We start from the raw sequence: 142,377 nt of genomic DNA, 5'->3' as shown, positions 1-142,377 counted from the left end.
GGATCCGGCGGCGGCGGCGGTCGGAATCGGGGCGCGGCGTTGGGACCCGGCGACGGCGGCGGGACGGGGGCGGGGGGCCGGCGGCGGCGGCGGCGGGACGGGGGCGCAGGGCCGGCGGCGGCGGCGGGATGGGGGCGGGGGGGCCGGCGGCGGCGGCGGCGGGACGGGGGCGCAGGGCCGGCGGCGGCGGCGGGATGGGGGCGGGGGGCCGGCGGCGGCGGCGGCGGCTGGGGGGGGGAGCGGGGGTCCGGCGGCGGCGGGGGTGGGGGCGGGGGTCCGGCGGCGGCGGGGGTGGGGCGGGGTCCGGCGGCGGCGGCGGCGGCGGCGGGGGTGGGGCGGGGTCCGGCGGCGGCGGCGGCGGCGGCGGCGGCGGGAGGGGGGCGGGGGGCCGGCGGCGGCGGCGGCGGCGGCGGGAGGGGGGCGGGGCCCGGCGGCGGCGGCGGGAGGGGGGCGGGGCGCCGGCGGCGGGACGGGGGCGGGGGGCCGGCGGCGGCGGGGGGAGCTGGGGCGGCTTCCGGGGCTGGGACGGCAGCAGGACCCGTGGCGTCGGTGGAAGTGCTATCGGCCACCGCCCCTCCCGCCGCCGCCGCTCCGGGCCTTCCCGCCGATAGCACCTCCGCCGCCGTCCCCACTTCTGTCCAAGACTCCGCCGCTGATCCGACAGGCGTGGCCACCGACCCTGCACCTGCCGCCCCCGGCTCTCCGACGTCCTCTCCTACCTCCTCTGCCACTGGGACCGCCGCCGCCGCTACCACTCCAGCCGCTGCCACGCACCGCTCCTGCCGGACCCGATCCCGCTACCGCCAGCAGAGGTAGGAGAGGCCGTCGGAGAGCCGTCGGAGAGCCCGGGGCGGCCGGTGCAGGGTCGGTGGCCCCGCCTGTCGGATCAGCGGCGGAGTCTTGGACAGAAGCCACGTTCGCATGCGCCTGCCCGTGCCCCAGCCGGAGACGGAGAAACTGCAAGCAAAGTAATACACACCGACGGGAGCAGAAGACCTCAGCCGGTCAGAAGGATTGAGGTACTTTGTGATGCTTCTATGATCTTAGCAAACTTTTATGCCACCGAGTGGAACCTGCTTCATTGCCCTAGGAGTCTTTTGTATAGTCCCGATAATGAGTGAGACATCCTTTGACCTGAGTGATTAGATGCCTCTAGAATCTGTAAATATGACATACATGACTGCATTTTCCCGAAGGTGGTGGCACCGGCTGTAAGTGATGATGGAGGAAGCAGCGATGGGCCCAGTTCATCACAGGAAATAGTGTGGGGTAGGCCAGGGGAGGGAGAGCGAGGGCTGGGTGCAGGTGGGCCAGGCTGGGGATCATGGGGAACATCTGGAATGCAGCCCGCCTGGGGACTGAACCTGACCGGGAATTGAACGGATGACCTTTCACTTTGCGGGACGATGCCCAGCCGACTCGCCGCACCGGTTCGTCAGGGCTGCGCAAACTCATTTCAAGACAAAAAGTAAAACAATAAACACAACAAATAACATCCAAAAAAAGTAAGTTCCTTTTTTTAATAATCTTTAGAATGTCGCCTTTTTCTGCCTTTTTAATTTATGTTGTATATATCAAGTATGATTTTTTACTGCTATACCATCTGATGGCTTTTCTGTTTTTCTGTAATTATTCAATGCAAAATACGCAGCCAATGTTCCACGAGAGCTGGAGCTGGATGGGTGTGCTCTTTGTGCACTGCAAGAAGGTCGTGTCGGTTCTCATGTAAAGCACTTGAAACTGACATCAATGCCTGTGAAGTGAAGACGGGCATGCTATGGGGACATTTCATCCTTGTTCCCTCTGGCTTGAAAGTTCTGGTGTTTCTGAAGTCAATGGCCTGATGAAGGCAAGTTGGCTATTTCAACCCAATATTCTGCCCTGTGCTTTCAAAGCTTTGACACAAATCTGTCCGTGTCATGGGTCACGTATACTTCTTTATACTCCTAGCTCTTGGCTCAGTGCTCCTAGTTCACATAGGTTCATGTACACATAGTTTTTCTTAGATAGCTTTAATGATGCCGTTTTCTGAGGAGAGAATTCTGGTCAGTCTTTTCCTATTTCTTTGCCGTTGCCGTTGGCAAGTACCCAAAATGCTAGATCGGGGGATTCGAAAAACAGTTAAAAAGATGTGATCACAGGTGGCTTCCCGCCCCCCCGGGCCTTCTTCTGCTTTGTGCTTTTCTGGAATTTTTACAGTGAATTTCTTTTGTAAATGAAAAAAAAAATTTCTCCCCATTGGAATACATTACATTCAGTCTCAATAAATGCAAAGGAGATACCAATGATATTTCACATTGTTTTTCCTCAAAGCACTGAACAAATAAAAAATAGACTTAAAATACAGCCATTTCCAAATTATTACATCTTTATATACTTCATTCCTAAGGGGACTGTTTTGTTTGGATCCGAGGGATTATAGTGCTTTGTTGTCTACATGTGTACATACACTTTTTTTATTTCTTTTTTTATTATAACTGAAAATTTGAAGTTTAGTTTGTTTTCATGCATTGCTTTCTCTTTTGATTTTTATTATTTGGTTCGCATCTAGACTGCAAACAAAATAATACGTACCATCCGGAGTAGGAGGCCTCAGCTGTTCAGAAGTATTAAGGCCCTTTGTGATGCTTCTATGATCTTAGCAAACTTTGATGCCACTCAGTGGAAGACTCAGAGTGGTATGTATCTAAAGAATGAGTGTTCACTTCTGGCTATGTTACTTTCTGTGGGGATATGTTAATTTTGGAATCCATATGTTAATCTCTCTAAGATCACTAGCAGTACAGTAATTACAGATATGAAGGTCCTGATGATCACAATTCACACATGATGGAAAACTTAATTTTTATCTAATAGCTTCAACCCCGTCCACTTTTCCACTTGATATCCTTTGGTGCGACTGATAATAAATGACTGCACTGACTTCATTATTTGATTTCTCTGGGTAATCGTCTGTTGCAGAGAATTGTAGAGAAGCAAGTCCTTTAACTGAGTAGCTGAGAGTTTTTAGGGTCAAAAGTGTTTTAGAATGGTGTTAGTTACTCACTGTGCCCTTGGAGTGAAAAGTGAAAAGGCTTCCATTTCCTCCATAGAATGCCTTGCCCGTAATCCATCCCTCTTCTTGCTGGGTCTGTACGATGGCTATAAGCTGCTGTCGTTTTTGGTTATATGCCCTCACTTATCAGTATCTTTCTCCCCATGCTTTAATAATGATATTGCTTTTTCTGTTCAGAATCAGAGCTTCCCCTTTAAATCCTTACTACTTTGAGATAAGAATGAGACTTCTCGTTGTGTTCCTCTAAGCAAACAAAAAGTATCATCAAGCCCTTTATTTCCTTTTAAATAGTAATGTGGCAGGAGTATATTATGTCATCATCTAATGTAATTTTTTTTTTTAAGCATGTAATTACCTTACGGTGCTCAGCCCGGCCCTCAGACGGAATGCGGCCACCGAGCAGGGGCAGGTCACCTGCAGACGCGCCGTGAGCCGTGCTGACCATCGCCTGCTCTGACCCTGAGCTGCGTCGGGTCCTGAGCCCCGGGGTCTTCGTTTCTAAGCCAGGGCCTGAGCCACGGAGCAGCGGCAGGTCGGGGGTGTGGCATCTGCTGAATGGGGCTGTAGTTCAGTGCTAGTCCTCCGTTTTTGGTTGTCACTGAAACCTCTGTATTTTAAATACAAAAGACATAAGTAGTCTAAGTTTGAGTTTGAAATGAGAGGTGCGGCGGGGCATGGCTTTCTCAGGTACAGTGAGAGCAGTCAGCCGTGCCGTCTGTGCTCTGAGCTGAGCAGAGAAGGAGGCGAGGCCAATAGACTCAAACTCTCGATGAGCCTGAAGACTGTTTAATAAGTGTGCGGGAGAAGAGGTTTGATTAGAATGTGGAACTTAAGATTTCTAAGCAGGTGTAGTTTTCGGAAATTAGAAACTATACAGTATAATCCGCATAAATGGTTTACTGAAAGAGAGTAAAATGGAATTACCTTGGAAAGAGATGAAGGATATTATGAATATAAAATGACTTTATATATCGGTCCTCTGCATTTTAAATTCTACCTGCAACTACTTCATTTTTGAAATCACCTTTTAATCAAGATTTCTCTAATTCTGTCCAGAAGTAGTTCATGTGTGTTTTATTGGAGGTGGACCTTCTAAATAGTGGTAGGGATGAGGAAGTCAGGCAGAGCAGAAAGAGAATAAACTAGTGTGCGCTGTAGTACTGAGGGGATCGGGCGACGAGTCATTTGGTGCCTCTGCAAAGTTTATGTGCCAGTTGGGAAGAAAGTCAGTTAGCTGTGGAGCCTCCGAACCTCACTGTAATTTTCACTTAGAAGTTGCTTTTGAACCAGGTAAACTCCTTCTTGCTCCCGGAACAGCCCTTTTAGACTCGCCAGAGACATCGTGGATGGGATGGGCGTTACTGGTGTTGAAGGCATCTTCGGAAGGTAAGTGATGGAACGTAAGGTAAAGACGATGATTTTTGACGCCACGATTATTTGGATAGTCGATTTCTATAGGTTATAGAATTCATTGCTAGAATTACATCTCAGTGCTTTGCCAGTACTAAGGGCCAGACCCTGGGTGAAAATCATTATCATTTCCCCTTCTTTCAGATAACCTGGGACCTCTTCCAGTATATCCTATGGACTGTCTTTCCCAACTTCTTCCGGAAGCCTCCCACCTTTGCCTTTAATACCTCTGTTCTAGCTAACTCTTCTTTTTTACTGCTGAAACTCCTATCGGGCGCTCACAGTCGGGCTCATATGCCTTCCCAAAGGAGCTTACGGTCCACCTCGAATGTCTGCTACAAGAAATGTGCAGTTCCCTGTAGCTTTCCCACCATAGGTCTCTATACTCAGCTTTTAATGGGGCAGAGTCTAGTCAAAGTAAACTAATAATTACCATCATGAGTGACTGAAAGAAATATGTTGTACTATTGTATCATTATATTTGCAGATATTTTAATTAATGTATAGTTGACATAGCATCTTACATTACTTTCAGGTGCTGGGCGACGTAAGGATCCGACATTTACATACCGTACTAGATTGACCATCATCTAGTGGCAAGTAGCTCCTGCTCTAACCTAGTAGTCAGGATGTCCCCTGCTGCTGCTGCTGCCAGCCGGCGCGGCTCCAGCCCTCGTATTCGGCCAGACAAGACCTTGCAAATCCCTGATCCCGGCCAAGCGAGCCGGCCTTCCTTTTGGAACTTCAGCTTTCACCGCGCCCTACAGTCCAGCCCCAAAAGGTGCACAGCGCCGGGACTGAGACACCCCGCCCCAGCTTAGTCGGCCTCTCTTCCCGCGTTGTCTTCTCTCAGCCGCTTCTGTTCTAACAGGTAAGACTGCGGTATGTTTTTTAAATCACTTCCTTCTTGATTTTAGAGTTTGCATATGTGATTCCTAACGCACGTCCTTGGGTTGGAAATACTTTGCGTTGTTTCTCTACTCCAACCCAAGAAGACCATAGAGTCTCTTTATAATTGAGGCCTTCATTCCTTTTCATTAGTTGATTAGTAAAAGAGTCCTTCCTTTGGCGGTGAAACTGGTTTGGATCTCTGAAATCTGAAGCCATGTCAGTGCTCTACTTGAAATCACATAGGGGCCCTGAACTTGTGGACAAACCACTTATATTCACAGTCGATCCCGCCACACTTTTTAATGGGCCTGGAGGACGCTCAGAACCGCATAAACAGACACCAGATTTTGGTACTGCTGATTCAGTGCATTAAACATGTAATGCTAAATACATTGTCCAGTCTCAGCCCGAAGACCTGCTGGGAAACGCAGTAAAGCCATCAGTAAAAAAAGCGTTCTTAACTTTATAATGCCGGAGTATCCTGCAACGTCCCTCATACCTAGAATTGAGTCTTCAGTTTTTATTAAGACCTGTGTGGTAAGCACTTGCTAAGACACGTTTTAAAAACTGTTGGTGCCTATAAACAGCAGGGGCAGTTAGCTGTTCTGAATTGTCAAGGTCATCCATCCCTCACGACCTCTCTTACTAAAATTTGTGATGTCAAGCCACTTGCTCTGGCCATACCAGTTATTTTGGTATTAAAATGTTTCTCCATGTATAACTTAAGATGCCAACCACAGCACTAGATCTTGTGTTTTGAGGAGCTTTCAATAAGTTAGACCTTTTTCTCTTCACTCAAAGTTGGAACTAATTGAGGGGAAAAAAAGAGAGGGGGGGAAAAAAAAAACCACAGAAGAGCCTTGGGAATGGGAATAGGATAGAGATCAAAATGTCAGGTTGCTGCTATGAAAACTCTTGGAGAACAAGACTCAGGAGTGAGGTCAGCAGGGTTGCCAGTGCTGTCACACTCGTAGCCTGGCCTAGCGTCGTGCGTGAGAATTGGGCCTGCAATGTAAACGCCCTCACCCAGCACAGGGAGAGAGGAGAAAGAAAGTGACTGGTGCTTATCTCCTTTTAATAGATCAGTTTCACCACATGAGGAAACACGAGTCGAGGGATGTCACTGCCCCGAACAGTGGCCCGGGAAGGAATTCATTCAGAATGGGGTGAGAAGCCCGGAGCCCCGTACGACTGTAGGTCCCTCCACAAAGAAACAAGAAGCCTGTGCGCGCAGTGAGTGTGTCCCTCCCCCAGTCACCGACCACGTGCCTGGCCTCTGCTAGTTTTATAACACTGTTCCTGCTGTTGCTAAATACGCCATCAAGGTGCATTTTGTTCTTCTAACACGTATGTTCTCCTTTCTAGGTCCTCCCGTATGCTCCTCTGTGTGACTGGACCATGAACCCTTCGAAAGCTTTGTATTCACAGCAGGGGCTGGGGATGAAACTGAGCTCCACTTCACTCTGCATGCGGACGACCAGGAACGCAAACAGTCTCCGGTGAGCAGTGTTTTAGGAAGAGCCGTCAGTTGTTCAGATTTTCCTATTCCCGAGGCCCTTTGAAGTGATCTGCCTCATTAATGCCTTTGTGTTCTTGTCATTAGTGAAATTGGCCAGAGTTTCAACAAAGTTCCTGAGGATCTCTTGATGAGAATACAAGAGAAGCTCAAAGGAGTGGAGGAAGGAGCTGTGCTCAGTGTGGGTGGACGAGCCAGTTTACTCCTACAACAGGCCATGGACCCCCAAGACCTCCGCCGACCTTTCCCAGGGTGGAAAACTTGCGTGTGATATTCAGCATATGAATCACTCTTGAATTCAAGCTTTGGAAATTATACACTGGCCTTATCTCGAACCCACGCACATAACGTTGAATATATAGTATTACTCCTTAACTAAGCAACCTAGCTACTGTGTTTTTTTAAAAAAATGTGAACTTCTCACTTGGGTCACTTAGACATGCTTTGAGGGTCTCAAGGAACATCTCTTCTTGCGCCCTTCAGACATAATTGTCATTCATGCTCCGTTTCTTGGCTAAACAGCTATTTGTTTTTCTTCTCAAGTACACGCTCTATCATTTTCAGTAGAATCTCTAACTTGACGCTTCAGCTGAAACAGAGGCGGCAGGAAAGCAAGAGCGTCACTGGCAGCTTTTCCTCCAGGATGAGTACAGCAAATGTCCTGCTGGTTTTGAGGTGGCCTTTCCTTACAACCTGCTTCCCCGATTTTACGTGTGAATGAAAGATATTCAATATTCGTATGTAAAAGGAAGAAAGCCCCTTCAAAATAGTAACTACCTCTATATAGCATGGTCAAACTACCTTAAAAATAAGCAATGTTGAAAACAAGTTAGTGTTTAAGAAGTATTTTTGGATTTTCAATAGCAAAATCATGCAAGGTTACTGGATAAAGAGTTGTTATATTGTGGAGAACACATTTCAGAGACACAGATATAGTATGGTTACTAGTTTTAAAAAATGTATCTTGGACCTACTCATTCTTTTCTCTTTATCTTTGAAGCTCTCTGTGTTTCCTATTACTTCTCTTTGGGTGATGCCTTTTTCTCTGTTTTCTAGTCATGAATTAGCTTGTCAGCTGTTCATATAACCTCCTAAAATTATTCATTGGGTTGCTGTTAATTTCTAGCTGCGTATCATTCTTCAGATCTGCCTGTTGTTTCAGGGTGCCTAGTTGTTTTCTTAACTTTTCAGTTCCTTTTACGTCAGTGGTCACTTTATACATGCTCATTTTATAGTGTCCCTAATGGTTCTATTAAAACAATTTCCTCTTGTCTGTATGTGTTGATTCTCATATCTGGTAGACTGTTTACGCAGGTATTTTGTAGTTTTGAAAGAGGAGCTCATTTTCAGCAGGGCTTTCTCTGTACTACTCTTGAGTGACGTGTGAAGAATAGTGCCTTCTGGATAAGTTTCGTGTCTCCTTATGTCCTATTCCCAGGGCTGTTACCGACAAAGGACCGCTATTATTTTAATTTCTCAGCTTCAGAGTTTCCAGACCTCGAGGAATGTGAAGGCCCCCCCAGGCCAGGACAGACACTTTTCCTCTTCACCTGCCTGTCCTAGTGGCAGAGTGTTCTCTTGACTTCCCTCTCACTGAGGGGTCATCCGCGATTTGCCTCCTGTTTATGGAGGGCTTCGGGGGAGGGGCATTTAATTCCTACCTGCTGCCTTTTGCAAGGCCAAGGTTCCATGAGTTCCCTTATAGCTTGTTCAAGCTGAAACCCACAGGTTGGTGATGAGATGGGCAAATTGTGCCAGGCCAGCTAGGAGAGCCAGAATGTCAGCTCACAGCTTATGTGTTTACTTTTCAGTTTCCTTCCATTTTGGCCCTCAGGATGTCCCCTTACTTTCTTGTAAGTTCTCCTCTTCATGTAATAGATTGTTTCTTACATCTTCTTCAGCATTTCTGTGTTTTGTTGCAGAGGAAGAGTTGAGCTATCGAGTTTGCTCCACAGCTAGAAATGGGACACTTTCCTGTATCCATACTGTCATCAGATAACAAGTAAAACTACTGACTTACCTATTGGTGAATAGAATTCCTCTTCCACCCTTAGGAAGGTGTTCGTTTCTGCTGCAGAGATTAAGAAACGGGTGGTTGAACTTTCCTCGTATTGTTTAGGTAACCAGTTTATGTAAATAGTTGTTTCTCTTTTGAAGGGTTAGCGTTTCTGTCTGTTGCCAATAGCAAGCACTCACTCAGCTCTTAGCTCCCCATCTTCCTCCCCCCCTCAAACAATCTCTAGCACTTTGTAGACTATAAATTTCTTGGTTTGGTTTCTGGAGCGCTGTTCTTAATATTATTTTTCCTTTCCACTTGCAAACTCATCTCGGTGTATCTTCTTCTTCTAGGCTGACTTCACTGGTCATAAAACTACCATTATATACCAAAGATTAGTAAATCAAAGGAATGTATGCAATTTCGAATGTCTTTAGTTAAGAAAGCCTTGAAATCTTCATGAATGAATAAAAAGTGATCAGTTAGATGATAGTATAGGTAAATGAATTTGTAACTAATTCTTGCTAATAAATGTATCCAAAGAGCTTTGAATAACATCGTGAACTGACTCTTCAGCCTTTAATAGTGTACTATGAGGCTTCTGTCCCGTTCAAATATTCTTACTAATGGCTTTGAAAAGTTTACCCAATATACAGATAACAGAAGTAGGGGAATTATAGGTAAGGAAATTAGAATTCTAAAAGATTTTGACAAGCTGGAACACTGTCTAGAAATAAATAGCACAGGAATTTACCGAGAACAGATGAGCAGTGCTTAGGTTTATAAAACATTAGTTACAGAATATCTGTTGTATGCTGAGTACCTGATGTGCGTTATATGCAGCATCTTTTGCAAGATTAGCAGCGTTATTTCAGTTTACACCTGGGGAAAGTAAAACTTGGAAAACTAAAGTAAGGATATTAAGGCCACAATGTAGTAAATCGATCATACAAGTCCATGGAGTATCCCTAACTTGAAAAGCTAAAAATGTAGATATGGGCTAAAGCAAATAATCGCAAAGAGAAAAACCTTTGGACTTGTTAAAGACTTAAGTAAGCTAGGTTTAAAAAATGTAAAACCTGTTATACTGGCTTGAAATAATAGAGATATGTGCCGTTTGGAATATTTTAATTGCACCTTAATGAAGTGATGTGTTTTGTAGTGATGTCTTTTAAGTACTATTGAATGTATTTCTTTACTATTCTGTGACCTGTTTTTGAATAAATATTTCTAAAACATATGCTAAGACTCATTCACGTTATTCAAGTGTGTGCGTGTTCTGTGTGCCAGGCACGGTGCTGATTCCCAGGGCAACAGCAGTGAAGCGGGGCAGGCACAGGCAGCCCTTACGCGGCTCCGTCTGGGTCAGACCTGCAACTCAGCGTGCCGTGTGAGCTGGGAAGCCTGCTACTCAGAACCGGCCCGGTGCGCTGCGTCTCGGACAGTCTGAACTGTCTGCTCGTTTTCCTTAACTGTCCCACGACAGAAAGGCAAATGAATGTTCTTTGGACCTAGAGAGTGACCTAGTTGACATTTCCAGTGTCTAAAAGATATGTGTTGGAATGTGACAGATACAAAGATCCCATCATCTCAGATGTGAAGTTTGTATGCCGCACGTTCCTTTTTTCTTTTTCCCTTTTGTTCCTTTTTTCAGGAAAATTGAATTTATTGGGATGACATTGGTTAATGAAACCGTACAGGTTTCAAGTGCACAGCTCCATAATACCTCATCTGCACTGCCTGTTCTGTGCTCACCACCGGAAGTCAGGACTCCTCTCACCCCCGTGGGTCCCCTCTTGCCCTTCTCCGCCTCCCCACCCCCCCTTCCCTCCGGCATCACCATTCTGTTGTCTGTGCCCTTCTGTTTGTTTGTTCTTGCTTAATTAATCCCTTCTCCTTTTGAACCCAGCCTCCCAACCTGCCTCCTTCCTGAGAGTTCTGTCCGTTCTCTGTATCTATGAGTCTGTTTCTATTTTGTTTGCTTTTGTTCATTAGAGTCCACATATCAGTGGCATCATACGGTATTTGTCTTTAATGACTGGCTTATTTCACTCAGCATAATGCTCTCCAGGTCCATCCATGCTGTCACAATAGGAAAGATTTCCTTTTTTTCCCCGTTTCTCTCTCTCCCCCCCCCCCCCTTCCGTTCTGTTTAAAATCAGTAAACATATGCTTGGGTGAGAATTTTTTAAAAAATGAAACCATGAGGAGTGTTATCTCCCTCCCCTTCACGGAGTCAACTCCTCTTGCTCTACAGTTCCCAGCTCAAGGGTTTCTTCCTCTGGGTGGCCTTCTTCTCTAGGTCTTGACTGCCCTCCTTCAGAGCTTGTGTCTCCATCCATAATACACATTCGCAAGTGTGGTTACCATACAATGAGAGGGATAAAGAGTGTACTAAAATAATGAGTGTGAATTCTTAATGGAATTATCATGCACACGTGGGTCAATGTGCAGAACAGAGTTCTCCAGCTGTAAGGAATGAACAGTACTGTAACCCATTATTCATTCAACAAATATTTTTTAGCCTCTTGATGTAATAAGCATTGAAGTGGGGGAGGCAGATAATAAATGAAGAGGATATGCTTGCTATGATATTACGTGATCTAAAATAAGTAGCAATTAGTTATAGCAAAGAGGATACAGCAGGGAGAGGGTGGGTATGAAAGAGTTGCTTTTTTCTGTGGCTTCAGTAAGGCTTCCCTGAGCAGATGACATTCGGAGGCCAGGAGAGGATCTGGTGGAAGAGCTTCCTGGGCGGGGTAGGAAGGCAAAGGCCTGGAGATGGAAGGATCCAGCATAGCTGAAAGACAGCTAAGGGGCTGGTGTGACGGGAGCATCGTGGGCCAGGAGGGGAGCAGTCACATGCGATAGGAGCGAGGCAGCCAGAGGACCGATTTGTAAGGCCTTGAAAGTACTTGGACTGGTTAAACTGGCCAGTCGTCCTGGTGTGTACTCAAGAGCCCTTTACCTCTCCCTGATTTTCTCAGGGTTTTGGGGTTTTTTAAAATATTTTATTTCTTTATTTTTAGAGAGAGGGGCAGGGAGGGAGAAAGAGTGAGAGAAATATCAGTGTGTGGTTGCCTGTCACATGCCCCCAACTGGGAACCTGGCCCCCAACTCAGGCATGTACCCTGACTGGGAATCGAACTGGTGACCCTTTGGTTCACAGGCCAGCACTCAAGCCCCTGAGCCACACCAGCCAGGGCCTCCTCAAGGTTTTTAGAGGCAATGTCCCAAACAGTAGCATGAGTGAGCCGCCCCACTCTCCTTTCCACACCTGATTTATGTTCACCTGAATCCCGACCTAAGCAAAGCTTCTCTGGGTAAGTGTATTTTTGCATTGAGGTACCTTATTGCAATAAGTATGGAACAAGAGGGATGTGTAGGGTACAGTGATTGCAACGGAACCTTTTTCCTTTAGCCCTGTCCCCATGCAATGGTGCCCTACAAGACCCGTTATTCCCCCGGTCCCGGACAAAACTCCAAGGAGAACCTTTGGACACTCATTCTCACATCAGGATGGAAAAAAAGTGCAAAGAACTGATGTCAAAGAGCGTGAGGTCTACAAGGATCATGGCAGTCATCTTTGAAATCCACCTGTATTACATCTAGAAGAGGGATGTCCAGCCTGGGCTACTTCAAAAGTCTACTGTGACTGTCAAGCAAGGAGACTTGTCTCATATTTCCTTTGAGATGCTGAGAGCAGGGTTGGGGTACAGAACAGCCCCAAACACAAGGTGGTGAAGGGAGACTGCGAGCTGCACCTTGGGAAGAGTCCACCACGCTTGCGTCCTGGCTTATGTGTTCTTCCAATTTTCAAATGATTCTAAACAAACCCAAATTTATATTTCTATATTTAGCAGCCCCCAGTTTGATTCTGATCCTGTCTGGAGACTGACTGCATGGCCTTCTGCCAGTGATTAAATTAGTCTGTGGGATATCTATTGCTCAGAGCTAACCAATGGTCATGTGATATTTTTAGCAGCTGCAATATAATGTTAGTAAAATTGTGCATTTTTATGACTTTTTAAAGTAACCCCTAATACAGTTTAAAAGTTGTGCCCCTTATTAACCCCACAGGGGCCACAGATCTCTGCAAACAAGAGAGAAACAGAGTGGGTTCTTCATTATGAGGCGGGCAAGAGCAGAGTGCATCCGGGTAGGAAGCCCCCACACCCCGCCACCAAAACACTGCTCTCAGGCCATGCGGAGCAGTGGGCTCTCTCCCTGACTAGCCACTTCCTTTGCCACGCCAGAAGAAAACGATGAGCAGAAAGTGGGGGATGTGGGGGAGAGCCCTCTAAATCAGCCGTGCCCGTGTGCCCTGAAAGACCCACTTACTGCACTGAAGGCCTCCTCGTCGGCCCCCAGCCCCACCCCTGCTGGACCCGTCGCCTCGCTTGGCACACACTCGCCCCCAGGCCTTCCCGCACACAGTCCCTTCTGCCTGGACGCTCTCGTCCCACCCCCGCCTGCCAAGCCATCCCGCAGGCTCACCACCACAGTCTCCAGGAAGGCCTCTCGCTTGTTTCAGGCAGAAGCCGTCTCTCTCTGGTCTCCATGTTATTTCGGAAAAGATAGAAAACTAGTCTCTCTTGAAGTGAACACAAAGGTCCTCCAAGGCAAGCAAGTCTGAGAGACCATCGCAGCCGAGAGGAAACCAGGGGGACACGGCAGCTCAGTGTCCCGTGGGGGCCGGGGTGGGGCCTGGGGCAGAAGCAGGAGTCACATAAGGACAAGGTTTGCAGTTTCCCTCCTGGTGAGAGTCAGCGTTGGTTCATGAATTGCACCAAATGGGCCACGCAGCGTGAGGCGGTATGGGGGGGAGACTGGGTGCAAGGGACACGGGGATCCTCCGTGTTGTCTTTACAACTTTCCTGTAAATCTAAAACTGCTCTGCATGAAAGAGTTATTGAAAACACAGGAACAGGAAGGACCTCCACAGTCAAAGCCGATGAGAATGAGGTGGACAGACGGTCGTTGCCAACCACGTCTGCCTCAGGAGAGGGAGCAGAGGGACCCGGAGCCCAGGGGCAAACCCCCCTGTCCGCTTCATTCCCCAGACCCGATCTGCGCAAACACGTGGAAATGAAGACTTAACATTTGCCACTGAGACCTCAAAAATGTGCAAAACTACACAAGCGGTGTGCAGTATTTGGAAGAGGAAATAAAATGTCACCTGATACAAAAATAATTGCTTTTTTTTTTTTATTTGGAAAGTCATATGCTGATATCTATTAAATTGAAAAATACATACAGCCTTTGACAACGCGGGTTCACCCGAGAGCTCAGCCTTCAGGAGCGAGCAGCGGAAGAAACCCGGGAGGAGCGAGCAGGCGCCGGCGGGATCGATCGCGGTCCAGGCAGACGCTGTGACCGTATCGCGGTTCCGTCAAAGGACGGGAGCTTCGGACTCAGCGGATGTCTCTGGATTCCTGTCAGCGAGAAAAGCAAGTCCTAGAGGGAAAAATGGGGAGAGAGACTCATTAATGAGTTTCCTTCTGAGGTGATGAAAACTTCTAGAATTAGATAGTGATGGTGGTTTTACAACATTGTGAGTGAGCTAAAATCACTGCATTGTACATTTTAAATGGTTAAAATGATGAGTGCTATGTTATAGTATTTACCACAATAAAAAAGAACACCTACTAAATCCTACAGATGTGTGCATTTTCAGAGTGCTGCTCTAAGGACCCTCCTCACTCGAGGAGACCCTTGCTATGACGAGTGAGCTGTGGGAGGAGGAATGCGTCCCCCAGCCTGCCTGGGACCCAGGGCTCCGGTGCAAGGAAAGAAATCCCTCCCAGGGGGAAAGGAAGGAGCTGGGAAGAGCACTGTGGGGTTAAGGGTAAAGCGGAGAGGCCCCCTGGCTGGGGCTGGGAGGAACCCGTCAGGCAGGAATGTTTTAGACAGACGTGCCGAAGAGCGTGCTCTCTCCACCACGACCTCACAAACCCTCAGTAGAGCACCGAACTTGTTTACGAATGCTTAGCTGGTGCACATTTACTGTGTCAAGTTTTCCTCGGAGGCCAAGGAAGAGGATGGGGTTTAAGTGAAGGTCAAGAAGCAGCTAAAAACTGGGTGAGCCCATGGAGACCTGGAGGATGAGCTTCAATGGGGCACGCTTCTTTAGAAGTCATGTTCCCCTGAGCCTCAGTTAACGGGGAGGGGGCACACCTGTTACAGATGGACATGCTTGGGGTCTTGCCCATCTTTATGGTCCCCGTACTACTTAATACAATGTCAAGCACATAGTAGGTGTCCACTAAACATTTATGGAATAGAATTGTATTAATATGGATCCTTATCTAGAGATATAATTGATATGCAACATTATATAAGTTTAAGGTGTACATTGCTCTATTTCTATGTTGTAACATGATTACCACTACAGCATTAGCTAACATTTCTATCTCATCACATAATTATCATTTCTTTCTTGTCGTGAGAACATTTAACATTTAAGATCTAGTCTCCTAGCAACTTTGAAGTATATAATACAATATTATTGATTATCATCACTATGCTGTGCCTTAGGTGTCCGGAACCTATTCGTCTTCTACACACAAATCTGCGCCCTTTGACCAACATCTCCCCAATCTTCCCATCCCCCAGCCCCTGGGAACCACTGTTCTACTTTCTGTTGCAACAAGTTTGACGTTTTTAGATCCCACATATTAGTGACGCCACTCGGTATTTTTCTTTCTCTGTCTGGCTCATCTCACTTAGCGTAATGTCCTTGAGGGTTCATCCATGCTGTTGCAAATGTCAGTATTTTCTTCCTTCTTGTAGCTGAATAATATTCCATTGCATAGATATACACCATATATTCCTTATCAATTTATGCATTAAAGAACACTCAGGTTGCTTCCAAAGAATGCTGCAATGAACATGGGCTACAGATACCTCTTCAAGGTAGTGGTTTTATTTTCTTCAAATATGTCCCCAGAAATGAGTTGCTAATTCATATACCGTAGTCCCTCTCTATATTGTGGTTCACTGTATCGCGAGATTTTTAAAAATATTATTTTTAATTATTTATCGCGGATTTTTTCCTATATCATGGGATTTTGCAGTGGTGTATATATATGCTGTTAAAGTTACATAGGTTTAAGAGTGTAGAATAAATGTAAGGTTCCTACTTCGCGAGGGCGGGGGGGTCTAGAACATAATACCTGCAATAAGTAAGGGAATACTGTAGTTGTATTTTGAATTTTTTGAGCAACTTCAGTAGCATTTTTGACAGTGGCTATATAAATTTACATTCCCACCCTAAAACAAGACTTATCCTTACCAACACTTATCCCCACATCCTTACCACCATTTATTTATTTTCTTTTTGGTGATGGCCATTCTGACAGGTGTGAGGTGACATCTCATTGTGGTCTTGATTTGCACTTTCCTGATAACTCGGGATGTTGAGCATCTTTTCACATACCAGTTAGCCATCTGTATGTCTTCTTTGGAAAAATGTCTGTTCAGATCCTCTGCCTATTTTTTAATTGAAATGTTTGTGTTTGTTGTTATTGTATGTGTTCTTTATATATTTTTGGTTATTAACCCCTTACGCAGTATATGGTTTTCAAGTATTTTTGCCTATTCCATAGGTTGCCTTTTCATTTTGTCGATGGTTTCTTCTGCTGTGCAGAATCTTTTTAGTTTGATGGAGTCACACTTGCTGATTTTTGCTTTGGTTGCTTATGGTTTTGGTGTCATGTCCAAAAAAATCATTGGCAGAATCAGTGTCAAAGAGCTTCTTTCCTCTATGTTTTCTTCTAGGAGTTTTATGGTATCAGATCTTAGTTTAAGCCTTCAATGTGTTTCAAGTTAATTTTTGTGAGTGGTGTAAGACAGGGGTACAATTTCATTTTTGCACATGTGGCTGTCTAGTTTTCCAGCACCATCTGTTGAAGAAACTATTCTTTCCCCGTTGAGTATTCTTGGCTTTAGATAAACATTTTTTAACATTATTTCTAATCAAAACGTGCCGGTAGTGACACAGTTGATGCCTATCCCCAAAGCCCAAAGGACTTTAAAGCCTCCGTTCAGTCTTCCATTGGAGGCTTTGAAGCCGTTTGTCTGTCCATTGCCGTACCAGGCGCTGAGACACCTGATGCGTATCTTCATCTAGTACTACAACCTGTGGGCATTATATTCAGACCACGAACCGAAGTGTGCTGATGAGCTGCCACTGCTCAGGTGGCCAGCAAAAAACCACTGGGCCACTTTCCAGGCCAGATTCCTTTGCCCTTTCGGCGCCTGTGCCCCATCCCTAGTCTTGCTCTCCAGCCCCCACACCTCCAAACAGGAGCCACTGACCACGACACATGAGCAGAGCACACTGCTGGCCTCACACCATCTGGGCCAAGTTTCAGGTCAAGGTAATAGCTTCTGGCATCTGCTTAGCTCTGTACATTTCCCTCAGTTCTTTCATAGGCAGCATTAATTTGGCCTCTCAATAAGCCTAAGAAATGCACAGGGCAGGTTTTATTAGCCCCATGTGATGGATGATCAAATAAGAAGTCAGAAAAGTTGGAAACGCAGCAAGCAGTGGGATTCCCTTTGGGACTCTACATCACAGGACTGATTTTATGAGTAAAGTCAACCATTCTGGGAATGAAACCTCCCAGTTGAAACCAATGTGTTCATTCATCTCACCCTTCTTCTGTTCGCTGATCTTTGCATTCCTCCCATCCGGAACAGCGTTTACAGTAATGGTAAGCCTTACATACGTTTTAGAATTAAATGACACATTTTCTTCCCTAAAAGAGGAGCATATGATCAGGTAGTAATGACAAACCAGTAAACAATCAAAATGCAGTGGTGTAACTATAATTATATTCACTAATTCCATCAAAGTAGTATTTGTTAAGTACTTCCTATATGCCAGGAGCTGGGAAGAGACAGGCGGTGGCATGTGGGATTTCAGCAGCATAGACTCGAGTGGCTGCCAGGAACCAAATCCCAGCTCTTGTGTTTTAGTTTTGGAACATGGGCAAATTATTGAACGTCACGGAGCTTCAGGGTCCTCATCTATACAATGGAGAGCACAAAACATTCCTGACAGGGTAGTAGTGAGGATTATATTAGTTCCTATACATAAAAGCTTCAGAATGGTGCCAGGTCTGTTTAATATGCAATAGCTAGTCACCATTACTAGTTATTACGACTAGGAAGCAGTGATGTAAAAGGCAGAGGCTGAAACTAGGAAAAAAGACTCAGAATTTTTCAAATTACAAACTTAGATTAAAATATATTATTTTTAAAATAATCACCACCACAGAAATATACATATGGTCGGTTGATTTTTTTATAAAGGTGCAAATGGAATTTGAGGGGGAAATGAGAATTTTCCATAAGTGATGCTGGAACAACTGGACATGCAAAAAAAAAAAAAAAAAAAAAAATTCAAGCTTTACCTCACACCATACACAAAATTTTACTCTTAATGGACCACAGACCTAAATGAGAAAGTTAACGTTACAGAACTTCATCCCATAATGCTCTCCCACACCCCGGTGCAGTCGGCTCTCCCCTCCCCACTCTCCCCTTGCCTTCTGTCCTCTCGTTTTGCTTTTCTTTAAAGAAGCTATGTGAAATGGAATCGCACAATATTTGGTCTTTGGGTCTGGCTTTTGGGTTAGACTAATGATTTTGATTCACTCGTGTTCTTGCACATGTCTGCAGTTTGTCTGTTTCCACTGCTGAGCGGTATTCCATGGTATAGATACACCACATCGGTTAACCCAGCTACATGCGAACACTTGGGTGATTTGCAGTTTGGGGCCATTCTGCATAAGGCTGCTGTGACAGGTCCTTGAATGGACTTAGGTTTTCTTTCACTTGGGTAAACAGCTGTTCATAGGGTAGGTGAATGTTTATAAGAAACTCCAGGCTCTTTTTCAAAGCAGTCGTACAATTTTGCCCTCCTGCAGCCTTTAAGCCAAACTGGGAGGATGATGAAGATGGGGGGGGATCACTGAGCTAGCCTCAGGCCACCTGAGGAGTCACACATACGGTGTCATCTTGCACAAAAAAGCAACCGTTCCTCCCGAGACAGACCCTGAGGAAGACAGACGAGGAACTGAGGTACAGAGCAAACTAGCGCCCCCATCTGAACCCAAGCCACACACGAGGCCTCACGTTGGCCTCGGCCCCAAACATCTGAAGAACAAGAGAGACAATTTTTTTTTTACCTTCCAAGCTTGCATTCTTTATCCACGTGCTCACCCTTTGGGATACAGAATTGAAAATATTTAAGAAACTGGAGGATGGGACTATTCCGTATGTAGACCAAGGGCCCTCCTCCTGAATTGTTTCCATTTCATGTGAGTATTTGATTCCTATTTGCCTCATTCGCCTAGATTCATTTAGGCAGTGACCGAAGTCCCGTGAAATCCAATAGTGCTATGAAAAGCGACAGGAAACCCGAAGAGCATTCTGTGAAAAGGTCTCTCTGCAAGTTCTTCACCGACCACAGCAGCCGTGAGGCCACTCCGCCCCGGGCTCAGGGCCAGAGCGAGGAGAGCGCCGAGCACCAGACAGGGCTGGGCAGGGCCGGAGAAGGAACAGGGCGGGTCACAGGGCTAGCTGGCTGCTGCTCAGGGCTACAGCATGGGGCCAGAACCAGCAGGCAGTCGCAGGGCCAGAGTTGAGACGGGCTCCCCCGGTGTGGGGTGGGGCTTTTCAGACGCCATCCTGCAGAGCTCCCAAGTTCCCACAGAGGACGTGAAGGGGTGGGTCTATGAGACTCTGCGCGACTCTGTCTTCACCCAAAGCATCTCTGACTTTCAGTGGTTTGTATCCTAAGGTTTGTACAAGGCTCATTGCTCTTTTTCTAAGACCAAGAAAAAAACCATCTTCTTACTAAAAACAATTTTAAAATGACTAGTTGAGAGGTAGAGCCCAAATTTTAGCCTCTACAGAGGCAGAGAGAAAACCTACATGTGTTAAGCAGGCTGGCGAATATATAAAAGGGGGTGGTGGGGACTGTGGCCGACTGGAGGGTCTATACGCCCTCCATGGAGCAGCTACCACAGGGCCCCAGTGAGCTGTAGCTCTGAGGGACTGAGGACCCAGTCTTGCCAGACCTGCTGATTTGCAAGAGAACCCAGCCAAACAGATTTTTACATAAAAGCGCTCAATTACTAAAGATCACCAACTAATTCAGTTTATCTTATAATATCATGTAGATCCAAAAAGCATATTAATACCTGGATTGGCCTCTCAATCACTAACTGGCTCTGGTTTGGAAAATACTAGAAATCATAGCAGCTTTTCATTGTTGCGGTGGGGAACTCACACCTTTCTTGAATGTAGAAGAGCTAGTTCTGTCTTTATGTTTTCTGCTAATCATCGTGTCCTCAATGCTTAGCCCGGAGCATGGCCCTTCACTGCCCAAACCAGCTGTGGAATGACGGGGTGTGTCGTTGTCACCTGGCTCTCTGTTGCACCCACTTAGGCCTCAAATCTCAAACAAGTCTCCACTTCTGCTTTGATATTCCAGGTGGCAACCTTGTGGGAGGTAGACCATTCATGGGTGGGCAAACCTGGCACATCTGTATTTTTCTGGGCACTGCTGAATAATCTAAAAAGACAGGCTGTGTACTTAAGCCAGTCCAAAGCTGTGCTCTGCAGTTCCCAGGTCCTTTTAGGGTACAAGAAACTTCGGTTCACGCCAGGAAACCCCCCACCAGCATCATTTCCACTTAGGAAGGATGGAAGCCTCACTGCTCTGAGGAACAACTCCGGGGCAAAAACACTGATGGTCCTGTGGCTGGAGGTCCAAGAGCTGGCATTCCAGCAGATGCCCATGGTAACTGGAAGCAAGTCCTTCCACGCTTCAAAGTCAGGGGTTCGGCCGACTCTGCCGGACTTGCACGGGATATAACTGAATGATTCTGTGACCCATAGCTCACCTTGACCTACCTAACAGCTAAAAAGAATTGAAGTTGGAAATCAGAGAAAAGTTGTCTTTGTAAGAGTATTTAATGAGCAGTGAGCACCCTTCCCAGCCCTGTGCTGGAGATGTATTCTGTCTTCATCTAAGCCCAGTGACGGGACATCAAGGAACCATATGGAGTCCTTCCCTTGCGTTACCTGGAGTTTGAAGGACACCAAGAACTTTCAACCTCCCTCTAATGGTGCCTCTTCCTAAACAGGAGCTGCTATGGTCTGCGCCAGAGACGTAGACATGTCCTCTTCTGTCCAGGGCAAACGTGCATGAGTGTGTCCAATGAATCAGACATGAGCCACAGGAGAGGAAGGCCCCTTGCAGAACTGCTTAAATTCTGCCCAAGAGATAGATCTGCCCCAGGAGGCCTGATGACCCCAACCAGCGGTGAGTGGCCAGACCTAGATTCCTAAGAGCAGAGGGAGAAAAACAGAACTGGCACTCAGAGAAAATGTAATATTCCCAGTACAGACCCAGAGAAACCCACAAATGTACCCCAATAAGTGAAGTCAGTTTTGCTCATCTACTAACTTGCTGTAGTCCAAAGTAGTCAACACTTGATTCCATGAACACCGGGCACACCAGCCCTTTCCTGTCCCTCACCTCTCCTCCCTCCTCTGTTCAGACCTGGAGGGTCAGAAGCCGCATCTAGTCAGCTGGGGGCAGGACAGGAGGCAGAGAGAAACAAGGTGTAAAACTGAACAGAAGCTTCCCACTCACTCCCCACCCAATGTGCACACGAATATATTAATGTGCATGAACTAGATATATTCATTACTAAAATGAGGCTATTCTTGAAGCTAAAAATGACAGGAGAACTATTTAATTGTTAAGAATGAGCTAGCTGACTCTGTTGGCTCCCCAGGACTCTCTCGAAGTGTGAAGAACAATCTCCTGGCAGCTGAGGGGGGGAAGAACAGAATTGTTAAAATAATAGTTTTTTAATATGTAGGAAGACGAAAAGGCATTCAGACCCGGGAAACAGGGTGCCCAGCGGTGTTAAAGGGGTGAGAGTCTGAGGAAGAGCAGGTGGGTTGAGGTGGCCAAAGCAGAGGGCGTGAACAAGGGAGGTGGGGCCAGCTCACAGGGAAGCCTGTTTTCCATGCTCTGAAGTGTGTCCTTCATTCTGCTGGAGACGCAGCTCTCTGAGGAGGCAGAGATACAGTCTGTTGGGTAATTGCAGAAGATAACCCTGGCAACGGCATGGACAGAGACTGGAGTCTCTTTGGAGGTCACTGCTGTGATTCACGTGAAAGATGAAGGCCTGGATTAGGAGAGCTGTGGCTGGAACGGAAAGAGCGTGGATCTGAAAACCTGTCTGGAGGCAGCATTGTCGGGAACTAGCCACTCTTTGGCTAGAAGGAGTGGAGGAAAGAGAGAAGTCAAGGGTGACACCTTCTTAGAGGCTGGGCAACAGGTAGCTGAATGTGCCAGGAGCCTAGATAGGAAATAGAGGAGGAGGAGGAACTCGGAAGGAAAATAATGAGGTCAGTTTCAAACATGGTGAACCGGAGGTGCTATTGGCAGGACTTTCCTGGGAAGACGCCTGAGAAGCAGCTAGAAGTCCGGTCTTGGAACAGCAGAGAGGTTAAGGCTGGTGAGATGGATGCATCTGTCCCACCTCGGCATCCTCTGCAGGAGTGGCTCCAGCATGAGGCACTCATCCACACTGGAAAAATTCTTCCAATTACTTTTTGGCACATCTTAGAAGCAGAAGAGAAAAATGGATCGCTTTTTTACATTTTCATTACATTCATTCTAAAATTATACTCTCCTGATTTCCAAGGACTTCCAGTGCCTGGTGTTGATATATAACCACGTAACTTCACCCTCTGTATACAATGCTGAATTACTTACGCCTCTCCCAGGGCTCACTCCTGACATGGGATGTCAAACAGAAATAGAACATGCATCTCCTGCATCTGGGCTGAAACCTTACAGAGAAGTCTATGGGCGGCCATAAATAACCCCGCATGTTCCTGGAAAGGAGCTGTGTGTGCGGACAGCGTAGGGTCACTGCAGATTTATGAGCGCGTCCCCCAGGCCGCGGCTCGCACAGCCAGCGCAGGGGCCCGCGGACGGCGGGAGGTCCGAGGCAGCACCACGATGAAAGGACGGCTGGTCCCAGGGCTGTGGGACACCTGGGCACCCCAGGGCCACAGGACACCTTTCCATTTTCTAGCGTTTCTACTGCTACTCTTACAGCCAGGAAAAGACCCTGAGGGTCACTGAATCCTGAGTGTGTTTTCTTACAGCCGTTCGAATCTGTCACCAAGCGCACTAGACAAACTTCTGCTATTGTGGCTACAACGTCTCCCCGCTCTTCCACAAGCGCAAAGGTCGGCCTTAGATGAACTGTGCGTGGGTGGGCACTGCCTTCCCGTCTCTTCTTGCTTTTCTTTCTCATTTCCCACACTCTTGGTTTCCTCTCTCTCTCTCTCTCTCTCTCTCTCTCCCCCTCATTATCCTATGAAAATCCTCTTCTTGTGCATAATCTGGAGTAAATGACTTTACCTCTCAAGCCCTTCACTTTCTCACTTGTAACATGAAAGTGTAAGACCAAGTGCTTGTCAAACTTGAATGTGCAAGTGATGCCTCTGAGGATGCTGTTAGAATACAGATTCTGATTTAGTATCAGAACACTGGAGGGGGCCCAAGGCTCCACGTCTCTAACAAACTCAGGTGATTTTCATGCTGTTGACCCGAGAACCTCACTTTAAGTACGAAAACAATCCCGGACGGCAGGGCTCCCTTTCCTTGTACCCGCCGTCCATTGGTAGAGCCTGCGAGGAGAGCCGTGGTGGGAGTGCTGGGGATACTTCAGCCTCCGTGGGGGGAAGTTGAACGTGGTAAAATGCTTTCAAAATAAGCACATCAAATATCTGCCTTCAATGAAAGAGATGATCTCTAAGGACTATTATCATTCCATATTTTAAAACATTTGTGTTTTTCTTCAACATGGAGCATTTCTCAGAAGCTGTTTACATATGAAAGAGTCTAATGAACTCATCAGTGTTGAGGCTGAATTATGGAGGACTTTTTAGAAATAAAGAGAGTGGAAATCATAAAATAAGGGTCAACAAGCAATCAAAAAGGATAGACGGTTAACTAACCAAAAGTTGGCTCATAGAAAATGGTCTTAAGATAGCACTTTGGGAAGAATGTTCAAGAGAAAAGAGAAGATGTAAATAAACACTACAGTAAGTAGAAAGGGAAAAATAACTACAGACATAGGAGATGTTTTAATAATTTTAAGGAAATATTATGAGTGAACAAACACCAGAAAACGTCAGAATCCAGAAGCAATGGGTATGTTGTTTTAAAAGTATAAAAATGAAAAAATTTTAATGTGAAAGAATGGAAAACTTATTCAGACAAATAATATTTAAGAAAACGAGAACGTAATAAAAAGCCTTCTCCCCAAACTCACACCCAGACACAAAAGCCAGGCACAGAGGGACTTACAGGTGTGTATTATCAAAACTTCAAACAACAAATAACCCTTATATTATACAAGTTGCCTAATAAGAAATAATAATAAAAAGGTTGTTTACTTGACTTGGGGTGGTGAAGCCATAACACATATACAGATGATGTATTACAGAACTGTATACCTGAAAGCTGTGTACTTTTATCAACCAATGTCACTTCAATAAAGTCAATAAAAAAGTTTAAAAAATAATGTTGAAGAAGGAAAAAATGTATAATCTAGATGTCAAAACAAAACTGGGACAATACAAGGAGAGAATATTGTAGGTCCATTTCACTTAGAAATACAAAAAAAAAGTAAAGAAAAGAAATATAAAACACTGACTAACAGAATGTAACATATATTTAAAAATAAGTCATCATAATAGTTCACCCCAGATATTGGAGGATTATTAAACATTATAACATCTATCAATCCACTTCAAAATTTAAAACAGAAAAGTCATGGTTATCTCAATAAATAATGAGAAATCACTTTATTTAAGTCAGCACATTCTTAGTAAAACTTCAGAGGATAGGGATATGAAGTTTATCTTTCAAAAACCTATAGCAAACAAACTACATAATGAAGACATTTTAGAAGGTAGGGAATAAAGCAAAGATACACATTTTAACCACTACTGTTGACCACAGTTTGGAAGGTCTTACCCAATTCACTAAGATTTAAAAAAAAAAGCAAAAGATTGTCCTGACCAGTTTTGGTCAGTTGGTTGGGCATCGTCCCACAAGGTGAACGGCCACCAGTTGGTTTGATTCCCGGTCAGGGCACATGCCTAGGTTGCAGGCCTGGTCCCCAGTCGGGGAGCATGCGAGAGGCAACTGATCGATGTTTCTCTTTCATGTCAATGTTTTTCTGTCTCCCTCTCTTCCTTCTCCTCTTAGAATAAATAAAATCTTTTTAAAGAAGGCCAAAGATTGAAAAAACAGAAAGAGTTGCTATGCTTTGGAGAGACACTGCTCATTTATACAGAAAGCTAAAGGAAATTAAACTAACAAATATTTAAGTTGATGAGTAGATGAATGAATGAATAAATGAATGAATGAATGAGATGGTTCAGCAAGATTCCTAGACAGGAGGTCAACACAGAAACACAGCAGTATTCAAGAAGCACTCCTAGAATGGCAGCTTGGGAAGTTCCACACGCCTCCTCTGTCTTAGTCTGTTCAGGCTGCTGTAACAAAATACGACTGACTGGGTAGCTTTAAAACAACAGAAATTTATTGCTCGTAGTTGGAAAGGCTGAAGTCTAAGATTGTGCTGTCAGCATAGTCATGAGGGACCTCTACCAGGTCCCAGACTTCTTGTTGTACCCTCACATGGTGTGGGGGGCTTGCTGAAGGGTATCTCTGGGGCTCCTTTCATAGAGCAGTCATCTCATCCCCCAGGGCTCCGCCCAGTCACCTCCCAAAGGCCCCACCTACTAACAACACTGTGTTTGGGAGATAAGATTCAGTGTATATAGATTTGGAGGAGACAGATTCAGCTCATAGCACTCTCGCCAGGGGAATAACCATTATCGGTGAAATTTATAAACACAGTAATCTAAAGTCTCTGGGTTTTCCGAACCTGATGAGAGGAAAAGCTATGCAAGTCCAAGAAGCACTGAGAGTTCCAATCAAGAGGAACCCCCAAAAACCCACTCCAAGGCACATCTTAGTTAAAATGGCAACATTCCAAGACAAAGAGAGAATCCTAAAAGCAGCAAGAGAAAAGCAGCAAATAACATACAAGGGAGCTCCGATAAGGCTATCAACTGATTTCTCAACAGAAACATTACAAGCCAGAAGGGAATGGTCAAAAATATTTCAAGCAATGAAAAACAAAGGCCTACAACCAAGAATACTCTACCCAGCAAGGCTCTCATTCAAAATAGAAGGTGAAATAAGGAGTTTCTCAGACAAAGGAAGACTGAAAGAATACATCTCCACCAAACCAGCATTGCAAGAGATGCTAAAGGGACTGTTCTAGGAAAAAACAAGAGAGGAGAGGAACAGAGGTACAAAGGGAAATGAATAAATACACGTCAATAATAACCTTAAATGTAAATGGATTAAATGCTCCAATTAAAAGACATAGGGTAACGGAATGGATAAGAAAACAGGACCCACATATTTGCTGTCTACAAGAAACACACCTCAAAACAAAAGATTTACACAGACTGAAAGTAAAGGGATATAAAAAAATATTCCAAGCAAACGGACCGGAAAAAAAAGCCGGGGTAGCAGTTCTCATATCAGACAAAATGGATTTCAAAGCAAGGACAATAAAAAGAGACAAAGAAGGACATTTCATAATACTTAAAGGAACAATCCATCAAGAAGATATGACTTTGATAAACATATATGCACCCAACATAGGAGCACCCAAATACATAAAGCAAATACTAGAAGACCACAAAAAGGATATCAACAACAACACACTCATAGTAGGGGACTTCAACACTCCATTATCAACAATAGACAGATCATCAAAGCAAAGAAACACCAAGGATATACAGGCATTGAACAACACACTAAACCACATGGATCTAACTGATATATATAGAACTTTTCACCCCAAAGAAGCAAAATATACATTCTTTTCAAGTGCACATGGGACATTTTCAAAGATAGACCACATGATAGGTCACAAAACAAGCCTCAACAAATTCAAGAAAATTGAAATCATATCAAGCATCTTTTCAGATCACAATGCCTTGAAACTAGAAATCAACCTCAGAGGAAAAAATCAAAGACACCCAAACTCATGGAGATTGAATAACATGCTATTAAATAATGAATGGGTTAACAATGACATCAAAGAAGCAATCAAGAAATTTCTAGAAACTAATGATAATGAGCACACAACAACCCAAAACCTGTGGGACACAGCAAAAGCAGTCCTGAGAGGGAAGTTTATAGCAATACAGGCATATCTGAAAAGGCTAGAAGAATCTCAAATAAAAAACCTAACCACAATGCTACAAGAACTAGAACAACAACAACAAACAAAGCCTAGGGCAAGAAGAAGGAATGAAATCATCAAGATCAGAGCAGAACTAAATGACATAGAGACTAAACAAACAATCCAAAAGATCAACGAAACTAGGAGCTGGTTCTTCGAAAAAATCAACAAAATCGACAAGCCTCTAGCCAGTCTAATCAAGAAAAAAAGAGAGAAGACACAAATAAACAAAATCAGAAATGAAAGAGGAGAAATCACGACTGATACCTCAGAAATACAAATGATAGTTAGAAATTACTTCAGACAACTGTATGACAAGAAATTTGACAATCTAGAAGAAATGGACAAATTTCTAGAAACATACAACCTTCCAAAACTGAATCAAGAAGAAGTGGAAAGTCTCAACAGACCAATAACAAAGAAGGAAATTGAAACAGTAATCCAAAATCTCCCGGCACACAAAAGCCCTGGACCGGATGGCTTCACAGGCGAATTCTACAAAACATTCAGGGAAGAACTAACTCCTATCCTCCTCAAACTGTTCCAAAAAATCCAAGAAGAAGGGAAAATCCCAAACTCTTTCTATGAAGCCAGTATTATCCTAATCCCCAAACCAGGTCAAGACACAACAAAGAAAGAAAACTACAGGCCAATATCACTGATGAACATCGATGCTAAAATCCTCAATAAAATATTGGCAAACAGGATCCAGCAACACATCAAAAAGATCATACATCATGATCAAGTGGGCTTCATTCCAGGGATGCAAGGATGGTTTAATATTCTCAAATCAATAAATATAATACATCACCTAAACAGAATGAAAGACAAAAATCACATGATCATATCAATAGATGCAGAAAAAGCATTTGATAAAGTTCAACACCCATTTATGATGAAAACACTCAGCAAAATGGGAATAAAGGGAGCATATCTTAACATAATTAAGGCTATATATGAGAAGCCTGAAGCCAACATCATACCCAATGGACAAAAACTGAAAGCATTCCCCCTGAACTCAGGAACGAGACAAGGTTGTCCACTCTCTCCACTCCTTTTCAACATAGTGTTGGAAGTCCTAGCCACAGCAATCAGACAAGAAAAAGAAATAAAAGGAATCCAAATTGGGAAAGAGGAAGTGAAACTTTCATTATATGCAGATGATATGATAGTATACCTAGAAAATCCTATAAACTCCACTAAAAGACTACTCAATATAATAAGTGAATTTGGCAAAATCGCAGGGTACAAAATAAATATACAGAAATCCAAGGCATTTCTGTACACCAACAATAAAATAGCAGAGACAGAGACAAAAAAGAAAATACCATTTACTATAGCAACAAGAAAAATAAAGTACCTAGGAGTAAACTTAACCAAAGAGATAAAAGACCTGTACTCTGAAAATTACATAACATTGAAGAAAGAAATTAAGGAAGAAACAAATAAATGGAAGCAAATACCATGTTCTTGGATGGGAAGAATCAACATCATCAAAATGGCCATACTACCCAAAGCAATTTACAAATTCAATGCAATCCCTATTAAAATACCAATGACATATTTCACAGACCTAGAACAAATACTCCATAAATTCATATGGAACCAAAAAAGACCCCGAATAGCAAAGGCAATCTTGAGACAGAAGAACACAGCAGGAGGAATCACAACACCAGATATCAAACAATACTACAAAGCCACTGTAATCAAAACAGTATGGTACTGGCATAAGAACAGACATATAGATCAGTGGAACAGAATAGAGAGTCCAGAAATAAACCCAGGCCTCTATGGTCAACTAATCTTTGATAAAGGAGGAAGGAACATAAAATGGAGTGAGAAGAGCCTTTTAACAAATGGTGCTGGGAGAACTGGATAGGGACCTGCAAAAAAATGAAACTAGACCACCAACTTACACCACACACGAGAATAAACTCAAGATGGATCAAAGACTTAAATGTAAGCCGTGACACCATAAAAGTCCTAGAGGAAAACATAGGCAAGAAAATATCAGATATCTCACGTAACAATCTCTTCACGGATACATCTCCTAAAGCAAGAGAAATAAAGGAAAAAATAAATAAATGGGATTACATCAAACTGAAGAGTTTCTGCTCAGCAAAAGAAAACAACAGCAAATTGAAAAGGAAACCAACCATATGGGAAAACATATTTGCCAATGACATCACAGACAGGGGACTGATTTCCAAAATATATAAAGAGCTGATACGACTCAACATCAAGAAAACAAACAACCCAATTAAAAAATGGGCAAGGGACCTGAACAAACACTTCTCCGAAGAGGACATACAGAAGGTCCATAGACACATGAAAAAATGCTCAACATCATTAGCCATCAGGGAGATGCAAATAAAAACCACAATGAGATACCACCTTACACCAGTCAGAATGGCCATCATCAACAAATCAACAAGCAACAAGTGCTGGCGAGGATGTGGAGAAACGGGAACCCTACTGCACTGTTGGTGGGAATGCAGACTGGTGCAGCCACTATGGAGAACAGTATGGAATTACCTCAAAAGATTAAAAATGGAACTGCCTTTTGAACCAGCGACTCCACTACTAGGATTATACCCGAAGAATCTTGAAACACCAATTCAAAAGAACTTATGCACCCCTATGTTCATAGCAGCACTGTTTACAATAGCTAAGTGCTGGAAACAACCTAAGTGCCCATCTGTAGATGAGTGGATCAAAAAACTGTGGTACATTTACACAATGGAATACTATGTAGCAGAAAGAAAGAAGGAACTCCTACCATTTGCAACAACATGGATGGAACTAGAGAGAATTATGCTTAGTGAAATAAGCCAGGCAAAGAAAGAAAAATACCATATGATATCACCTAATACAGGAAACTAAAGAACAACACAAACAAAGGAACTAAATAGAACAAAGAGCAGAATAGCAGTCAATAGGGGGGAGGGGAGAGGGAGAGAAGGGGGATAAGTAAGGGAAGGGTTTAATTAAAGAGCCTGTATAAAAGACTCATGGACATAGACAACAGGGAGGGATATGATTGCGGGAGAGGGGGTGGGCTGGGTGGGGGAGAGAAATTGGGGGAAAAGGGGACAACTGTAATTGAAAAACCAAAAAAAAAATAAAAAAAAAAAAAAAAAAATAAAGTCTCTGGGAATTTTTCTAAAGGCATACAGCAAATGGAGAAACATTTGTTCACGAAAACCTACTAAATCTCAGTAAGCCAGTGGTATTTGAGTCACAACCTACTCCTTACCTGGCCCTCTCCACCCTGTCCATCCACCAGCACAGTGTGAAAGAAGTTCTACTGTGGGCAGATGTTGCCGGGAAGACAGGGCTCACTCTCACCCCATTTTCAGTCTAGGGATATAGTTACCCCTTGGGAGGAGCAGCTTGTCAGCAGTTCGTGTCCCCCAAACCCAGAGGTCTGGGCCTCCCCCACACTCATAAGGTGCAAAATCTACCCTAGACATAGCAGGCCAATAATACTTGGCCCAGGTCACCCTGACCCTAGCTCACTTGTAGGGTGGAGGCTCTGTGGTTGAAGAAGTAAGGCAAGAAAACCAGAGATTGCCACTATGCTCAGAGTTGTGCTCATGGAGCAAGGATACCGCTCCAAGGGCAGTGGGCCATTGTCCCCGGCCCCAGCTCCAGAGCAGCAGTGCAGAAGTTCTGCTCAGTGGGGAGGCAGGCTGTAGGAACGGAGAGCTGAGCTCCATTTATCTCCCTAAAAAGTCTGACTTTACTTGCAACAGAGAGTGGAAAAGTTCAAGCTAAAAAGCATTTTGATAGACAGTAAAGATTTTGTTGTGAGGCAGTTAGAGAAGATGTGTAGCGTTGGAATAGCAGTGAGCAAAATGGTGGATCAGTTAGAAGTTCAGTAAAGAGACTCAAGGAAGACAGGGAGACAGGTCAGAACTGTCGTGGGCTTGAAACAAGCTTCAAAGACTGGCTTCAGCAACTTGCCTCTGCAAAAGGCCTGACTTTAATCTGATCAAATTGTGGAGCAATATACACTCAAAAGCAATGCAGAAAATTCTATGTTGTCATAAATGCCCAGTTTCGGCAAAAAATTTGCAAGCTATGCACAGAAATGTGAAAGTGTAATTTATACACAGGAATAAAAGCAGACAAAAGAAACTGCCTTTGAGGACAGCCAGATGTTGACTGGACAGAAACTTAAAAATAATTATTACAAATGTGTTAAACTAACAAAAGGATATAACATTTAAAGAATCAAAGGAAGGTATGATGGCAGTGTCACATTAAATAGAAAATATCAATAGAGGTAGAAATTATTTAAAAGGACCAAATGAAAAGTTTGGAGTTGAAAAGCAAAATAAACAAAACGAAAAATTTACTAGAGGGGCGCAAAAGCAGATTTCAGCTGGCAGAAGACAGAATCAGCCAACAGAGAGAAAAAGAGGAAGAGAAAAATATAAACGGAGCCTCTGAGAAATATGAGCCACCATTATGCTTAATGGTAACATCAGATGAAGGAGAGAGAAGGGACAAGAAAAAGTATCTGAAGAAATGCGACCACCCATCAATCTATATGCTATACAAATACAAAGATATACTATGCAAATAACAAACACAAGAGAGCTGCAGGGGCTATGCTAATAATAAACAAAATGAACTTTTAAAAATGTTACTAGAGATCAAATAAAACATATTATAATAGAAAGGTCAATCCGATCAGAAGATATAACCATTATAAACATATAATGAGTTGGGCAGAGCCTCGGAATACATTCCCCAAAATGTTTTTTATAACATTAGTCTATACATTCAAGAAGCTCACCAAGGTCAGTCCAGAGAAGATAAAACACAAAGAAATTCACCTTCAGATGTATCATAGTCAAAATGTTGAAAGAGAAAATTTTGAAAGCAGCAAAAGAGAAATAATTCCTTGCACACAAGGGAACCCCAATAAGTTTAAAAACTGACTTCCAGTCAGAAACAATGGTGACCACAAAGGAGTGGGATGGCCATATTCAAAGTGCTGAATAAAGAAGCTGTCAGCTAAAAATATTACATCCGGCAAAACTATGTTTCAAAATCAATGGAGAAACTAGGACATTACAAGGCAAACAGAAACTTCTAGCAGACCCAGTGAACAAGAAATTGTGAAGGAAGTTCTTCGAACTATCAGCAAATGGCACCATACAGTAGTTCAATTCACAAGAGAAAACAAAGAGCTCTGATGAAAATAATTTCATATGTAATTACAAAATACCATATTAATGCACATTTGTCCTTTCTTCTCTTAACTGACTTAAAAACAATTACTGATATACAGGATAGGGCAAAAGTACATTTACAGTTCTGAGTACATGAAACACAGAGTTTATTCTCATATTATCACTTACTAATTATTCTATTATTTTCCACACAAACAACTGTAAACCTACTTTTACCCCATCCTGTAGATATCTAAACACATGTGAAGATATAAATTATATATATATATATCTAAACATGTATCTATTACATGTTGTATATCTAAACATACATAACACATATATCATACGTGCGTGTTTGTGTTCTTGGACCTCTAATCTACAGAAAGAGCCGTGTACAGCAGGAGGCGGGGACAAAGCTGCACACTTCCCAGTAACAGTGGGCGGGACAAGGGAGCACGGAGAGGACACCAGGTGGCAATTTGAATTCACAGAAAGAAAGAAAACAAAATTCTTAAATAAAGGGATTAATACAACAAACTCCATAAAAGTACTTGCTCTTCTCTATTCTCTCAGCTTCACTAAAATACACAGAACTATAAAAAGTCATAATTATAACAATGTACTGATGGGCATGGGCATGCAGCATAAACATTACACATCTACATATACATGTACCAACAGCACAAAACACAGTGAGTAGGGACTAGAATTGTACAGGTGCAACATTTCTACATTTTGCTGGAACTGAGATACTATAAATCTGAAGTAGAGTCTGGTAAAATCTATAATGGAGACCTAGAGAAGCTACTAAGAAGCTGTCTCAAAAAATATAGATTAAAAAAACCAGTAAAAGAATTAACATAGCACAATAAAAATATCTGCTTAATGAAAAAGAAAGCAGTAAAGAAGAAAGGAAGAAAAATGATATGAGACATGGAAACCAAAATATCAGACATAAACTCTATCAATAAGCGTACCATGTGTGAAAGGATTAAACAGTCCAATCAAAGGAGAGAAAGACTGGATAAAAAACAAGACCTAACTGTATGCTGACTAAAGGAGCTACATTTTAGACCCAAAGGTACAAACAGGTTTAAAGTAAAAAGAGGAAAAAGATATACCGCGCAAAGAGCAACCGCAAGAGCACGGCAACGGCTGTACTAATAACAAACATACTTTAAAGCAAAGTGCTACACATTATAATGGAACTTATTATAATGAAAAGGTCAATCCAACAAGAAGATATAACCATTATAAATATATAATGAACCTAACAGAGGATCATAACACATGAAGCAAAAATTGACAACACTAAAAAAAAAAATACACAATTCAACAATAATTATCGGAGACTTCAATATTCCTCTTTCAATAAAGGGGAAAAATGAGAAGATGCGCAAGGATATAGAAGACCTGAAAAACATTATAAAACAAACAGACCTAACAGACAGGCACAGAGAGGTGTTCAGCAGGCAGAATACATCTTCTCAAATGCACATTCCCCCGTTCTCAAATGGAAAATTCCCCAGGATAAGCCATTTGGTAGGCCGTAAGGCAAGCTACATTGAATTTTAAATAACTGAAGTCCTATAAAGCACATTTCTGACTACTAGGGAATTAAATTAGAAATTAATAACAGAAGGAAAGCTGGAAAATTCTCAAATAACTGAAAAATAAACAACACACTCTTAAATCACCAATGGGTCAAAAAGATCATAAGAGAAACTGAAAGCACTTTGAGACAGACGAAAACAGAAACACAGCACACCAAAACTTACGGGATGAACAGCTAAAGCAGAGCTTGGAAGGAAGTTATGACTGTAAATGCTTATGTTAATTTAAATTCTTTCTCTAATTCTCCACCTCGAAAAGCAGAAAAAGAAGAGCAAAGTAAACCCAAAGCGAGCAGAAACAAGGATGTATAAGGATTAGAGTAGAAATAAATAGGAGTAGAAAAAACAATAGAGAAAATCAGTGAAAGCAAAAGATGGTCCTTTGAAAGCTCGACATTCACAAATCTTTAGCCAGATGAACTAAGCATAAAGGAGGGGAAAACACTTGAACTACTTAAGTCAGAAGTAAAAGAAATAACATCGCCAATGCCATTGCCAAAATAAAAAGAAGTATAAATGAGTACTATGAACAACCATACGCCAACAAATTACGTAATTTAGATGAAATAGGCAAATTTCTATAAAATTGATGCAAGAAGAAACAGTAAATATGAATAGGCCTATCTAAAGAAAAGCTCAGGGATATTAGTGGAATGAACATAAAGTTGGGCCAGGTGGATCAGGCCGACTTTATTAATTTAGGACCACTAAGCAGAGATTCTGGACCTGACGTTGTAGCTCGAGGGGTTAGAAAGCATTCTCAGTTAGTTTGGTCCGTTGGACCAAAAGGGGATGCGCACTAAGTGAAGGTGAAACATCGAGGGAAATTAGCCTGTTAGAGTGGGTTTGTCATGTAGGACCTGCCCACCCATGCCAGGAGGACCCAAAGGACGCACTTCTCACAACTGGGAAAAATACATGTGTGAGGGGAGCTCCAGGGTCCTTGAATAGCCCTGGGGCTCCTCTTTTCTGTAGTGAGAAGTTACAGTGAAAGCTGGGGCCACGGAACTGGGATCCTTCATCGCAGGAGGGCTAATTGCGTCTTGGAATGGCAGGGGCCAAATAATGGTCCTCACCGGTCAAAGACAGAGGGTGGCGGAGCCAAACGCATCACCAGGACAATCTCATTCACAGACGCCTTTGGCTCTGGCTAGTGGATCATGGTGCTCCTGGAAGAGAAGCAGATGAGCTGTCTGTTTGGTTCTTTTGAAGATTTTCATTTATTTGTTTTTAAAGAGTGGAGAAAGGAGGGAGAAAGAGAGGGGAAAAAGATGTGAGGGAGATACATCCATCAGTTGTCTCTCTCACACACACCCCAGCCAGGGACCTGGCCTGCAACCCAGGCACATGCCCTGACCAGGAATTGAACCAGCAACATTTTGGTTCACAGGATGACACTCAGCCCACTGAACCACACCAGTCAGGGCTAACACGGGCAGTCTATTAAACTCCTACTTAATCTATATAAGCAGAAGAGTCCTAGGTCAAGTAAGCAGAAATATCAATTGAATCACCAACACAAAGAGTCATGGCTCCTTAACTGTGTTCCTCACTGAGCCAGTCGGCAGACCCCTTGAGGAAGGACCCCAGTACACTACCCAAACTGTATACTGTTAATTTTTCTCCTGCCTCTCCCCCAAGGCACCTACAGTCTTTCACCCATGTAACCCTGCCGTGGGGAAAGGAAAATAATCAGACTCGGGAAATTCCTGGCCCCTGCCATTCCAAGACGCAATTGGCCCTCCTGCAATGAAGGATCCCAGTTCGGTGGCCCCAGTTTTCACTGTAACTTCTCACTACAGAAAAGCGGAGCCACAGGGCTATTCAAGGACCCTGGAGCTCCCCTCACACATGTATCTTTCCCACTTGTGACAAGTGTGTGGTCGGCGCGGCTGCTCGGCGAGGCCCGACGGCCCGGTCCGGCGCGCTGCGCGGCGGCCGGCGGCGGCACCATCCACGGCGGGCTCGGGAGACGGAGGCCGGGCTCAGCGCGGGCTCCCCGGCATGCCCCGGCCGGCCGCCGCCTCAGAGCCGGGCCGCGTACGCAGGGTGGCTCCGCAAGCGCCGGGATGCGGGCCGGGCCTTCCCTCGCACCACGGTGCTCCGCTGCACCGCGCGCCCGGGCACCTCCGCCCCGTGCCCCGCGCCCCCAACAGAGCGCGCGGTCCCTGCCGCCCGGCCGTCGCGGGCCCATGGACGCGGCCTCCTGGGCCCGCTGCCTACCTGCGCTCGGGCCCGCCTCTCAGGTGCCGGGCCGCTTCGGGTCCCTGCGGTCGGGGCGCCACCAGTGTCCCGGGCGCCCCGCGGCCGCAGCAGATGCTACTGGAGCCTCTACGCACTCCCGGGGCGGGGCAGTCTGGTGGGCGGGCGCAGGGGAGGAGGAAGCCAGAGGGGCAGTGATCGGCGGCCCTGTCGGCCAATGGCAGCGCCGATCTTCGCCTACCAAAGGAAGCCCTCGGCCAGTGGCAGCCAGGGGCGGGGACAAAGGGCAGGGCGTAAGGTCACTTGCGTACGGTGGGGCGCGGGGATGGGGCCTTCAGGTTGGGTGGGCTGGTGTGGGGCCAGCAGAGTACTCCCAGCAGCGACGGTGGCGGAGGCGGTCGGTGTCAGCGCCCGGAGCGGCGCCGTCCGCGGTGGGAGAGCGGGGACGGCGGCGCCGGGAGCGGGAGCTGGGGCGGCGGCGGCGGCGGTGCTATCGACCACCGCCTCTCCGGCCGCCCCCGCTCCCATCGCCTCCGCCGCCGCCGCCGCCGCTCCGGCCGCTGCCACCGATAACACCTCCGCCGGCCGTCCCCGCTCCCACCGCCCCTCCGACGGCCTCTCCTACCTCTGCCGCCACTGGGGCCGGGGTCGGCGGCGCCTGGAGCGGGGGTGGCGGCTGTGGGACCGTGGCCGGCGGTGGCGAGAACGGGGGCTGCGGCAGTGGAATCGGGGCCGGCGGCGGCGGGAGCGGCGGGAGCTGGAGCTGGGGTGACGGCGGAGGTGCTATCGGCGGGAGGGCCCGGAGCGGGAGCGGCGGTGGCCGATAGCACCACCGCCGACGCCCCAGGTCCTGCCGCCGCCCCAGCTCACACCGCCGCCCCAGCTCCCGCCGCCGCTTGCGCCGCCGCCTCCGGCCCTGGTCCCACCGCCGTCGCCCCCACTCCCGCCGCCGCGGCCCCCCGACCCCATCCTAGCGCCGCCGCCCCGTGTCCCAGCGCCGCCGCTCCGGGCCCTCCCGCCGATAGCACCTCCGCCGCCGCCACCGGGTCCCGCCGCCGCCGCCCTCCGGGACCCACCGCGGCCACCCCCGGGTCCTACCGCGACCGCCCCACCGATCCATCGCCGCCGCCCCCGCCCCCGCCGACCCTCAGACGGCCTCTCCGACCTCTGCCGCCGCTGGGACCGGGGGCGGCGGCGGTGGGACCCGGGGCGGCGGCGGTGGGACGGGGGCCGGAGGCGGCGGCGCGAGCGGCGGCGGGAGCTGGGGCGTCGGCAGGACCTGTGGCATCGGCGGAGGTGCTATCAGCCACCGCCTCTCCCGCCGCCCCCGCTCCCGCCTCCTCCGCCGCCGCTCCGGGCCCTCCCGCCGATAGCACCTCCGCCGCCGTCCCCGCTTCTGTCAAAGACGCCGCCGCTGATCCGACAGGCGGCGCCACCGACCCCGCTCCCACCGCCCCTCCGACGGCCTCTCCTACCTCCGCCGCCGCTGGGGCCGTCTCCGCCACTGCTCCCGCTCCGGCCGCTGCGACCCACCGCCTCCGCCACCGTCGCTGCTGGGAGTACTCTGCTGGCCCCACACCAGCCCACCCAACCTGAAGGCCCCATCCCCGCGCCCCACCGTACGCAAGTGACCTTACGCCCTGCCCTTTGTCCCCGCCCCTGGCTGCCACTGGCCGAGGGCTTCCTTTGGTAGGCGAAGATCGGCGCTGCCATTGGCCGACAGGGCCGCCGATCACTGCCCCTCTGGCTTCCTCCTCCCCTGCGCCCGCCCACCAGACTGCCCCGCCCCGGGAGTGCGTAGAGGCTCCAGTAGCATCTGCTGCGGCCGCGGGGCGCCCGGGACACTGGTGGCGCCCCGACCGCAGGGACCCGAAGCGGCCTGGCACCTGAGAGGCGGGCCCGAGCGCAGGTAGGCGGCGGGCCCAGGAGGCCGCGTCCATGGGCCCGCGACGGCCGGGCGGCAGGGACCGCGCGCTCTGTTGGGGGCGCGGGGCACGGGGCGGAGGTGCCCGGGCGCGCGGTGCAGCGGAGCACCGTGGTGCGAGGGAAGGCCCGGCCCGCATCCCGGCGCTTGCGGAGCCACCCTGCGTACGCGGCCCGGCTCTGAGGCGGCGGCCGGCCGGGGCATGCCGGGGAGCCCGCGCTGAGCCCGGCCTCCGTCTCCCGAGCCCGCCGTGGATGGTGCCGCCGCCGGCCGCCGCGCAGCGCGCCGGACCGGGCCGTCGGGCCTCGCGGAGCAGCCGCGCTGACCACACACTTGTCACAAGTGGGAAAAATACATGTGTGAGGGGAGCTCCAGGGTCCTTGAATAGCCCTGTGGCTCCGCTTTTCTGTAGTGAGAAGTTACAGTGAAAACTGGGGCCACCGAACTGGGATCCTTCATTGCAGGAGGGCCAATTGCGTCTTGGAATGGCAGGGGCCAGGAATTTCCCGAGTCTGATTATTTTCCTTTCCCCACGGCAGGGTTACATGGGTGAAAGACTGTGGGTGCCTTGGGGGAAAGGCAGGAGAAAAATTAACAGTATACAGTTTGGGTAGTGTACTGGGGTCCTTCCTCAAGGGGTCTGCCGACTGGCTCAGTGAGGAACACAGTTAAGGAGCCATGACTCTTTGTGTTGGTGATTCAATTGATATTTCTGCTTACTTGACCTAGGACTCTTCTGCTTATATAGATTAAGTAGGAGTTTAATAGACTGCCCATGTTAGGCCTGACTGGTGTGGTTCAGTGGGCTGAGTGTCATCCTGTGAACCAAAATGTTGCTGGTTCAATACCCGGTCAGGGCGCATGGGGGTGCACAAGAGGCGACCACACATGGATGTTTCTCTCCTTCTCTTTCTCCCTTCCTTCCCCTCTCTCTAAAACTAAATAAACAAATAAACAAAATCCTTAAAAAAATAAAAAGGAGTGAAGCCCTGACACATGAGCTTTGAAGACATGTAGACATGTTCAGTGAAAGGAGCCAGACACAAAGGGTCACATACTGTGTGTAGGATTCCATTGATATCCAATGTCCAGAACAGGCAAATCCAGGGACAGGAAGCAGATTAGTGGTTGCCCAGAGCTGAGGGAGGGGAGGAGTGAGGTGGGGGGTGGGGTAAGCCGGGCGGCTTGAAAGTGACTGCTAAGGAATGAGGAGTTTCTTTTGAGGGTTAAACTGCTCTGGAATCAGACAGTGATGTTGATCACACAGCATTGCGAATGTACTGAAAGCCATTGAGTTGCCCATCTTAAAATGGTGAATTTTATTGTATGTTAATTATGACTTTTCATAATTTTTAGTTATGAAATTATAAAAATAATTTTATAAAAATAAAAAATATTTTATTTAGTTATTTTTATTTATTAGAGAGAGAGAGAGAGAGAGACATTGATTTGTTGTTCCACTTATTTATGCATTCGTGGGTTGAATATTGCATGTGCCCTGACCAGGGATCGAACCTGCAACCTTGGTGTAATGGGACGGCACTCTAACCATCTAAACTACTGAGCCAGTGCCCAGAAAGTGATTTTTAAAAAGTAAAACAAACAAAAGACTAACGAAAGGCTATGAGTTGTGGAGTCCGATTCCCAGCCTGACTCCATATGAGCCGCGTGACCTGGAGCACAGTTTCTTCCCTGAGTCTCCGTGTTGCAATGAGGATGTATTGGTAGATCTACCACACTTTCGTAGTCAGGGGCCAGTAGCTTGATGAATTTAAGTCCTTGGCACTCAGACCTTGTCCCATAAACGTGAGCTGGAAGCAGCAGGTAGTGTCCCACTGGATCCACTAGAAATTCTATCTGCTGAAGAGGACTCAGCTCCCGTCCCTCCTCCGCCCCAGGCCTCCCTGCCTCCCGCCAGTCCATGCCCCTCCTGGGCCCCCAGAGCTGACCTGGCACCACCTTTGCTCACAGCCCTGCCAGGGCTCCCTCGTGCCTCCGGGACAGAGCTCAGCCTGGCCTGTGAGACACCAGCCACACTCTCCCCTCCCTTGAAGGCCTCACCTCACCTGTCACATTCACTGTGTTGACTCAAGCCCTCGGCAGCCTGACTCACACCTGCATACCGTGCTTCGTCCCTGCAGGCCCCTCACCTGGAATGCTCGCCCATTCGCTCCTCCCCACCTTTCCGGTGAACTCAACGCCATACCAAAGTCGTTACCTGGCACATGTCCTTTGACCCAGCCACTCCGAGTCTAGGAATTTAGCCTTCAGATGGCACTCACACGGGAGCTTCGAGAACGGAGCACAAGATGTTCATCGGGAGGGGACTCTTCGATGAACCCAGAAGGACACTGTTAGGTAAGCAAATGTGACTGATAGACTCCGTTACAGAGAGAACTCTCTCCAAGATGTGTTACAAAATGAAAACTGTAAGGTGCAAAACCAGGTGTCCTCTGTGCTCTGCCCCGCCCTCCCTCGCCGTGTGACCTTGGGAAAATTATGTCACCTCTCTGAACCTCCAATTACTCCTCTATAACATGGGATATCCATGCTCTCAAAGGTTACGGTGAAGATAAAATAACAAAACCATGTATATAGCATATAGTAAGCATTCAGAAAATCTGAGCTTTTAATATTAGGGCGACTTTAATATTAAAGTTGGCCAACTTTTTCTGGAAAGGGCCCGACAGTAAATATTTTTGTCTTCGCAGACCATATGGTCTCTATTGCAAACACTCTGCTCTGTTGTAGCTGAAAGCAGCCGCAGACAGTGCCTCAATGAATGGACACAGCTGTGTCCCAATAACACTTTATTTGATAAGACATACAGCTGTTGCGGGGGCGGGAGTCAGCTGGTCCATGCGCCATAGGTAGCTGACACCTGGATTAGAACTGAAAAAGAGGTGACTGTCTATTTCCACAGGCTTTGTATGGTCCTGCAACCTCTACACTCTTCTCCAACATAGTCCTTCTCAGACCGCGCTGTGCTATCAGCTTCTCTTACGTTTAGGGCTCCAGCACTCTCCACCCCAAGACATTGAACTCCCCCAGGGCAGGAGCCTTCTCTGAGCTACCTGGGTCTCCAGAACCCAGCCTCCATCCCTGTTCTAGGAGCAGAGCAGAAATATTTGTTGAATTCATTCGCTCACAGAGAAAGAACACGCACCAGCTGTATTCCAGGCATGTTTTAGACACGGAGGTTATAAAAGTGACCAGCACAGACACAAACCCCCAGAACTTATGTTCAAAGGGGGAAGATAGACCCCAAGGAATAAACACAAGATATATAACCTATTAGATGGTCTCATGCACCGAAGAGTAGATAAAGCCGGAAAGGAGGATGAGCAGTGAAGAGGAAGGTTGCTCATTTCCACGGTTCTGCCAGGGAATATCGCCCTGAGAAGGTGCAGCCTGGAAGGACATGAGGGAGCCAGTAATGGAGGTGTCTCAGGGAAGAGGCTTCTGGACAGAGGGAACAGCCAGCACAAAGGATCCGGGATGCGAACGTGCCTGGCATTTATTTCAAGGAATGGCAAAGAAACCAGAGTGACAGCAACTGAGTGCATGAGGGAAAGAACTAAAGATCCGAGACAGGGTCAGAGGGGGATGGGGTGCATCAGGCAGGACTTACAGGCCTTATGGTGAGCACTTTGCTTTTAATATGACTGCAGTGGGAGCCTGGGAAGATGTCTTAGTTGGCTTGGGCTGCCATCCAAAATACCACAGACTGAACGGCTTAAAAAACAGGAATTTATTTCTCACAGTCTGGAGGCTGGGAAGTCCAAGATCAAAGTGCCAAAAATTAATTAATTTCCTAGTGGGAGCTCTCTTCCTGGCTTGCAGTGGCTCCTCCCTCTGTTATTCTACAGCAGAGAGAGTGTGGGATCTGGTCTCTCTTCCTCTTCTTATAAGGGCACTAATCCCATCATGGGGGCCGCACCCTCGTTACCTCATTTAAACCTGATTCCCTCCAGAGACCCCACCTTCTAATATCATCCCAGTGGGGGCTAGGCCTTCACAGGATGAATTTGGGAGGGACACAAACATTCAATCCATAATGGGAGAGTCTGGGGCAGAGAGGAATGAAATCTGACTGAGGATTTGATGAGATCCTCTGGCTACCGGGCAGGGAATAGGCTGTGGATGGAAGCAGAGAGCCCAGCAGAGGCCAAAGATGGATCAGGAGATGACGGTGGTCTGGACCAGGGTGGTGGCAGATGGGTAATGAAGAGATAGAATCTGGAGCATATTTTGAAGGTAGAGACTACGGAAAGTTGGGAATCAGGTGTCAGAATGCTTGGGTGAGGGCCACGCATGTGTGAGAAGGGGAGAGGGAGCTCTGCAGGGTCTTTTTTCCTTAAATATTTTATTTATTTATTTTTAGAGAGAGGGGAAGGGAGGGAGAAAGAGAGGGAGAGAAACATCACTGTGTGGTTGCCTCTTGTGTACCCCCAACTGGGGACCTGGCCCGCAACCCAGGCGTGTGCCCAGACTGGGAATCGAACCGGCGACCCTTTGGTTCACAGGCTGGCGCTCCGTCCTCTGAGCCACAGCAGCCAGGGCTGCAGGGTCATTTTATAAGGTCACAAATTCCAATCAGAAGGGCTACACCTTCATGACATAATCACTTTCATGACATAATCACCTCCCAAAGGTCCCATCTCCTAATATCTTCGCTGTGGGGATCAAGATTTCAACACTGAGATTTGGGGGCGGGGACACAAACATGCAGATGATAGCAACAACCCAGATGGTCTCCAGACATTGCAAGGGTCCCCTGAGTGGCACACTGGCTTCCCGCTGAGAATCAATGACCTGATGCGATTAGAACACGTTTCATAGCCCCCAGAGGAGACTGTCCTTACCAGTCCTGTTGTAATCACCCCAAACTAGAAACTCCACAGATAGCCATTCCCAGGTGGATGAATAAATAGTGTTATATTTGTACGCTGCAATGTCATCCGGCAGGGGCTGACAAACTCCGCGAAGGACCAGATAGAAAATATTCTCCACTCTCCGGGCCATATCGTCCCTGCCGCAACCCTGCAGCATGCAGAGCGACAGACAACGGCAACTGGACGGCGTGGCTGCGTGTCAGTAAAACTTCATTTATACAGACAGGCAAGAGGCTGGATGCGCCCGCCTCCCGGCTGCGGTTTGCAGACCCTCCGCTCTACAAGGTGAGAACACACACAGTTCCCGCCAGAGGCCCCGGGACCCCCCTTTCGCGGGCATGTCACTGGCCCTAAAGCTGGCAGGGGTGCTGGCTGGGGCAGCCGGACGTCTGGCGCGCACCAGAGGTCCCCAACTCTGGCTGCAAGCGGGGCTGGCGGCTGCTCAGCCTCACAGCTGTCGGGGCTTCTCCGAGCCTCTGACGGCGTGAACCCGACACCGCCGACCAATTCTCAGGTTCTTAGGAGAACCACGCTGCCTGGCTCACTCGTTTCAAACCAGGAAATGAGCCGGGGGGTGGGGGGGTGGGGGCAAGATTAGACACCTCTGAGACGCAGAGGGAAATGCCACAGATTCCAGGCGAGGAGGTTCATGTTCGTCTCTCGGAGGAGAGTGTTGTCAACAGCTCTCTTCAGGCTGCAGTGGGAGTGTCCCCTCCGCAGAGACGCCTTCCCAGGCCACCCGATCCGAGGGTGCAGCTGCTCACCCCACCACTTCCTGTCCCCCTTCTCTGCTTTGTGTGAGGGGTTAAATTATGTGCCCCCCCCAAAGGATATGTTAACGTCGTAAGCCCCAGGACCTCCGATTATGACCTGACTTGGAAATAGGGTCATTGCGGGTGGAATTCGTTAAGATGAGCTCATACCGGAGCAGGGTGGGGCCCCTAATCCAACGTGACCGGTGTCCTCACCAGAAGAGCACCATGTGAAGACACAGATGCAGAGGGACCACGCAATGGGACAACAAAGGAAGAGGTTAGGGTAATGCAGTTGGAAGCCAAGATGCATCAGAGATTGTCAGCAACCTTCAGAGGCTGGGAAGAGGCGAGGTCAATTCTCTCCTACAGGGCTCGGTGGGAGCGGGGCCCAGCTGACACCTTGACCTTGGGCTGCTGGCCTCCGGAACTGCGCAGTAATATGCCTCTGCTGTTTCTGAGCGTGTTTCTCACGTTGGGAAAATTGAGAAGTTCTGGCTATTTGCTTTGTAGAACGGCCCTCAATTTAGATTTGATTGTTTCCTTTTTTTTTTTTTAAAGATTTTATTTATTTTTAGAGAGAGGTGAAGGGAGGAAAAAGAGAGGGAGAGAAACATAGATGGCTTGTCCCTTGCACGCCCCCAACTGGGGACCTGGCCCGCAACCCAGGCTTGTGCCCTGACTGGGAATTGAACTGATGACCTTTCAGCTTGCAGGCCAGCACTCGATCCACTGAGCCACACCAGCCAGGGCCGTTTGGTGGTTTCCTTATGATTAGCATGAGGTGAAGCACCATGGGCAGTGACAGTGTGGAAGTGGTGCTGTGTCCTTCTCTGTGAATCACATCAGGAGGACCATGCTGTCAGGAGGGCTTGTTACTGATCATATTAGCTTTGACAACTTGCTTGAGACACTGTCTTCCTAGTGTCTCTGTGGAAACTTACTCTTTTAACATAGGGTTAATTCGATGTTAACTATTATTTATCATTTTTCCCCCAACACTCATTTACTGATCATGTACTATGTGCCAGGCCCTGTCCAAGATGTTGTCGCCACTAACATGAATAACACTGTACCCTCTGGGAGGTCACACTCTTCCAAGGAAGGCTGATAAATGGTCAGAAACTCACAACTGAGAGAGACTTGTAGATGACCATAGTGTCACAGGGTACGCCAGGGGCTCAGAGGGTGTGTACTGGTCTGTCTGAGGGAGTCAGCTTTCTTCCTGGAAGAGGGGATATTTGAGTTAGGTATTGAAGGATGAGTAGGAGTTCACCAGGGAGCGATGGGGAGGGAATTCTGGGTAGAGGGAGCTGTGTTTATGCAGAGATGAAAGAGAGCACTTCCAACACCACATTGAAGGGCTGGGATATTTACCTAGAAGTACTGAGAGGGCTGTGAGCAGGGGATGGACGGGTCGGCTCTGGATGTAGACAGACCCTCTGGGTTCACATGAGGACAGGCCAGAGGGGAGAACCTGCAGATTTGGGAGGAGGCTGGGATAAGGATCCAGCGGGCAGAGGAGGAAGTCTGAATTGAAGTTGGGGCCATAGATGGAGAGCAGGGCTTGGAGCAGAGACCAAGGTGGGGGGTGGCAGGAGGGCCCACCTGTGGGGGATGGGCAAGGAACAGAGAGGTGGTGACAATGGTGTCCCTGTTATCTAACCTAGGTAAGTGGACATACTGAGAGGCCATTTATCATGAGGGAATATACAGGTATTGGAGCAGGTTTGGCAGGGAAAGTAATGAGCCCTGTTTTAGCATAAATTCTTGGCACATTTGAAAGAGATCTCCTTCCAGGATGGCTGGCCCCAAGAGGGGTGTGGAGTTTAAAGAGTTAATTCCTCTGCTCTTTGGAAAAAGAAAGGGTTGGGCTTCAGTGTTCTCTCTTCCTTCTTCTGTTTCTCTGGGAATAAACACATGTCAGATAATATGGACAAGAAAGTACCTGGCATTCCGCAAATACTCATTAGATGATAGTTATGTGGGTATTTTTAAAAAATGTAATGAGTACTTACCAAGTGCCAGACAATTATTACTGTGGTTCATGGTTCTTTCTCATTCTCCTCTGTCTTTTATGTTTTCCTTTCCTCATCCCCAGTGGGAAAGCAGTTGTCTGGCACCATAACATATCCGTGTAAGGCAGTCACTACGGAGAGAGACAGGTCGGTTTCCCTGTACATACTTCTGGAACTTTCTGCAGTGTTGGAAATGTTGCCTATCTGTGCTGCTAACATGGTAGGTAAGCCACCAACCTCCTGTGGCTATTGGGCACTCGATATGTGGCTAGCCAGACCAGGGGACTGAATTTTCAATCTTATTTAATTTTAATTATCGGAACTTAAATGTACTTATGTGACTAGTGGCTACTATGTTGGGCCTACTCCTGAGGAAGTGTAAAAATGTACCCTGTTTTCCCTGAAGGCACTAAGCTTCAAGGACTGCTGAGTTGGGAGGGGAGGGAGGAGAGGAGAGGAAGGGAAAAATTGAAAGGGGGAATATTGGGACTTTTCTACGTGGATGATGGGAGTATGAATTGAATCCGCCAAATAAAAAAGGCACACATCCTTCCTGGAACTCAACAATGAAAGACAAACAACCCAATTCAAATACAAGCCAAAGATCTGAACAGACACTTCACAAAGGAGGAGACACAAATGGCCAGTATGTGCATGAAAAAAATGTCATTAGTCATCAGGGAAGCGCGAATTGAAACTGGAATGAGATCAACAGACACAACGGCTAATATTCAAAATGACTGACAATGTTGCATGTTGACGAGGATGTGGAGCAACCAGGACAGCTGGTGGGGATGTAAAAGGCAGGCAGAATAACAGCCCCCAAAGGTGACCATGTCCTAATCCCCAGGGCCAGTGAGCGTGACCTTACAGGGCAAAAGGGACTATGCAGATGTGATTAAATTAAGAATCTTGAGTTGGGGAAATTATTCTGGATTAGCTGATGGGTCCTCAATGCCTAAATGTGACCACTAAGGTATTTATATGAGGAAGCCCAAAGGGTCTAAGTCAGAGAAGAAGATGTGACGATGGACGTAGAGGTTGGCGGGATGAGGCCACGAGCCAAGGAGTGAAGGCAGCCTGGAGAAGCTGCAAAAGGGACGGAAAATTCTGCTGACACCTTGACGTTAGCCCCAGAACACCCGTTTCAGACATCTGACCTCCAGAACTAGAAGATACGTTTGTGCTATTTTAAGCCATCAAGATGGCGGCAAGTTGTTAGAGCCAGCGACAGAAAACTAATACAGCCACCTTGGGAGAAGTTCTGGGATTAATGTTATTTTTCTTTAAAATTATTTATTTATTTATTTATTTTTAGAGAGAGGAGAAGGGAGGGAGAAAGAGGGAGAGAAACAGCCATCGGTTGCCTCTTGTGTGCCCCCAACCGGGCCCACAACCCGGCGTGTGCCCTGACAGGCAAATCTAACCAGCGACCTTGGCTTTGCCTGATGATCCCCAGCCCACTGAGTGACACCAGTCAGGGCAACACTGAGACTTCTGCTGAGTAGCCTCAGACCCGGCATTAGCGCCAAGTTTGAAACTGTTAATGTAGCAAACACCACTCACCCCGCACGGGTGACTCCCCGAGAAACTACCCCATGGGACTCATGTGCTGCCCAAGGCTCTTTCAGTGGCTTAGCCCAACAGACAGACAACCCACAGGTCACAGATGATGATGCTCCAACCACCTGAACCATCTGGTCAGGGCTTTTTTGTTTTTTAAATATTTTATTTATTTTCAGAGAGAGGAGAAGGGAGGGAGAAAGAAAACGAGAGATACAGCACTGTGTGGTTGCCTCTCCCACACCCCCCAAGTGGGGACCTGACCCACAACCCAGGCCTGTGCCCTGACTGGGAATCGAACCGGTGACCCTTTGGTTCGCAGGCCAGCGCTCAATCTACTGAGCCACACCAGCCAGGGCTGGCTTTGTTTTTAATGAGAAAGACGTGGATGGATGCAACATAGCAATCTTGAGGACATATTATTGCATGCAGTGCCACTGGAGTCTTGCCAGCAGGAACTTGGAAGGGGACGAGGGAACGTCAGTGGGGAGGGATCTGTCCTGGGTCCTGGGTCCTGAGTGCAGTGGTGGTTACAACGCTGTCAGCATCTGTCAACACTCACAGATCCATTAACTACAAAGGGTGGATTTTGCCTCATCTAGGGACTTTATCTCTGCATCTATTATATAATTATGCATTATATAAGTTATACCTCAATAAGCCTCATAAGCCTGACTTTAAGAAAGAAAATATTCTCTTTTTTAAAGATTTTATTTATTTATTTTTAGAGAGAGGGGAAGGGAGGGAGAAAGAGAAGGAGAGAGACATTAATGTGTGACTGCCTCTCGGATGCCCCCCAACTGGGAACCTGGCCCACAACCCAGGCATGTGCCCTGACTGGGAATCAAACCGGTGACCCTCTGATTCGCAGGTTGGTGCTCAATCCACTGAGCCACACCAGCCAGGCCACAAACTATTTTTAGGATCTGCAGGTTTTATCAGACACTGAAGGTATGGTCACAAGGTCAAGAACCAGCAGGTGCAGAAGGGAGGCATGTTTGAGCGTGGGCATTGAGCGGGCACAACTGCATCACCTGCCTGGAGTCCAGTGGAAAGGGAAGGAAGGACATTCCAAGGAGAAGGCCCTGCCTGGGCTTAGGCTGAGACTCAGAGGTGGGTCCTGGGATGGGTGTGCCAACCAGGGGGCTGGGAATGCAGGGAACCTTCAGAGGAGTGGCGTGGCGGGGGAGGAGGAGGCAGGAGGTGGGTTGAAAGCAGAAGGGGGCCCTTGGCATACTTGGTTTCTATCCTGTCACCGGGCTGTTGTAATATACAGCTGGCCATATATTCGTTAATTATACACCTGCCTTATCTTCCCGGCCCAGCCTGCATTCTATTCAGGTGGGCAGACAGTTCTGGAGGCCCAAGGGACACTGGCCACTTTGCTGGACTCTGAAGAACTGGTCCCTACTCTTGAGGAGATCCCGGACAAGCTGGGGAGACCAACAGGTAAGTAGGTGGTCCCCACACCTTGGGGAGAGGCTATAGTGAAAGGGCCACAGGTGCCAGTAGAGCTCCCTACTAGAAATCATGGAAGGCTTCCTGAAGGAGGAGGCATCAGGGTAGGCCTTTCCCAACATCCTGAGACTAATCTCAAAAATAATCATGATAGTAATAGCTGTCAATATTTGAGTGCACAAAATCACTGCATTAAGCACAAGACAGGAATCAATTGATTTAACCTTACAAATCTACAAGGTAGATACTTTGATCATCATCTCCCTTCTACAGATTAGGAAAGTTGAGGCACAGACTCTGTTCTCTGTCCCCAAAATGCTCCTGCTCTGGTTAGGGAGACAGTCTCAGATAGAGTCTCAGTCTAGTGAACTTGTGCTTTAATGGTGGCAACAGAAAGCATTGGTGGGAATTGAGCCCAGTGAGTCGGGGGAGTGGCAAGTGGAAAGACCTCTAAGAAGAGACCACCACCTAAGATGGACCCTTTTTCAGGGCATGGAGGTAGGCTCATAGAGTTGCATCATATTTTCAGTTCTCGTCTCTGTCATTTGAACACACCCTATTTTGCTTTCTTTCTGCTTTTGCCCTTTACATTCCTGGCTTCTTTCTGTCTCCTCCCTGGCACCCCATGGACAAACCCAACACGTTTAACATTCGTGCGCCCTTGGGTAGGAATAAAGGCCTGCAGGCCAGACAAGGGTTGCTTTGTGGAAATCTATCTTCTAAATTGATATGAAAGATATAAATCATACCTTTCAATTTGTTCTATAGACCTGGTTTCATTTATTTGTTTTTTGAAAGATTTATTTATTTATTTTTAGAGAGAGGGGAAGGGAGGGAAGAAGAGGGAGAGAAACATCAATGTGCTAGGAGAGAAATGTTGATCCATTGCCTCCTACTAGCCCCCAGCTGGGAACCTGGCCCGCAACCCAGGCATGGGCCCCGACTGGGAACCGAACCAACAATCCTTCAGTTCCTGGCCAGCACTCAGTCCACGGAGCCACACCAGCCAGGGCTGGTTTCGTTTCTTACTTCTCCCCATCAACATTATGTTTTTAGGTTCTCTCCATGTTCCGATGTGTAACTCTGATTTCTTGCCTCCAGAACACCATGGGGAATCCGCTCCTGTTTTATTTGTCCTGTCTCCAAGTAACAGATCCCATGGTGTCCTACACCTGTGTCAACCTTTCCTGTGGGTTTCTACTGGGAAATGAGGTTTCTGGGACACAGGATAAGTGTGTAGTTAATGTCCAAAAATTCTGTCCCATCATCTGAGGTGGATGCTGAAGTCCTAGCAGCGTTCCACCAGGCGGAGAAGCATGGAGAAGGGAACAGCCAGCCCAAAGGGCCACGAAAGTCCACAGTGCATCCTGGGGTCAGAAAATTATGGGTCAACCTCCCCAAGGGGTGGAACCCTTCACCGAATAGCCGTGTAATAAATACCTGACAGGATTGATTTCTTTTTCTTTTTCTTTTTTTTCCTAAAAAGGAAACTAGTCTTGTTGTGGGTGGCACTTTGACACCATCTATTAAAATCTCAACTGCATTATAGTCTTTGCCTCAGCAATATGCTCTGTGCACAGGAGGAAGTAGGAAGGATGTTTACTGAGCTGTCATTTGTACAGTGACAAATGGAAACCACTAAAAGCTCCATTAGCAGGAGAGGAGTCAAAAGAACCACAGACTGTGGTTGTGGAATACCATTCAGGTGTGAAAAAGATGAAGGTGAATTTAAATAAAAAAATTTAATTTTATTTATTTTTAAAGAGAGGGGAAAGGAGGGAGAAAGAGAGGGAAAGAAACATCGATCTGTTGCCTCTCGCAGGCCCCCAGCTGTGCCCTGATCAAGAATCAAACTGGCGGCCTCTAGGTCCACAGGCTGGTGCTCAATCCACTGAGACACACCAGCCAGGGCAGATTAAGGTGAATTTAAATGTAGAGGCATGGAAAGTTTCCTAAGACATATTGCTTAGTAAGAAAAGTAAGCCACAGTTCAATATATCAAGTATTATCCAACTTCCTAAACACAAGAAATCATCAGGAATGTTTTTGTTACTTGTTCATTTCAGCAGATCCTCTCGCAACAGTGTTTTCTGTCCTACATTGGTTCATTATGAGATTGTTGAGATGCCGTAGGAACTTAACTCTTGTTTATATCAATTAGCTTATGGTAAAATTGGTTTCCTTATACATTGTTTCACATAAAGCCTCAGAACCTATTGACTGTGTTAAGTGAGGACTTACTGTGTATAAATCAGAGGTTGTAAACTTTTCCTGTAAAGTCTCAAAAAGTATTTTCAGCTTTGAACATCATAGGGCCTCTATCATAACTCCTCAACTTGCCCCTCAGTGTGAAAGTAGTCATAGATGATACATAGACAAATGAATGACCTTGGCTGTGTACCAATAAAACTTTATTTACAAACACAGACAGAGGGCCAGAGAGGGCGTACAGTCATTTGCTGACCCCTGATATAAATATATAATACATGTTTTTGGAAGAATCCACACCAAAGTATGATCAGGGGTCCATCTAGAAGGGGAGGTGAAAAGGAAGGTGCTGGTCAAGGTCAGCGTCACCCTCTTATTTGAACGTTTCCACCTTGTGTAATTAAAATTGTTTTACTTCAGAAAGAAAATAATTTAAAGATAGCTTGGTGTGGCTCAGTTGGTTGGACTGTCGCCCAGTGATTGAAGGGTTGCAGGCCCCATCCCTGGCCTGGGCGCATACAGGAGGCAGCTGATCCGTGTTTCTCTCTTATATTGATGTTTCTGTCTCTCTCTTCCTCTCCTTTCCTCTCTCTCTAAAAGCAATGAAAAAAAAAATGTCCTTGGGTGAGGATAAAAAAAAAAAAACAATTAAAATTAGGTTGGGTGGCCTTTTCACCCTTCCTGATTATAAGGTAATGAGTGTCATTTTAGGAATGCCAGCAGCAAGTAAAAGTAACGAGGAAGTAAAAGTTGCCCGTCACTCTACCAGCTCGAGCAGAATTTCCTAAAGGGCTTGTTTATTACACTTATGACAGAGATTTACAGAGCACTTACTGTGTGCAAGGAACTGTCCTGGTGCTGGGCACAGAGCAGTAAACGGAGCAGAATCCCCACCCTCTCTAGGGTTGATTTTCTGCAGTCAAAGAGAGTTAGACAATAAATAACAAACACAGTAGCCCTGGCTGCTGTGGCTCAGTGGACTAAACGCCGGCCTGCAAACCAAAGGATTACTGGTTCGATTCCCAGCCAGGGTACATGCCTGGGTTGCAGGCCACCTTCCTGGTTAAGGGGGTTGGGGCGTGTGAGAGGCAACCACACATTGATGCTTCTCTCCCTCTCTTTCTCCCTCCCTTCCCCTCTCTCTAAAAACAAGTAAATAAAATCTTTAAAAAAAAAATGAACACAGTAGATAAGTAGATGATGTTCCTCTCCCTCTTTCACCGCCCCCTTCCCTTCTCTCTAAAAATACATACAATTAAAAAAAATCTTTTTAAAAAAATAAGAAACACAGCAAATAAGTGAATGATATACTATGCTGGCAGATTAGAAGTGCTAGAGGAAACAGATACAGGAGAGTCGGTGTGGTCGGAGCAGAGTAATCAAGAGGAAGAGGTTTGGGAAGTGAGGGCAGACAGGGGGCAAAGGGTGAGGACTTTCCTTTGACTCTGAGCAGGCCCGGATCCGGATCCGGGGGTGGACTTCCCTTAGGTGTGAATGGGTTCCTTCTGCCTGGTGTGAGGGCTGGTCTTGTCTTTGTTCCTTCCGCCTCCTCAGCCTTGGGAATGGATACACCTCCTGTTTGCGCAAAGTTTTATTGGAACACAACCACGCCCATTCGCTTACATAGTATCTATTGCTGCTTACCTGCTACAAAGGCAAACAGTAGTTAAGACAGAGACCATCTTATCTTGCCTTCTAAGCTGAGGTATAGACTGTCTGGCCTTTTACAGAAAATATTTGCTGACCCCTGGTCTAGAACAAAGCCTGGCATGTAGTGGGCACTCAATACATGTTCGTCATGGCAGAAAGGAGCCCATCACTCATCTGTGACCCACACGAGGTCACCAGCTTGCTCTTGTCTCAGAGCCAGTTCCAGCTCTGAGTCACACGCAGGAAAACATCAGCCCAGTGGCCAAAAATAAAATGCTGGAACCATTCGAATCTGCCACAGAGAAAATGCCCAGGCAGGATTATAGTCAGGACCCACAGCGACACTTAGCATGCTTCTTGTCCTTCTCTTTTTCTCTATTAAGACTCGAGCCCCCTTAACCCCCCCCAGGCGCAGAAGCTGCTCCCCCCAATCTTTTTCTTGTTCAAAAATCTCCCCAAACCCTCTTCCGCTGAGCAGCCCCTCCCTGGCTCTCCCATCTCCTCCTCTCTAAGCTTGAAAGTTTTATTCTTGTGCATGAACTTGGCTCTTCAGGGCTTTCCCCCCACACCTCTGCTGCCCATTACTCGGATTCTGCATAACAAGCAGTTATGACTTTAGAAAACAGGACCGTGCCAGCTGGCAGGAATCCCTCTCTTCCTCTGGGAACTCTGAATTCTCCCACATTCTCATTTCCTCCCTAGCCCTGCACACATCCATCCCAATCTTCCAGCCACCCCCACGTCTGAGTTTCAGAGCTTATGCTGTACCCTCGGGACCCACTGAGGACTCAGAGCTGGCCGCTGACAGCCAGGGGCTCACAGTTTCATGGGGGGGCAGTCCCAGGGCCCAGGGAAGGACGTGGGTGCATCATCAAGGCACCCGCTCTCTGGGGCAGACTTAGATGGAGGACAGAGGGAAGGCTCTGAGTAGCCGAGGGCCTCCTTCTGACTCTGTTGCTTGGGTCTCAGCCTCTCTGGTGACTTCATATAGTGATCCACGACCCAAGCTCTGGTGGCAGACACCCAGGGTTCAAATTCAGACTCTGATGCTTTCTAGCTGTGCAGCCGTGGGCAGCTTTCCCTTGATGTACTCATCTGTAAATTGAATATTGACACTAGTGCCTACCACTTAGAGTTACTGGGAGGATTATGGGATTTGATACATATACGGGGCTTAGAATGGTGCCTGGTGCACACTAAGCAGTCAGTCACTAACAGCAACTATCAGAGCACTTAGCACAGGCATCCAGCTCATAGAACGCCCTCAGCTAAAGGAAGCTTAATATTAACATTCAGTGATGTCATAAATTACCCCAGAGACTGAGCAGCATTAATAATGTCTCCAGTGTAGACCCTTGGTGGGAATGATGACATCACTAGTTGCCAGGTAGATTTAACCCTAAATAGGGTTGATGACATCACCAGGTACCAGGCAGAATGGGGTTAGAGTGGGTGCCACAGTGTTCTCTCCTGTTGAAATGTTTCCTGGTGCCTTTGGGCACATGGAACTTTTATGGGTCTGAGGCTCATTCTTCTTTAAGTTAAATGGGGATAGTAGAAGTATCAATTTAAGAAGATTGTTGCAAAAATCCAATGAGTGAGTTAATACATACAAAGGACACAAAATCCATCACCCAGTCAGCACTCAATAAACAACAGCTCTGCCCTGGCCTGTGCATCTCAGGTGACGCATCATCCTGTACACTAAAAGGCTGGGGGTTCGATTCCTCGTCAGGGCGCATGCCTACGTTGGGGTTTGATCCCCGGTTGGGGTACATATGGGAGGCAACCAATAGGTGTTTCTCTTCTCTCACATTGATGTTTTTTTCTCTCTCTTTCTTTCTCTCGCTCTCTCCTTTCCTCTCTCTTTGAAATCAATAAACATATTTTAAAATATATAAAAATAAATAAATAAACTGCAGCTCCTGTTATCCTCACAGCAGAAGACTTCCATAAAGGATCCTCTGCCAGGGTAACAGGTGCCCTCAGCTCAGTCTTGGTTAAGAGTACAGACTCAGGGGTCTGACTCACTGCAGTCTGAGCCCAGATCTGCCACCAGGAGCGGCCAGGAGAGCCTGGGCACATTGCTGGCCTATATAGTGGGGCAATGACAGTGCCATCCTCATAGGGCTGGCATGAGGGTGCACTGAGATGATGGCAGTCGTGTTCCCAGCACATAATCAGGCCTCATAAACACGAGCTGTGTTATCACTGAAGATGCCCTCAAGAAAGGTCCTCCACTCCCCAGAACTCAGTTTCCCCATTTGCAAAGAAGTGGGCAGGGCCATGGCAACGTCAATGCTTCTCGCCTCAAGGACTTGCCTTTTCCATTGCCAAGCAAATTAATTTGGAGTTGGGTGCTTGCACTCCTGCCTGCCCTCAACCCAATGCCAACGTCTCCTCCTGTTTCTTCATTCCTCATCTCTTACCTTCCAACCTTTTCCTTCCTCTGGCTCTTTCCCTTGTTCTGGACTTTCTCTCTTGTTTCTCTCCTGCATGCTGTCAGAACACTGTTTGTAGGGCAATGAACAACAATGGTAATAGTAATCATTATCTGTTTATTTTGCCTTTCCGCAATGCATCGACTCTTTGTATGCACTGACTTATTTAATTCACACAATACAAAAACTTGTTGGCATTGATTCAAGAGCACCTGTTGAGTGCCTACTGTATGCAGGGCCCTGAAGATCCAGCACTCAACAAATGAAAGATCCTTGCCCTCATGGGACTTACAGTCTAGTGGGGAGACAGATGATAAACAGATAAACAAATCAACAAACTCTACCAGACTCATGAGCTAAAACAAAGCATGGGGAGAGAGAGTGATGAGGAGACGTTTATATAGAATGGTCAGGAAAGGCCTCCTGAAGGAGGTTACATTAGAGCGGACCTGACAATGTCCGCCATTGGGATGCAGCCATACAAAACTTGGGGAAGAGCATTCCTGGTGGAAGGAAGGGCAAATGCAAAGTCCCTGAGGCAGGCCCATGCCTGGGGAGTGTTTGAGGAATTGAGGAAGGGCTAGAAGGCCAGTGTGGCTGGAGCCAAATGAAAGGGAGATGAGATCAGACAGGGCCCCTGGGGTGGGGGTAGGTGGGGACAGGGCACATTGTGCAGGGGTTTGTGGGCCCTGGTGTCGACACTGGCTTTTACTCTGAGATGGAGCCGTGAAAGGTTCTAAATAGAGTCGGGGAGCAGTCGGAATAAAGTTGAACAGGACCCCAGTGGCAGTAGAGTAGACAGCATGTGTGCTTGGAGGGTTGTCAGAGTGGAGGCAGAGAGGCCATCATCCTCGTTGTACAGATGCAGGAACAAATGGAACCTCAGAAAAAGCCAGCAACTGAACTGAGCCCACACAGCCGCTGGGCAGCAGAGCCTGGCTGGCAGGCTGGCTGGGGCGTGATTGACATGCAGCTCCCAGCTCCCACCCCAGCTGCTCGCTTCTCTTGGAGCCTCGGTGAACACCTGTAAAATGGGAACAAACAGCTCGGAGACCGGTGGTGCATGGCTCACCAGCAACCACATGGTCACCACCTCGGGGTTCAGCAGAGCCTTTTCTTGTGACTTTGGGAAGTCGCCTGTCTGTCCTGACCTTCAGTTTTTCCATTGTAAATTGGGAAGCATTAACCAACGTTTGGGTGTAGCATGGTGGATAAGAGCAGTTCTGGAGTCAGATTTAGCGGGATTCGAGTCCTTGCTCTGCCACTGGCCAGCTCTGTGACTTTCGGCAGTAAACACCTTCTTTCTAAGCTTCGGTTTACCTCATCTGGAAGATGAAGATCTTAATAACACCAATTCCAAACGGTAGTTGTAAGGATTAAATGAGACCATGTAGGTAAATCGCTTAGCACAGCTCCTGGCATACATCGGACACGCAATACTTGGTCATTCTTACTGACAGTGGCGCCCACAACTCCCCGGTGGGCGTGAGACTGGGGGAGTGCCTGGTACGAGGTCTGTGTTCGACAAAAGTGAATTCTCTCTCCCGTTTCTCCTGCCCGCCAGCTCCCGGGGGACCCAGGCATTTTGGCCTCCCTCCGGCCCCCCCCCACGCGGGTCCTCACAAAGGTCCCCATTCATTCCTCGCGTACAAAGCGGCCCATTCACCCTGGTCTCTTGGGCCTCCCGCCCCAGGCCGCCCCCCGAGCCTCGCCGTTGGTCGAACCCACTGCCCGTCGGGCCTCGGGTCCCGCCCACAACCGCGCAGTCTTGCTCCGAGCTCCCGCGCGGTTCTTTTCCCACGGCTGGCACACTCCGATAACTTCTGATTGGCTTCTCCTGCCAGCAACTAGTCTTGATTGGTGGCACCTCCCCCCATGGGCGGGACCGTAGCTTGCCGCAGCGGGCGCCGATTGGTCTCTTGTGCGCTCGTGTGGGCGGAGCTTTCCTAAAAGACCCGCCCCTCTTTCTCCTCAGGCCGAAGCCTCGGGACGGCTCTGGAAGCCGGTGAGTGCACCGGGGCTCGCTGCCCGCCGGAGGTGGCGGAGCGGGACGGGGCCCTGGGAGGCTTGGGCCTCGGGGCTGCGAACGGGGCCCCGGGGCCTGCGCGAACGCAGGGGCAGGAGCGGTGACTGGGACAATCACCTTGGGCGTGCTGCGGAACAGCTACGGGGCGGCGGGGGGGGCGGGCCGGAGCATCTATACTCCCCCCAACTCGAGTCCCTACTGTGTGCGAGGCCAGATCGGGGTCCTCGCTGGCGGCCCCTAGGCCTGTTCCGTAGGTGGGGAAACTGAGGCTCGCTTCGGGACCCTGCAAGCTTTAATACCTGAGTCATCGCCTTCAGTCCCCCGCCCCCAGAGAAGACAGCGTCTGTTTTCACTTGTAAAAAACTGCGGATCCGAGACAAGGGTCAGGCCCGGCGGAGGCAGAGGGGCGGGGAGGGACATATTTCTGAGCACCGACACAGTACTTGGGCGCTTTTGTTTTTATAATTAAATAATGTCCTTTAATTACACGAGCTCGAAGTGGGCTCTGTTGTACCCGTTTTACAGGGAGGGGAAAGCCGAGGCGGGCAGAGTTGGCGCCTGCAGGGGGCGGAGCTGAGGCTCGCACTTGGGAGGCTGGCGCTGTGCGGGTCCCTGAACCGCTTTGATCCCGCAGTTGTCCACGGGGGAGACTGCGGTCCCTGCGGCTTAGACGGGGAAGCCGGCTCCAAGAGTTACCAAGTGAGAGGAGAAAGTTGACATCTTGGAGAACCTAATACAACACTTTCTCCCCCGAGCCCCCTCTGTACGATGGCAGAAAACCATCCGGGCTTGAGCCTAGCGCTCCCTCGTACCGACTGTGTGACCTTGAGCGCGTGACTTGGCCTCTCTGTGCCTCGATTTCCCATCGGAGAAATGGAGATGCTCATCGTCCCCATCTCATTTTTTTTAGGGGGGGGGGTCATTTTATGAGCTAACACTCGGAGAGCTGTTCTCAGAGCAGAAAACACCAAGCACATAGTAGGTGCGCTTAGCACTATTTAGTCGTCATTTCACCCGTGAGGAGACTGAAGCTCCCGAGGCCGGAGTAGTGCTTTGCCGTCCTCTTTGGTGCTCCTAGTACCTTCTGTAGGTTGTACTGTCCCATTTCCAAGGGTGGGGACCCTGAGGCTCAGAGACAGTAAGTGAAATCGTGAGGCATTGCTTATTTAAGCCCCGCCCTGGGCTCTTTCTCCCACATTTTAAAATTTCTTTTACTGACCGAAATGCACAGAGGAAAGTTGAAGCCCAGAAAGCTTGAGCGGGACTCAAACCCCGGAGACCTCAGCCCTCTCCGCGGCGGGCGCCCGACCTTTACCCGCCAGAAGGAGGGGCTCCTGGCGCCGCCGCCGTCCCTGCCGCCCACCTGGCTGCCGGCTCATCCCCGCCTCCCCGCATCCTCCTGTCCTGAGCTCGCGGCTCCAGGGCCCGCCCCCTTCCCAAGCCGGGCAGGTGCTGGGTGACATCAGAGCCAGGCTCCCTCCTGGTGACGCGACGTGGCCCCGCCTCGCGCTGGACCGCGGAGGTAGCCGCACCTGAGAACTCTGAAGGGGACCGGGGATTCCTGTGCCCCCTCCCCAGCTTCCCGATTCCTGCGCCGCGCGGTGCGCCCAGGTAGTGCCGAGGATCTTCGGGAGAAGGGGGCGGCGACCCAAGCGCTTGGGTCTCGGGGGAATGTGGGTTGGGCGCTCGGATTCCTGGATCCGAGGAGGGGGGTTGGGGGCCAGGAATCCCAGTCGGAGTAAGGACGGCGCTGGGAGCCGGAACTCCTAGGTCTGGAGGGAGAAAGGCACGCGGGCCAGGACTCGGTCTGGGGGCTGGACTCCTGGGTCTGTTGGAGGGGGCGGGGGTTGGAATCCTGGGTCTGGGGATCCGGAATCCTGGGGCTGCGGGTCCAGAATCCTGGGTTTGCGAGAGGAGCCTGGGGGCCTGGTTCCTGGGTCTGAGAAAGAGGAGCCTGGGGTTTTAGACTTCTGGGCCTGAGGGAGGAGGGGGCTGGGAGCGCACATTTCTGGGTCTGGGGATGGAGGGGACTCCTGAGTACTAGCACTCTGCTGAGGTCAGAGGGCTGGATTCCAAGGGCCCCAACCCTTGCCCCAGGGGCGGATCCCTGGCTCCTTTTCATTTTCTAGCCCAGCAGTCTCTGCCCCTCCCAGGGCAGGTGCTTTCACCTGCCCTGGTGACAGTAATGAGCCGAGGCAGAGGCGTTCCTGCTGGCTGAAGAGGGTGGGGCTGCCTGAGGGGCTGGCGGCTGAGGCCTGCAGTCTGCCTGGTCAGCGCTGTTGTCAGTCCTCAGAATCAGTCCCCAGGCATCCGCCCCTCTGGCCTGGCTGCAGTGAGGTGAGGGGGCCTGAGCTCAGGGGGCTAAGGGAGGAGGAGGGGGCTGAGGGTTCAGATTCCTTGGTCCTGGGGGCCTGGGCTCCTGAGTCTGGAGGAGGAGGGTGCTGGGGGCCTGGACTCCTGGCTCTAGGAAGGGGACGATATAGGACTGGGTGATTGCAAAAACTCCCAAACCCTTCCTGGTCAAAGGCCGAGGGCTGGAGAGGAAGTGGGTGGAGTAGGGAAGGGTGCAGCGGGGGTAAAGTCCTGGGGATGGGGCTGGGATCTGGGTGGATCAGGGCCACGCAGGAGGCCTTGGCAGTTAGTTTGTGGCCTGGGAGGTGGTGAAACACCATCCGCTGGGGGTAGGGTCCTGCCGTCTGAGGGCAGGGTTCAAGGCCCGAGAGCATCAGGAGCAAGCGTCACTGTGGGCCAGGACTGCTGGCGCTGGGCTGTGAGGAGAGGGTCTAGGGGGCAGTGGGACGTGTGGCTTGGAGCCAGGTTTCCAGTGGGAAAGGCTCTGCAGGAAGGACAGGAGCCTGATGGGACCAGGTCTGAGGATGTCTCAAGAAGAGCTGGGTGTTTGGAGGGACTTCTCCAGGGGCATATTGGAGGTGCCAGGGGCCCGGAGGCCAGAGGCAGAAGCAGTAAGGTGGGGGAGACGGAAATGTTGGGGTGCTCCTGCACCGGTGTGGCCGGGCAGTGATGCGGGTGTCCGGGGCAGTGGAAAAGAATAGAGGAGCGGCCGTAAGGAGGGACAGGGAGAATGTTGTTCCTGATGGTGCTTAGGCTGTGGAGTTGCTGCGGTCTGTTCACTACTGGTCTGTGGCCCGCTGAGGGCGGGGAGGGGCTGAGTACCTTCTGGCTCACCTGGTGCCTCCATTACAGCTCACAGCTCACACCGGGTTGTGACCATCTGAGAGCAGATCACTCCACACCTCCAGCTCCTCCAGGCGGGGCCCTGTCTGACTCATCTCAGGGCCCCCAGCCTCCACGGCCTCAGGGAAGGCTGACTGAATGGAGGAGTGAATGAATGTGGCCTGTCTCCCCATTATACAGAGAAGGAAGCCGGGTCACAGGGAAGGGAGGCACTGTTGACTGAGGCAGGAGATTTGAGTCTGTGCTGCAGGCATCGTGTAGACCTGGTGTAGTCTGGGTACCTGAGTGACACACATCAGATTGACACCCTTTAGGTCTCCCATCTAGGGGGTCAACTTCCTCATCATGACCTACTCTGGCCCCCTTTGTCTCCAGTCTTACCTCGCCTGCCTCCTTCTCTCCTTCCATCACTAGAATCCAGCCTCCCTGGCCTCTCACAATGCCACAGACATACAGGAACACTCCTGCCTCAGGGCCTTTGCACTGACTATTATCCCAGCCTGAAATGCTTTTCCTCCCGATATTCCCATAGTTTGCTCCCTTAATTTCCCTCAGTTTTTTTTTTTCAAATGCCACATCAGAGAGGCCTTTCCTGTCCACTCCAATTAAAACTGCAACACCACTCAATGCTAATATCCACTGTTCCCTGCCTTATTTTTCTCCTTGGCATTTCTCATCATTTAACATACTATATAATTATTTATCTTTTTATCTGTCTCCTGGGATTACAGCAGCACTAGGCAATAGAAACATAATGCAAGCCAAATGTATAATTTAAATTTTTCTAGTAGCCACATTAACATTTTTTAAAGTAAAAATTAATGTTAATGCTATAATTTAATTCAATATGTCCAGCATATTATTGCAATATGTCATCAAATAGAAATCTGGTGTGTATCTTAAACTTAGAACCCATCTTCATTTGAAGTCTTTATTTCAAGTGCCCAGTAGCTACATGAGGCTGTTTATATTTAAATTTAAAGTTGAATGCAATTAAAAATTTATTCCTTAGTCCTACTTGCCACATTTCTTTTTTTCTTTTTAATGTTCTTTTTATTGATTATAGAAAGAGAGCAAGGGAGGGAGAGAGAAAGGGAGAGAAACATCTTGCACGCACCCCAACCAGGACCGCACCCGCAACCTGGGCATGTGCCCTGACTGGGAATCAAACTCACGACCTTTCAGTTTTTGGAAGGATGCTCCAACCAACTCAGCCACACCGGTCAGGGCCCACTTGCCACGTTTCAAGTGCCCAGCAGCCACACGGTGCTGTGGCTTCGTATTGGACAGCGCAGGGGTCTTTTTCGGGCTTGTTCACGGCTGTATGACCAGAGCCTTGAACAGTGCCGGGCTCACAGCCTGGCTTACTACATACCTGTTGAATGAGTGGGTAGAGAGGCGAATGGATGAAATGAGAAAAGAGATCCCTGGACCCATTTTGCAGAACTATGAAAAGAGGTCTGGTGAAGAAAGACAAAGGGGACTGCCTGGGGGATTTGGGGTGGGAATGGAGCCCCGCTTGACCTCCATTCTCTTCTCTTCCCCTGCAGACCATGGCCGCAGTGACCATGACCATGCCCGGGAGGAAGGTGCCACCCAGGCCGGGCCCGGTGCCCGAGGCGGCCCAGCCGTTCCTGTTCGCACCGTTGGGGCCCAGCGCAGGTGCGGGGCCTGGGGGCTCCGGCACCTCCCCGCAGGTGGAGTGGACCGCTCGGCGCCTGGTGTGGGTGCCTTCGGAGCTGCACGGGTTCGAGGCGGCGGCGCTGCTAGATGAGGGCGAGGAGGAGGCGGAGGTGGAGCTGGCAGAGAGCGGGCGCCGGCTGCGCTTGCCCCGCGACCAGATCCAGCGCATGAACCCGCCCAAGTTCAGCAAGGCCGAGGACATGGCCGAGCTGACGTGCCTCAATGAGGCCTCGGTGCTGCACAACCTCCGTGAGCGCTACTACTCCGGCCTCATCTACGTGAGTGGCCTCCTGCCCGGGAGGGCATCGGCGATGGGGAGCGGGTGTCAGCGTCCTGACTTGAAGGGGCTGTGTACTGTCTTTATCCCACCTCGTGTGACTATTCCCACACTTAGTCGCCAAGTTATATTTATTTATTTATTTTAATTGTATTTATTTATTTTTAGAGAGAAGGGAAGGGAGGGAGAAAGAGAGGGAGAGAGATCAATGTGTGGTTGCCTCTCCCATGCCCCCAACTGGGGGCCTGGCCCGCAACCCAGGCATGTGCCCTGACTGGGAATCGAACCGATGACCCTTTGGTTTGCAGGCCGGCGCTCAATCCACTGAGCCACACCAGCCAGGGCTGTTGCCAAATTATAAATTAATGGATTACCAGGACTACCTCAGACCCCATCGGGGGTGCCCCATAAAAGTACCTTATTATTTTCCTAAAGTATAAAAACATTCTGAATTCTTAACTATGATACATGGAGCATGTTTTGAGAAAGGGATCTGGGTCTGTAATAATAATTAGTGAGAACACTGAGTATGGAAAACCACAAGCTCTGGGATAAATGCCTTCCATGTATTAATTGATTTCCTCTTACCTTATACAAGTAGAGTCTATCATTATCCCCATTTTATCTAAAAGGAAACTGAGGCCCAGAGAGATTTAGTAACAATACAAACTAACATTTATTAAGCATATACTAGGCACTCTAAAATATATTGTCTCATGGGGGTGGGTGAAATAAAATGATTGTAGCAGATTATAATTAAGTAACACATTATTTCAAGGAGATAAAAAACGAATGAGAACACATCACTTACATAAAGACTATATATGGTCCTGGTACATCTGCACAATTATAAAGCATTTTATAGATAAAGAAACTGAGGCACAGAAAGGTCAAGTTCCTTGGCCAAGGTCACCCAGTTGGATGGGGCAGACCCTGGTCCAGCTCCGGGCTCTCCCATTTTGCTATGGTGCCTCTTAAGATTGAGATGGGATCGACGGTGGTGAGGTTGGCTGAGGTAGCCCGTCTCTTAAGCAGGCAGTATCTCTCACGTTACATAATCTTTACAGCAAACAGAAGAAATAGGATAGCGGTTCTAACCCCGCCTTCATGTTAGGATTATCTGGGGAGTTTTTTTAAAAATACCAACACCTGCGTTCCATGCCCGCACATATAAATCAGGCTCTCTGGGGTGTTACAGGGTATTTGTTTTGTTTTGTTTTGTTTTTTATCCTCACTGGAGGATAATTTTTTAAAGTGATTTGAGAGAGAGAGGAAGGGAGAGAGAGAAACATCGATGTTGGTGAGAAACATCGATCAGTTGCCATTTGTACAAGCCCCGACTGGGGATCCAACCCACGATCTTTTGGTGTATGGGACGGTGCTCCAACCAACTGAGCCACCCAGCCAGGGCGGGTATTTGGTATTTTTAATAAGCTTCCAGGGTGGTTCTAATGGGCAGCCAAAGCGTTATTAAGAGCAAACAGGATTAGAGATTGACAAGGAATGTCAGCAATAATAATGAAAAAATAATAACAGTGGGTGGCTGGCAAATATTTGTTGAGCACTTATGATGTTCCAAGTACTGTTCTAAGTGCTGCATGTGGGCTATCAGCTCACCTCCAGGCCAGGGACTGTTGTTATCACCTGATGTTCAGGAATGTTAAGTGACTTGGGTCCCAGGTCACAGGGACATGAAGGAGTCTGGCCAGGATTTGAATGCAGGCAGCTGGCCCCAGAGTTAGGCTCCAAACATCAGTTTGGAGCCTGGGGCCTCACTCATAAAAATACCTAACTAAAAGCCAAAAAAGCAAAGTTCTGGTTTTCTATTTAAAATAACTACGAAACCTCAATGAGCGTAATAAAAACATTTCAATAAATGATGTGATATATAAAGAAATGAAAGTAAGTCAACTGGCCCCAATATTCAAATATTCAAATTTGTGACCCTGTTAAGGGTCACAAAGCACAAGATGTGAATATTTGTGTGAGTTCTGACCCCTGTTTGGGAAGGAGGAGGCAGGCTGTGAGAGGGCCAGTGGCCGGCTCAGGGCCCCTCGGCTAGTGGTGGCAGATGTGGGGTTTGACCCTGTCTGACCCTGGATGGGGTTGGCACCTCCTCCGGGCTACACAGGCCCCGTGGGTGTCTCAATCGCCTTTGTAGGTCCTGGGAAAGAGGCCATTCCTCTGGGCCTCACCAAAGGCAGGGAGATCGGAGGGACCCCTAAAACACTGAACTACTCTTTACCTTTTAACAAATACTCTGAACCCTCACAGCAACCTTGCAAGGTGTCTGCCATTACCCCCATTCTTCAGGTGGGGAAGCTGAACCTCGGAGAGGGGCCAGGACTTGACCAAGGCCCCAGAGCTAGGAACTGGCTAAGCTGGGATTTGAACCCAGATTATCTGATTCCAGACCCCACATCTTATCTCCTGCAATAGGAAGATAATTGGGAAAGTTCAGGGGAAAAAGTGGTGAGGCCTAAGCTAAGGCTGTGGCCCAGGAACCAGTGGCCTGACAAGTGGAAGTGAAATGGAAGATTCTGGAAACACAGATGGGAAGCGAATTGGCACTTAGTGAGGGCCTGATTTCTTATTGGGTTTCTTATTGGGTGCTGTTCTAAACTTCTTTCCAATGCGATCTTTTCTTTTCTTTTTTTTTTTTAAAGATTTTATTTAGTTGTTTTTAGAGAGGGGAAGGGAGGGAGAAAGAGAGGGAGAGAAACATCAATGTGTGGTTGCCTCTTGCGCGCCCCCAACTAGGGGCCTGGCCCGCAACCCAGGCATGTGCCCTGACTGGGAATCGAACCTGCAACCCTCTGGTTTACAGGCCGGCGGCGCTCAATCCACTGACCCACACCAGCCAGGCCTCCAGTGTGATCATGTTGACCCACTTCTACATATGGCCGTGAGGTAGTTTGAGGAGGGGAAGTGTTGGTCCAGCATTAGTTAACAGCTAATGTATTATGTGCGCTTGGTGTTCCAGGGTCCATGCTGAGCCCTGTATGTGCAACATGAACTTGGGATAGCTTCTAGCATCTGCATGTGGGAGCACTGTTCCCATCCCCATTTGATGAGAAAACGAGACTCAGATAGGTTACAGTGCCTGCTGAAACCACCCAGCTAGATGTTATACGTGCGATTCAAGCTGTGCCCAGGGGCCCGTGATGGATACATATTTGTTTTGTTTTTGTTTTTTAAGATTTTATTTACTTATTTTTAGACAGAGGGGAAGGGAGGGAGAAAGAAAGGGAGAGAAACCTTGGTGTGTGAGAGATACATCAACTGGTTGCCTCTCACATGCCCCCAATGGGGGACCTGGCCTGCAACCCAGGTATGCACTGTGACTGGGAATCAAACCGGCGACCTTTTGGTTCGCAGGCTGGCACTCAATCCACTGAGCCACACCAGGCATGGCCATATTTGTTGACTGATCACTGGTGATGGGAAGGCAGTGTTGTCCAGAGGCAAGTGGGGCTTCCAGGGCACCAGAAATCTGGTTTCTGCTATTTAATAAGCTATTAGGCCTTGAATCACTCTGAGTCACTGTCCTTCACTGAGAAGCTTGGGGCAGGGAGGAACCTGCTTTTATTTATTTATTTTTAAGATTTTATTTATCTGTTTTTAGAGAGGGGGAGGGAGAGAGAAAGAGGGAAAGAGAAACATCAGTGTGAGAGAGAAATGTTGATTGTTGCCTCTCGTACACCCCAACCCGGGATGGAACCCGAAACCCAGGCATGTACCCTGATTGGGAATCAAACCGGCGACCGTTTGCTTTGCAGGATGACGCCCAACCCACTGAGCCACTCCGGTCAGGGCAAGGCATCCAGTTGTTGAGCAGTTGTGATGCTCCCTGCTCTGGGGGACACTGCGGGCCTTCACTTTTAGAATTCTTCTAGGGGATGATGTTAAAAGCCCCATTTTCCAGGGCTGGAGACTGAGGCTCAGACAGGACACATCCCCTGTGTGAAGTCACACAGCTAGAATCCCAGGCTGCCGTGGCTTTGAAGTCTGAGCAAGCTCTCAGCTCCCAGGTGGGATGGGTCCTTGGGAGTCTCAGGACCCATATTTAGAGCGCCTTTATGGGCCCCGCCTTGGGCCGGCTGGTTTTTATTCTTTATCTCCCTTAATCCCCACAGCTGCTGTAATGAAGTGGGGAGTGTCGTTCCCGGTTTCTCGAGGAGGAAACTGAGACTAGGGAGAGTCGCGGGGCTAAGTGGGGCCGCGTGGGTCTGCCTTTAGTGTCCCCAGTGCTGGAACAGCTACTCTGGACCCTTCCAACAGGTTTCCCCAGCTGTGCTCCGGGCACCCGGCTGTCCCCAACCCTCTCTGGGTGCACCAGCCTCTGCACGATGCCCCCTGGCCTTGGCAGCCAGCTCAGGTTCCTGCCGGGGTGTCGCCCAGGAGACGAGGTGTGGCTGGCAGGATGGGGCAGGGGCAGTGGGATCCTCCGCCCGCCCGCCCGCCGGGAGTGCGGGCCGGCGCGCCAGCAGCCATGAGATACCCTCCCAGGGAATGTGGTCCGGCTGCCCCGCCCTCTGAGAGCCGGGGGCGGAGCTCCCCGGAGCACCCAGCAAACCGGTTGCTCCGCTCCCTGCTGGCCACCCACCCTCCCACCGTTAAAAGGTTGGCACCTGGGAGCCCGGCAGCCCGTGGCGGTGGCCACACCCTGCTCTGCTCGGGAAGCACAAGCTGTCAGGGAGCCAAAAGCAGTCCTAACTAGTCACTGGCCGGGTGCCTAACCAGCTGAGTAGCTGGCTCGGTAGCTCACTGGTTTAATAGTTAACTCTCTAAGCCACTAAGCAGCTACCTCGCTGGCTAGTTGAGCCGGCTAACTGCAGCTAGTTAGCTCTCTGGGTTGGTTTAGCTAGGTAACCAGCTAGCAATCTAGTTGTCTAACTACCTCTTCCTGTCCTGAGTGTGTGTTGTCTGCCTGGTGCTCTGGATCAGCTGGAAGAGTTCTTAAATGGTCCCACCTTCCTGAAGCCAGGCCCAGCGGGTGTGTGGACAGATTCAGGAAGTCCATGAACTTGGACGCAAAGGCATATTACATCTTAAATTCCGCGTGCCTAGAACCTGCCATTGGGCATTTCCTCCAGGAAGAGCAGACCCCAACTGTGAGAACCAGTGGTATAATAGACCATCGACAATATGCCTGTTGTACGCAACAACATATTGAGATGTCATGTTTTTATATTCACATTCTAAATTTATATGTCATCATAGATGGCACTTAGGGGCTTATGTGATCCAATTTGTCTCAGCAGTCCCTGCGAGTCTGCTATTAATAGACACCACGGAATATTCCTGTCGTGTTTCAGTTGCTGCTGGCACTGCGCGCGCTCTTCCCGGGATATTCCGTGGGCATCCGAGCGAGTACGTGGAAATATTCCTCTTCCGCCCCGTTCGATGCCAGCAGTTCTCGCCGGGTTTCCTGTCACTTGATAATGTTTTGGAGACCGTGCCCTACCCTTACACTGAGAGTGTCAGGAATCCACTTCAGGAACATGGGTTCGGTTCATTTCCAGTCCGTGCCCTTATAAAGAAAGCTGCAGCGATGAAGTGCTTCCCAGACAAGGTGAAGCTAAAGGAGTGCATCACCAAGCCCTTATTATATGAAATGTCAAAGGGGCTTGTTTAAGAAAAAAGATCAAAACTATGAACATTAAAATGACAACAAACTCACAACTATCAACAACTGAATCTAAAAAACAAAAACAAACTAAGCAAACAACCAGAATAGGAACAGAATCATAGGTATGGAGATCATTTGAAAGGCTATCAGCTGGGAGGGGAAAGGGGAGAAATGGGGAAATGGTGCAGGGTTGAGAAGCAGAAGTGGTGGGTACAAAATAGACAGGGGGATGTTAAGAATAGTATAGGAATTGAGCGCCGGTCTATGAACCAAATGGTTGCCGGTTCGATTCCCAGTCAGGGCACAGGCCTGAGTTGTGGGCCAGGTCCCCAGTTGGGGGCGCACAAGAGGCAACCACAGAACTGATGTTTCTCTCCCACTCTTCCTCCCTTCCTTACCCTTTTTCTAAAAATAAATAAATAAAATCATTTTAAAAAGGATAATTATCAATATAAAATAAAGAAAATAGTTTTTTTTAAAAGAAGAAGAATATAGGAAAGGAAGAAGTCAAAGAACTTATATGCATGACCCATGGGCATGAACTAAGGGGAGAATTGCTGGAGGGAAGGGGGGTACCAGGCGGAGGGGGGCAAAGGGAGGAAAGGGGGGAAAATGGGACAACTGTAATAGCATAATCAATAAAATAGACTTAAAAAAAAAAGAATCTGCAGTAGGTGTGTTGGCCCGTGGCCCTTCCGTGGTGAATGAGTCCAGGGCTGACAGGCTGTGACCCGAGTCTGCTGGTTCTCAGGGTGAACCCTGCCCCACACAGCACCTCTGAGCAGTTTGGAAGGATTCTTTCCTGCCATCAGCCTGAAAATGTTTGTAACGAATGTTCGAATCGACGTTGTCAGGCGTCCTCGGCAACCGTGGCGGACCTCCTTGTGCGGGGCACGAGCTGCCCAGCTGTGGACCCCCTCGGGCCGCAGGCCAGCGGGTGAGACCCTCCCCCTTCTTGTCCCCTGCAGACGTACTCGGGCCTTTTCTGTGTGGTCATCAACCCGTACAAGCAGCTCCCCATCTACACGGAGTCCATCGTGGAGATGTACCGGGGCAAGAAACGCCACGAAGTGCCTCCCCACGTGTATGCAGTGACGGAGGGCGCCTACCGAAGCATGCTCCAGGGTGAGTGCGGGGCGGGGGCTGCGGGGGGCGGCCCTTCGGGGGGCGGGGCTGGGGATCGGGGTCAGAGGACAGGTCCAGGATTTCAGACTCCAGGAGGCTTCTCTTGCGGGGCGGGAGGGAACGCAATGGCAGGCTCAGTGGATGAGGCTCCGGTCCTGCGTCAGGCCCCTTTCTATCTGCCTCTGTGTTCCCTCTTCTCTCAGCAAGGACCAGTTGGGAGCCAATGGGTGCCAGGCTTGTGCCAAAATTTCTCTTGAGACAGTGATTCTTAGAGTCTCCATTCATTCATTCAACATTTATGTTTTTGACACAATCTGCATTGTCATGGGGTGAATAGCAGCCCCTTGCGGGTGGGCAGATGGGGTTGCTGTGTCCAACTGGGCAGGTGGTGGCACTGTCTGTTAAAGGGGCCGCCATTCACGCCGTGACAACAGGAAGCAGTCCTGATGACGTTACTCACATGTAACATACATGGTGCACTCGTTATATCATCTATTTTAATACATATTTTGTATATATTAAAATGTATGTTAAACAGCCCTGGCCGGGTGGCTCAGCTGGTTTGAGCATTGTCCCGTACACCAAAAGTTTGAGGCTCTGAACCTCGGTCAGGGCACACACCTAGGTTGTGGGTCCGATCACTGGTCTGGGCGTGCACAGGAGGCAACCGATTGACGTTTCTCTCTCACACCAGTGTTTCTCTCTCTGCCCTTCTCTCTGCCCCTCCCTCCCTCTCTCTCTCTCTCTCTCCCCCTCTCTCACTAAAATCAATAAATATATCTTCAGGTGAGGATTTTAAAAAATCAAATGTTTTAAAATGTACACCTTACTGTCATGTGACATAATAGTATGAGCAGTATATTTATATTGTACGTATTAAACTTATAGCATGTAATATATGCTACGTTTCTAAGGTATGCTATGATAATATATTTATATCGTATGATGGGGGGGCTCTCAGAGTGCAGCCCCCCAACCAGCAGCATTGGCGGCACCAGGGAACTTTCAGAAATTCACACTTGGGCCCCAGACCTGCTGAGCCAGAAACTCTGGGGGAGGTTCAGCAGTCGGTGGTCTCACAAGATCCCCTCCCTGCCCAGGTCCTTCTGTGAACCCTGATGCACACTTGCTGGTCTGATAGACAATCTATAACATATCTATTTTATGCAGCAGAACATATTTAGATGTCACATTTTTATATTCACATTATAAATTTATACTTAATCGTAGGTAACACTTATTTGGTTATATAATCTAGTTTGGGATACATTGATTTGTATAATTTTCAGTTGTTATTTATCCCAGTTATTATATCTTAAGAATAAAGGTACAATAAAGTAAGGGTGAGTGCCTACTCCACGCCAAGGGCTTTTTATGGATTACCATATTTAACCCTACAGCAACCCCATGAGGCAGGTGAGCTCATCTCCCTGGCTTCCAGATGGGGACACTGAGGCACGGAGCAGTGCAGGCAATACCCAAGGTCCCACTGGTGGGTGGGTGGCTGAAGTGGGATTTGAACCCAGAGTCCTTGACCGCTGCTTCCCTGCGGTCCAGGATCGTGCTCTCCTGTCTTTGGAGCTCATGCTCAGCACAGCGCAGTGGCTCCAACTGAAGCCTGATGAATGAATTTCATGCCATTTAGCTGAAGTTTATTGTTTTCTCAAGTGAGGAAACTGAGGCTCAGAGAGGGACAGCTGCTTTCCCAGGGTCACACAGCAAGCAGGAAGCCGAGTTGGGTTGGGTATTAGAATCCAGGAGGATCACGCATCAAAACCAAAGCTTTCCCTTAGCCCCTGGGGAATGATTTTGAAATGGGAGTAGCCAGCATAAGGAGCCAAGGTCCTTCAGAAGAGACCATCCCAGGTGACATGTTCCCTTCTGTCCCCTGCAGATCGTGAGGATCAGTCCATTCTCTGCACGTGAGTAATCCTGAAGGGATTCCTGGTGGAGGTGGGGTCTGAGCTGGGTGTGGCTCTCCTTGGAATGGGCAGGGGTTTACCTGAAATCATTGCTAATCCCTCTTTGCTAACTCCTCTTACTTCCCCTTGTTCCCCCCCCCATAGTGGGGAGTCTGGAGCCGGGAAAACAGAAAACACCAAGAAAGTCATCCAATACCTTGCCCATGTGGCATCATCACCGAAGGGCAGGAAGGAGCCGGGTGTACCGGTAAATGACCTGCCTTGCACATGCTCTAGACCCTGCCACCAGCAATGCCCCCTCCATCTCAGGCTCTGTATTCCCCATAACTCCCCGCCTCCCTCATGGGGGAACCTAGTTGTGGGTCTTCTCCTGGCTTCCCATGCTGCTTGTGCACCTATGTGCCTGATATAGTGCTAGAGGCAGTGATAGGTGGACAATAAATGCAAGGCCCAGTTCATGGCCTTGTTGGCCTTTGGAACAACACCAGGCACATAGTAGGTGCTTACATTCCTGAGCACCTACTATGTGTCAGGCCTGATTTAGGTACCTGCAATGCCCTGGTTGGCTTTATAAGTGGGCATTTATATAGTGCTTGCCCCTTTGCTCACATTGATTTAACACTCCAGTGAGGTGGGCATTGTTTTCCTATGTTAAAAAATAAACTGAAGGCACGGCTTGAGTGAGTTGATTTCAGATGTCATATGCCCAGCAAGGGCTAGAGTGGATTCAGACCCAGGCATTATGGTCCCCCCAGATCCCCCCACTCCACATGCTTCGTCTCTCCTCGTCATCCCTACCCCTTCCCTGGCCACTACCCGAGACCACCAGTTCACCTGTGTGTCTGTCCACGTTTCATGTGCTGTGTCCTGGTCCATGTCCTGGTCCGTGTCTCGTGTCCCGTGATTTCCTCAGGCCTCCACCAGCGCCATGTCTTATGTGAGTAGCAGGGAATCACCCTAATGCCACCCAGATCACCCCAACTCATGGTCTTTCTGGCATACAGGGCCCAAGGCACTGGTGGGCACACCCGCCAGGGACCCACACTGACGCTTATGGTGGTCCTACTAAGTGTACACCAGACCCTGCACTGTCATTTAATGCAACCCTACTGTGTGTACACTGGGCTACCCACAGTTGTTTTTGGCAGCCCTGCTGCATACACACACCCAGGGTTTGTGCTGTCACTTAGTGTGGTCCTACTGTATGTATACAGATCCCAGTCTGCACTGCTACTTACATTAGCTTTACTGTGTGTGTGCAGACTGGCCATAGATACCAACATGAAATAACTCAGAGACCAAAAGTACCACTTATTGCTAATCTGCGAAATGTTTGTAGGTGGGGCCCATAGACCCCATGAATTCACACAACCCAGAGACTCACGCTGCCATTTACTTCAGGCCCTCAGCTCAGGCTAGTCTCTGAGGGCTTACAGAGAGATTTAAAAAATAGTCCATGCCTTAGAGAGCCTGGCTAGGAAGGAGGAAAAGAAAACTGCAATTTAGTGAGCACGTACTATGTTCCTGGCTCTGACATCAAGATGGCTGTGGGGAAGTTTAAAGTAAGATCCCTACCCATAGGGAAGGAAACTATCATTTCTTGAGTGCCTATAATGTGCCAGTTTGAAACACTTTATATAGGTGGTATAGATTTTTCCTTAATTCTGCAAGTAATGCATGAGTACATATTCACTGTAACAACAACAAAAATAATCAGATAAAGTGAAATTCCTTTCTCTCAGTGCTCCTTCATTGGAGTGCCTTATACTGTTGATATTTTGGTGTGTATCCTTGCAGAACTTCCTCTAAATGTTTACAAACACGTATAATATACCTATAGAAATGCACATCTTATTTGGTGGCGTTTTTCTCCTTGATGTATTTTTTTTGTCAATGGCATCACATTATAGGTATTATTCTGCAAAAAAATTTTTTGTTTGTTTTACTTTGTTTCCACTCAACATTTGAGCTTGGAGATGTTTCCTTGTTCCCTTCACAATAGACTGGCAGGCACCACCTGGATACAGGGAAGTAGGCACACACCCAGATAAACAAAGGTCCCTCGCACACACATTCAATCAGCTGTAACCAGACCCCAGCCTCCTGCCCATGTTCTCACTGAGGCGCCATCTCCTCCCCCCCAATCCCCCCCGCGCAGGGCGAATTGGAGCGGCAGCTTCTTCAAGCCAACCCCATCTTGGAGGCCTTCGGCAATGCCAAGACTGTGAAGAATGACAACTCCTCCCGATTTGTGAGTGCTGAGTGAGGGCAGAGCCCGGCTACATGGGGAGGGGGCAGGCAACATGCGTGCGTCTACTGAGGGAGGAGGGGCCAGGGGGCTGGGGGCTTGGGTCCTGAGGAGAGAAGCCAAAGGGGCCTGGACCTTGGATTCCCCAGGGAGCCCCCTGCTGAGACCCCCGTGATTGGGGTGATGGGAAAGAGAAAGGCAAGAGGCAGTGCTGGCTCTGGGAGGGGTGAGTGGGGGAGTGAGTTGCTCTTCAAACCCTCTGGAGGAAGCGGACCCTCAGCTCAGCCCCCCACCCCACCCCCTTACCTCCCAGGGCAAATTCATCCGCATCAACTTTGACGTTGCTGGGTACATTGTGGGCGCCAACATCGAGACCTGTATCCTTCAGGGCCCTGACGCTGCCTGGGGGGACGAGGGGCAGCGGCCAAGGACGGAGGCTCTCGGGGGTCACGCTGCTTACAGGAAACAGGGGTCTGAACACACAGGGGACCCTGGCTCCTGCTGCTCAGGAACGGTGCCTCAGTTTCCCCTCCGTGGAAGGGGAAAGGTCCCAGAACCTTGGGAAGAAAGGGACAGAGACAGCACCTGTACCTGGAAGGAAGAGGGCAGGGGCTTCTGCTACCTTTTTTTTTTTTTTTACAATTTTTAAAAAGATTTTAGTTATTTGTAGAGAGAGGGGAAGAGTGAGAGAAAGAGAGGGAGAGAAGCATCACTGTGTGGTTGCCTCTCACACGCCCTCAACTGGGGACCTGGCCCGCAACCCAGGCACGTGCCCTGACTGGGAATCGAACCAGCGACCCTTTGGTTCATAGGCTGGTGCTCAATCCACTGAGCCACACCAGCCAGGGCTCCACTGCTTTTATCAGAAAGCCAGCACAGCCTTGCTAAGGGGCAGTGGGTTGGGGTTCCCTGGACCCTCCTCAGGTTCATTGATTCACTCAGAGGACTCACGGGCCTCACCTTATAGTCCTACTCACATCAGAATTCATCGTGCGAAAGGACACAGCACTGTCAGCAGAGGGGAGGCGCGTGGGCTCAAGTCCAGGGGAATCCAGCGCAGCGCCCAGAGCTCTCTCCCCGTGGAGTCACACGGGACACGCTAATGTTCCCGGCCAAGAGGTGTGACAACACATGGTGTGTTCCAGGGAAGCTCATCAGCGACTCGGCACCCAGGGTTTTTCCTGGGGGCTGGTCCCCAGTCAGCAGCCCCTGCCTGGAACACACCAACACCCCAGGCTCCCCAAAGGAAAGCAGGTGTTCCGCAGAAGCCAGGTAATTTTGTACAGCGTAGGCTCAGGGAGCCCCTCCTGCAATGCGGGTCCCCAGAACCCAGCCCAGGGCAGGCTCAGGCCTGCTGCGCGCACACCGTTCTGCACAGGCGGCCTGCGAGCTCGGTAGGAACTTACAAGGGAGACGGCGGGAGCTCCCAGAGTGCAGAGCGGACAAATTGTGCAGACCTGGGCCCCAAGCCAGCTCAGCGCTTTGAGGCTGCTGGGACAATGGGCACGTGACGAGACCTCTCTGTGCCTCAGTCTCCTGCTCCGTGGAAGGGGAAGGACCACAGAACCCGCCCAAGAAGGAAGGGTTTAGAGGACAATGTGGGTCAAATTCTTAGCACGACCCGCACCACGTAGTACGCACTCAATAACAAGCTCTGGTTATTAAAAATTAATGATTGGACTGAATTAACCATGTCCTTACTGATGTTAATATTATTGATTAATAATTATTCGTCATAATGTTAACGATATTAATAAGAAACTATATCCCCATCCCTGAGGGTGTCTGGTAAACTCGCTGTGTTCTGAAGTCTGAGGAAGGTTGGGAGGCCCAGGGTCCCCTGCAGTCCCCACAGTCCCCGAGGCCCACGGCTTCGCTGCATCGTGGCTGCTGCGCACGTGGGTTCTGAGAGCTCAGCGCCCTTCCCGCCCCACCTCCTCTTTTTATCTTCACACTTGTCTTCTCCACCTGCATGTGAACGTTTTCTCCCGTGCACGCCCCCTACACACCTCTATCTGCCCCCGCTGGGCACAGCTGTCTCTGCCTCCTGGCCTGGCACCCAGGGGTGGACAGGTGCTGCCCCCAGGCCAATCTGATAGGCCTCAGGCTCCACCAGAACACCCCCAGCACCCCACATGTCCTGAGGGTTTCCAGTGCACCTGGTGGGTCCTGGGACCGCTCAGCTCCTCCTCTGCGCCCACGAGGCAGGTGCCCTGGATCGCACAGGTTGTGTGTGCTTTCCCCATCCCTCCCTGCCTGAGGGACCCTCTCCGCCTGCTCCGCATTTGCCCAGCAGGTTAGTGACCCCACGGCTTTAAGTCGATGGGCCTCAGTTTGCAGCCCATTGTGGGCCAGGCTCTGCGTTACGAGTGTCACGCAAAATTATGGCATGGAGGTGCAAAGGAGTTATTGGCCGTTTTGTTTACTCTGAAGTGTGTCACCAATTTCAGCGCATGAACAAGTCATGTGACTTTCCTAGGAGGGAGGAGCCAATAGCCTCAATATCTATACAGGGAAACTGAGGCTGGGAGGGTAACTGACCGGTGGAGATACTGTTTTTTTAATTTTTATTTTAATATTTTATTTATTTATAGAGAGAGGGGAAGGGAGGGAGAAAGAGAGGGAGAGAAACATCCATCAGTTTCCTCTCGCACGTCCCCAACTGGGGACCTGGCGAGCAACCCAGGCACGTGCCCTAACTAGGAATTGAACCAGTGACCCCACTGAGCCACACCAGCCGGGGCAGGAGATATTCTTGCTATAGCTCACTTACCCCACAGCAACTCACTGATGGGTGTTGTGATCAGGCCCCTTGCACAGATGGGGAATCTGAGGCACAAGTGCTTAAGTGACATGCTCAAGGCCACTCCTCTGGTTAGTGGCAAGGTCACCGGGCTGGGCTGTGAAGGACTTCACTGCATTATGGGATAGCAGGGGGTCAGAATGGATCGAGGGGGTCAGGCGGGGTCCCGTCCCTCCCCTCTTCTGCACCTTGACTCACCTGCACCCAGACCTGCTGGAGAAGTCGCGGGCCATCCGCCAGGCCAAGGACGAGTGCAGCTTCCACATCTTCTACCAGCTGCTGGGCGGCGCCGGAGAGCAGCTCAAGGGTCAGTGTTGCTGCTGAGGGGCGCGGGGGGCACACGGACCTCTGGCTTCTCTGGGTCCCCAGGGGATGAAGTGGGAGGGGCTTGTATGTGTGAGGCTCCTGCTGGGTAGTGGATTCTGTAGCCTCCTGGATCCCGCTGCCCCTGGTTCCTGCCCCCTCACCACTTTTGCCAACAGGGAGTCTGGCCACCCACCCCGCCCCACCCCCGCTGCCCCCCGGCCTGTGCTGCTGGGTGGGTTCTGCTGCCCTCTGGTCCTGCTGCTGTCTCCTGGGTCTTGACCACACTGGCCATGTGGCCACGTGGCTCCTGTTCACGCTTCTGTCTCTTGTGCTCACTCCAGCGGGTGTGACTCCAGCGTCCGCTGCCTCGCGGGTCCCTGTGGTCCTGTCTGTGTGGCTTCGCGGCTCCCCTCCTGCCTGCTGGCTACGGACAGTGGCCCCGCTGCCCTGTGGCTCCCTCTCCTCTGGCTCCTGCCACCCTGTCACTTGGGCCTCCTCCTGGCCCCTCCTCACCCAGGGTCCTGCTCACGGTGGCTTCTGAGCCCGCCTGCCCTCTGCTGCCCCACAGCTTCCGCTCACTCGGGCACCCTCGGGCCCGTGGCTTCTGCTGCAGCAGCTCCTGCCTGCTCTGGGCAATTCCAGGACTTGAGAATCTCTATGGAAGGAGGGAAGATCAAAGGCCTAATAAATGCTAATCACCCACTCCACGCCCAGCACTTCCACTGAGCCCATGAGGAAAGGATCCTCGCTCATTTAGCAGAAGAGGAGCCAGAGGTTCCCAGTGGGGATGTGACTCACCTGGGGTGGGCTCCGAGGAAGCCGGGATGTGAGTCTGACTCCACCGTTCACCCTTGACCATGGCCTCCGCCCTTTGCCCCTACAGCTGACCTCCTCCTGGAGCCGGGCTCCCACTACCGCTTCCTCACCAACGGGCCAGCGTCCTCCCCGGGCCAGGAGCGGGAGCTCTTCCAGGAGACCCTGGAGTCCCTGCGGGTCCTGGGATTCACCCACGAGGAGATCACCTGTGAGTGAGCCCTGTGCCCCGCGCAGCGTTGGGGTGGGCTCTGTGTGGGTAGGGCGGGGGACCAGGTCAGCTGTACCCTACTTTATTTGCTCAGGCGTTTATTGGGCAAGTCCTGTGTGTGGACACGGGGGCCACAGCAGGAAATGACACCGGTAAGCGTCCCTGTCTGGGGGAGACTGACTAAATGAGCACCACGACCCAGATAGATAAGGAATTCTGTGGTCTGTGCGGAGGTGACAAATGTTGAGGAGAAAAATAGAATAAGGAATGGGGACGCGAAGGGTCAGCTTTAGGTAGGGAATCAGGAGGGGCCCACTGGGATGGTGATGTTTGAGCAAAGGCCTGGGGGAGCTCAGTGAGTGAGCACAGGTGATACAGGGGAAGGGCCTTTCAGGCAGGGGAACAGCCTGTGCAAAGGCCCTGAGGCAGGAAAGGCACAGCAGGTTTGAGGCATTGAACCTTTGGTCTAGTATGTGACAGAGGAGAGTGAGGGGTGAAGCTGCAGAGGCAGGCGGGGCCTCCAATTCCAGCCTGAGGGGCTGGGACTTTGTCCTGGGGGTGCTGGGAGCAGGGCAGGGGTGTGGCTCCGGGCCATGTGGAGGATGGACTGGCGGCCAGGAGGAGGCTGAGGTGAGGGTGCGGGGAGGAAGGTGTTGGTCTGGGCTGAGCGGCCCTGGTGTGAAATACCCAGATCCTCAGCCCGGGCTCTGTTGGTTTGCCTCTGACCTTGTCACCGCACAGGACGCTTTCACAATAGCCCTGGTGCAGAGCTCTGTTTGTTCGTTCACTAGGGCCAATGTCACAAGGCACCCCACGCCGAGCCCCTCGCATGGCAGGAAGTGACAATGGTCTCCCAGGTCTGGGGGCCCGCAGTCTGAGATCAGGGTGTGGGCAGGCGTGGCTGCTCCTGGGAGAATCTGTCCCCCTGCCTCTCCCCTGGCCTCTGGTGGTTTCCTGGCAACCCTCCCAGTTCCTGGCCGTGTAGACGCATCACCTGATCTCCACCTTCGTGTTCAGGTGGCGTTTGCCCCGTGTGCACACCTGTGTGCCCAGTGTCCACCTGTGATAGTGACGCCCGTCATGCTTGGTTTGGGGCCACCAGTACAACCTCATCTTAACTAAAACGATTATGTCTGCCATGACCCACTGCCCACATAAGGTCATGTTTGGAGGGGTCCTGGGGTTAGGACTTCAACATATCTTTTTCTGGGGGAGGGGTGTGTGATTCAGCCTATAACAGGCGCACAGAGGTCGACCTCAGTCTGTTTTCTGGCGGCAGCCTGACGTTTTGTCGTTTGCGTGCACTGTGATTTTTCTCACTGGTCCCATGGAGAAAGACCCGGATTTCCAGATCTGAGCAGGGCCAGGGCCGGTCTCGTTCTCTGGGCCCTGCCACTGCCAGAGGCCCTGGGAGCTGTTGCTGGTGGCTCTGGGGCCCAAGTGGAAAGGCTGCAAACAGAGCGCCAGCTTGGCTGTCTACCCGGCCACAAACTGGCGGCCTCCTTGGGCGTATTGACACAGGGTCCCAGGCCTCCCCTGCCGGGTTTCCCAACCACGGTTGCATAATCCCCACGCCTGCCTGTCGCCGCTCTGCTCCCTGGGCAACTGGCAGACAAAGTCAGATGGTGAGGGGCTGGGCCTCGCAGCCTGGCCCCTCAGATTCCACCTGGCCTCCTGACACATGTCACCTTAAATAGCCCTCAGGCATAACGTATGACATGCAAACATGACCGAGGGTTGTCCTGGGAGAACCAAGTCTCCTAAAGCCCCACCCCCTCGAGCCCTAATTTCTCACTGTTAGGCTTCCTACATCACCTTTGAGAAATTTTAGACGAGATAGGAAAGATGCACATTATTATTGTTATTATTACTATTTTTTTTATAAGGACAGGCATTTTCTAACTTCAGGGCTGATGCTCAGCTATCCTGGTGATTCAAATGTTAATATATTTCCTACTGATTTAAAATTTCCTGCACAGCAGCTGCCCCATGCAGGCTCTACCTCCTGACCTTCCTTCCAGCATCACCCACTCGCGAGTGAAGACCACCTGACACATCAGGCCCTGGGTTGGGTCCCAGGCGGCACTGCGGTTACTCAGCTCATCACCCAGTGCTCGAGAACTTTGTTCCCCACTTTCCCTACCAGACACTAGATTTTGGGCATCATTCTGTTTCAGTCTGTATAGATGAGCTTTAGTCTTTTTTGTGGCTGTGTGAGTTTTCATTGTTAGGTGAACTAGGAGTCTTGTTTCCAAACCCTGTTCCTTGCAGACAGACTCTTAGGGTGATTCCAGCCCCTTGCTATGGGAATGGCCAGAAAATGCCTTGACTCTCCATGTACTCAGGTCTTTGTGCTCACGGGTGAACAGAACTGTGGGAGCAATTCTTAGAAAAGAAATGGTGGATCCAAAGAGAGGTGCAACTTCTGTATTTATCCAGCTTAAATTAACTGCCTTATTGAGATATAATTGAAACATCAAACCATTGACCTGTTTAAAGTGTACAAGTCAGTGGCTTTTAGCATATTTACAGAGTTGTGCGTCCATCACCACCATCAATTTTATTTTATTTTTTTATATACAGTCTCTTTTTTTTTAAGAGATTTTATTTATTTATTTTTAGAGAGAGGGGAAGGGAGGGAGAAAGAGAGGGAGAGAAACATCAATGTGTGCTTGCCTCTCGTGCGCCCCCAACTGGAGACCTGGCTGGAGATGCGACCCACAACCCAGGCATGTGCCCTGACTGGGAATTGAACTGGCGAACCCTTTGGTTTGCAGGCCAGCGTTCAATCCACTGAGCCACACCAGCCAGGGCACCGCCATCAATTTGAGAACGCTATCAGTGGCCCAAGGAGAGAACGTGCACCCTTAGCTGTCACCCGTGGGTTTGCCCTGCCAGCCCCTGGCAGCCATTCATGGGCTTCTTGTCTCTATGGATTTGCCCATCTTGGACCTTCCCTATAAATGGAATCATATGAGAGGAAGGCCTTCGTGGCTGGCTTCTTTCACTCAGCCTGGTGTTTCATGCTTCATCCATGAGGTAGCATGTATCAGAGCTTCATTCCTTTTTATTGCTGAATCATTTTGATTTTTATCTTTTTATTACTGGAAACTTTAAACACATACGAAAGTAGAGAGTAGAGGGTAATGACCCCCTGGACACCTGATCCAATAATTAATTACCCACTCGTGGCTTTCTGGGTTTCACCTCTAATCCCACCCTCCACTCGCCCAAGCAAGCCCCACCCACCTTGTGAATTTTAATTGTAGACAATCTACCTCGTCACCGTCCAGAAGGTGGCGCTAGTTTCCTGTCCCCTGAGCCTCTGTTTCCTCCACCTGCGCCTTCTTGGGAGCTTTTTGGCTTTTGCTGGTGTGATAGGTGGATCAAGTCATTATGGTTGATTTTGTGTTTCATTTTCAAGGAGTGGAGCCAGGAGGTCACCTTTTCATAGACCTTCCTTTTGACAAAAGGAGATGGAGGTTCAGGGAGGTGGGCACCTGCCAGGGACTTACCCCGACTGATCAGCAGGTACTGACTCCAAGGCCAGTCCTGGATTCTTCCCAGACAGGCAGGTGGGCACCTCTGGGTCACCCCTGGAAGCCAGGGTGGCAGGGCAGAGAGTGTTGGGGGCCAGCCCAGGCAGGACCTCCATTGTCCATCTGCCTGCATGGCGCCATTAATGCTACGTCAGAGGCTGAGCCGGAGCCTGACCTCCAGGGAAGCAGGTTTCCCCTCACCTGAGGCAGGAGCAGCTTTGCCAGCCCCAGGCCTCCACAGGCCGGGGCTTGCTTACCATCGGCTGGTCTGAAGTCAGCAGCGAGAGCCAACTGCCAACTCCTCAGGCATCAGGTTCATCTTAGTGCTTGGCACCAGCGCAGGCTCCTAAGCCAACTGTAAAAAGCTATTTTAAAGGCCACGGAGGGGGGTGGTGAAGACAGGAGCTATGATGTCAGTGGAGATGGAGAGGAAAAATTAATATTTGTTTGCACACCCAGCTTGCCCTGCAAACTATACCAACTTTTTTTTTTAGATAGAATTTACATACCATAGAATTTGCTGTTTGTAAAGTGTACAGTTTAGTTTGTAGTATAGTTATAAGGTTGTGCACTACAATCTCTCTAATTCCAGGAACTGTGTCCTGTTTTAACAGTAATTTTTTTTTTTTTTCTGTACTAGGCCTTACATTTCAAAAGGTATGAAACTGAAAAAGACGAAAAGGTGTATAATCATTCAAGTGTCCCCAGCTCCCAGGAGGCCACATCTGTTATCGGTTTCTTGTGTGTCCTTCAGAGCAAGGCCTGTCCAAGCCCTCAGGCCAGTGACATCCCCTTTTGTTTTCAGGGTATTTTTTAAAAAACTTTTTTATTTTGAATAATTTCAGGTTTACAGAAAAGAATGCAGGAACACACACTCTTCTCCCAGATTCCCCAGTTGCCACATGTGCTTTATCCTCTTTTCTTTCTAATTACTGAGCCGTGTGAAAATAGGGGCGTAGATGAGGTGCCCTTTTGCCTTTTGTATTAGCTTCCTAAAGCGGCTGCCACAAAGGACCATAAACTCAGTGGCTTGAAACAACACACGTTTATTCTCTTAGAGTTCTGAAGTTGAAATTCCAAAATCAGTCTTAGTAGACAAAAATCAGGGTTTTTTCTGGAGGGTCCGGTGAGAGTCCATTTTCTTGCCTTTTCCAGCTTCCAGAGGCTGCGCGAATTCCTTGGCATGTGGCGCCTTCCTCTGTCTTCAGAGAGAATCGCTAACCTCTGCTCACATGGCTTCTCCCTTTAAAAAAAAAAAAAAGATTTTATTTATTTTTAGAGGGGAAGGGAAGGAGAAAGAGAGGGGGAGAAACATCAATGTATGGTTGCCTCTCGCACGCCCCCAGCTGGGGACCTGGCCTGCAACCCGGGCATGTGCCCTGACCCAGAATCAAACTGGCACGACCTTTTGCTCTGCCAGACAACACCTAACCCAATGAGCTACACCGGTCAGGGCAGCTCCTCGGTTTTGTAATGACCTTTATGATTACATTCAGCACCCACCTCGATAATCTAGGCTAGTCTCCCACCTCACAATCCTTAATTTGGTTATGCCAGACAGTCCATTTTGCTCTGCAAGGTGACCCTCACAGGTTCCAGGAATTCAGATGTGGGCATCTTAGCATTATTCAGCTACCACCCCCCGAATCTGTCCGTGTGTATTTCCTAAGAACATTGGTACAGTCACAGCACAGTATTCTCATCAGGAAGTTAACATTGCCACGATTAGTACTATTTTCTAATCCCAAAACCACATTATCCCAATAACGTCTTTTATACAAAAAAAAAGTTTTTCACAGACCATATGCCAATATGGCATATGTGCTTTCTAGCAAAGAAAAAACGTTTTTTTAAGTTATGTGTGTGCTCGCGCGTGCACACACACGCACGCACACACACACACACTTCCCCAGTCCGGGATCACAGGTTGAGTTTAGTCATCACATTTCCGTCTCTATCCGTCTGGCCCCGTTCCTGAGTCTGCCTTTATCGTTCATGACCTTGACACTTTTGAAGATTACAGACCAGTTGTTTTGTCTCAAACTTGGGTGTGTTTCCTCACGATTAGATTCGGTTACACATTTTTGGCAGGAGTATCCCGGGAGGGTACACCCCCCTCACCTCTGCGCCACCCTCTTTCTCTAAGTAAACTGCGTAGCAGGGTAGCGCAGGCACCAAAAATTGCGCCATAGACTGTAAGCGTCTAGCTCAGGACCTCGGCCAGGGAACGCCGGGTATAACCGGCCCCTTCCCATCACCGGCACCCCCTGAATGTAACCATTATTCTGGGGTCTGACAACATGGAGTTGTGTCGCCCGTTCTTGAATTTGGTACAGACAGACCCATACCGTATGCACACTGGTGTCTGGCTTCTTCCACGCAACCCTGTGATTGTGAAATTCATCCGAGTTCAGTGAGTGGCCAGCAGGGGGCGGCGAGGCGCTGGCTCCGAGCTGCCCTCGCTTTGTCAAGACTCCCTGAGCAGGAAGTGTTGGTTTGTGCGCTTCTGTGTGTGTGTGCTCTGTGTACGTGTTTACATTAGAATTCTACGTTAAAGGGAGGAGACAAAGGGAACCACAGTCGTTAAGAATATAGACCCCAGAGTCAGGCTGCCCGGGTTCGAATCTCAGGCCTGCCGCTTATGAGCTCGAAGATCCTAGGCAAGTTCATGATCCCATGTGCCTCGGTTTCCCCATCTGTCAAGTGGGGGTTTTACTCAGTTTTCCATCTGTAAAATGCTATTGTAGGACTTGCCTCATTGAGTTCTTATGAAGCTTAAATCAGTTCTTTTGTGTTTGGAACAAGACCTGGCATGGAGAACGTAAAAAAGAAAAAAAAAGAAAAAAATCAGTGTCCGTTTCAATCCGTAAATCGTGAAGACTGCCCTAGAACTGGCGGCTGATGAGGCGCCTGGGTGCTTGCCCCATCTGTAGCACCCCCGTGAAAGCAGCGGACGCAAGCCCAGCCTGGTGTAGGCGTGTTACGCGGTCGACTCACGTGCCGCGCGCGGCTTGGCGGTGGGAAGCGAGAGGGTTCTGAAATGCTGACCGCATCTGAAGAAAATTCTGAACAAAACCAACACCAGTTTTTCCTCGGATTGCACAGTGGCTCCCGTCCTGGAAAATTCTCTGTGTGTAAAAACCAAATCCTTTTGTGTTTACACGTAAAACAGTTGGGATTCGTGTCTGAGCATTAGAGACCATTATTTCACGATGTGACTGTGCAATGGGACGTTTAGGAGTCACACGGGATGTGGACAGTTCTTTGCGGTCCCGAGGAACGTCTGCTTCCTGTCCTCACTCCCGATGACATCCAGGAACACCCCACACGTTGCCTCAGTGACCCCCATCTTTATGTCAACCAAACGCTACACGTTTCTGAGACGTACACTAGGGGGCAGCATAGCCCCCTTCTGACGCGCTTTCTAGAAGCTGCACAGACAAGGAAATACAGACAGATACTCTTAGACGCATGGATGTGCTGCTCACCTCCTGATGAGCCCACAGTAAGGTGAAAATGTCCTAAGTCGAAAATGCACTTAACACAGTGTGAACGTCATAGCGTAGCCTAGCCAACCTGAAAGGTGCTCAGGGCACCTGCATTAGCCTACAGTTGGGCCCAACCATCTAACACAAAGGCTATTTTGTAATCAAGTCTCGAACACTTCGTGTGATTTATGTAATTGTGGCTTGTTGCCTTCCTGCTGGACAGTGATCTTGAGTTTCATCTCAAGGGTAATTGCTTTCTCACCAGAAGCAGGAGACACAGGCAGGTGTTTGTAGACATGATGGGACAGGAAACCACAAAACACAGTACCCCCAAAATGCAGGCAACACAGCACCCTTAGACTATGGGCTGTTTACCCTTGTGATCAGGTGGCTCACTGGGAGCTGGTTCTTAGGGGAAAAAAAATCAAAATTCAAAATTCGGAGTGTGGTCTCTGCTGGAGGTGTATCTCTTTGGCACCATTGTAATTTTTTTTTTTTTTTAGATTTTATTTATTTATTTTTAGAGAGAGGGGAAGGGAAGGAGAAAGAGGGGGAGAGAAACAACAATGTGTGGTTGCCTCGCGCACGCCCCCAACTGGGGACCCGGCTCGCAACCCAGGCATGTGCCCTGACTGGGAACCGAACTGGTGACCCTTTGGTTCACAGGTTGGTGCTCAATCCACTGAGCCACACCAGCTGGGGCACCATGATTGTAAATTTGAAAGATTTTAATTTGAATCATCATACATTGGGGGACATCTGTACATCCTTATTCATGGTTTCTGTACTTGAGAATTACCCCCACCCACATTTATTTGTAACCCCAATACTCCTGCATTTGTGGTCATTGAGGTCATTCACAGAGCGGGGGGTGGGGGGTGGGGGGGGAGCTTGAGTTGCCCAGTGCACACTCACAGGGGTTGCCCAGCCGTCTTGTTTCAGCTCTCGTATTGTACACCAGTGTCCTTTGTGTGGTCGGTGGAGTTTTTCACGTTTTTGTGCTTTTTTTCATTGTGATGGTGAATTCTCTGTCTATAATGCCTTCCAAGCATAGCGCCGAAGTGCAGGGTAGCACTCCTAAGCACAGGGCGGCTGGACTGTGCCTTACGGAGAAAATACGCATGTTAGATGAGCTTCCTTCAGGCGGGCGTTACAGTGCTGCTGGCTATGAGTTCAATGTGAATGAAGCAACAGTGTACCCCCGGGGAGGGGCAGAAGCAGGTGTACAGCTGTGAGTACGCGCAACACGGACTTTATTCTTGTATTGTTTATTAATTATATTATTTTCCATATAAATAACTGTAAACATAATTTTGTCCCGCTCTGTCTATCAATGAGGTGTCTTTAAATGGAAACACACATTGCTCTGGCTGGTGTGGCTCAGTGAATTGAGCCCCGGCCTGCTAACTGAAAGGTTGCCAGTTCAATTCCTGGTCAGGGCACCTGCCTGGGTTGCCGGTCAGGTCCTCAGCTGGGGTCGTGGGAGAGACAGCCAGCTGATGTTTCTCTCCCTCTCTATCTCCCTCCCTTTTCCTCTCTCCAAAGTAAATAAACAAAATATTTTTTAAAAAATAAGCAGAAACACACGTAAAACAAAGTGATGTATTGATCAGTTGATGAAAACGTTGTGGCCAGAGGCTCACAGGAACCAAACCCTGTATGTCCCCTTAGGAGCACTCATTCGCAGTCACTACGTCAGCATTCTTGGTGACTTTGTGGAACATTTCTGCAGATGACGAGAATCAACTGTCCTTCCTGTTTTCTGCCTTTTGTACACAGAGTACGCCATGAACACCCTTCTGCACCTCGCACCTTTCACTTGATAGTTCAGAAATCCTTCCATATCGCTCATCCATTCTCAAAGTTCTTCTAAGTCTTATCGGCATCATTTCATGAAACAGACAGTATGAGCAGACACTGAATGGTCATACCGTGAACCTCGAACACAAAATACAGGATTCACTTATCTGTTCATGTGTTTTAAGTCCTGCCCAGTGAATTTTAAGCTCAGGATGGTGGTGTAAACTGACATAGGATTTTTTCTTCTCAATCCTCACCCGAGGATTGAGGGTATGTGTATTGATTTTAGGGAGAGAGAGAAGAGAGAGACATCGGTCAGTGGCCTCCCGTACATGCCCCGACCGGGGACCAAACCTAGGCACGGGCCCTGACCGGGAATCGAACCCGCAGCCTTCTGGTGTACAGGACAATGCTCCCACCAACTGCACACCCCAGCCAGGGCTGACATGGGATTTTTAAGCTAGATTTCTGAAGGGACAGTGAAGACCACACACAGTGTCTGGAGCCGTAGTGATCTCTCCACCCCCCCCCCTCTCTGCCGCCCCTTAGCCATGCTGCGGATGGTCTCTGCGGTCCTTCAGTTCGGCAACATCATCCTGAAGAGAGAACGAAACACCGACCAAGCCTCCATGCCAGACAACACAGGTGACACCCCCTGGCCTGCTGCCCAGCCCCATGACCCTGCATCCCTTGCCCCACAGACAGAGCACCCCCTCCCGGCCGGGCTGCTCTGACTCCCTGCCCTTCGCTGAGTCTTCAGCATTTTCTCACCCTTCTTCTGTTATAAAAATATGTGATCCCTGCTGAAAGTCTGAACAACACTAGCCTGCCAAACAGGGGACAACAGGGTCCCCAGTCGTCCCAGCGCCTTGGAGAGACCTGCCATCAGTGCTGGGCACATCTCCTCCTGGCCTCTGTGCTTGCATATGTGTATATTTTTTCCTTTTCAAAAGCAGGATTATAGTTGATATTCTTTTTTTTTTAATCAAAATGGAAATAGTTCTGCTTCCTAATTATTATAAAATAATATGAGCTGGATGGGGAAAAATCTGACAGACAGAACAGTATATAGACAGTCCGTTCTTTGATTCAAAGTGAAATACACGTATCATGAAATGCACGCCTCAGTTTAACATGTCATGAGTTTCCAACGTAATGAGGGTGGAACAGCCATTCAAATGGATGAACTCTGCTCCTCTAACCAATCCCCAAGTGCTGGACGTTCAGGTTATTTCCTGGTCATGTCCACTGTAAACAATGCGGTGATGAACATCCCCGTTGTCCAGTCTTGGCTCACCCGGGATTATTTTCGCCCACTGGGGGTCGCAGAGGAGACTTGCGGGGCCAGAGGATGCGCACACTGGTAGGACCTGTGCGGCCTCCGGGGGGAAAGGCCGGGCAGCCGCGTCCTGGGACAGAACGCCGACCTCACCCACCTCGATGCCTGTCTTCCTCAGCCGCCCAGAAGCTCTGCCGCCTGCTGGGACTCGGGGTGACGGATTTCTCCCGCGCCCTGCTCACCCCCCGCATCAAAGTTGGCCGGGACTACGTGCAGAAAGCGCAGACCAAAGAGCAGGTGGGCGGTGTGGCGGGGGGTGGGGGGCAGGTATCGGGCTCCCGCCGCCCTCCGACTCCGGCGTCTAGGAAGTGGCTTATGCCGTTTTTCCTCGCTCGCTCACGCAGACTGGTGCTGGCTGCTCAGTTACCGGCTCCGGACTAGGCACCGGGAATAAAAGCAGCAATAGAAACGTGGAACTCAGGCTGTAGTAAGAAAACCTAATAAACGAAGATTAACAGGATGCTTGTAGACAGGGGTCGACAGGGGTGCCGTCTGCCAAGAAGGGGGTTGGGCGGGGGGGGGGTCTGGCAGGCCCTCTCCCAGCAGGTCACGTTCCAGCCAAGACCTAGACCGTTCAAAGTGGAGGGCATAGCCCATGTAAAGGCCCTGGGGTTGAAACAAGCTTGGCGAGATGGGAACACTAAGGAGGTGGGTGAGGCTGCAGGCGGAGAGGTTGGTAGGGGACAGATCACGCAGGGTCTTAGGGGCCACCCTAAGGAGGTGAGTTTTATTCAGGGTGCAGCAGGAGGCCAGCGAGGGTTTAGGCCAGGGAGCGATTTGATTCAGGTTGTTTTTTTATAAAAACCCCCTTGTCTTCTGCATGGAGGGTGGAGTCCCAGGGGCGCAGGTGGAAGCAGGGAGTTGGGAGGAGGCTGCCGCCATAATCCAAGCCAATGACAGTGTGGCTCAGACCAGCGGGCAGGGCTAGGGGTAGAAAGAAGTTAACATGGGCTAGTGGTTTTCAGGATCCAGCTCTTGGGCAGAGGCCTCTGCTGGGCCCCAAGCTGGGTGCTCGAGGCCCTGGGATGAAGAAGACACAATAGGGGAGGCAAGGACCAGAGACTGGAGGTCACACTGGCCGTGATTCTGCTCTCAGGGGAGGTACTATTAGGATCCATTTTACAGATGAAGAAGTTGAGGCACAGAGAGGTTTATTCACAGCCTGAGGTAACACAGCCTCTAAGTGGCAGGAGCAGGATTCAAACTCAGGTTGTTGGCTCCAGAGTCCACCCTCTTAACTGTTATGTTAATTGTTCCAGGAAGTGGGGTCAGGAGGGCAGAGGATTAATGAACTAATGAGCCCTGAGGACTTCAGGCAGTGCCTGGAGCACAGTAGGGCTGAGGAATGGAGGGCTGCTGTTAATGTCATCTTGAACGATGGTGGGGGCCCGGACAGGCCGGGCCACTCATGTGCAGGCTGGACCCCCACTATGCATCCCATCTGCATGCAGGCTGACTTCGCCCTGGAAGCCCTGGCCAAGGCCACCTACGAGCGCCTCTTCCGCTGGCTTGTCCTGCGCCTCAACCGGGCTCTGGACCGCAGCCCCCGCCAGGGTGCCTCCTTCCTGGGCATCCTGGACATCGCCGGCTTCGAGATCTTCCAGGTCTGTGCTGTGTGCCCCGCTGGGGCCTGAGGGCGCCATCACGCTGCCCTGTTCCCTCCCTCTGTGCCCCTGCCCTCCTCACCCCCTCCCTCTCAGCCTCTGTCCCCCTCCCTCTGGGTCCCTGCCCCACTTTCTCCAGGTCTCTGTCCCCTTGTCTCTGGGTCCCTGTCCCCCTCTCTCTGGGTCCCTGTGCCCCCCTCTTTGGGTCTGTCCCCTGTCTCTGGGTCTCTGCCCACCCCCCCAGGCCCCTGTCCCCTCTCTCACGCATCCCCTCCTCCCTGCAGCTGAACTCCTTCGAGCAGCTGTGCATCAACTACACCAACGAGAAGCTGCAGCAGCTCTTCAACCACACCATGTTCGTGCTGGAGCAGGAGGAGTACCAGCGCGAGGGCATCCCCTGGACCTTCCTCGACTTCGGCCTTGACCTGCAGCCCTGCATCGACCTCATTGAGCGGCCGGTGAGTGAGCCCGCGGCCACTCCCTCCTCACAGCCCTCGCCATCTCACCCCGCCCCCTCCAGGCCAGGAGCCAGCCCCTCGCCCAGCTGGCCTCAGCCTCCGCATCAGTTACGTGGAGAAAACGACGTAGGTCTGTGTGACCGGTAGCAGATCAGGCCCCGGGACACACCCGCCACAGGGCCTGGCTCCAACCACGGGGCTAATCCTGGCTGTTACTAACTGTGGTTCTCCGTCCAAGTGTCGCTTACAAACACTAAAAACCAGCCGCAACCTAAGTGTCCAGTATTTGGGGATCTGACCTACTCTCCCCTTCCTGTCAACGGTCAGGCCAACCCCCCTGGACTCCTGGCCCTGCTGGACGAGGAGTGCTGGTTCCCGAAGGCCACGGACAGGTCCTTCGTAGAGAAGGTGGCCCAGGAGCAGGGCGGCCACCCCAAGTTCCAGCGGCCGAGGCATCTGCGGGACCAGGCCGACTTCAGCGTCTTGCACTATGCGGGCAAGGTAGGGGCGGGGCCAGCCTTGGGGCCTGCGGGTGGGAGTGGTGACAACCTGGCTGCAGATGTGGGGAAGGGTGCAGAGGGACGGCAGGGCCACCGGGTGTCCACTGGGACAGGACACAGCCAAGGCAGGGGCCAGGAAAGCCCAAGGAAGAGTGAGAACTATCTGACGAAGTCAACAAAGGCTTCCTCAAGGAGCGGGTATTTGCAGTAGGCTTTGAGGGATGGAGAGGCGTTTGCCTGGAGGAGAATTATGTGCATTTTATCCACTCATTCAGCAAACCCGTGCCTTCTTTATTTTCTTTTTTTTTTTTAATTTTTAAAGTATTTATTTATTTATTTTTAGAGAGAGGGGAAGGCAGGGAGAAAGAGAGGGAGAGAAATATCAGTATGTGGTTGTCTCACTCACCCCCCAACTGGGGACCTGGCCCACAGCCCAGGCCTGTGCCCTGACTGGGAATCGAACCAGCGACCCTTTGGTTTGCAGGCCGGCTCTCAATCCACTGAGCCACACCAGCTGGGGCTAAACCTGTCTTTTGTGCACTCAGCCCTGTGCTGAGCAAAGTTGGGGACCCAGGTCGGACATGGTTTCTGTCCTTACAAAGTTCCTTATCTGGAAGGGAGGCAAATCCAGACAACCGGGATGTAAGGCCAACAAGCGCCTTCATAGGGGCAGCGAAGGGCAGCGTCAAAGCCGACGCCCAGAGGAGGGAGGAACACCGGGGAAGTGTCCCCAGGGGAGCGTAATGCTTGATCTGAAATCTAAACCAAGGGTCGGCAAACCTTTTTTGTAACTGCTTCCCGCTCTGCGGGCCAGACACTGCCTGTCACAGCTACTCAGTTGTGCCGTTGCAGCGTGAGGGAAGCCACAGGTAACACATAAATAAATATACTAACGGGGGCTGCATCCCAATAACCCTTTACTTACAAAAAGAGGTGGCTGTCTTGACTTGGCTTGGGGGCTCTATGGTGTGAACGATGTGTAACGGGTGCCGGAGAGGCCAGGTGAGGGCGCGAGGGACTCTGCGGGCCCAGGGGACGGTGCGCATCACGGCGAGGGGGCAGGAGCCCGGGTGTCCTGCGTGCGGCTCCAAGGTGCCCAAACATTTGCTGAGACCTGCTGGGGCCCAGGCCTGTGCTGACACGAGTCAGAGCCGGGCCCTGGCCTCAGGGAGCCCCTGTCTGGTGGGCGGGGGTTGTGGTCAAGGCCGTGACGGCGGAACTCTCAAAGCAAAACCCTGCATTCTCCCAAGCAGCCGTCCGTGGGAAAGCGCACAGAGAGGGAATCCCCGGCGGCGGGGACAGCTCGGGGGGAAAACCTGAGGTGGAAATGCGGTTGCACGTGTGAGGAGGGACAGTGGAGAAGCCAAGGTGTCTGGAGTAGAATGAAGAAGGGAGAAAGTGGTGATGGACGGGGTCAGCGGTGGGCAGGGAAGGAAAGGGAGAGGAGTCCCGCGGGCGGAGGGTGCAGTTCAAGGTATGGACACGAGGTGGCACCAACGTCCTCCCCCCGTGGTGAAGCCTGGAGCTGGAAAATCAGGGGAGCCCGTGAACCTCCAAGTTCACCACGCTCCAATGCCTGGTTTCATTCAGGTCGACTACAAGGCCAATGAGTGGCTGATGAAAAACATGGACCCTCTGAACGACAACGTTGCCGCCCTGCTGCACCAGAGCACGGATCGGTTAACGGCGGAGATCTGGAAAGATGGTGAGGACTGGCTTTCCCCCGGCCCTGTCCCTGGGGCTCTGGGCATCCCTGCTCCCAACCCACAGTGTGAGCACCTTTGTTTCGGGGGCTGAGTTGTCTGCTCTGACGCAGCACTTCTGCAGGCCAGCCAGTTAGTGTTCCCAGTTAGTGCTGATTGATGGATATCTCAAGCCAGCATCGTATTCAATGATAAGACACTCCTCCTTAAACAAGACAAGGCTGCCCACTGTCAGCACTGCTGTGAAACACTGCTTTGGCAATACTAGCCTATGCAATCAGACCAGAAAAATAAATAAGCATGTGAGCATTGCAAAGAAAGCGATAACATTATTTGCAGGTGGCATGTGATCCCCTAAAAAGAGATTTGACTGGAAAAGAATTAATGACAAGACAACTCAGAAGGGTGCTGTTTATCAGGTTGGCCAACTTTCAGACTTTTCTTTCTTTGCTCTCTCACAAAGTTCCCCTTAGGGCCCCCAGGAAGAAGAAAGAAACAATGGACTGAGATATAGTTTTGGAGTTGTCTTGCTCCAACAAGACCCATGTGAATTTTTCCCATCAGTCTTTTCAGAATGACACTTCTAAGAGGCATAAGCAGAAAAGCCAAATGCCTTTGTGGTAGAACCCCATACTTTCCAAGCTGCCCCCTATCCTTAGAGGGGGTTTGAGAGATGATTTTATACAGCTGGAAGCACCAACATCTTGTTTTTTTTCTGATTTCAGGTTTCTAGAATCTGTCAGTTTACCTTTATCTTTTGTAAAGATTTTATTTTATTTTTTTCAGAGAGAGGAGAAGGGAGAGAGAAAGAAAGGGAGGGAAACACCAATGTGTGGTTGCCTCTCGTGCGCCCTCAACTGGGGACCTGGCCCGCAACCCAGGCACGTGCCCTGACCGGGAATCAAACCTGCAACCTTTTGGTTTGCAGGCTGGTGCTCAGTCCACTGAGCCACACCAGCCAGAGCTTGCCTTACTCTTTGATGGGAGTGAAAAGCATAGTTGTAGATGTGCCAGTCCATGCAACTAGACAAGAGAACAAAATAAGCAAGATGAGTGGTTCCCAAAACCAACTCACAGAGCGAAAGGGCATTGGCTCCCTTGATCTTGTGAGCTGACTTAAGAAAGAAAAGTCTGATATTTGTGTCTCATGGAGTTTACACAGGAGGGATTGAAAAGCAGTGTTTGATGTTTAGCAACAAAACCGGATTCTGCTAGAAGCTCTCCTTCCGAATGAACGTCCCCCCACCCACCCTGCTTGTTTAGAATCTGTGCTTCATTTACATGATGTCCCAGTGACCCCTCACACGTCCCACCCCGCATGTGGCTGACTCAAAGCGTTCCAAGAGGGAGAGTGGAAACGGCAAAGCCTCTTGAGTCCTAGACTGGAACGTGGCACAGTGATCCTTCTCCCACAGCCCTCCTGAACGCAGGAGCCCACACTCGAGGCGCTGCAGGTCCCACAGAGGGGTAGGGAGTCGGGGCTAGTTTTGCATCAGTCCCTGTGACAGCTGCCCTGAGCCCAGAGCGGGAAGCCCAGCATCCTGGCAGCCCAGGGGAAAAGGCAGATGAGGACAAGCCTCAGAGAGACCAACGCCACATGCCGGGCAGAAGCCACAAGGTCGTCCTCGAGCTTCCTGGCCGTCAGGGGGAAAAGATACCTAATAGGACATACAGACTCAACCTCGAGGGAGAGAGACCTTTTCCCTCTGGTACTAAGGCTCATGGAGGACATTTGTCCCTTCAGCTGACATTGATGCCCTCAGTGGGTAGGCACAAAGATGAACAGGACAGTCTCCCTGGTTTTAGATGTTTATGGCCAGTATTCAGGCTCTCCCTCCTGCTCTGGCCCGTGCTGTTGACTAATAACCCTCCTCTTTTTTTCCTTCCTGCCACCTCCTGTCCCTCTTCTCATACTGCTCCCTTTGCATCCCCCATCTTTTGCATCTCCCCACATCTGTCCTCTCCCCACATCTGTCCTCATTCCCCAGAACATGGGGGCTTCCAGCAGTTCTCTTTCCTTGGCTCCTTCCCACCGTCGTCCCCGGGATCTCCAGGGAGGCGCAGCTCTGCCATTTCTCCACCAGGGGGTGGGTGCTACTGTGCATCGATGGGTGAGATTTGCCAGACGAGGCGGGCGGGCCTGTTGGACCGGGAACCTGGTTTTGAACACCCGTCCCCTCTTTTCTCCATGAGGAGGTCTCTCATGCTTCTTCTTCCTCCTTGCCAGCCCTCCCAGCAGTTTCCAGACTCAGTGCTAACTAGACTCTTCTAACTAAACTGCATGCCAAAGTACAATGGGGCTACTACCAGCTGGCATTTATTGAGCACTTACTATGTGCCTTGCATTGTGCGAAGCCCTTTTATGATCATTAACACGTAGAATCCTCTGTATGACCCACTGAGGCAGGTGTTGGTACTAGTACCCCCCTTACACAGTTGAGGAAACTGAAGCACAGAGAGGTTAAGTCGCCAATCCAAGATCACACAGCCACTAAGTGGCAGAGCTGAGATTTGAACCCAGGATTTTGAGTCCCAGAGCCTCAGCTCTTACCTGTTCTATAAGAGCGTAATAAATGGCAGTTATCATTTTGATAATAACTGTAAGGATGGTGGTGGGAGGGAGATGAAACCTGGGGAGGAAAATGCTATATCTGAGCCCCCACCATACACCAGGTCCTGCCTAAGTGCAGATGACCTGGTTGACCCATGATGACCCTCATCACTGGGGACATCAGATTCAGCCCCAGCTGTAGGATCCTGAGAAACCCGGCATGATTTGGTCATCGAATTCTAGAAAAAAGCTTACTGTGAAGGCAGATTGCCTTATTTCACAGATTGCACATAAAAGCCAGACCCTATTGCAGTTTTAAAAATCCTCACCTGAGAACATATTTATGGATTTTAGAACAAGAGGAAGAGAGAGAGAAAGAGAAACATCAATGTGAGAGTGAAACATTGATTGATTGTCTTCCGTACGCACCCCAGATGGGGATCAAACCTGCAACCTTTTGGTGCATGGACTGCAATCCAAACAATTGAACCACCCAGCCATGGCAGAGACTATTACATTTTTTAAAACATAATTTATTTATTTGTAGAGTGAGGGGAAGGGAGGAGAAAGAGAGGGAGAGAAACATCAATGTGCGGTTGCCTCTTCTGCACCCCCAACTGGGGACCTGGCCCACAACCCAGGCAGGTGCCCTGACTGGGAATCGAACCGCAGACCCTTTGGTTCATGGGCTGGCGCTCAATCCACTGAGCCACACCAGCCAGCGCTCTATTACATTTTTAATGTGACTCTGTTTCATGTTCCTACAAATGCAGCTGTGCTTGTGATTACCCTTTTCCTTCTCTGTGCCTCGGTTTCCTCATCTGTAAAATGGGAGCGACTCTCACAGGCTTTTAAATCAGCCAGAGTACGTAAGTGCTTTGAACAGGGCCGGGCAGAGACTGCGCGCTAAGTCAGCATTTGCTATTGTTGTCTTCACCTGTCGGTAAGGAGAACGGAGATCATGTCCTTGAGGAGGAGAGGGGTCAGCGATCAGCCTTCGAGAGGACTCACCCTGCCTGGGTTTAAATCCTGCATCTGCAGTTTCTAAGCTGTGAGGCTTTGGGCGCTGCCTTCCACTTTTCTGAGCCTCAGTTTGCCCCCCAGTACAATGGGGCTGGTACTACCTACCTTACCAGGCTGTGGGAGGCACTTTATATATAAGATGCCAAGCCCTGTAAATAGTAAAGCCCTTAACCTTTGGCCAACTCAGCCCCTCCAAACTGACCACTGAGTCCCTTCTCACCCTTCATCTGATTTCCTCTTCACGCAGTGGAGGGCATCGTGGGGCTGGAGCAAGTGAGCAGCCTCGGGGACGGCCCACCGGGTGGTCGCCCCCGCCGGGGCATGTTCCGGACAGTGGGGCAGCTCTACAAGGAGTCCCTGAGCCGCCTCATGGCCACACTCAGCAATACCAACCCCAGCTTCGTCCGCTGTATCGTCCCCAACCATGAGAAGAGGGTGAGTGACCTGGGCCGGGGAAGGGGAGCTCTGGCAGCTGGACTTGGCTGGAGCCACATCTGGGCCCAGCTCACCGCTGACCAGATGTGTGACCCCGAGGGACTTGCCTCCCTCCCCAAATGAGTGCTCTGTTAGGAAAATTTATTTGTTCATTGGACTTACATTTTATTGAGCACCTACTAAGTGCCAGGTACTAGGGATATATTAGATAGAAGCACAGCCAACCCCTATCCTCACAGTCTAATACAGAACACATATGTTCAACTAATCACCCAAAATGAATGACTGGTTGAATTTGTAGGAGTGGTAAGTACCACGTAAGGTTTTATCTGCTCAGTGAAGTCAGGGAAGGACCCCTGGAGGAGGTGGCAACTGAGCTCTGAAGCATACATGGTATTCTGAGCAGAGAATAGTTTGTGCAAAGGTCCTGTGGTAGGTTAGAGCATGGAAGGCACAAGGGATAGAAAGAAGGCCATTGGGACTGGGGATGTCATGCAGGTTTGGGGAGACCATCTCTGGCCTCCCAGGGCACTAAAAAGTATTTTTGTGGGTAAAATCAAAGAATGGGCCTCGTAGAGAAGGGTCAACATGAGAGGAAAATGAGAGCACGAAGTTAGGGTGCTTGAGGCTTACACTGTCCTTGGAAAATAGCTGTAGTTATTGGGTTGGTGGATCTCTGTATGTGTGTGTCTCTTTCTCAGGTCTACAAACACCATATTTTATCAAATCTAAGACACATGTATTTCTGACACTTTAGCATTTCTGAACTTGGGATATGGCTTATAATCAATAGCTTGTCAGAGTTTAATTGACAGGAGTTTTGCTTTCTCGGTGACATATAAAATAGAAGTGTCTCACTATTGATGGGACTTACAGTTGATAAAATATGACATCCATAGACATCCACTTCTCCAAGAAGCCCTGGTTCTTTCTGGTGGAGAATGGTGCTTAGAGTCTTAAGACCTGGGTGCTGGGTGTGCTCAGGGCTATCAGGGTGGCACTCCCAGGACCTCTCAGTAAGCAGAGCTATGTTTTTATACACAAATGTATATACAAGCACACACATAGGTTTACACATGCACACATAAATGTATACACATGTTTACTTCTGTATTTATTTTTATAACTATCTTTATACTTTGCAAACCATGCGTTCACACTATGTCAAGTTGCAGTCCAATGCCATAGAGTTCATTGTAATTCTTTCCCCTGTACAAATTCGTAACTTTTTTTTAGCCACAGGGGAGACCTCGATCTTATAATATAGTACATATTTACCTGTTTTATTGGTCCCCTTTTATGAAATCAATCTCCTGGCCTTGCTGAGTGCTTACCCACTCAAGCCTGCCAAATATCTTGTCAAAGAGTGGGATGGAGGGAGAGAGTGGGAAAAAAGGAAGGAAGTTCTTATGAGACCGTCTTATTTATTATGTCCAATTTCCAGCTGTTTTCAGCTAATTCCTGCGGGCTCTTTCGGTGGTGAGAGAGTGCCAGCTAAGGCAGCCTAAGCGAAAGTGAGAATGTGTAGATTCACGTAATTGACAATTCCACTGTTGGGTTCAGATACAGCTGGATCCAGGTGCTCAACTGGTGGCATCAGGAATCTTTTTCCTTTGCTTGACACTGCTTTTCTGTGTGTTGCCTTCACTTTGAAGGAACCTCTCTGTGGGTCTCTTTCTCTCTCAGCACCCTCAGGGTGGCAAGGCAGCCCCCAGTGGGTCCAGCCTTCTATCTCCCAGTTCAGCAGCCCTAGGGAAAAGGGCATCTCTTGCCCCACAGCCCCAACAAAAGTCGCAGGGCAGGCTCTCATTGGCCCAGGATGGCTCTGTGCCCACCTCCAAACTGGTTACTCTGATTGGCCAGACCTGGGTCACATGACCATGCATGGAGCCAGGATGAGATTCCACCCGGTCACTCTGGACTGAGATCAGAGGGGAAGGCATGGCTCCCTCCCACAACATTGAAGCCTTATTGCCGGGACAGGGGAGTATTATATAGTCACAGACAAACAGAAACTCCCTTTTGCCAGAACACGAACAACCTGAAGTTAGGTGCTTTTATCTCCTTTTTCACTGCTCAGTCCCCAAAACCTAGAGCAGTGCGTGGCATGTGATGGATATTCGGTAAGTGTTTGATGGATGCATGGATATAAAATAATATGCCTAAATGGCTGTAGAAAAAGATCCAGCCCGGTGGTTTTCCTGAGTTAAATCCCACCGCCCAGCGGTTCCAATTCTGCCCTAGGCTAGGGCAGGAGCATTGGGTGTGGGGTTTTGTGTGTGTGTATGGGGGTGGTTTTTGTTGTCTTAATTGTTTTAAGCTTCCCATGGGCCCTAGAGTTTAGCCGGGGTTGGGGACAACTAATCTAGAAGGTTCCATAGGAAACGGGGGATTGTGTTGACTGCTCTGGGGACATGGGCAAGGCAAAAGGTCTCTCTTGGAATGTATCATTTAAATTCGTGTACTGTTTACCATTTTTGCCATTCTTACCAAAAATAGTGATTTATGGGCTTTGTTCACACCACACACCTTGACCGACCATCCTCTGCGCTAAGTCAGCGCTTCCCGCTCCTGTTCTGTTCTACTGCGCACTTACCGTTATTTCTTTCTTTCATTTATTAGTCACTTCTCCACCTCATTTGCTGTCAGTCTCTCCCACTGGACTGCGAAGTTCCCCAGGGCAGGGATTTCTGCCTGGCACGTAGTAGGTGCTCAGTAAATTATAGGTGGAACCATACGCAATGGCCAACCAGGGCTGACCTGCGAAAACGGCCGTTCCACGTGGTTTCCCCGGACGGCTGTCGTCCCGCGAGTGGCGCCCCCATGCGGGCGCCGCTGACCCTGCGTGTCCGTTCCACCGCCCACAGGCCGGGAAGCTGGAGCCGCGGCTGGTGCTGGATCAGCTGCGCTGTAACGGCGTCCTGGAGGGCATCCGCATCTGTCGCCAAGGCTTCCCCAACCGCATCCTCTTCCAGGAGTTCCGGCAGCGGTGAGCGGGGTCAGGGGCGGCGCGGGGCTCGGGTCTGGAAGACACCCTACCTGCATCCAAAGCCTCTCGCTGCTACTTCTGAGCCGGGACAGCGGGCAAGTTCCTGAGGTTTGCTGAGGCTCAGTCTTCCCCTCTGTGATGCGGGCCAGCAGTCACCCGCTCGTGCGCTCCGGAGAGAAAGGGCAGGGAGCATCATATTGCGATCAACGTGTTGCAATTGGCATTTCTTAAAAAAAATAGCAGTGGAATAGGCTAGAATAGAAAATATCAACTTAGAAAAAAAAGAAAGCAAATAATATGGTAAATATTACAATAAAAATTACGCTTCACACAAGCTGTATATATCAATGCTCTCCATTAGAAATAGAACATTAGACCTGTATACAATTAAAATTTTTGTAATAGCCATATTTTTTAAAGTAAAAAGAGGTAGGCAAAATTAATGTCGACAACATATTTTATTTAACTCACTACATCTAAGATATGGGGTAAATTGAACATGTAATCAGTATAAAAATTAGTGGTGAGACATTGTGCATACTTTTTTTCCTACCAAGTCTTAGAAATGTGGCGTGCCTTACACTATATTTCCATTGGTCAAAGTGAATTATAGTCCTATCAAGACAATGAAGTTGTGTTAAAGAAAAACATATTTTACACTGCTTCAGTTTTTACATTTAAAGTTCAGTTAGTGAAAAGTAAATACAGTTACAAATCCAGTTCAGCTCTTGCCGGTGTGGCTCAGTTGGTTGGAGTATCGTCTGGTGTGGCTCAGTTGGTTGGAGTGTTGTCCCGTACACCAAAAGGTTGTGGGTTTCATCCCCAATCAGGGCGCTATAGGAGGCAACCAATCAATATTTCTCTCTCTCCCTCTCCCTGTCCCCCTTCCTCTTCCTCTAAAATCAATAAACAGCCCTAGCTCATGTGACTCAGTGAATTGAGCGCTGGCCTGTGAACCAAAGGCTGCCGGCTCGATTCCCAGTCAGGGCACATGCCTGGGTTGTGGGCCAGGTACTCAGTTGGGGGTGCATGAGAGGCAACCACATATTGATGTTTCTCTCCAAAAAAAAAAAAAAAAAGGAAAATCAATAAACATGTTTTTAAAAATTCAGTTCCGTTGCCCAGATGACATTACAAGGGCTTGGCAATCACACGTGGCCGGGAGCTGCTGTACTGGACAGTACAGGTCTGTAGTTTGCTACTCAAAGTGTGGTCCCCGGAGCAGCAACACCAGCAGCCAGCAGCTGGTCAATATGCAAATTTCAGACCCCGCCCAGGCTTACTGAACTAGGATCTGTATTTTAACAAGACCCCTGGTGATTGAGAAACCCTGATACACACACACACACACACACATACACACACATTCTCAAACACCAGTCTTAAAAATGTATATTATATATGACATATAAATGTGCATATATGTGTTTATAAATGGTATAGATAATATACATTATTTTATAGGAAATATTGAAATCTGGGGAGAGGGCACAGCAGGAGCAAGGCTCTGAGGACAGACCATGTATATGTTTATAAAATGTATTTTTTAAAGATTTTTTTATTTATTCATTTATTTTAGATGGGGGGGCGGGGAGAAAGAGGGAGAGAAACATCTAAATGTGTGAGAGACATCCATCAGTTGCATGCCCCCTACTGGGACCTGCAACCCAGGCAGGTGCCCCAACAGAGAATCAGACTGGCGACCTTTTGGCGCGCAGGCCAGCAATCAATCCAGTGAGCCACACTAGCTAGGGCTATAAAATGTTGTTGTTGTTGTTTTGACATTCTGAGTTCCACTCAGAAATTGGAAAGAAATTGATGTAGAGCAGCCCAGGGCCTGACCCATAAGAGATTCAAAACATCAACTGCTGTTTAAAAACATTTTTTAAATTGATTTTTAAAGAGAGAGAGGAAGGGAGAAAGAGAAAGAGAGGAACATTGAGTTGTTCTTCCACTTATTGATGCTTCTTGCATGTGCCCTGACCGGGGATTGAACCTGCAACCTTGATGTATCACGATGCTACTCTAACCAACTGAGCTGCCTGGTCAGAGCTCAGCTGCTGTTTTTGTTATTCTTACATGCCCATTCTGAGACCCTCCGTTATTTTCTGTCTCAGTGAAAAGTGGTGGCGAGGTAATAAACGCTCATAGTCAGCACGAGGTAGGTATCCATGGAGCCGGGTCTGCTATTATCGAAGTTGGCGGCGGTGGTGCTAGTGCTCTTAGCTCAGGGTGTGGCTGAGGTCGAACGTCCACTTTTCTTACTGTTCTCGTTATTGTCATTGGTTATTGCTAGCTGTCACTCTGATCCCAGTGTCCGGCCATGGTGACAGTTTGCTGTAACTCTCGACTCCCCACCCCTGCCCGTCCCCTGCAGGTATGAGATCCTGACACCCAATGCCATCCCCAAGGGCTTTATGGACGGGAAGCAGGCCTGTGAAAAGATGGTAAGTGTGTGTGTATGTGCACGTGTGTGTGTGCGCGTGTGTGTGTGCGCACGCGCACAACCCCAGGAGGGAGGAGAGAGGCTGGGACCTCCCCTCTCACAGTCCCTTCTTCTTATCATCCCCGATCCCTCACAGATCCAGGCCCTAGAACTGGATCCCAACCTCTACCGCGTGGGACAGAGTAAGATTTTCTTCCGGGCGGGGGTCCTGGCCCAGCTGGAAGAGGAGCGGGACCTGAAGGTCACAGACATCATCGTGTCTTTCCAAGCAGCTGCCCGGGGATTCCTGGCTCGCAAGTGAGGCACCACACTGTCTTCTGGGGTCCCACTGACTAAGGAGGGGCACGCACATGCAGGGAGGGGTTGACCAGATGGCCCCAGATGGCCCCAGATGTCAAGACCTCCAAAATGGTAGAAAGGCTGAGAGGCAAAGGGAGGGAGCCACCAGGTGCCCACACCTCTTGGCTCTAAGGCCCCTGGGGCCCCTGTGAGCTAGGCCCAGTGCAAGGCGACACTAGAGACTCGCAGAGCTAGACTCTGTCACAGGGGGACCAACCCTCCCTGTTTGCCTGGGACTGCAGGTTTCCCAGGATGCATGATTTTCAGTGCTAACAGAGAAAGCCCCAAGTCCACTAGGTCGGGGTGGTCACCCTACTGGCCAGTCCCTCGAGGGACTTCAGTCTGGAGGGGGAGACAACAGAGGCACAAAGCAACATAGTCTGGGGCAAGATGTGCTTTGATGGGGGCCGTACAAGTGCATCAGGAGGCCCCGCAGAACAGGGCGCCCCCCCCAGGTCACACTTGATGCCCAGGGGGACCAAGCAGGGTGGGAAAGACGCTCTGGGCTGCAGGAATGCAGGAAGTTTGCAGGAGCATCTCCTTCTTGGAACTGGCCCGGAGGAAGGATCAGCAGATAAAAGACCCCCAAATACAAGGCTGAGGGGCGGGGGCCTTGCTTGGGGTGCTAGGGAGCCTCAGGAGTGGGTGGAGAAAGACCGCTCTGGAGGCTGGGGGCCTGGGGAAGGGGCTAGGTGAGGGTGCAGGTGGTGAAGGTGAGGCTGCGGGGCTGAGGAGGGTCAAGGCCGAGAGGGTCGAGGGCGCAGAACTGATGAACTGTCCACAAGATTTACCAGGAGTAGAACGGTGCTTGAGCACAGTAGGCACTTAATAACAGTTGACGCAGTGAAGGGAGCTCTCTGTTGCTAAGGGGGCAGGGCCTGGGGGGCTGAGCGCCCACTCTCCCACGTGCCCGTCTCCCCGCCCAGGGCCTTCCAGAAGCGGCAGCAGCAGCAGAGCGCGCTCAGGGTGATGCAGCGGAACTGCGCGGCTTACCTCAAGCTGCGACACTGGCAGTGGTGGCGGCTGTTCATCAAGGTGAGGCCGCCTGAGCAGCAAGGAGGTGGGGGCCTTGTGGGCAGGTCTGCTGGGGCAAGTGACCTCCTCTGTTTGGGCCTCAGTTTGCTGCATCTGTAAAATGGGACCAATCAGCCAGACCTTTGTTCATCGGGATTCTTTAGGTAGCAAGTGACCCAAATATCCCATTTCAACCAACATGGAAAAAAGAAGTAGGACAGCTTCAGGTGCAGCTGGATCCAGAAGACCCCTTCAGAGTCAACGATCCACAGGAAGGCCTCACAGAAATCAGAAACACTGTTATACTCATGGTTGCAATTTATTACGGTGAAAGGACACAGATTAAAATCAGTAAAGAGAAAAGGCACACAGGCCAGAGTTCAGGGGCCCACGCAAGCTTCCGTGTGTCTCTTCCAGTGGCGTCATGTAGACAGCTCCTAACCTTCCAGGCATGACGTGTGACCACACATATGGGATGCTGCCTGCTGGGGAGCCTCACCCAAGCCTCAGTGTCCAGGGTTGTCATTGGACCCGTCACATAGGGGTGGCTGAGCCCCGTGTGGATGACCTCTGTTACTCGGTCTCCAGCCCCTCCAGAGGTCAGCTGATACCATCCCTCAGATAAACCAAGTCATCCATCAGGCAGATATTCAAAGGGCTTAGCGGCTGCCTCTAGGACCCAGGCAAGGGCCCGTCCTTTCTTTGGAATGAGCAGGGTTTGGGCAGCCCAGGCCAGCTGAGCTAACCCTTTTCTGCACCGAAAGGGCCCGAAGAGTGAGGTCGGTTATCCCGCATTCTTTGGGACCCAGGAAACCGGCCGTATGCTCAGTGTGAACGCTTAGCTCCTGGGCCCAGCCGCCTCCCAGCCATTTCACCACCTTGACCTGCCCCTAGGTGAAGCCACTGCTGCAGGTGACACGGCAGGATGAGGTGCTGCAGGCGCGGGCTCAGGAGCTGCAGAAAGTGCAGGAGCTCCAGCAACAGAGCGCCCGCGAGGTGGGCGAGCTCAAGAGCCGCTTGACACAGGTAAGGGGGCGGGGCTGAGGGTGGGGCGGGGCTGGGGTGGAGCCAAATTATAAGGGGCGGGGCTTCCGGCCGAGTCCCAGGTTCCCCGGGCAGGGCTATGGCGAGAAGGGGTAGGATAGGTCAGACCCAAGGTGCACTGGGGCTGAATAGGAGTTGAAACTCTGGTGTGACTGAGCCGTGGTGCGCAGGAGGCAGGACCCTGGGGTGTAGCCAGGGTCTTGGGTAGGGGGCTGGTTCCTGCCAAGCCAAGATGCTCCAGGCGTAGGGCTCCAGGATGGGGCAGAGCACGGGAACAGCTCTGTAGCAGGGTTAGGGTATACAGGTGGTCGGCTTCTCACTGAGAATTTTTCCGTTTGCTTTTCCTAAATCATGTCCTTTGGTTAAATTGCTGGGCGGGCGTAGGAGTGTTAAATGAAATGTAAGATGGTGGAAAGGCCTCTCTGGGAATGTCTGTAGGGTGGACTGGAGAGGGGGAGACTGGAGGCCCTGAGGCTGCGGAGAGTGTCCATTGGGGGAGAACAGGCCTGAGCATGTTGGGGCTATGAGGACAGAGAGGAGGGGACAAGGCAGAGGGAGTCGGGGAAAGAAGGACAGGGCCGGGGACTGATGGAGTAGTGAGGGACAGGGCGGCACCCAGGGCTCTGACTCGGTGACCAGCGGAATGTGGGGTCATCCTGAGATGGGGACCTGGCGGAGGAATGGGTTCCAGGGCTATACCTCAAAGAGCCAAGCAAGTCAGGGGACAGGAGGGACCTGGTGTCCACTGACTGGGAGCACCGCCTGCTAACCGCTGCCCTCCCACCCCACCCCCAGCTGGAAGAGGAGCGTGCTCGCCTGGCAGAGCAACTTCGAGCAGAGACAGAGCTGTGCGCTGAGGCCGAGGAGACCAGGGGGCGGCTGGCAGCCCGCAAGCAGGAGCTGGAGCTGGTGGTGTCGGAGCTGGAGGCCCGCGTGGGTGAGGAGGAGGAGTGCAGCCGCCAGCTGCAGAACGAGAAGAAGAGGCTGCAGCAACATATACAGGTCTGGTCCCCCTGAACCCATGGGCCACCGCCCCCTCCCTTCTGTGTACCCTGCCTACCTTTGCTTTTCTCCAAACAATGTTGCTTTTGGCCATGAATTTGCAGAGAACAGCTCAAAGTGGGTTAAGCAGAAAGAACACTTTTTTGGTTCAAAGAATGGGAGACTCCAGAATGTGTAAGCTTCAGGCATGGCTGGATCCAGGTGCTGAAGTGACTTCCTCAGTACTCTGCCTCTCCCCATCTCCTGGCTCCATTTGCCTCTGTGCTGCTGCATTCACAGGCAGGCTGCTCTAGCGGGGTTGCCCTTCAAAATCTGGTGTATATTTTACATTTAAGACTCATCTCAATTTAGAGGCTGAGTTTCCATTTGGCAATTCTTATATTTCATAACTTCTGTTGAAAAAGTCGATTTACATACCCAAGTTGTTCCAAACATACTTAAAAGTATCCCACAGATTAACTGGATGTCTTATTTGAAATTTAAAGTCGTCGGCAGCCATCCATCTCGAGAGACGATGGTGTAGCTTCTTAAGAGTCTATCTGCACCGCTGAGAATGGCTGTGCAGTCCGACTCGGGAGTGACACGGTATCTGTCTCCTCCCGTGTTGAATCAAGTGCGATGACGCTGAAGCTACAGAGCCTGGGCAGGGTGATATGGAGGGTCTGCTGTTGCCCATGCAGCAGACCCCCCCTCTCTTCGCAGCTGAAGGGTCCAAGGGAAAGACGGAGTCAATACAGCTTGGCTTCAGGTGTGCTGCAGGAGTTGCCGGTGTTGACTACAACGTCAAACCGCCTTAGGGACTCCGGCTCCGGATTTTCTGTCGGGGTTTACTCCCTTAGCCTTTCCCCTGAAGAGGTATGCCGCAAGGCAGCGGAGGTTTTTTGGAGTCAGAGTTTTCCTTCTCTGATGTGCCCTGACTGGAAGATCGAACCAGCGACACTTAGCTCGCAGGCCGACGCTCAATCCACTGAGCTAAACCAGCCAGGGCCCTGAAATTTAAAATAAATAAAATAAAATAAAGCAGGACACGTAATTGCTCATTCACACTGCCCACATTTCAGGAGCTCTGGAATGTTTTCATTGCCTCCTCTTTAGCTGGTGGGGGAGGATGGGATCCTCCCCTTCAGTTACGGAGACAGCCTGACACACCGCACCCGACCCTGGGCAGATGAGATAGACAGCAGTTTACGGGTCACGAATACTCACAAGCAGAATGAAGCAGATACCCTGCCCCAGGGAGCCGCCGGGGGGCGCACTCAGGAATAGTGTGAACAACTGTGGCTGTGGGAGGCAGGCTTCGTAGTGACAAGAAGGGGAGGTGACCCTGGTTCCTGCAGGAAGATGCGATGGTTGGTTTGACTCATTCCCAATGGCAAGCCACTGACTTCCCCTCTGCAGGGACAGGCAGGCACGGTGCCTGGTCCCTGCGGTACAGAGGGCTCCTTGGCTCGGGGACCTTGTCCATGGAGCAGAGCGGGTAGGAGGGCTTATGGCCAGGATGCTATAGTTCCCCCCAATTTTACCAGATGTCAAGGCAGCTCATAATGTTGAATCGTAATTTCTGGGTTCACACCTAAGTCTCCACATGCCATAGGGGACAGTGCCCACCTACATGACATGTTTATTTATCATGTTTATGTTGATCTAAATCTTCATGCACGCACGAGAATGTAGTTTCCACAAGGACAACAGTGTTTGTCCTCGGTGCCTAGAACAGTGCCTGGCACACACTAGGCACTCAGTCAATGCCTGTTGAGCTGGTGAGTGGAACAGAAAGACCAGAAAGGGTTTTATCCTCCCCAGCCTTGCCCAGAGTGTGGACCCATCTGAGTCCCGAGCCCCAGGGGTCCGTGGACCGTCACCTCCACCCCATCCTCCCCATCACACCCCGGCCCCAGCCCTGGGGCCTCACTCGCCCTCCTCCCCATGGCAGGAGCTGGAGTCTCACCTCGAGGCAGAGGAGGCTGCCCGGCAGAAGCTTCAGCTGGAGAAGGTGACGACGGAGGCAAAGCTGAAGAAATTTGAGGAAGATCTGCTGCTCCTGGAAGACCAGAACGCCAAGCTGGGCAAGGTCAGTGGCCGTGACCCCGCGGGCAGGGGGCGTGGGCATGTTGGTGGGTGTGTGGGTCCCTCTGCCTGTCTGCCCCCAGTTCACCCTGCCACAGGGTCTGTGTCCCTCGCAGTCTGGGCTGTGTTTCCCTTGATCCCTGTCTCTCTCCTTGTCTCCCTCTGTCACATGGTCACTCAAGCAGGTGCTGACTGAGCAATGACTGTGTGACTGTGTGTCGTTACCTGTCACTCTATCACAAGACACCCCAGAGCCGCACAGCTGCAAACAGCCACCGTTTCATTCTGTCCCATCGTTCTGCAGCTCGGCCTGTGGCCCTCTCAGGCGGTCACCTCTCAGGTGGCCGGGGCTGGGTGTCTGGTGTCTCCGTGCCCCTCTGTGTGGCCTGTCTCCCCACGAGAGAGCCTGGCTGCCTGGCACAGCTGCTCAGGGCCCCAGGGCAGGGAAGCAGAAGCAGTCAGCATCACCTCCATTGAATTCTGTCCATCAGGTGTTGGCGAACATTTGCTCTGAAAGGCCAGACAGTGAACATCTGTAGGCCACTTCGTGTCTGTCACGGCTGCTCAATTCTGCCATCATGGCTGAGAGCAGCTCCAGACAGTTCACAATCAGACAGGCATGGCTGTGTCCCCATAAAACTTTACCTGTAGAAACAGGCGGCGGCCTGGGTTTGCCCTGCAGACCGTGCTGTGCAGACCACCAAGCTTAAAGCAGTCACGGATTCGGAGGCAGGGAATTAGACTCCACCCCAGGATGAGGGCATGGTGAAGGGCCTGCCGCCGTCTCGAACCAACCACGGCCAGGGCTGCGTTCGGCACAGGGGACGAAAGCCACCCATGCCCTCCCAGGGGAAAGGGATGCTACATGAGTCACCACAGGAAATAAGCATAATCACACTGTGTGACTTAGTTATAATTACTGTGGCAGGAAAGAACAGAAAACTGTGGAGAGGGGTGGCCTGATCTCTTCTGGGGGTGGTCAGGGTGGCCTCAGGCTTTCTGGAGGACCCATGCCTGAGCAGAGCTCAAGGATGCACAGGAGTTTTCTGGAACCTTCCTGTGGTGCTGTGGCTATTCTATCGTACTCTGTTCCATTTCCTTCTTTAAAAAGAAAAGATTTTATTTATTTATTTATTTATTTATTTATTTATAGAAAGAGGGGACAGGAGGGGGGAAAGAGAGGGAGAGAAACATCAATGTGTGGTTGCCCCTCGCACACCCCCAACCGGGGACCTGGCCCACAACCCAGGCATGTGCCCTGACTGGGAATCGAACCGGTGATCCTTTGGTTTGCAGACCAGAGCTCAGTCCACTGAGCCGCACCAGCCAGGGCCCATTTCCTTCTTTTTAAGGGTCGTGCTGACCCACTGCATGGATTTCTAAAACTGCTCTCAGTTTGGAAAGCTCTGCTCTGGGCTGGTGCCTCGCAAACGCTCACGAGCACAGACCCGTGCACCTGGGGAGCCTGTGCAGCAGGCCCGGTGTGCGACCGAGACCCGGCTTCTCCAACAAGCTCCCGTTTGAGGCTGACGCTGCTGGTCCAAGAGCCACACTTGGGGCAGCAGCGAGGGTCCAGCACTCACACACAATGCCGCAGGCGTGGGTTGCAGTGTCATTTACAAGAGCAAATGATTAGAATCACCCTCTGGGCTCATCCGGGGTTGGTGGTCAGTGAGTGGTGCTGTATTTCCAATAACGCGAGTCTGCACCGCAGTTAACAGGCATGACCGGGCGGGCTGGGATGGGTGTACAGACCCTAGACTAGAACGGAAGGGAGGAAGGGATTGGGGGCAGGAGGGTCGGAGGGAATGGAGACAAGCAGACACCCCAAAGAGAACGATGCCTGAGATGGGGGTCAGACAAGGGCTGCCCCTGACGGCCCCACCTCCCACGGCCCTCAGGAGCGGAAGTTGCTGGAGGAGCGTCTGGCCGAGTTCTCGTCCCAGGCCGCCGAGGAGGAGGAGAAGATCAAGAGCCTCAATAAGCTCCGACTGAAATATGAGGCCACGATGGCAGACATGGAGGGTGAGTGCCCTCCCGCAGTGGGCAGCCGTGGGGGGGCTGTGCATGCTCCCTGGGGACCCCTGGGGCCAGCCTCCGGTGCCACACGGAGCCTCAGTGGTCGTATCTGCTAAATGGGGGTAAGAAGGCTTGAGACAGTGGGTGTCCTCTTAGCTCTTACGTTGTTTCTGTCTCTCGGTGCCATTTTCTTGTCTTGGGTCTCTCCCTCTCTCTGACTGTCCCACTCACTGCTTCAGATGCTTTTTTGGTCCCTCTGCCTCTCTGTCTTTTGCTATGGACTCAGAAGCAGAAGCAGAAGGGATCAAGCGCCGGAGGCCGGTGGCCGGGAAGACAGGGAGGAGAGGGCAGGGCAGAGAGGCAGTAAGCAGGAGCAGAGGCCATCCTTGGGGGCGAGGAGAAGGGGGCAATGTCTGAGGGTCTGGCCGGGAAGCTGGAAAGAGGAGGAAGATGCTGAGCTGAGTCTGACACCTGGCAAGTGCCGGGCCGTGGGTCTCCGCGGGAGCTGCCAGGCGTGGGGCATGTGGGTGTGGCGCCCGTGTGCATGGCCCCCACTCCCGTTTCCAGACCGCCTACGGAAGGAGGAGAAGGGCCGCCAGGAGCTGGAGAAGCTGAAGCGGCGGCTGGACGGGGAGAGCTCCGAGCTGCAGGAGCAGATGGTGGAACAGCAGCAGCGCGTGGAGGAGCTGCGGGCCCAGCTGGGCCGCAAGGAGGAGGAGCTGCAGGCCGCCCTGGCCAGGTGCGTGGTCGGGGTGGGAGGTCGGCGGGGTACGGAGCACTGCACCTGGCCTGCCAGCACGGGGGCTCACCCCAGCGACGCCCTCCCGGGGCAGGGCTGCTCACTGGCTGTGCACCCGCCACCCCCTCTCTGAGCCTCAGTGTCCCCTGTGTGAACTGGCCTTGACGAGAGCTCCAAGCCCACCTGCTTAAGGGAACGATGAAACTAGGCCCTGGTGTCTAGTAACTTGCATGGTTCTGGGTTCAGAACTGGGGCAAGAAAATGGGATTTCTCCCTCCCCTGCTCAGCCTCCCCTCACCGAGCAGCCCAGGTTCAGCGTGACTTGAGAAGCAGTCAGACCATCTTAGGCACCAGAATCATTATAATGACACATTCATGATTATTGAACACCTCCCATGTCCTAGATGTGGTGCTGGGCTTTTCAAATGCTTTTGATCCACGGCACTTTATGCAAACCGAGACACCCTTGACTGTAGGAAAAATGTGCTTCTTAGAACTGCTGGTCCAGGGAGAGTGTGTGTGTGTGTGTAAGGACACGCACCCTGAGTCTGACTTCTGGGTTCAAATCCTGGCTCCTCCCCTTTCTGGTCATGTGACCTCACCCAAATGACATCACCACTGTAGCTTCAGTTTCTTCCTCTATAAAGTGGGGGTTAATGTAGGAATTAAATAAGAAGGTGCTCATAAAATGCTTGGCACACCCTGAGCCCTCAGTAACTGCTGGGTGTGTCTGTTACCACTTTTCATTACTTTATTGCTTTGTTCTTGTTATATTTTTAATAGACTTTATTTTTAGAGAGAGGAGAAGGGAGGGAGGCAGAGTGGGAGAGAAACATTGATGTGAGAGAGAAACATTGATCGGTTGCCTCTCCCACGATCGGGGAAGGAACCTGCAACCCAGGCATGTGCCCTGACTGGGAATTGAACCAGCAACCTTTGCAGGATGATGCCCAACTAAGCCACACCAGTCAGGGCAGACTTTCCTATTCTCGATAAGGGGGATCATACAGCATTCTTATTAATTTTATTGCCATTCTCACGGCAGCCCGTGAAGTAGGGTGTTCATGCCTCTCACAGACCAGGAGCCTGCTGTTTAGAGAGGTTGTCACTTGCCAGGCAGGTTACCCAGCAGCGGATACAAACCCCTGTCAGCGCAACCCCCCGTCAGAGCTGCCCCTCCATTCCACTTCTCTTTGCAAGAGGCTGTGTTCTATAGAGGTTATGGGGCGGGTCTCCGGGATCAGCTCTGCCACTTGCTGACCGTGTGCCGTGGGCACATGCTTTCCCTGCTCTGCGCCTCGGTTTCCTCGTCTGGCATAAGCGTTACCATAGAGCAAAGGGCTTGCACATGGCAGGGTCTTACTTAGCAAGTGTCCCTGGGATTAGTTAGTGTTGCTCCACTTTTACAGCTCAGAAATTGAGGCTCTGAATCCTGGAGGCACATGCCCAGGGGCAGAGCTGTGTGTGAACCCAGCACAGGTCCCCCCAAAGAGGCCACATCTGGCCTCTTCGCCCCCAGAAGAGGAGGCCTTCCCTGCCCCTTGCCTGCCTCTGTAACTAACTCCAAGGTCCTGTCTGCCCCCAGGGTAGAGGAGGAGGGCGGGTCACGGGCCCAGCTGCTCAAATCCCTTCGGGAGGCGCAGGCAGGACTGGCCGAGGCCCAGGAAGACCTGGAGGCCGAGCGTGCGGCCAGGGCCAAGGCAGAGAAGCAGCGGCGGGACCTAGGCGAGGAGCTGGAGGCCCTGCGGGGTGAGCTGGAAGATACGCTGGACTCGACCAACGCTCAGCAGGAGCTCCGGTGAGGCCCGGCTGCCCGGCGCCGGCACAGCCTGGGCACGTGCAGGGGCGGGGGAGGGAAGAAGGCCTTGGGTGCGAATTCTCCATCTCTACAGAGGGTTCGTCATTCAACAGTTGTTTACTGAGTACTAGCTCTGGACCAGCTGGGGACAGAGATGAGTCAGACCCAGGCATGGCCCCCAGGAACTCCCAGTCTTGGGGGAGGCAGATTTGGGCAAAGAGCAGACCCGGTCCAGAAGAAAGTGGGCTTTGATGGAGTCATGTAGCATGGTAAGAGAAGGCCCCTAAGCCGCCTCCACGGGAGGAAGTTCAGGAAGTCATCCCTGGGAAGGGGCCTTTTGAACAGGGTTTTGAAAGATGAGTAGGAGTTCACCCCTAAAGCCACATTCCCCCCTCGGCGTACACTGAGGTCCCATTCTTGGACAGATACAATAAACGGAAGCCCAACCAGTTGTTGGGGGGCTCCCCCATAGTCCCTGCCTTCCCCTGTTCTGAAATTCTGTTCCCTGCCCCTGTCCCCCAATCAAAGGTCCAAGAGGGAACAGGAGGTGACGGAGTTGAAGAAGACTCTGGAGGAGGAGACACGCATTCACGAGGTGGCGGTGCAGGAGCTGAGGCAGCGCCACACTCAGGCGCTGGGAGAGCTGGCGGAACAGCTGGAACAGGCCCGGAGGGTGGGTTACGGCAGGAGTGGGGGTGGGGCCCAGGGAGGGAGGGCAGGATGCTGGGTTGGAGGAGGTGTCCTTGGCAGGTTCCAGGCCAGCCCATCTGCCTGGGGTTCCTTCCTCACACATCCACGTCCTCGTTCCATCTTCATTCAGCATTCGCTGGGTGCGCACCAGCCGTGAACAAAACCACCAACGAACCTTTCCCTGCGGAGCTCCTGTTTTAGCAGGAAAGGCAGAGTGTAGACAATGTAAACATATTCATAATTGATACTGGGGTAATGAGTGCTACAGGGAAATGATGAACAGGAAAGGGGGATCAGGTGCTAAGTCAGGGGCTTGTGACTTTAAATAGAGGCCATGGAGGGGCTCTGTGAGAAGTGACATCTGAGTTAAAAAACTGAGGGAGCTGAGGGTTGAGCCATCCCAGCATCAGTGGGGAGGTGAGTTCCAGGCAGGGGGCATAACCAGTGCACAGGCCTTGAGGCAGGAATGTGCCTTGTTGTTTAAGGAACAGTGAGGACTTCCAGCGGGAATAGCCAGTGCAAAGGCCCTGAGGCAAGAACGTGCCTGACCTGGTTGGTGGGGGGAATCATAAATCTTTGCTTGTTTCTCTTCCCTGCCAGGGCAAAGGTGCATGGGAGAAGACCCGGTTGGCTCTGGAGACCGAGGTGGCTGAGCTCCGGGCAGAGCTGAGTACCTTGCAGACCATGCGTCAAGAGGGCGAGCAGCGGAGGCGCCGCCTGGAGTCACAGCTGCAGGAGGTGCAGGGCCGGGCTAGTGACGGGGAGCGGGCACGAGTGGAGGCTGCCGAGAAGCTGCAGCGAGCCCAGGTGAGTGGGGCAGGCGTGGTCTCTGCTGTGTGGCCTTGAGGGAGACGCCTGCTCTCTCTGGGCTTCTGTTTGGTCCCTTCCAACCTTTCTAACATAATCACACATGGCTAGCTAGTACTTGGTGAGTGGTTATTGTATACCAAGCATCCTGTGCATTTCACTGGGTCCCCCTGACTCTCCTTTGATGGCAGTGCTAATATTGTTCCCACTTTACACACGAGGAAGCTGAGGCCCAGGGAGGTGAAGCTGATTGTCTAACGTCACTCAGAGCCAAAACTCGGACCCTGGCCTGCCTGGCCCTGTAGCTCCTCACCCTGCCAGGCTTCTCGTCTGGCTTTCGGTAATCTGTGGTCTGATCGTCGTCGTCGTCGGCAGCCGTCCGTCTCGAGAGACGATGGTGTAGCTTCTTAATAGTCTATCTGCACCGCCGAGAATGGCTGTGCAGTCCAACTCGGGAATGACACGCTATCTGTCTCCTCCCGTGTTGAATCGACATCTTGTGATGACGCTGGAGTGTCCTCTCCAGTGAAGCTGAAGCTACAGAGCCTGGGCAGGGTGATATGGAGGGTCTGATCAGAAAAACACAGAGTGAATGCCTGGAACCGGGTGAGAACAACGTCATTCTGTGACTCTGCGAACAGTGGGTTCGATGTTGTTGTTTTTGACTAAATGACCCAATACATGTTCATTATTGAGAATACAAACAGCAAAAAGAACAGAGGGAAGAATGCCTTCAATTCCCCAGCCCCAACAGGGGAAAAGAGATGAAGAGCGTGTATGTACTCATTAAAGGTTAGGCTGCTGCAACAGAGAGACCCCAGCATTCATCATTTTAAATAAAATGCATGTGTCTTTCCCTCCCAATGAACATGCTCAAGGTAAGCATTTCAGGCTAGCAGGACACTATACTTGCTCCATGAGGTGGCCCAAGAGCCAGGGTCCTCGGCCTTATTGTTCCACAGTCCCAGTGGGCATCGACCTCATCTTCAGAGTGGAATCTGGGGTTGTGGGCACAACTGTGCTCCAGTTTAGGAAGAAATGTAATTTGCATATATCACTTTGCTTGCATTCCATTGGCCATACTATAATCACATGACCATAGTTCCCTGCAAGGGAGGCTGGGAAATGTAGTTTCTAGTGGGTGGCCAGGGGCCCAGTTAATAACCTGTCACAGCGGGACCAAGGGAGAATGGATTTGGAGGGACGCTAGGGTCTGCCCTAAATGGAACCATGCTGTGCAGTCGTCACGGTGCTAATAAGCACTTTACACGTTACAAAAGTAAAAGTGTCACCGAAAGGAGAGCTTGATGGCTGATAGCGGAAGTTCTAGGCCACACCTCCCAGCAGAAGTTTCCCCAGCATTGGAAATGTTCTGTATTTGTGCTATCCACTCGGCTAGCGAGCACTTGAACTGCGGCAAGTACAACCAGGGAACTGGGTTTTTACTTCTATTTAATTTTACTTTACGCGACCCCATACGGCTAGGGGCCGCCATTTTGGACAGTACAGCTCCGGAGCCATTCTGCCTGCGCTCAAATCTCAGTTCCACCACTTGCGGCTGTGTGCTCCTAAGCACATTTCCTAGCTTCTCTGTGCCTCCGTTTTCCTTCATGTCAACTGGGAATGATAGTGGTGTCTCCCTCAGAGGGTTGGTGTGCGGACCCAGGGAACCAAAAGTTGCCAAGTGCCTGGAATAGTTCCTGGGCACTTTCTGTTTATCCACTCATCAGCCGATGGGGATTTGAGTTGTTTCTGCCTGTGAGTAATGCTGCTGTGAAGGTCCCGGTACGTGTTGTGTATGGACATGTTTTCATTTCTCTTGGGTACACACCTAGGAGCGGAATTGCTAGGCAGTATGGAAACTTGTGTTTCACCCTTTAAGGAACTGCCAGACTGTTTTCCACAGAGGCTGTACCATTCGCAGCCCCACTGGCTGTGTGGTAGAGGCTGCAGGTGGAGGTGGAGGAGCAGATGGGCTGGGCTGGGTGGAAGCCGCTGCTGGAAGGTGCCCCTTTCCCACAGGCCGAACTGGAGAATGTGTCTGGGGCTCTGAGTGAGGCCGAGTCCCGAGCCATCCGGCTGAGCAAGGAGCTGAGCAGCACAGAGGCCCAGCTGCACGACACCCAGGTGACCGCAGCCCCCAACCCCACCCAGCCCCTCCCACCCTTGTGCGCACACCTGACATTCATTCTTTCCTCCCTCTACAGGAGCTACTGCAGGAGGAGACCAGGGCGAAGCTGGCCTTGGGGTCCCGGGTACGCGCCTTGGAGGCTGAGATGGCGGGGCTGCGGGAGCAGCTGGAAGAGGAGGCAGCCGCCAGGGAGCGGGCGGGCCGTGAGCTGCAGACCTCCCAGGTCCAGGTGAGTGGCGCTGGAGGGAGACCTCAAGGGAACACTTAGTGCCCCGACCTGTTCCTCCTGGCTCCCTGGCTCAGAGATGGCCCCACTGCCCAACCAGCCACAGCCCAACCTTCTGGGTGCCAGTCCCACCTCCGACTGTCCCTCGGCCCCCACGGCCTGTCAGTGCAGAGTCCTGACTTTCTGACTTAGCCCCTACTTTCCGTCCGCACAGCCCCAGCCCTGCTCAGGCCTCCTCCTCTGCCACCTGGATCCTCATCTCCACCTCCCTTCAAGCCTCCCAGCCTCCTGTCTCTCCTCTTCTGGCTCATCCTCCACGCGGTCTCTCTACCCGCAGAGCTGACCCTGCCCTTCCCTGGCTCACAGCCCTCCCATGGCTTCCCGGCTCCTCCCTGAACAAAGCTATGGCTCTCGCCTGGGAGGCCCTACATTCTCTGGTCCTTCCTCTCTCTCTAGCTGTGTTCACCTCTCCCGTTGCCTTCCCCATTTCACTTGGGAAGCGCTTTTCATGCTTCAGGACTCGCTATTGTGGAAAGTCTCTGGCCACCTCCTTGTCCATCCCCCCCCCCCCCCCCCCCCGCTGAGCTCCCACGACCCTTCTTTCTCCCCTGTCCCCACTCCAGTCGTCCTGGGCTGGAATAGTCTCTGCCCATGAGTCCCCCCCACCAAATGGAGAGCTCCTTTAAAGCAGGACTTTGAGGTAGATCTGGTCCCAACATAGGCCAACCTAGAGCCTGACTTATGGGGGGCCTTGAGAAATGCCTGTTGAGTGAATGAATAATGAATGCATGCCTGCAAATACCCTTCTTCAACTGGCAAACTCCTATGCATACCTTAAGTTCCATCTCCAATGCTGCCTCCTCCAGGAAGTCTCCCTTAAATGTTCTAAACAGAGTCTAAGCCCCTCCTGGGGACTCCCATGGCCCCCACACTTCTACCTTAGCCTCCATCACCCTGGCTGTGACACTTAGTCCTCTCCATCAGATTGGGGGTTCCCCAGGGCAGAGCTGGGGTCTGATTCATCTTCTGGGTCGCAGCGGGAATAATTTTAATCTCGTGGAGAAGCTTATAGAACTCACCACCTCAACCCCACTCCGAGGCAGAAGAGCCCAATCCAGTGAGTCACTTCCCTCTTCAGGCCTCAGTCTCCTCATCTGGGGAACGGGGTGCTGCCAGCTCACACCTTGGTCACAGCCATGACTGCCACCCACCCTCTCTGTGCTCCCCCTCAGCTCTCGGAGTGGCGGCGACGCCAGGAGGAGGAGGCGGGGGCGCTGGAGGCAGGGGAAGAGGCCCGGCGCCGGGCCGTCCGCGAGGCCGAGGCCCTGACGCAGCGCCTGGTGGAGAAGACGGAGGCGGTGGAGCGGCTGGAGAGGGGCCGCCGGCAGCTGCAGCAGGAGCTGGACGACGTCACCATGGACCTGGAGCAGCAGCGACAGCTCGTGAGCGCGCTGGAGAAGAAGCAGCGCAAATTCGACCAGGTGGGCCGCCTCTGGGACCCCGCTGGGACGCAGGGGTGCTAGTCCGTGCCTCGCGTCGTCACTGTGGGCAACCGGGACCAGAGGGCCAGACGCTTCTTCGCTCTGAGTCTGTGAGATAAGACGCCCGGCCAGCCTGGCCATGTCTCTTGTCCCAGAATAACTACTGTTAGCACCCCTTTTACTCCCAGACGTGTCCTCAGGGTGCACCAAAGGGGGCTGGCGAGGATGAAATGAAATAACACATCTTGCTTCTCCTGCTGGCTCCCTGTGCCTCGGGCAAGCTGGTTTGTCCATTTCAGCCTCATTGTGCCCATCTAGGAAATGGGGATACTATTAAGCACCTGGAAATCTGAGGGTGAAATGAAGATCTCAGCACCCCAGAGCATTCACCTCAGGAAACCCAGCCCTGGTCGGTGTGGTTCAGGTGGTTGGAGGGTCATCCCATAAACCAAAAGGTTGCAGGTTCGATTCCCAGTCAGGGCACATGCCTAGGTTGACGGTTTGGTCCCAGCTGGGGTGCGTATGAGAGGAAACTGATTGATGTGTCTCTCTCACATCGATGTTTCTCTCCCTCTCTTTCTCCCTCCCTTCCCCTCTCTAAAATCAATAAACATGTTCTCAGGTGAAGATTAAAAACAAAGAAGAGATTAGGCAACCTGAGTTTCAGCCCCTTCCTGACTGTGTGGTTTAGGAAAATTGCACCACCCTCTCTGTGCCTCATTTTTTTAATCTAGAAAATGGAGGCATCATTGTTCTACCTTCACTTTTGAAAGGTATTTTCACTGGATAGAGAATGCTAGGTAACCAGTTTTATTCTCTCAGCGCTTGGGAGCCACCATTCCATGGTCTCTGGCCTCCCCTGTTTCAGAGGAAAAGTTAGCAGACATTGAAATTATTGTCTCCCTGTGGGTCACGGGATGTGTTTTTCTAGATGGTTTAAGTTTTTTCTCTTTATCTTTGGTTTTTAGCAGTTTGATTATATGTGCATCTGTGGGTCTTGTATGTGTCCTGCTTTGGGTTTGCCAGGCTTCCTGGGTTATTGTTTTTGATCAACAGTGGACATTTTTAGCATTATTTCTTCACATATTTTTATGCCACTTCTTCCCTCTTTCCCTTTCTTCTCAGGCTCCACATACTTGTATGTGTGACTGCTTAATGCACTCCCAAAGATCAGCGTGGCTCTTTATAGCTCCACTTTTTTGTATTCTAGGATTTTATATGAATTCTTTTAACAGAAACCTCTTTTTTGGTGAGCATCTTTCACTCCCAATATTTTGAGAGTCATCCATGTTTTTGCATGTAACAATAATCCATTCTTTTTCTTTCCTTTCACTTTTTTTTTCTGCTGAGTATTGTTCCTGTATAGATAAATCACATTTTGTATCTCTATTAACTACCTATTGATGAACCTTTGGGGAGTTTCTAGTTTGGGCTCTTATAAATAAAGCCTTAGTCTTTCTAATAGCATGTAGGGGTTTTAATCCACATTTCCCGAATGAACTACGGTGTTGAGCATCTCACTGCTTATTGCCATCCACACATCTTTGGTGAAGTGTCTATTCAAGTCTTTGCCTTTATTTTTTAAAAATTGGATTATTTCTTATTATTGAATTTGGAAAGTTTATTTTATATTCTGGATACAAGGTCTTTATCAGATATATAGCTTTGCAAATAGCTTTATCCAGTCTTACACTCTCTTAACAGAGTCTTTCTAAGAGCAAAACTTTTTAATTTTGATGAAGTCCAATTTATTTTTTTATTTGATTGATTTTATTGATTATGCTATTACAGTTGTCCTGATTTTCCCCCCTGAAGTCCAGTTTATTAATGCGTTGTTTTATGGGTTATGATTTTGGTGTTGTGTTTGAGAGAAATCTTTGCCTAGCTCAAGGTCACAAAGATGCCTCCTCTGTTTACTCCCTTGAAGTTTCCTGGCTTTAGGTTTTACATTTAGGTCTATGATCCACTCTGAGTCCTTTTTCATATTACCATGGCTCCAGGTTATTTTTTTAATGTATATGGATATCCAATGGCTCAAACACTACATGTTGAAAAGGCTCCACCCACTTGCTTCTGCGTAGATACTGAGAACCGGGTAGTGTTAGTTCTCTACTTTTTTCTTCTTTTTTGAAGTTGTTTTGCCTCTTCCAGGTCCTCTGCATTTCCCTATGTATTTTAGAATCAGTTTGTCCATTTCTACACCACAGAAATCCTCCTGATTTGAGATTGTGTAGAACCTATGGGTCAATTCGGGAAGAATTGACATCTTAACAATACTGAGTTTTCTGGCCCAGGAACATGATCTGTTTATTTAGATCTTCTTTAACTTATTCTCAGGCATGTTTTCTGGTTTTTGGTTACATTTTTCACATCTTTTGTCAGATTTATATCTAAGCATTTCATATTTTTGATGCTATTTTAAATGCTATTGTTTTTCTTTCAATTTCTGATTGCTAAGGAATAGAAATGCAATCAATTTTTGTATATTGATACTGTTTATTACAGTCTAGCTAAACTCACTTATTAGTGCTGGTAGTTTTTTTTATAGATCCCATTGGGTTTTCTTCCGGTTCCTCTGGGACTCCAAACACATGTCTGCTTGACTGCCTGGTGCTGTCTCGTGGGTGGTTAAAGCTCTGTTCATTTTGCTCTTCCTTCGCTCTGTTAGGGAATTTCTATTGACCTGTTTTCAAGTGTATGAATTCTTCTGCGTCCAGTCTGCCCTCCGTTTCATCCAGTGACTTTCTGGGTTCACTTATTTTATTTTTCAGTTCTGTCTGGTTCTGTTTTATGGTTTCAAATCCCTCCTGAGATAACCCAGTCTCTTCACTCATAGTCTCCATCTTGCCCTGAAACTTATCATAGTCCTTCTGCGATAGTATCTAGGCCGTCTGTGGATCTGTTTTCATGGACTGATTTTTCTCTTGACTGAGTCCCACTCTCTTCCCTTCTTTGCCTGCATTGTAAGTTTTATTGTTTTCAATGATCTTGTCTTACTATTTTTTAAAGATTTTATTTATTTATTTTTAGAGAAAGGGGAAAGGAGGGAGAAAAAGAAGGAGAGAAACATCAATGTGTGGTTGCCTCTCATGCACCCCCCAGCTGGGGACCTGACCCACAACCCAGGCTTGTGCCCTGACTGGGAATCAAACTGGCGACCCTTTGGTTCTTAGGCTGGCACTCAGTCCACTGAGCCACACCAGCCAGGGCTCAATGACTGTGGCTTAAAACAGTAAAGGTTGAAGTACACTTTTAAAATATAGGTGTATTTTTTTTCTACCACTACCCCAAGAAGAAGAAACACCCTTTCCTCTTTCTGTATCTAGAGTGAGGGGCTGATGAGTTTGATCTATTCAAGAGCTGAGCTGGTGTGAGACACGTTGCAGCTTGAATCCTCTGCGTCCCTCCATGTCTCTGCCTCTGTCTGTCTGTCTCTGTCCCTGGCTGCCCCATCCCCTTGTACACTCCTTTCAGCTAATCTATTTCCCTCACCCCATCTCCCTCAACCCGGAAGCTCCTGGCAGAGGAGAAGGCCGCTGTGCTGCGGGCAGTGGAGGACCGCGAGCGGGTGGAGGCCGAGGGCCGGGAGCGTGAGGCTCGGGCCCTGTCATTGGCCCGGGCGCTGGAGGAGGAGCAGGAAGCGCGTGAGGAGCTGGAGCGACAGAACCGGGCCCTGCGGGCTGAGATGGAGGCCCTGCTGAGCAGCAAGGATGACGTCGGCAAGAGCGTGAGCGGGGGTCCCCTTTCCCTGAGAGACCCACGTGACAGCTGTGTGCACACGTGTGCTGTCACGTGCAGAACATGAATAGACCCAGTAGTCCAAGTGTGTGTTCATGCACAAGCACAGAACAGGGGCAGAGATGCTGACCAAACACATGTGTTCACCTACACATACCATGAGAATCTTCCATCAAACACACATGTTCACACACAAAGCATGAGGTCTGCTCACCAAACATGCATGTTCCCATGTACATGTAGAGCATGGGAATCACATCACATATGTGTGTGAATACTCAAGAGACAGAAAACATGAAGAAAATTTCCTGCAACATAGAAGCTGAGAACCACTCCCCAAACATGAGTATGTACGTGCGCGCGTGCGCACACACACACACACACAATGTGAGGAGACCTGCTGCGTCACCCCCAAGCCACACAGGCCTCTGTCTTCCCCCGACGCATCCGTCCCTCCAGGGCCCGTGAGGGGTACCCCAGGCCTGTTCCCGGGCCCCCTCACTCAGCCAGTGCCCCAGCCTTCTGAAAGGTCCACCCTCCACTTCATGCTTCCTTCATTTACCCAGTAAATATGTCTGTGGGGCACCAGCCATGACGGGCCTAGGGACAGAGGCCACCTGACTGATGACTGGAGGCACTGGCACATACGTGTTTAGTTGAGCACCTGGCCTCTGGCATTGATGCAATAGAGCTTTTAACCAGGCCTGGAGAGAACCCCCAGACTTGGCCTGAACCTCCAGGGATACTGGAGCCCAAATCCAACTCATACTCCAACTACTAAGGCCTCTTCTTTGTAGTGACCTTTTTGGGGAATAAGATATTGATGAGACAAAGTTTGATTCCTTCAAGCAAACAAAGTGGATTGGCAGGTGCCAAATAGGAGGGCAGACCAGTGGTCCCTTGCAAGGGCTAAAAGTCAACCCTGTCACTGAGCAGTGGTCGCTGAGCAGTGGTCCTGCTCAGAAACAGTCCCTGCCCCGTGGAGCCTCAGTCCCGTGTGGGAGGCCGGTGTCGCACAAAAGGACAGTCAAGCACATGTGACATGACCAAGTGACTACAGCTGAGGTGAAAGGGACTCAGTGCCAGGAGCATGGGCAGCAGGGAGGCCCTGACTGGCCGAGGGACGTGTCTCTGAGGAGGTGACAGAGAGGGGGGCGGGGGTGGGGGAGAGAGTATCTGAGAATTTGTGAGCCCAGATCTGTTCCACAGGGCATATGGGATTTTTAAATAATTTATACCTCCCTGAAAAGTCTGGGTACCCCCCAAGCTGGAAAAAAATAGGAGCGAGTGGGGACGGTCTGGTAGAAACAAACCCTGACAGCTCTGGGGTCACACCTTCGGCCCATTTCCACGCAGCATTCCCAAAGGGGAAGTCCCAGGGAAGTGAGCTCACTATCCAAAACAGTCCACCATGTGTGAGAGTCAGCTGACCTAAGACTTGAACTGGACTCTCAAGAGCTCCCGATAGTAGAATTATTGTGCTTAGGTTCTTAACAAAACATTGTACATGATTCGGAACGAGACGTAGTAAGTGGGTGCCCAGGAAATGTTGAATGAGTGAATGAATGAACGAACTAGGATGGGCCCATTGACTTGGGGTCCCCTCACTCTCTCCTAGGACAGATCAGGGTCTGTCCGAGGGACCCTGCTGCCCCGTGCTCACTCTCCTCCTCCACCAGGTGCATGAGCTGGAGCGAGCCCGCCGGGTGGCAGAACAGGCAGCCAGTGACCTGCGAACGCAGGTGACGGAGCTGGAGGATGAGCTGACAGCCGCCGAAGATGCCAAGCTGCGCCTGGAAGTGACTGTGCAGGCTCTGAAGGCACAGCACGAGCGGGATCTGCAGGGCCGAGACGAGGCCGGGGAGGAGAGGCGGCGGCAGCTGGCCAAGCAGGTACCAGCAGGCCACGCGGGAGGCCGTAGGGCACCGTCCAGCTGGCTGGGCCTTGGGGGTTACCGGCAGCAGGAGGGCCGGAGGTCCCACCTGCTCCCTGGTGTTTCTCCTCAAGTCCCATCTGCTGGCCACCAGCCTCTTGCTCCCCAGCCCATTCCCCATGGTGACCGCAGCCCACAGCGCCCCCACATCCCCGTGCGTTCATCACGGGCTCGCTGACCCGCTGGGCCACCTGCACATTGATTCATTTCTCTTCAGTCCTAGGGGCTGCAGCGGGCAAGACCCTAGGGTGCTGCACATGGGAGGGGCAGGTCAGCTCTGAGAGTCAGAAAGACCCCTCCGGGGCCACGTGGGCAGCGGACTGCAGGGGGAGAGACTGGAGCTGGGAGGCCTGCAAGGAGAAATGGAACCTGTGACCCAGGCTGGGGTCTCTGGGTGTTTTTTTATCTCCCCTGATCCAGCCATGGGTGCAGGGCCAAGACTTTGCCCCCTGCTTGGGGGGTGGGGCACCGGGGAGCCACAGGAGGGCCATGAGCAGGCGAAGGGCAAGTTCAACTCTGATGTAGAGAGACCCTTCTGGAGCAGGGAGATGGGAGCAGAGGCGGGGGCTTGGGGTGGGGAGAGGCAGGGGCAGGAGGAACCGGGCTGCAGGCCTGGGCAGGGGCTGGAGCGTGGACACGCTGTCCCGAACGCGTAGAGGGAACCTGGGGCTCCTGTGCCCTGAACTCACCGGCCCGCCCTCGCCCACCCTAGCTGCGGGATGCAGAGGTGGAGCGGGACGAGGAACGCAAGCAGCGCACTCTGGCGGTGGCCGCCCGCAAGAAGCTGGAGGCGGAGCTGGAGGAGCTGAAGGCCCAGATCTCGGCCGCGGGGCAGGGCAAGGAGGAGGCGGTGAAGCAGCTTCGCAGGATGCAGGTAAGGGGCGGGGCTGAAGCGCGGGGATGGGCGGCCCCACCGCGCGGGGGTGACCGGCCGGAGCCCCTCCCTCTGCACCCCACCAGCAGCACCCAGAGGAGTCATCATCCTTATAAACACCCATGCCCCAAAGGCTCACTTGGTTCTTTTTATATTTTTATTGCCTTTATTCAAAGTGTTTAATTTTTAAGTCCAGTTCTCCCATCTTATTTAATTTTTGAAAGGGAAATACCTCCGCATCGCCCCCCGTTATGAAAGATTATGAAAGTTATGCTTGTTTTAGAAAAAAATATTAGATAATGATGTATTAAGGTAGTTCATCAGTTGTAACAAATGTCTGGCTCTGTATGTGGGAAACCTCTATACCCTTCTGCCCAATATTTCTGTGAACCTGAAAGTGCTCTAAAGAGCCAAGTCTTAAGAAAAAAAAAAAGTGTAGAACTGGGCTGTCCAGTACAGTGGGTACCAGCGCGGTGTGGCTATTGGGCAAGTATAATGTGGGCAGGTATAACTGCATACTGAATCTGAAGACTTAGTACAAAATAAATAAATAAATAAATAAAAACAGCTCAATATTTTTTATTATAAATGGAAATAACATTTTGGATGTATTAGGCTAAGGTAGTGTTCAAACTAATGTCACCTCTTTTTTTTTACTTTTTCACGTGGCTGCTGGACAGTGTAAACAGCATTGTCCTTGCAATATGTTTCCACTGGGCAGCAGTGGGATAGAAAGATCCCTCCCAGAAAGTCAGAGCTGCCTCTCTGTCATCACTGAGAGAAAAACCCCTACACAGAAAAGCTATTATTATCAAGCACATAACTTTTTAAAGTTTTTATTTCTTTATTTTTAGAGGGGAAGGGAGGGAGAAAGAGAGGGAGAGATACATCAATCGGTTGTCTCTCGTGCGCCCCCAACTGGGGACCTGACCTGCAACCCAGGCACGTGCCCTGACTGGGAATCGAACTGGCAGCCTTTCGTTTGCAGGCCTGCACTCAACCCACTGAGCCACACCAGCCAGGGCTCAAGCACGTAATAATAATAACAGTGATCATTGTCCTACTGCTCTCAAGCCCACTGCAGTCCCCACTATAGTTATTAACAGCTATGCACTATTCTGTTGTAAAGACACAGTGGGTTTTTAAATGGTGGTTTGAGTTTTATGTTTCTTTATTTTAAGCACCCTCGAAGAGAAATCCCTATGCTGGCATTTTTACACATTCTAAGTAGGATAGCCAGGTAGCAAAGCAGCTAGAAGGGTACGCCCTGGAACCAGGTAGCCTGGGTTCAAGTCCTGGCTCTGCCATTTACCACCCTGGCCGTTTGTAAACCTCTCTGTGCCTGAGTTCCTCCATCTGCCACCCAGGGAAGAAAACAGTTCCCCCCTTAACTGGCATTGTGAGGATTAAGGAGCCAGTATGTATATAAAACAGGGCCTGGCCCGAGGTAAATATCAGCGAGTATTTGGCATCATTATTATTTCTGCACAGTCCAAATATTATAACTATTTTAGGCTTACTTTAATGTTAGGGGACTTCTTTTTTTAAAGAGGAGGCAGCTGAGGCCCATAGAGGGAGAGCTCTGGTTCAAGGTCACACAGCAAGCCGCTGTGGGCAGGTGGGGAAGTCCAGGTCTGCAGTGATCTAGGGGAGCTGAGGAGCCCCCACAGGGCTGCTGCAAGGGGGGGTGTTCCCTGTGAGTGAGAACCTGGCGGACCCACCCACCCGCTCCTCCTGCCCAGGCCCAGATGAAGGAGCTGTGGCAAGAAGTGGAGGAATCGCGCAATTCGCGGGAGGAGGCCTTTGCCCAGAACCGGGAGAGTGACAAGCGTCTTAAAGGGCTGGAGGCGGAGGTGCTGCGGCTGCAGGAGGTGAAGCCAGGAGGGGCGGTCCCAGGTGGAAAGTGGGGGTGAGGGTGGGCGGAGCCCCGGGGTGGGTGCGGGCGGGGTCCACCCACACCCGGCCTGGGAACATTAGGGAGCCCTGGGAGAGCGCTGAGCAGGAGACAGGCAGGGTCTGCTCTGGGGCCTTATGGAGGGTGGGCAGCAGTGAGGGAGCTGGAGGCAGGGAGGCCGGGAAGAGAGGATGAGCCCGAAGTCCAGCTGTGGGAACATGGAGGAAGGACCGAGGCAGAGAGTGAAGGGACAGGATGCACATGGCTGTGGGTAGTAAGGGGTCAGAGGAGGTGAGAACAGACCTGGAGGTCTAGCCACGGTGACTGGGGGCACCCATAGGGGGAGCAGTTTTGAAAGGAGACACTGGAGCTCAGTGAAGAGGGTGAAGGGCCTAGGGGGCCAATTTAGGAGGCTTCTGTCTGTAGGTTGAAGTTCACGCCAAAGTCACCCAGGGACGGCATGTTCATGTGCAGTGAAAAAAAAAAAAGGCCGAGAGACTTGAGGTGTGAGAAGCAGTGAGGCTGGTGCCCAGCAGCCCCCCGCTCACCCCCACTTACCACCCCTGCCGTGTCTGCGTTGCAGGAACTGGCCGCTTCAGACCGCGCCCGGCGGCAGGCCCAGCAGGAACGGGACGAGATGGCAGATGAAGTGGCCAACGGCAGCCTTAGCAAGTGAGTGGCCCACGGGAATGTGGGGCAGGGTGCCCTCCTCTGGCCATCCTGCCATCTCACCCCCCACCCACGGTCACGTTCTCGTAGGGCAGCCATTCTGGAAGAGAAGCGTCAGCTGGAGGGGCGCCTGGGGCAGATGGAAGAGGAGCTGGAGGAGGAGCAGAGCAATGCAGAGCTGCTCAGTGACCGCTACCGGAAGCTGCTCCTGCAGGTGAGCACCTCCCCGTCACCCCTGCCAGCCCAGGTCCCCACCAACCTGGGACCGTACCTTTAATCAACAGACATAGGAAAAGAGAATGTTTGAGTTGGGTTTTGAAGGCTGAATAGAAGTTCTCAAGGAAGGGGGGAGGTATTGATGCCTCCATTTACTTGTATTTATGAGGCTTCTCAAGGGTGGAATCCAGAGGTGAACTATGGAGGGTCTCTGTCCTGCAGAATTCCCTGGGGAAACAGACATGGAACTACATGGTGACATTTATAGTGGCATGTGTGACAATAGACGTATTCTGGGTGTGAGGGAGGTAGAGTAGGTGAGAGAGAGAGAGACAGAAAGGGAAAGGTCTCCACAAGAATCACAAGAAAGCATTTGGAATTTGGAAGAAAGGAAATTTGGCTTTTTTTTTCTTGTAATGCATTCATTGGTTGCTTCTTGTATGTGTCCTGACCAGGGAGAGAATCCACAACTGTGGCCTGTCAGGATGATGCTCTAACCAACTGAGCCTCCTGGCTAGGGAGGGGCCGGCTGGGGTTTTCAAGCATAAGTAAGAGCTAGGCAGACAGAGAAAAGTGTATTTTCATTTGTGTATTTATTTATAAAATATTTTCTGAGGCTTCTAGAGGCCCCGGTCCTATTCTGGGTGATGCTGGGGACCTGGAGATGGGTCATTTCGGGTCCCTGTGCTTAAGGACATCCTTGTGTCATGGAGGAGACAGGGTACCCCAACAGAGAAATACTAACGAACATGGAGGAAGCACAAGACACTGAGAGAACTTAGATGGGACACTGACCCAGCCTGGAGCCTGGGGACCATCAGGAAAGACTTCCCGATGCAGGTGATGCCTGAGGAGGTCTTATAAGAAGTTAAGAGTTTGCCAGACAGACCACAGAGGGCTGGGATTTCCAAAGAGAGACCTATGTTTCCATTATTTCATTAATTTTTAAAGACACATTTTGAGCCCTGGCTGGTGCGGCTCAGTGGATTGAGTGCCGGCCTGCGAACCAAAGGGTCACTAGTTTGACTCCCAGTCAGGGCACTTGCCTGGGTTGTGGGCCAGGTCCCCAGTTGGGGGTGTGTGAGAGGCAACCACACATGGATGCTTCTCTCCCTCTCTTCCCCTCTTTCTAAAATAAATAAATAAATAAAATCTTAAAAAAGAGAGAGAGAAAGAGTTCAAAGACATACATATACTTGCCCTGACCAGGTAGCTTAGAGCATCGTCCCAATACACCAAGGTTGCAGGTTTAATCCTCAGTCAGGGCACATATAAGAATCAAGCAGTGAATCCATCAATAAGTAGAGCAGATCGATGTTTCTCTCTGTCTCTCCCTCCCCCCCCAAATAAATAAATATATTTTCAAAAGTAATAAAAGACATACATATAATTTTTTAATTGGTGGGATTCAACTAGAAGATCTAGGGATGAACCTTTGAGTAATAAAACTCAGGAAAGAGGCGAGGAAGTGATTACCCTGAAAGCCAGGAAAGTGTGCTATTTTAGGGGGGTGGGGGTGGCTGTTATTGGGGTGGGTACAGGTGGGGACTTCTGGAGTTGCCAACTTCTGTTTCTTGACCTGAGAGGGGATGGCAGTGGTGTTTTCCTTTTGTTAACTCATAAAGTCATGTATTTGATCAGTTTTTGACTATCACAGTTTTACTTTCCAATTAAGAGCATTTTATTTTATGATTTCATTTATTTACTTTTAGAGAGAGGGGAAGGGAGGGAGAAAGAGAGGGAGAGAAACATCAGTGTGTGGTTGCCTCTCGCATACCCCCAAACTAGAGACCTGGCCCACAACCCAGGCGTGTGCCCTCACTGGGAATCAAACCGGGGACCCTTTGGTTCACAGTCCGGCATTCAACCCACTGGGCAACACCAGCCAGGGCCAATTAAGAGCTTTTAAAAAAAAGAAAGAAAAGAAAATGCTGATCACCACATTGATGAGTTCCTGTGAGGCTGATATAAAGTATGAATCAGACTGGATCTGACTCATGTCTGTGTTCCCGGCACAGGGCCTCACTGGAGTATGAGCTGAATAAATAAACAGGGGCTCTTGTTGCAGGTGTGTTTACATGTTCTCCATGTAGTAGCTACTGTTCATTGAGGCAGCATTTCTCAAAATGATCCTGCATGTCACTCAGAACCCCCTGAGGTGCTTGTTCAAAAAGGGCCTTCGTGGACTGCACTCCAGACCTGCTGTAGCAGAATCTCTGGAGGATGGGGCTGCTCGGTCTGCATTTTTTTCACAAGTTTCCCAGATGACCCTGTTGCCAAAAAAAGTGTGATAACCCTTCAAATAGACTCATTCACAGTCAGAAGTAGACTTTATAGCATTTAAACAAGTCTGTGATAGTCCTGTGGACTTACTAAAATAGCAAAAATCTATCCAAAAGGTTAAAACCCAGGGCTGGGAACTGACTGGTGTGGCTCAATTGGTTGGACCATCATCCCACAAAGCAAAAGGTCGCAGGTTCGATTCCTGGTCAGGGCACATGCCTGGGTTTTGGGTTCAGTCCCCATTCGGGGCATGTACGAGAGGGGCAGCCGATCGATGTTTCTCTCCCTCTCTTTCGCCCTCTCTTTCCCTCTCTCTAAAAGTAAATAAAGAAAATATTTTTCAAAAAATGGTCCCGGTTGTCAGGACTATAATTTAAAAAAACAAAAATGAAATTCTGGGGCTGGTGCCCCTCCTGGCTAGTAAGTCAGACTGGAAAAATGCACACTCCCAGCCTGTGTTGACTGTCGAGTCCGTGTCAGGCTCTGTGCTCTGCACTTAACAATCATCAGCCCACTTCATTGCAGGTGCCTGAATTTACCTGCCACCTCCCCTCTGAGGCCCCACCGTGACATCCTGCTGTCACTGTTGCAGGTGGAGTCGCTGACCTCAGAGCTGTCCGCTGAGCGCAGCTTCTCAGCCAAGGCAGAGAGCGGGCAGCAGCAGCTGGAGCGGCAGGTCCAGGAGCTCCGGGAGCGCCTGGGCGAGGAGGACGCCGGGGCCCGAGCCCGCCAGAAGATGACCATCGCCAGCCTGGAGTCTAAGCTGGCCCAGGCTGAGGAGCAGCTGGAGCAGGAGACCAGGTAGGTGGGGGAGGGGTGCACAGCTGGAGGGTGACCCCCACATCTGGCCAATGGGATGAAGGGGAGTTGTATCACAAACACCTGGCTTAGAAACATCTCGCAGACTTCCTAATGTTAATGGTTGCTGAGTTCCTTTATCACTTAAGATGCTTTGGGCTGTAAGTACCTGCCTTTCCACCACAAGTACGATTTAAACAGTTGCCCAGCGGTTAGAGTATCTATTGCTGCATAACACACCCTCCTAGAACTTAGTGGGTTAAAACAACAACAGCTACCCTGAAGCCTATGTAATTTTATTAACCAATATCACCCCAATGAAGTCCATTAAAAATTAGCATTTACAACATGCAGAATAAGATTGAACACATTTTCATATGCTGACTGGCATTTTGGATACCCTCTTTCATGAAATAAATGCCGGCTTAAGTCTTTTGCTCTATTAAAAAAACAGTTTGTTGTCTTTTTTTTATAGATATTTTAAATAATTCTCACCTGGGGATATGTTCATTGAGTGTAGAAGAGAGGAAGGGGACAGGGAGCGAGTGAGAGAGAGAAAGATTAGTTGGTTGCCTCCCATATGCACCCTGACTAGGTTTGAACCTGCAACCTTTTGGTCTATGGGGTGATCCTGCAACCAGCTGAGCCGCCTGGCCAGGACAACAGCTGTGTGTTATTGGTCATGAGTCTTTGGACTGGCTGGTGGTGTGTGCTGACCTGAGCCTAGCGGGTCTCACTCATGCACCTTTGCTCACCTGAGGGTCAGCTGGATTGGCCTGCTGGTCTTGGCCAGGCTCTCCTATGTCTCAGATCTCGCCTAGGACAACTAGGCTAACTTGTCTCTGCTCCCGGCTGGCCCAGCATTGTTCACGTGGCAGAGTCACACTTGCAAGAGTGAGGGAAAGTGTTAAAGGCCTAGCCTCAGAACTGCTATAATGTCACTTCTGCTGCATCCTGTTGCTGAAGCATGTCACACGGCCAGCACATGGCCAGCTCAGATTTAACCAGCTCAGATTTAGGAGAATGGAGAAATGGACTCTACCTCTTTTTTTTTTTTTTTTTTAAGATTTTTAGAGAGACGGGTAGGGAGAGTTTTAGAAAGAGAGAAAGAGAAAGAGGTGTGGTTGTCTCTCGTCTCTCACACGCCCCCAACCAGGGACCTGGCCCACAATCCAGGCATGCGCCCTGACTGGGAATCGAACCTGCAACTCTTTGGTTCACAGGCCGGCACTCAATCCACTGAGCCACACCAGCCAGGACAGGAGCTTTCTTTACTGATAAGTCTTTGTACATCCCTCCTTTTGATCCCAGGGCTGTCCCCTGACCCTAAAAGACCTATGAAATGGACAGGGCGACAAGAAGAGATCCTACGAACTAGTAGGGCTGGGGGAGCATAGTTGAAGGAGAAGCTGGGTCAGCTGGAGAAGGGCTGATGTTGAAAGGCTTCCTGAAGGAGGAGGCATTCGAGCTAGGCTGGACAGGAATGGGGCGTTTCCAGGGCATGGAGTCCCCTGCAGAGCGGCAGCTTTCGGGGAGCATGTGAGGGGCATTGGGAGGAGTTGTGTTTGGTCCTAGGAGTCTGCAACTGAGGACAGGGTTCAGGGAGCAAGAGCCTCGAATGCCAGGCTGAGGAACTCTGTCCTTGGGGTGATGGGGAGCCACAGGGGGGCTGGGAACTGTGGAGGGACAGGGCCAGTGCTAGGTATAGACAGACCTCTGGAGCCAAGTTGTGCACAGACAGAGAGTCTGGGAGCTGGGAGGCCAGGGAGAAGGCTGGATGATGTCCAAGCTGGGGCTGGGGCCATGGGAATGGACAAGAAGGATGAAGAAGAGAAAGTCAGGGGCAGAAGGGATGGATGGAGCTGGGGGCTGATGGGCTGGGGAGTTGCAGTAGGAGGAGGACAGTGTTTGGGATTCAGGCCTGGTGACTGGGGAAATATTGGATGTTGGGGGAAGATGCTGAACTCATTGGGGATCATGATGAGAGTGAGGGGTCTCAGGCACAGACCGAAGGAACTGGCCCCAAGAGTTCATGGAAAAGGTGGTTCTGGGCCATGGGGCTGGCCAAGGACCCAGGGCCTCATGGGAATTGTAGTTAGAGGTCTCTGGGGAGGCTTTCCAGAGGCTAGTGGCCCCTACCCCCATTATACAGACAAAGAAACCGAGGCTCAGAGGGTGTTAGTGATCTGCTACAAGTCCCCCTGGCAGCCAGGCATGGCCAGCTGACCAGTAGCTAAAGGGGTCTCTCCTCCTGGCATCCCTTTCCATGGCTTGGTGCCCTTTCACTTTCCCCGTCCCTGTGCCTGCCTCTCAGCACATCTGGGCTGCTGTGCCCATTGCTAGGACTTCACCCTGGATGTGGTGGCCCCTTCGGGAGAGGACCGGTGAGCCGGGGCCTTGGGGATGGAGAAATCTGAGACAGGAGAGAACGGATCTGAGAGGAGAGAGCAGGTGAGCATGGCTCCGGGTATCTGGCCTGCAGATCTAGGTGGATCCCAGGGAACCGGAAAGAGGAGCAGGTCTGGGAGAAAGTGCTGAGCCCAGCGGGGAACAGGAGGGCTGTGCGGGACCTGGTGGACCACTGAGGCCAGGGCCTGAACCACGGCGGAGCTCAGGAGGCAGATTTAGCAGACGGCAGCCTGAGGATGATCGTGGGAACGTGGGGCAAGGGAGTTTGTCCGAGGAAAGCATGTGAGTGAGAAGAGGAGAAGAGAAGGGAGAGGGGGGAGCTTCGCACTTCCAGAGTGTCGCAAGGACGTGGACACTCAGGGAAAAAATTGAGAAACAAAATACAGAGGGAGAAAGAAAATCCCCAGCCAGGTGGAGGGAAGGTTAGGTGGGAGAGGACGGGGCCGGAGCTGGGGGCTAGGGCTGTGAGGACAGAGACGAGGGGACAGGACAGAAGTCAGGGGACAATGGGACAGGGTTCGGGTACTGACAGGCCAGGGGGAGGGGTGGCAAAGGAGAGACAAGGAACCTGGATGGTGCCCAGCGGTCTCACACCGTAGAGCCCCCAAGCCAAGTCAAGACAGCCACCTCTTTTTGTAAGTAAAGGGTTATTGGGATGCAGCCCCCGTTAGTATATTTATTTATGTGTTACCTGTGGCTTCCCTCACGCTGCAACGGCACAACTGAGTAGCTGTGACAGGCAGTGTCTGGCCCGCAGAGCGGGAAGCAGTTACAAAAAAGGTTTGCTGACCCTTGGTTTAGATTTCAGATCAAGCATTACGCTCCCCTGGGGACACTTCCCCGGTGTTCCTCCCTCCTCTGGGCGTCGGCTTTGACGCTGCCCTTCGCTGCCCCTATGAAGGCGCTTGTTGGCCTTACATCCCGGTTGTCTGGATTTGCCTCCCTTCCAGATAAGGAACTTTGTAAGGACAGAAACCATGTCCGACCTGGGTCCCCAACTTTGCTCAGCACAGGGCTGAGTGCACAAAAGACAGGTTTAGCCCCAGCTGGTGTGGCTCAGTGGATTGAGAGCCGGCCTGCAAACCAAAGGGTCGCTGGTTCGATTCCCAGTCAGGGCACAGGCCTGGGCTGTGGGCCAGGTCCCCAGTTGGGGGGTGAGTGAGACAACCACACACTGATATTTCTCTCCCTCTCTTTCTCCCTGCCTTCCCCTCTCTCTAAAAATAAATAAATAAAAACTTTAAAAATTAAAAAAAAAAAAAAAGAAGGCACGGGTTTGCTGAATGAGTGGATAAAATGCACATAATTCTCCTCCAGGCAAACGCCTCTCCATCCCTCAAAGCGTACTGCAAATACCCGCTCCTTGAGGAAGCCTTTGTTGACTTCGTCAGATAGTTCTCACTCTTCCTTGGGCTTTCCTGGCCCCTGCCTTGGCTGTGTCCTGTCCCAGTGGACACCCGGTGGCCCTGCCGTCCCTCTGCACCCTTCCCCACATCTGCAGCCAGGTTGTCACCACTCCCACCCGCAGGCCCCAAGGCGGGCCCCGCCCCTACCTTGCCCGCATAGTGCAAGACGCTGAAGTCGGCCTGGTCCCGCAGATGCCTCGGCCGCTGGAACTTGGGGTGGCCGCCCTGCTCCTGGGCCACCTTCTCTACGAAGGACCTGTCCGTGGCCTTCGGGAACCAGCACTCCTCGTCCAGCAGGGCCAGGAGTCCAGGGGGGTTGGCCTGACCGTTGACAGGAAGGGGAGAGTAGGTCAGATCCCCAAATACTGGACACTTAGGTTGCGGCTGGTTTTTAGTGTTTGTAAGCGACACTTGGACGGAGAACCACAGTTAGTAACAGCCAGGATTAGCCCCGTGGTTGGAGCCAGGCCCTGTGGCGGGCGTGTCCCGGGGCCTGATCTGCTACCAGTCACACAGACCTACGTCGTTTTCTCCACGTAACTGATGCGGAGGCTGAGGCCAGCTGGGCGAGGGGCTGGCTCCTGGCCTGGAGGGGGCGGGGTGAGATGGCGAGGGCTGCGAGGAGGGAGTGGCCACGGGCTCACTCACCGGCCGCTCAATGAGGTCGATGCAGGGCTGCAGGTCAAGGCCAAAGTCAAGGAAGGTCCAGGGGATGCCCTCGCGCTGGTACTCCTCCTGCTCCAGCACGAACATGGTGTGGTTGAAGAGCTGCTGCAGCTTCTCGTTGGTGTAGTTGATGCACAGCTGCTCGAAGGAGTTCAGCTGCAGGGAGGAGGGGATGCGTGAGAGAGGGGACAGGGGCCTGGGGGGGTGGGCAGAGACCCAGAGACAGGGGACAGAGACCCAAAGAGGGGGGCACAGGGACCCAGAGAGAGGGGGACAGGGACCCAGAGACAAGGGGACAGAGACCTGGAGAAAGTGGGGCAGGGACCCAGAGGGAGGGGGACAGAGGCTGAGAGGGAGGGGGTGAGGAGGGCAGGGGCACAGAGGGAGGGAACAGGGCAGCGTGATGGCGCCCTCAGGCCCCAGCGGGGCACACAGCACAGACCTGGAAGATCTCGAAGCCGGCGATGTCCAGGATGCCCAGGAAGGAGGCACCCTGGCGGGGGCTGCGGTCCAGAGCCCGGTTGAGGCGCAGGACAAGCCAGCGGAAGAGGCGCTCGTAGGTGGCCTTGGCCAGGGCTTCGAGGGCGAAGTCAGCCTGCATGCAGATGGGATGCATAGTGAGGGTCCAGCCTGCACATGAGTGGCCCGGCCTGTCCGGGCCCCCACCATGGTTCAAGATGACATTAACAGCAGCCCTCCATTCCTCAGCCCTACTGTGCTCCAGGCACTGCCTGAAGTCCTCAGGGCTCATTAGTTCATTAATCCTCTGCCCTCCTGACCCCACTTCCTGGAACAATTAACATAACAGTTAAGAGGGTGGACTCTGGACCCAACAACCTGAGTTTGAATCCTGCTCCTGCCACTTAGAGGCTGTGTTACCTCAGGCTGTGAATAAACCTCTCTGTGCCTCAACTTCTTCATCTGTAAAATGGATCCTAATAGTAATTCCCCTGAGAGCAGAATCACGGCCAGTGTGACCTCCAGTCTCTGGTCCTTGCCTCCCCTATTGTGTCTTCTTCATCCCAGGGCCTCGAGCACCCAGCTTGGGGCCCAGCAGAGGCCTCTGCCCAAGAGCTGGATCCTGAAAACCACTAGCCCATGTTAACTTCTTTCTACCCCTAGCCCTGCCCGCTGGTCTGAGCCACACTGTCATTGGCTTGGATTATGGCGGCAGCCTCCTCCCAACTCCCTGCTTCCACCTGCGCCCCTGGGACTCCACCCTCCATGCAGAAGACAAGGGGGTTTTTATAAAAAAACAACCTGAATCAAATCGCTCCCTGGCCTAAACCCTCGCTGGCCTCCTGCTGCACCCTGAATAAAACTCACCTCCTTAGGGTGGCCCCTAAGACCCTGCGTGATCTGTCCCCTACCAACCTCTCCGCCTGCAGCCTCACCCACCTCCTTAGTGTTCCCATCTCGCCAAGCTTGTTTCAACCCCAGGGCCTTTACATAGGCTATGCCCTCCACTTTGGACGGTCTAGGTCTTGGCTGGAACGTGACCTGCTGGGAGAGGGCCTGCCAGACCCCCCCCCAACCCCCTCCTTGGCAGACGGCACCCCTGTCGACCCCTGTCTACAAGCATCCTGTTAATCTTCGTTTATTAGGTTTTCTTACTACAGCCTGAGTTCCACGTTTCTATTGCTGCTTTAATTCCCGGTGCCTAGTCCGGAGCCGGTAACTGAGCAGCCAGCACCAGTCTACGTGAGCGAGCGAGGAAAAACGGCATAAGCCACTTCCTAGACGCCGGAGTCGGAGGGCGGCGGGAGCCCGATACCTGCCCCCCACCCCCCGCCACACCGCCCACCTGCTCTTTGGTCTGCGCTTTCTGCACGTAGTCCCGGCCAACTTTGATGCGGGGGGTGAGCAGGGCGCGGGAGAAATCCGTCACCCCGAGTCCCAGCAGGCGGCAGAGCTTCTGGGCGGCTGAGGAAGACAGGCATCGAGGTGGGTGGGGTCAGCGTTCTGTCCCAGGACGCGGCTGCCCGGCCTTTCCCCCCGGAGGCTGCACAGGTCCTACCAGTGTGCGCATCCTCTGGCCCGCAAGTCTCCTCTGGGACCCCCAGTGGGCGAAAATAATCCCGGGTGAGCCAAAACTGGACTACGGGGATGTTCATCACCGCATTGTTTACAGTGGACATGACCAGGAAATAACCTGAACGTCCAGCACTTGGGGATTGGTTAGAGGAGCAGAGTTCATCCATTTGAATGGCTGTTCCACCCTCATTACGTTGGAAACTCATGACATGTTAAACTGAGGCATGCATTTCATGATATGTGTATTTCACTTTGAATCAAAGAACGGACTGTCTTTATACTGTTCTGTCTGTCAGATTTTTCCCCATCCAGCTCATATTATTTTATAATAATTAGGAAGCAGAACTATTTCCATTTTGATTTAAAAAAAAAGAATATCAACTATAATCCTGCTTTTGAAAAGGAAAAAATATACACATATGCAAGCACAGAGGCCAGGAGGAGATGTGCCCAGCACTGATGGCAGGTCTCTCCAAGGCGCTGGGACGACCGGGGACCCTGTTGTCCCCTGTTTGGCAGGCTGGTGTTGTTCAGACTTTCAGCAGGGATCACATATTTTTATAACAGAAGAAGGGTGAGAAAATGCTGAAGACTCAGCGAAGGGCAGGGAGTCAGAGCGGCCCGGCCGGGAGGGGGTGCTCTGTCTGTGGGGCAAGGGATGCAGGGTCACGGGGCTGGGCAGCAGGCCAGGGGGTGTCACCTGTGTTGTCTGGCATGGAGGCTTGGTCGGTGTTTCGTTCTCTCTTCAGGATGATGTTGCCGAACTGAAGGACCGCAGAGACCATCCGCAGCATGGCTAAGGGGCGGCAGAGGGGGGGGGGGGGTGGAGAGATCACTACGGCTCCAGACACTGTGTGTGGTCTTCACTGTCCCTTCAGAAATCTAGCTTAAAAATCCCATGTCAGCCCTGGCTGGGGTGTGCAGTTGGTGGGAGCATTGTCCTGTACACCAGAAGGCTGCGGGTTCGATTCCCGGTCAGGGCCCGTGCCTAGGTTTGGTCCCCGGTCGGGGCATGTACGGGAGGCCACTGACCGATGTCTCTCTATTCTCTCTCTCCCTAAAATCAATACACATACCCTCAATCCTCGGGTGAGGATTGAAAAGAAAAAATCCTATGTCAGTTTACAGCACCATCCTGAGCTTAAAATTCACATGTGACACTGGGCAGGACTTAAAACACATGAACAGATAAGTGAATCCTGTATTTTGTGTTCGAGGTTCACGGTATGACCATTCAGTGTCTGCTCACACTGTCTGTTTCATGAAATGATGCCGATAAGACTTAGAAGAACTTTGAGAATGGATGAGCGATATGGAAGGATTTCTGAACTATCAAGTGAAAGGTGCGAGGTGCAGAAGGGTGTTCATGGCGTACTCTGTGTACAAAAGGCAGAAAACAGGAAGGACAGTTGATTCTCGTCATCTGCAGAAATGTTCCACAAAGTCACCGAGAATACTGACGTAGTGACTGCGAATGAGTGCTCCTAAGGGGACATACAGGGTTTGGTTCCTGTGAGCCTCTGGCCACAACGTTTTCATCGACTGATCAATACATCACTTTGTTTTACGTGTGTTTCTGCTTATTTTTTAAAAAATATTTTGTTTATTTACTTTGGAGAGAGGAAAAGGGAGGGAGATAGAGAGGGAGAGAAACATCAGCTGGCTGTCTCTCCCACGACCCCAGCTGAGGACCTGACCGGCAACCCAGGCAGGTGCCCTGACCAGGAATTGAACCGGCAACCTTTCAGTTAGCAGGCCGGGGCTCAATTCACTGAGCCACACCAGCCAGAGCAATGTGTGTTTCCATTTAAAGACACCTCATTGATAGACAGAGCGGGACAAAATTATGTTTACAGTTATTTATATGGAAAATAATATAATTAATAAACAATACAAGAATAAAGTCCGTGTTGCGCGTACTCACAGCTGTACACCTGCTTCTGCCCCTCCCCGTACACTGTTGCTTCATTCACATTGAACTCATAGCCAGCAGCACTGTAACGCCCGCCTGAAGGAAGCTCATCTAACATGCGTATTTTCTCCGTAAGGCACAGTCCAGCCGCCCTGTGCTTAGGAGTGCTACCCTGCACTTCGGCGCTATGCTTGGAAGGCATTATAGACAGAGAATTCACCATCACAATGAAAAAAAGCACAAAAACGTGAAAAACTCCACCGACCACACAAAGGACACTGGTGTACAATACGAGAGCTGAAACAAGACGGCTGGGCAACCCCTGTGAGTGTGCACTGGGCAACTCAAGCTCCCCCCCCACCCCCCACCCCCCGCTCTGTGAATGACCTCAATGACCACAAATGCAGGAGTATTGGGGTTACAAATAAATGTGGGTGGGGGTAATTCTCAAGTACAGAAACCATGAATGAGGATGTACAGATGTCCCCCAACGTATGATGGTTCAAATTAAAATCTTTCAAATTTACAATCATGGTGCCCCAGCTGGTGTGGCTCAGTGGATTGAGCGCCAACCTGTGAACCAAAGGGTCATCAGTTCGATTCCCAGTCAGGGCACATACCTGGGTTGCGAGCCGGGTCCCCAGTTGGGGGCATGCGCGAGGCAACCACACATTGTTGTTTCTCTCCCCCTCTTTCTCCTTCCCTTCCCCTCTCTCTAAAAATAAATAAATAAAATCTAAAAAACAAAAAATTACAATGGTGCCAAAGAGATACACCTCCAGCAGAGACCATACTCCGAATTTTGAATTTTGATTTTTTTTCCCCTAAGAACCAGCTCCCAGTGAGCCACCTGATCACAAGGGTAAACAGCCCATAGTCTAAGGGTGCTGTGTTGCCTGCATTTTGGGGGTACTGTGTTTTGTGGTTTCCTGTCCCATCATGTCTACAAACACCTGCCTGTGTCTCCTGCTTCTGGTGAGAAAGCAATTACCCTTGAGATGAAACTCAAGATCACTGTCCAGCAGGAAGGCAACAAGCCACAATTACATAAATCACACGAAGTGTTCGAGACTTGATTACAAAATAGCCTTTGTGTTAGATGGTTGGGCCCAACTGTAGGCTAATGCAGGTGCCCTGAGCACCTTCCAGGTTGGCTAGGCTACGCTATGACGTTCACACTGTGTTAAGTGCATTTTCGACTTAGGACATTCTCACCTTACTGTGGGCTCATCAGGAGGTGAGCAGCACATCCATGCGTCTAAGAGTCGTCGTCGTCGGCAGCCGTCCGTCTCGAGAGACGATGGTGTAGCTTCCTAAGAGTCTATCTGCACCGCCGAGAATGGCTGTGCAGTCCGACTCGGGAGTGACACGGTATCTGTCTCCTCCCGTGTTGAAGCTACAGAGCCTGGGCAGGGTGATATGGAGGGTCTGCTGTTGCCCATGCAGCAGACCCCCCCTCTCTTCGCAGCTGAAGGATCCAAGGGAAAGACGGAGTCAATACAGCTTGGCTTCAGGTGCGCCGCAGGAGTTGCCGGTGTTGACTACAACGTCAAACCGCCTTAGGGACTCCGGCTCCGGATTTTCTGTCGGGGTTTACTCCCTTAGCCTTTCCCCTGAAGAGGTATGCCGCAAGGCAGCGGAGGTTTTTTGGAGTCAGAGTTTTCCTTCTCTGATGTGCCCTGACTGGAAGATCGAACCAGCGACACTTAGCTCGCAGGCCGACGCTCAATCCACTGAGCTAAACCAGCCAGGGCCATGTATCTATTACATGTTGTATATCTAAACATACATAACACATATATCATACGTGCGTGTTTGTGTTCTTGGACCTCTAATCTACAGAAAGAGCCGTGTACAGCAGGAGGCGGGGACAAAGCTGCACACTTCCCAGTAACAGTGGGCGGGACAAGGGAGCACGGAGAGGACACCAGGTGGCAATTTGAATTCACAGAAAGAAAGAAAACAAAATTCTTAAATAAAGGGATTAATACAACAAACTCCATAAAAGTACTTGCTCTTCTCTATTCTCTCAGCTTCACTAAAATACACAGAACTATAAAAAGTCATAATTATAACAATGTACTGATGGGCATGGGCATGCAGCATAAACATTATACATCTACATATACATGTACCAACAGCACAAAACACAGTGAGTAGGGACTAGAATTGTACAGGTGCAACATTTCTACATTTTGCTGGAACTGAGATACTATAAATCTGAAGTAGAGTCTGGTAAAATCTATAATGGAGACCTAGAGAAGCTACTAAGAAGCTGTCTCAAAAAATATAGATTAAAAAAACCAGTAAAAGAATTAACATAGCACAATAAAAATATCTGCTTAATGAAAAAGAAAGCAGTAAAGAAGAAAGGAAGAAAAATGATATGAGACATGGAAACCAAAATATCAGACATAAACTCTATCAATAAGCGTACCATGTGTGAAAGGATTAAACAGTCCAATCAAAGGAGAGAAAGACTGGATAAAAAACAAGACCTAACTGTATGCTGACTAAAGGAGCTACATTTTAGACCCAAAGGTACAAACAGGTTTAAAGTAAAAAGAGGAAAAAGATATACCGCGCAAAGAGCAACCACAAGAGCACGGCAACGGCTGTACTAATAACAAACATACTTTAAAGCAAAGTGCTACACATTATAATGGAACTTATTATAATGAAAAGGTCAATCCAACAAGAAGATATAACCATTATAAATATATAATGAACCTAACAGAGGATCATAACACATGAAGCAAAAATTGACAACACTAAAAAAAAAAAATACACAATTCAACAATAATTATCGGAGACTTCAATATTCCTCTTTCAATAAAGGGGAAAAATGAGAAGATGCGCAAGGATATAGAAGACCTGAAAAACATTATAAACCAAACAGACCTAACAGACAGGCACAGAGAGGTGTTCAGCAGGCAGAATACATCTTCTCAAATGCACATTCCCCCGTTCTCAAATGGAAAATTCCCCAGGATAAGCCATTTGGTAGGCCATAAGGCAAGCTACATTAAATTTTAAATAACTGAAGTCCTATAAAGCACATTTCTGACTACTAGGGAATTAAATTAGAAATTAATAACAGAAGGAAAGCTGGAAAATTCTCAAATAACTGAAAAATAAACAACACACTCTTAAATCACCAATGGGTCAAAAACATCATAAGAGAAACTGAAAGCACTTTGAGACAGACGAAAACAGAAACACAGCACACCAAAACTTACGGGATGAACAGCTAAAGCAGAGCTTGGAAGGAAGTTATGACTGTAAATGCTTATGTTAATTTAAATTCTTTCTCTAATTCTCCACCTCGAAAAGCAGAAAAAGAAGAGCAAAGTAAACCCAAAGCGAGCAGAAACAAGGATGTATAAGGATTAGAGTAGAAATAAATAGGAGTAGAAAAAACAATAGAGAAAATCAGTGAAAGCAAAAGATGGTCCTTTGAAAGCTCGACATTCACAAATCTTTAGCCAGATGAACTAAGCATAAAGGAGGGGAAAACACTTGAACTACTTAAGTCAGAAGTAAAAGAAATAACATCGCCAATGCCATTGCCAAAATAAAAAGAAGTATAAATGAGTACTATGAACAACCATACGCCAACAAATTACGTAATTTAGATGAAATAGGCAAATTTCTATAAAATTGATGCAAGAAGAAACAGTAAATATGAATAGGCCTATCTAAAGAAAAGCTCAGGGATATTAGTGGAATGAACATAAAGTTGGGCCAGGTGGATCAGGCCGACTTTATTAATTTAGGACCACTAAGCAGAGATTCTGGACCTGACGTTGTAGCTCGAGGGGTTAGAAAGCATTCTCAGTTAGTTTGGTCCGTTGGACCAAAAGGGGATGCACACTAAGTGAAGGTGAAACATCGAGGGAAATTAGCCTGTTAGAGTGGGTTTGTCATGTAGGACCTGCCCACCCATGCCAGGAGGACCCAAAGGACGCACTTCTCACAACTGGGAAAAATACATGTGTGAGGGGAGCTCCAGGGTCCTTGAATAGCCCTGGGGCTCCTCTTTTCTGTAGTGAGAAGTTACAGTGAAAGCTGGGGCCACTGAACTGGGATCCTTCATCGCAGGAGGGCTAATTGCGTCTTGGAATGGCAGGGGCCAAATAATGGTCCTCACCGGTCAAAGACAGAGGGTGGCGGAGCCAAACGCATCACCAGGACAATCTCATTCACAGACGCCTTTGGCTCTGGCTAGTGGATCATGGTGCTCCTGGAAGAGAAGCAGATGAGCTGTCTGTTTGGTTCTTTTGAAGATTTTCATTTATTTGTTTTTAAAGAGTGGAGAAAGGAGGGAGAAAGAGAGGGGAAAAAGATGTGAGGGAGATACATCCATCAGTTGTCTCTCACACACACACCCCAGCCAGGGACCTGGCCTGCAACCCAGGCACATGCCCTGACCAGGAATTGAACCAGCAACATTTTGGTTCACAGGATGACACTCAGCCCACTGAACCACACCAGTCAGGCCTAACATGGGCAGTCTATTAAACTCCTACTTAATCTATATAAGCAGAAGAGTCCTAGGTCAAGTAAGCAGAAATATCAATTGAATCACCAACACAAAGAGTCATGGCTCCTTAACTGTGTTCCTCACTGAGCCAGTCGGCAGACCCCTTGAGGAAGGACCCCAGTACACTACCCAAACTGTATACTGTTAATTTTTCTCCTGCCTCTCCCCCAAGGCACCTACAGTCTTTCACCCATGTAACCCTGCCGTGGGGAAAGGAAAATAATCAGACTCGGGAAATTCCTGGCCCCTGCCATTCCAAGACGCAATTGGCCCTCCTGCAATGAAGGATCCCAGTTCGGTGGCCCCAGTTTTCACTGTAACTTCTCACTACAGAAAAGCGGAGCCACAGGGCTATTCAAGGACCC

The 142,377-nt window shown here is 50.2% G+C and overlaps 2 protein-coding genes and 1 long non-coding RNA gene across 3 annotated transcripts; 2 read left to right on the top strand and 1 right to left on the bottom strand.

Annotated features, from left to right (window-relative positions):
- The first annotated feature begins 1,544 nt into the window (after positions 1-1,544).
- Positions 1,545-4,132, top strand: LOC149995123 (uncharacterized). Its single transcript, XR_016507745.1, has 3 exons — positions 1,545-1,849; positions 2,552-2,678; positions 3,400-4,132. It is a non-coding gene; the product is annotated as an uncharacterized LOC149995123 (long non-coding RNA).
- Positions 4,133-58,670: 54,538 nt separating this feature from the next.
- LOC149995122 (myosin-14-like) lies at positions 58,671-129,086 on the top strand. The gene is made up of 39 exons (XM_090260554.1): positions 58,671-58,801; positions 61,936-62,346; positions 68,946-69,102; positions 70,997-71,024; positions 71,169-71,271; positions 71,938-71,961; positions 73,183-73,275; positions 73,586-73,649; positions 76,284-76,382; positions 77,265-77,405; positions 86,782-86,877; positions 87,690-87,808; positions 89,023-89,175; positions 89,460-89,633; positions 89,961-90,134; positions 91,724-91,838; positions 95,658-95,845; positions 98,713-98,834; positions 101,212-101,281; positions 101,417-101,577; positions 102,546-102,654; positions 103,528-103,659; positions 104,473-104,679; positions 106,613-106,750; positions 108,648-108,771; positions 109,333-109,504; positions 111,090-111,302; positions 111,831-111,975; positions 112,593-112,799; positions 114,822-114,926; positions 115,007-115,159; positions 116,389-116,637; positions 120,152-120,364; positions 122,055-122,267; positions 123,021-123,182; positions 124,925-125,053; positions 125,660-125,748; positions 125,836-125,959; positions 128,837-129,086. Exons 2-39 carry the CDS (start codon positions 61,939-61,941, stop codon positions 129,047-129,049), a joined length of 5,586 nt encoding a protein of 1,861 aa, XP_090116680.1. The 5' UTR covers positions 58,671-58,801; positions 61,936-61,938; the 3' UTR covers positions 129,050-129,086.
- A 2,821-nt stretch (positions 129,087-131,907) lies between these two features.
- On the bottom strand, positions 131,908-137,587 carry LOC149995121 (myosin-14-like). The gene is made up of 7 exons (XM_090259126.1): positions 137,482-137,587; positions 136,258-136,353; positions 135,328-135,446; positions 133,966-134,118; positions 133,506-133,679; positions 133,005-133,178; positions 131,908-131,913 (listed from the first exon to the last, which is right to left on the bottom strand). Exons 1-7 carry the CDS (start codon positions 137,585-137,587, stop codon positions 131,908-131,910), a joined length of 828 nt encoding a protein of 275 aa, XP_090115252.1.
- Positions 137,588-142,377: the final 4,790 nt, after the last annotated feature.

Source organism: Furipterus horrens, unplaced genomic scaffold (genome assembly GCF_987537825.1).
Source record: "Furipterus horrens unplaced genomic scaffold, mFurHor1.1.pri manual_scaffold_13, whole genome shotgun sequence".
In the NCBI taxonomy this organism is placed as follows: domain Eukaryota; kingdom Metazoa; phylum Chordata; class Mammalia; order Chiroptera; family Furipteridae; genus Furipterus; species Furipterus horrens.
The sequence above is the reverse complement of the archived record's forward strand: the minus strand, read 5'-3'. Positions and strand labels throughout refer to the sequence as shown.

Coding starts and splice junctions, on each gene's coding strand:
- LOC149995122 (XM_090260554.1), top strand. CDS start 61,939: ATGGCCGCAGTGACCATGACCATGCCCGGGAGGAAGGTGCCACCCAGG. Junction 73,650..76,283: donor GGGCGCCAACATCGAGACCT/GTATCCTTCAGG, acceptor ACCTGCACCCAG/ACCTGCTGGAGAAGTCGCGG. Junction 102,655..103,527: donor GGTGGCGGCTGTTCATCAAG/GTGAGGCCGCCT, acceptor ACCTGCCCCTAG/GTGAAGCCACTGCTGCAGGT.
- LOC149995121 (XM_090259126.1), bottom strand. CDS start 137,587: ATGTTAGATGAGCTTCCTTCAGGCGGGCGTTACAGTGCTGCTGGCTAT. Junction 136,354..137,481: donor GCAGAAGCAGGTGTACAGCT/GTGAGTACGCGC, acceptor GCCGCCCCTTAG/CCATGCTGCGGATGGTCTCT. Junction 134,119..135,327: donor AAGCGCAGACCAAAGAGCAG/GTGGGCGGTGTG, acceptor ATCTGCATGCAG/GCTGACTTCGCCCTCGAAGC.